Here is a 115000-nt window from a genome sequence, read left to right as displayed (position 1 = left end):
GATACCTGACACCAGTTCATCTATCACCGAATACAATATACAAATGATGCACAGGTCTGAGTACGTCAGTAGGAATTGTGTGCATAAGGTAAGCATAGAATGCTTAACCCACATGGCCAAGTTGAGTGGGTTTAGGCTAAATTCCATAGTTACCGCTGCACAATATTCCAACTGATGCACAAAAAACGCATACATAATACATCATTTGTTCTATAGAACAGTGACACTTTTTTGCCAGAAAGCCATCAATTGTTTGAATTGTATTTCCAACAATTATCATCATTTTGTAAATTCATTTGATGCAATTTCATTTTGGCTTGCCCTAGAAACCCTGCATCAGTAACTACTGATGCATGAAAGCACAAACACTAGCCAAGTTCGCAAACCTGAGCTACTTCTCATAACCGTGTGCACAGCAAGCCATCTCTTGCTAAGTTTGTGAACTCTCTGTTAAAAGTATGCACAATAACATGTGTACTGCGCCTCAGTGATCAAGCCTGCTGCCAGTAAAACTGATGAGACTGTAGGATTCTCTAAACCCATTCTATAAAAGCAGATGTGCCTTGAGTGACATTATCTATACAGTATTACTGTTTGCTATTGTGCTGTTATTTATGTGTCACCGCACAGCTCAGAGTCCACAAAAAATAGGTGAAAATAAATTTCCACTTTTCTACATAGTCTAAAAGAATAAGCTCTAAGCTTTAAATTGATATATAACATGTTAAAAAGGGACCATCCTAAGCCATTCAAAAAGTGATTGAAATTAGAGAGAGTTTGGAGGTGCAGTTTCAGAGAAAAGGGAGAAATGAGGATTTAGAGAATAAGGTCACTCAGGCATGCTGTGCAGAAGTATCAATGAAGATTTTTAAAATGGTCCAGAAAAAAAGAAAGAAAGAAAAAAACCAAATTGATATCTTAATTTCAGCTTTGCTTTAAGCCTCAAAACTTTGACAGTTTGAGAAAAGACCACTCTCTCAAGTAAGACAAACTTCAAATGATTTGAGTCAGTCAGCCGAAATGACATATTTTTGTCCATGACAGCAACTCTTATTCACTGACTTTCTGTTGGTTTTGAACTGAGTGGACGCATTATGTGCCTCAGGATTTATAAGGGCATTTATTGCAATTAGAGGGTAGGTGATACAATGTATGTAAGCTCCTTGTCAGATGGTTCCTATTGAAACAGAACATTGTGAGTGTGTATGTGTGTATTATACTCTGATATTATTTATCTACTCTAAGTTAATAAAATCACATATGTTGTATACTGTATGGTTTCCAGCCACATCACTACAAAAGATTTGTAACTCAATTTCATGCTGGCCTTCACCTGATGCTATGCAGTGTATCCGTGTTCTAGCGACAGAATAAAATCTGTTTAAAGAATTTTTGATGTTTTTTTTTTTTTAAAGACTTCATTCCTTCCAACTTCATCCATTTTGTATGTTGTAGAATTCTTGTTTTGTGCCTTCCTAATAAAGGTCAAGTCCAACTTCATAGACATGTGGATTGAGTGAATGCAGCAATATTGGTAGAACACATCAATGAGAGTTTGAGGAAAATTGGACAACCCGTTCAAAAGTTATGAATTTTTGAAGTTTCTGTTCAGTCACTGCTGGATGAGAAGACAACTACAGCTTGTGATGTCACATGCATACAACGATATCAAGAAAACATAAAGAAAATTCAACATATTTTAACATTTCTTGCATAATAAAAGAACACTTGACTTGCCTCTTTCAGAAGGCATTGGGAATAATAATACCCTTAACATACATCAGTGACAGGTTTTGGAAATGTGCACTTTTTTCAAAAAATTTAATTTTGTTAAATTCTCTCATACACTTTAGTAATCTTCTCATCCAGCAGTGACTGCACAGATAATTTAAAAATTCATTTGAACTGATTGTCCATTTTTCCCCAAAAACTTTCACTAATGTGTTGTAATGATATTGCTGCATTCACTTAATCCACATGTATATGAAGGTGAGCTTGTCGTTTAACTGAAGAAGTGTCATCCTTAACTGAAGAAGTGTGAATAAATGGAATAAACATGAAAATAAAATTTTTAGTCATATCTTTCTCAAGCTGCTTTCTTTCAGTAGCTTTTTCCTCCATGCAAAATTCAATATTCAATTAACAAAAGCTAATCGTTAGATGACGGTAAGATTTGTAATGGGCAAACGATTACAAGTTTGCTGTACACACACACACATACACACACACACACACACACACACACACTATATATATATATATATATATATTGTAGTTGCTCCGCGTATTGGCAGTACTAGAAATAGCAATAATGTATTATAATGTAATACTTAGTAATGCATTCCTCTATTGTGACATTATTATTGATATAATATATATATATATATATATACAAATACATGTTTATAGTGCGATAGCCTGATGACAGACCGAAAGCTCGATTGATTAAAAGGGAAAACAAGATCAAGAGCAACGTCTGCCTCAAGTATATATATATATATATATATATATATATATTAGATTTGATCAAGACAATGTAATGATGACAGAAGATGTTGCAAGATGCCGGCGGGTGGAAGCTTTCGACCTTCGGTCTTCTTCAGATTTATTGTCTGTTTATGAAATGAAATGGATGTTTGGCGCATGACAGATGATATTATGGAGTAATGAACATAATACATTGAATACAATTTCAGCATGAGTTAACAGCTTCAGAGCATACTTGGCAACATATTTGGCAATTGCAAAACATTCAACAATGTATAACTGGAAGTACAGTGTACATTGTAGATATATAATAATGGGTATACAGTATGTTAAATACAGGCATATCATACAATAAAAAATATTAAACACATATCATGACTAAACTTGATAATGTAGTTACCTGCTCAGCAGACGTGTGTGTGTTTCTTGGGGTGTCTTGTGGTTGTCTGTGGCGGGATGAGAGTGATCATGTGATATATTGGGAGGGAAGGTGTGTGTGCGGTGGTGCATGTCAGGCAGGAGTAGGGTAGGGTCCGATGGTATAAAGAATTAGGTTCAGTGTTCATGCAAGTGTGTCAGTGGAGGATTGTTGAAAAATACAATACAATGAGCATTCTCGTGGTCATTGCCGGTCTTTAACTCCTTCAGCTGGTACACAAACAATTACAATGGCAGGCATGGAACCCGCGTATAGTAAAGAGTAGATGGTGTGTTGCCACTTGTCCCTATAGGCACATAACACAAAAATATACAATATACACATGTATATGATATATAACAAAATTAACTATTACTAGCAAAATTTACTGTGTGATAATTCTTCCTAAGATGACAGGCGTACGGTACGATTATCAGCATCATCCCACTATATATAATATATGTGGGCAAGCCCACATATTGCTAAAATATTAGCAAGAGGTAACCCCTCCAGAGATTGACCCTGGCACCCCATCTTCGAATGGAAGAGTCCAACACTTTCTTTGGGGTTGTTATCTCCTCTGCGGGGTGAAAGCATTCAAGACTTGTTTTTCACCACAAGAAGTCTGCCATCTCTCTCTCTCCATCTAAGGTGAGTTCAAACATTTTATGGTATATTTGCTACAGTTACTTGGTAAAGATTTGAATAGTGAGCAACTAATATCATCAGAAGTAGACATTTTATCCTGAGTAGATGCTATTGAAGGTATACAAAAGAATGGATTCCAAGACAGCACTATACACAGGTTACAAAAGTTGAGACATAAATGGCAAGCCTGAGAAATTCTACAAATTCGATAAATGCAGCCGAGTTGGCCATTACCAATATAGTTTCATTGTGAATAGCCAGTAGATTAATTGCTTTAAAAATGGACCACTTGTTCAGTTAAGCTCTACGTGTCTTGCGATTGTCTCATGAAAATAATGTCCTTGGTTATATTGTATACTCGGTAAATTGACGAAGGAAACGGGACAATTATGTCAGTTATCCAATATGTTCACAAACTATCCAATAACTCAGTAAAACTAAAACTACAGGGTATATAGTGTTGCATATTGTCATAAAAAATTGCAGTACTCATGTATATAATGTGGGCCTGTTCAATAATTGTTCTAGAAAATATTGCGAGTTGTTATGTGTGTACCAGTATGTGTATGTAGGGATGGTATGCATGTGGCTAATGTAATAATGTGGCTCAATGTGCATTGCAATGTCAGGGCATGTACGATTGTAGAATTAGACACTGCAGTGAAGAAAAGTCAGTCAGTTTGTACACTTCATTCTAACAGACTCCATCAAGACAAAGAAACCTCAGTGGTTTCCAAAGAAAGATACGCAGTGGAAAAGATAACAGTTTGATGGGCTATAAAGGGGTACTTTCACACTGGAAGACTAATACACCACATGAGACAGCGTATACGGGAATGTCCCTCGAGGGAATATGTTGAGACTGGTGTTGAATGTTACAATTGTGTGTAGTGTAGATACCGTGTGCCATAATTTGACAACCCAGGTTGAGGGATGAGTAATAGATGACTGTCTCACACAATTCTAAGTTAGATACTCCTCTTTAAGTTTTGAAGTGTTACAGTATATGATAATACAGGATTGTATTTTCGCTATATGAAATTGAGTTGTGTGTTGTATAGGTGTCAGTAGGAATAAGTAGGGTTATTATTAGGTATACAAGTTTGATGGGGGAGACGGAACTAGAATTAGAGTGTGAACACTCCTCCCACTGCTGGAGTGAAAACCACCGGTATGCACACCAGCGAGCCAGCGGTTCTCGCTCCAGCCCTGTGGTCGGATGTTGACGTGATGTGGTCACTCCTCTCCTGCCTCTCGCCAAGGTTGAGATAACTCTGTACCTCGGCAGTGTAGATAGCTTGCTACTTTCTTCCCCCTGCCTAAACAAAGTCCTTGTTTTAAGTTTTGGACACCACTTGGGAAAGTGAGAGAGTTAATCTCCTCCTTTTTAGGAGCCATCTCGAAGAGTGCTGGGGAAAAGAGAGGAGGTGTTTTATTTTATTTTAGTTCAGGAAGACAAGTTAGAAAAGAACCAGTCAGTGCAGATTGGTAGTAGAAATTTACAACAAATGTCAGTGTTATTAATGTAGCCTGAGAGAATCCAGTCATTTGAGTCATCGAATTGTTTTGGAGTGAGAAGGAACAAGTTTAAGGGCTTTTTCCATATTGATTTTATTTGTGTTGGAGCAGAATGGCTTAGACAGACGAACAAACATCTTCTTAATCAGTTACATAATGAGTTGGCAGAATAAATTGATTGGAATAATGTTTGAAGTTAGATTAAGTGAGTTGTAATTTTATGACTAATTATGATTTGTTTATTTGTAGCACCAATGAATTATAGGCATTGATATAGATGTAACATAGAACTGCATTTTTACCCATCGCACAGCTCTATGGGATGTAATCAGTAGTAGAGATAGGAAAGGGATCAGTGAGAGATTGTGTTATAAGTCATATACCTACTGAGTAACCGCTTTACAGCTAAATCAAGAAGGGTGTATCAATTTAGTTGTTTACAGCTGGGGATAGGGTAGGCAGACAAATAAGAGAGTATATCACATATGTTATTTTGTTTCACACAGAGTGAGCAGTTCTCATTCGTAATTACAGGCTGGTAGCACTAAGCAGATGTGGTGTAAACACGGTGTGCTGACATAGAGCCGTGATGGTCGTACATGATTTTGTTATAAATTGTTTTGTGTTTTATCATTTGAGTATTCATCTGGTTACTAACGGAATAAAAGATTCAAGACTTGCTTTTCACCACAAGAAGTCTGCCATCTCTCTCTCTCCATCTAAGGTCTACGAGTGCGAATGAGCGAGAGGTGGGCTACATATATATATATATATATATATATATATATATATATATATATACATGTACACACACACACACACACACAAAGCTCAACATTAACGGTGGCCACCTTGCCACCAGAAATCCTTGTCTGGCAACAATTTTTTTATAAAGTGACATTGTTTGTATAATCATTGCATTCATATATATGTAATATATCAATACATTACGCATAAATTATGTACTTGTATGATACAAGTATATATCATATGCATATTGTATTAATATATCACATACATGAATACAATGATTATACAAACATACATATTACATACATAGTCCATTCATGTATATACATACACTGTACATTCACTATATGTAACCTTTGTCCCCATTTAATTCATCAGGTAATGCACTGTGGTCTCACTCTATGCATACAGCATTTTCAAACGTAGTAATCCTTGATTAATCCGCCAGGATAATCACAGTTGATTGATATTCATGCTATAGATAAAATATATATATATATAGAAGTGTAACAAATTATTAATCAACTGTGGTTATCGAGTCTGGGCCTATATAACATACAGCAATTCCATCCTGAAGAGGTTATGCTTACACCGTGCTGTTGGTATACACTTTATTCAAACAACGTTGTCATAAAACAAACAAACAAAAAACACGTGTCTCTTTAGCTAGCTATCATTTCAGTTTGAAAGAAAAAAAAGTAATCTTACAGTGAGGAAACTTGTAGAGAAGAGGGACATAAACCCCCACTTTGTGAACTTAAACAAGGCAGAGCGCAGCTAAACGACATATCACTACAAAATAATCATTTCATTCAGCATTGTGTTCAGGCGAAATCATTCAGGTGCAACGGGGACAAACAAGGTCTGGAATGTGAACTAAGTTTTTAATGTATTCCCGTTGCTACAGAAAAAAAAAAAAAGATATCGTGTGAAATGATAGCTGTGTGTATGATATTCGATCAAAGTGCAAAGTTTGCTACATTAACCTGTGCTTCTGCAAGGGAAACGCGTTGACAATGATTGCTATAATACAGCCCTAGCTTTAAAAGTCTACTGCTGTGGTGGTTTAAACTCCGAGAGAGTGCCGTGTTGGGACGGGTATTGTAAGTAATCTGTATCTCGCTTCGACATAATTGTCCAAATATTTTTCTTCCGTCGGTGTTCTCCTAGAGCTGTATCTTGACTAACACAAACTATGAAAAATCCTAGCAATAACTTCTGTTCGAGTAAAATTTAGATTTCCAATTAGATCGTATGCTTCCTTAGTGACAGTGGGAGCTTCTTTGCAGTAGGCCTCAGTGCTATAGATGTCCTTAAAGGACAAGTTCACCTTCATAAACATAAGGATTGAGAAAATGCAACAATATTAGTAGAACACATCAGTGAAAGTTTGAGGAAAATTGGACAATCGATGCAAAAGTTATGAATTTTTTAAATTTTTGTGTTGGAACCGCTGGATGAGGAGACTACTACAGCTTGTGAGTCATATGCGTACAACAGTATCAAGAAAATATAAAAGAAAATTCAACATATTTTCATTTTTTTCGCATAATATAAGAGCAATTGACTTGCCTCTTTCTAAAGGCAGGGGGAAGAATATTACCCATAACATTTATCGGTAGCGAGTCAGGGGAATGTGTACTTTTTTCAAAAGATGGAATTTTGTGAAATTCTCTTTATATTTTCCTTATATTGTTGTACGCATGTGACATCTAAGTTATTCATACACTGCAGTAGTCTTCTCATCCAGCGGGTACTGCACAAAAACTTCAAAAATTCATAACTTTTGAACGGATTGTCTGATTTTCCTCAAACTTTCAATGATGTGTTCTACTAATATTGCTACATTCTCTCAATCCTTATGTTTATGAAGGTGAACTTGTCCTTTAATGTCCTCAATGTCCTCAAGTCCTTACTTGTAGTAGGTTATTGCAATATGTGACCTTTCTGTATTTTATTCTGTATTTTATTTAGCAACATTTGATTTGATCTTGTTCGTTTTAATCGGATCCCCCAGTTATAGTATGGTCTAAAAATATCTGTACTTATGCTTCCCCTAATCTGATTTTACCACGGGACCTGCGGCTCTATACAAGCTTGCTTTTACGCAGGCCCCATCATATTTTTCGCATTATGATCTCAGTTTATAACTCGCATGTATACCGACCTTGTGTATACCAAGACAAACTTTCGAACATTCCGGTGAAGTTCTATTTTGAATTATGTTCTGTATAGATTTCGTATCAATTTACTTTATATTGTGATATATGTGAGAAATATGAAAAATAAATTGAAATGAAATAGAGAGTGTTAATGGAGTCATTGTATCAGTCTTCTGCACTTTGCGGATGATCCGGTACGTTCATTATATTTACAATGTATGTATTGATACAACTCCATCAATGTTGAATTAATGGTTGGTTATATGTTCAAAATACTGCACCTCTCATCCAGGGGTGTACAAACTGTAGTGACCCAACGCCGTCGCTCTCTCGGATTGCGTGTTCATAATATGCGATGTGCACCACCGAACTGCACCTGTCGCACTAGCTTGCGAGTTGTACATTTTACGGTTGTCCGAAAAGTCAAAATGCGTTAATCATTTTACCCCAATGTCGTGAGGGAGTGAAATTCAAGATTTGTCGAAGACCTCACAGGTCGAGGAAAATTAATGTCCCCACGACCTGTCGTGTTCAGATTATGCTACACAATAATAGATCAGCTTCATATTTTAATGAAACATTGAGAAGAATACGCATATCATCGATTCATATAAATCTTAAGGGTATGACGCGTCATTCTATTCTACTTCGAATCATCTTTTTTTTTATAGATAAGATACTATTTGTGAGCAGAAGAGATGGCGAAGCCCTTAAAGGGGAAGGTCTGTCTGGTGACGGGGGCTACTCGGGGTATCGGGAAGGGCATCGCACTGCAGCTGGGCGGCGCTGGTGCTACAGTTTACATCACAGGTAATACATAATCAAATTATGTTGTATTTTTCCTAATCACCCTAATTACCTGATTAATAAAGATTCTCCCTCTGTTTTTTGAAGGATATTAGGCTCATACCATCTGCAAGGTTTTAGCCTATTAATATGCAATATTCCCTATTCGATATAGCAAGACTCGACACTAGTCATGGCTCGATAGCCCGGGGCCATTACTGAACGGACGTCAGGCCACCAAATTTTTGGAGGCCCGATCTGGCAACTATAAAATCTAAAATTGGTTGTTATATGTTTCCTTTGTTTATTTTAGACCAATGCATTTCTTTTTCTTTCCACCAAAATTTCGAATTAAAAGATTTCAATGGCCCGAACGGGCCACCAAGAAAAAAAAAGTAAGCTTAAAAGTAAACTTAATATTGATTTGAAGTGAGTATATCCAATAGTGAAGTCATTAGGCGTGTTTCGATCCCTCTTACGTCATTTAGCTGATATTTCTATCTATCTTTCCACTGACTTTATGGCATACAATTGTGTTATTTATTTCGGTACTTAATTCATGTGAGAGGTACCCTGTTTATCGACGGTATCGACAAAGACCTGTATAAACATTCGAGAAAAAAAAGGGGTCTAACGTAATTAATATGTAGAAAGTCATAGAAGCGGGAACATCACAAGATAATATATATATATATATATATATATATATATATATATAAGAATATATCGCCATATCTGTTACCAAATTGTGATGACACCTGCTCGCTATCAAAAGAAGTGTATGGCTATGCATGTCGACTCTAATATAATTGTTCATATACAATCGATGATTGTGGACATGATATCCTTCGATATAATTACACGAGGCTTTCGAAGTTTCCTTTAAATACATTGAGGAGTCTTTTCCCCCGCATAAATAGGTCGGACTTTGAGGGTGAACGAAGGATCTATCAGGGGATCACTGGAAGAAACAGCAAAAGAAGTTGGGTATCATTCTAGCTTTTATATACCTCTTTCTATAAGTTTATTCTTGTGAGACTGACAATTCCCATCAACCTTAGGAATTTTGAGAGACATGCGCATTACGACGTTCAAAGCACAAGAAGCGTAAATTGTCTCAAATGAGCTATATGTATAGTAACATAATATAGGTGTTGGTATTACGAATAGGGAATTATTTACCATGATTTGCACGACAAATGCATGGTAATGTGTTGGACGTATTAAGATTGTTTTAGAATATCTGGATCACTACACTAGATCGATACGGTATATGGAACTTTATCGTCGTCTGATGTGACTCGTAAGTTTGTATGGTTTTGGGGAAAAAATACTGGGAAAAAGTTCGAGAAAAGTAGCAATTTAAAGGAAATCAAAGCCCATAAAGATGTAGCTACAGGATAGCTAGGATAGCTAGCACTCGAAAGCAGTGTTCATTCAAATTAAGGTATGTGCCGTCCGAGATACAAGGAAATGCGCTATATCAAAATCAAGTCTACGATTACAAAACTATTGTTGTTATCGCCATAAACTCAGGTGGCGGAGAGAGGGGGGAAGTGCATACCAATCCAATGCGACCACGCCCACGAAACGGAGGTCGAGGCCGTGTTTGAGAGGATCAAGAGAGAGCAGAATGGTCGACTTGACATTCTCGTCAACAATGCTTTCTCGGCCGTTCACGTAAGATGATTTATCCTTGCATGTCGATGTTTTAATCATGACATTGCGTCATTGAGAAAGAAAAGAATAGATGGTGATTATATTGTCATGATTGTAACCGCTTATTTTGACACTTTTTGAATTTCTGCTTCCAAGGTAGCAATATCTTCATCTTACTCCCCCCTTTTCTCTCTCTCTCTCTCTCTATGATTTGATATCTTATTTTTCTCTTTTCGTTCTGCTTCATTCTTTTCGTCTTCTCCCTGTCCGTTCGTTTTCCTTTCTCTAAATACTCTGCACTGCGATTATCCTTTCAAGTTATTTTAGAAAATTAGACCGACATAATATAACTATAAGATACGACTGAGTGAGGAAAAATGAAGATTAACTTGTGCAGTGACATGAGAAAGAGACCAGTTGAGGAGTACGCATTTTCGTTGATACTTCGAAAAGAATGATGTTGATCGTAATAAAGGATCAAATGCATGCTGTGTAGGGACATAGTCCACAAAATTTATAGCAATGCGTTTTGCAAAAATACTGAATAATCAATATATCTTTATTGCTTGTATTAATACAGCGCTATCAAACGCAATGACACAACCCCGCTTCTCATTAAACTTTACTTTGTTATTGCTTTAACTGTATTAGGCGATTACTCAAGTGTCGGGGACGCCATTTTGGGAACAACCAACCCAAATGTGGGACGAGGTTAACAACGTGGGTTTAAGGTAACCAATAATGAATATCGATATCATTTTTTGTAATAATCTTGTGCCAATGCTTTCATATCTTTCGCTTAATGATTCCAACCGCAATATAGCCTATATCCAGAAAAAAAAAAAAAAGATAACCATGAAGGCGCAAGCAGTTCTGACGTTTACGGGGTGCGGAAAGTCAAAAGGGTAGGAAATAATACCTCCGAGACAAGCCGTCGGTATTTATAAAAGTCCTCAACATGGATTGTATTGTCGTGGTATATGCTTTCTTTTTTTTATACCCCCATTCCCATCAAGTCTTATGCGAAGTGTGTGGTGTCAGCAGATATCTCAGCATAAACTACGAGTTTTGTTGTGAAAATGTGAAAGCATTCTGATTAACCCCATCCACAATCAATATTCCTCTTGTCTCAGTGAACTGAAAACCCCATGGGGGGGGGGGGGAGGGTAAAAATCGCATCAGTGCTTGCAACTATTGTTGATGGTCATTGTTATTGTCAGTAAGATCATTGGAATTATTGTCACTATTGATATCACTTATACGTCGGGTGATTTAGTCTTTTAGACCTGCTACTAATACTACTGGTATCCAATCTGACAATTGGGTAACGAGTTCTAATCATTTTAGTATGCAGCCACGTTTATGTGCCATATGACACTGGTGATGATGATGATGATGATGGATGAAGACTTTTCATGCGTTATCATGTCTGTCACAAAGGACTCTCCTGGCGAAGAAGGTGAGACATCTTCCTCACCTTCAAATTCTTCATTATCATTTTTTTTTGAAAAGAGCCACGATTGACTGATAACACAGAGTTCCTGGAACAAAAAAAAGTATTGAGTTCTTTCTTGAAAAGACGCCCATTTGCAGGACTGACATCTCCGTTCTCAGTTAAAAAACAGAATTCAAACCAACGTCATAACTACTTAAGAGTTATGAATTACAATAAATGGGAATATTGAAAGTGATTTAGATTATAGTATTACCAATTTGATGACTCATTGTTCATAACTGCCCTATACAGGAATCACTACGTGTGTACTGTACATGCAGCCAAGCTGATGGTACCAGCGAAACAGGGACTTATCGTGAACATCTCGTCAATAGGAGCAATACGATACCACGTCAACGTGTTGTACGGTGTGGGGAAAGCGGCGGTGAGTATTATACGCATTGATGGTATATAGTATTGGTTTACATGAGGATTGGGCTTTTAACTTTTTGCAAGATACAAAGAAACCATTCATGAAAGAGTATAGAACATACCATTCTAAGAGGACTTCAAAGTTTATTTGATGGAAATCGGTTTTGGAATGGCTGAAACATCCAAAAACAAAGTGAAACAAAGCGATCTCAATAAAAGGTGCCGGTCCCACCTTCTATTACGATCGCTCTTTATATCTCAGCCATTTCAAAACAAATTTTCATGTAATAAACATTACATGTTCTTTCATATTTTCGAAGAGGTTAAGTCTCATCATCTCACCGAAAAATGACAGAAACCTGAAGTTAGGTCTCAACCAAAAATATACAATCCCTTTAAAGGAGATTCTCTTTGGCATGAACTTAATTTGCTGTGTCAAGTTGTGTTGCTTTGTCTTGCTCTATACAGCAAATGACCAAATAATACCGAATAACGAATAATTTTACTAAAAAATAACAAAAAGCCACTGTAGACAGTGATAACTTTATCGTAAATGTTGCGTAATTTAGGCCGTAATCACACACACACACACACACACACACACACACACACGAGATTACCGTTATAAAGATGTTCAATTCAACGCAGGCAAAATAGCTACAAAAGGCTGTGCAGCACAAGAAAATTGCTGTTTTACGGATGGCAACAGTGCAGAGATCTTTTGGAAATGCTGTAACCACACTAAAAAGTATAGGCCTACACTTTGATCATGATTAGCCTTAGTCGAAAGAAATAATACAATGACTATAGGGTTAAGATCAGGTGATCAAGGCGTTATGCAACAGAAATAGCAGGCCTCTAGCACTGCCGAATTTCACAGGCCTATACCAATAAATATACAACATGGCAGGATACACAGACCATTATAACAGATTATTATCCATACAGAGGATTTTTAGAGCCCAAATACAAGTGTTATTTTGTCGACGCACCTCATAACCTCCAACCCACTTAAAAAGTTTGTTGAACTCGACCAATATTTTTTGCCGAGGCGACCAATATTTAAAATATTGGACGGCAAGAGGGGGATTCCCCAAAGTTTTTATAAACTGCACCGTATTGGTAGAGATATAATAATACGAGATGACCTGAAATAAGAAGTAAAAACGTCTGTGATTGGTCAATCACGAATTAACTAGAATATCGTTTCTTCTAAAATTCTGTGTTTATACAAACAAATTTCATATATCAATTAGTTGAAATTGTTTTTCACACAATTTTTCAAATATCACTTTCATAACAGGAAGTTAAATTTAGGTTTGATGAAAACAAGTTGCATTTTTTGTGCATGCAGGCGCAAGGCGACGATTGATCTGCAGCTCTGCATGCTCAGCGCTACTGCTAGATAGCCCGCGCGCGATCAATGTAGCCGGCCGCCGCCGCTGCGCTTGCATTTGCATGCGCGATATGCATATTACAGTTACTGTACATGTACGTACGTGTGTACAAGTACGTTATATACAGCACAGTATAGGACTAGTTGTGGTAGTGGTAGCCTATTCGATCTTTTACGATCTACTGTAGATGTGACGTGAATTGTTTCTCAGATCTCGGATAGAAATACATCTAATTCTGGTCTAAATTAGCTAGATCTCGGTCTAACAGTAGCATGACGGCTACCTTAGTTGGATACACAGATCACTGTTTTATCAGAGACTGAAGTGGATTAACTTGCACTGAAGAGTGTACATGTAGGACCTACCATACCCCATGTCAGGATCACTACACAGTAGGAACAGCACTCGGAGTCGGAGACAGAAAGGGTAGGCCAAAGTGAAAACATTCTTTGCTAAAATCCTCTATAGGATAATAATGATGATATTGAATGTCCTATTTTCGATTAATACAAGGAAATATTGGACTCGCTGAGCAAAATATTGGACTCGTCTTCGACTCGTCCAATATTTGTGCATAGCTCGTCCAATATTTCCTTGTATCAATCTCAAGGCCATCCAATATTATATAAATACTTTACGAATTAAAACTCATATTGATTACAGGTAGACAAAATGGCCTTTGATTGCGCCCACGAGTTGAAAGAGCATAATGTGACCGTGGTGTCCCTGTGGCCGGGGGCAGTGCGTACCGAGTATGTGGAGGACACATTTACTGATCCGGACATGATTTGGGACATCGGAGACGTCAAAGTGACCGTGAGTATCAAAAGTGTGGAACACTATAGACCGATGAATATACAGTATACTATATAAAACTGGAGAGTGAACTTCGCTCTTGCTGCACCGACACCCAATGGCTCAAATACAATGATGAAATTGAATCTTGTCTCTCAAAACATATGTCTGACCTCACTGCTCGCAGGAACAAGAAAATAGGCAACATCACGAAGAAACGTCAAGGGTCTAACAGATTCAGGCGACACACCACACCCACTGATGTATCCTCCACTTCTGTCGTCAACCTTTCTTCTTCTCCCCTTTCTCAAGCAGAAACGTCTCTTCTCTCAAAAGGTCTCAAGTTTTGCCCCACTCCACCCAAGGTTGATGAGATAGCACTCAGCCAAGACCTCTCTACTTTCTACCGCAGGTTACGCCTCAAAGAATTTTTCTTGATGAACCCCCTTCTGCTCCTGAGCCCTTTCATCAAAAAAGCTCATGGATTCCCCCCAAGAATAGAGTTCCCTCCCTGGAAACGTACATCGAAGCTGTCTCATCTCAAGTCCACTCCGCAGATACCCTCGACATTGCATCACATGACAATCTCCCAAAGGAAGAACGCCAGGCTCTCTCATCTCTCAAAAACAGGTCTGACATCATCATCAAGCCCGCAGACAAAGGATCAGCTGTTGTAGTAATGGACCGCCAGCAGTACATCGATGAAGCCATGAAACATCTCCGCAATCCTTCCCACTACACACTTCTTGACTTTGATCCCACCAATAATTTCTCCCAACAGATCCAGTCGACACTCGATGACATGAAGGAACATGAACACCTCACCAAGAAGGCTCACAAATTTCTTTCCCCCGTTAATGCCAAACCTGCCCGATTCTATCTCCTCCCCAAGATCCACAAACCTGGCAATCCCGGTCGTCCCATCCTCTCTGGAAATGGTTCCCCAACAGAGAACATCTCCCTCTTTGTTGATCACCACATTAAACCCCTTGTCTCACTCGCACCCTCCTACATTCATGACACACCAGACTTTCTCAGGAAACTCGATGACATCAAGGACCAGATACCCGAGACAGCAATCATCGGTACTTTCGACGTCTCCTCTCTCTACACCAACATTCCCCACGATGAAGGTATTCTAGCCTCCTGTGAGGCTTTGACTTACAGCGGTCATTCCAACCCCTCCATATCTCACATCAAATCCCTCATGTCACATGTACTGACGAAAAACAACTTCACATTCATGGACAAGCACTACCTACAGGTATCTGGCACAGCTATGTTTTTCATCATCCAGGACACATTGGCTGTGATTAGGCTCAGGTGGTGAAGGCACAATAGAGTATGAAGTCAGAATCACGTGAAGCGTGTTGAGAAGGCCAACAAGAGAATTGATGTGAAGAAGAAGACACGTCGCCATGGCAAACCCATCACGAAAACAGAGACACCAACGTACCCATCAAGACTACAGTAAGACAGAGGTACGATGCCCAAAGAGGAGCTATAACCTGATGCGGGAGGGGTCCATGGGATGACAGCCGATGCTAGAAGTTTGGTTCAGACAGCGTGCTCTGTGGTCTGTCTGCCCGTCTGCCGGCTGGCATCACACATGATTCAGGGCATGGCCTGGGAGACGGGAATGCATCACACATACCCCCAACCTCCTTACATCATCCTACATCACAAATGCTCAATATGTTATTATGTGGTAACGACTCATCCACAATTCAAGTCTCCCTTGCACAGGTGACGGCAAGTCACATTTTAGTAATTTTTTTTTTCTGTCTTCATACACACATGCATGTATGTATGCTCGAGTATCTATGCACTTGTGCATTCATACAGGGCTGTTAAAACTCAAAGTTGAGGGGAGGTAATATGAATACACAATTGCTTGAAAAATGTATGCACCCTTGCGTGAATGCCCACATTTGAGTAAAGTGGAAGAAATATCTTTTGTAATGCATAGCATTTCAGTCTGCTTCAGGAGTTTTGTTTGCCAAGTGGCTGAGTTATTTTTCTTACTAATGTCAGAGAAGCCAGGACTGAGAAGGGGGGGGGGGGGGGGGGGCGTAAAATTGTTATCCAACTAAATGGTGTTTGAAAGCAAACTTTGGAATCCAAACAGAGAAAATTCGACAATGACTGCAGTATTTGCTTCCAATGTGACCTGTCACAGCCAAACTATGACAGCAAACACCAATTCCACCTGCCAACATACCTCAAGATTCTCAGGAAGTTTTACTTTAAAAACATCAGCATGTCATGAGAAATGACCCCATTTGCACTTTACAACCCTGTCAATATCATTGCTTGTGCTGACCACTGCAGTCATAGCATCAGTAGCAGACATTTACACACGCACACAATAATTTTGTCTGCAGCTTTCCAGACATTATTTGTCACTTGAAAAGGGTTACATTTTACATTTCTGTGGCAGTCTGGTTTGTGCTTTGAAGTAATGCTCTCTTTCAAAGGTGTTCTCAAGGACTTCATCAATCCTCAACATGACAATGCTTAGCAATTTCATTGCCCCACTTGCTAAACAATGTCTTCGAAAAACAAAAAAAAGAGTTGAGTTATAGGCAATGCAGAAATTTAGTGGTCACGTGGTTCAAGAAAGCATGACACACTGAATGAGCAACGCGTTATACCAAGATTTCATTACAGCACTTTTCCACCTAGAACATATGATGTCAGGTTCATTTATTTATAAAAATCTCTCAGTAAAAAAAAAAATAACTTTATCATCAGGTAGAGCGAGTTGGGATCTGTGCAAACATGATAAAAGATAACAATCATATTCAGAGCAGAATTGTTTCATACACTTCTTTCATTATACGGACAATGTCATGGTTCTGTATCATGAAAGGAAGACCATTGATAAGATTGGATGCAAACATAGAGGGTGTGGGTATAGCCGAACAAATCACCTTGCCATGTACCAGAGAGATGAAGGAAAAACAAGGATTTCCTATTCTTAACACCTCATCCCATGTCAAGTAAAGACTACAATCACCCCAGGTCGAGGGAGCAACTTCCTACATTCATCAAGGCACTGTTAGTTTGACATGAGCTAACCCCGTTCAGCTAGTGCATGGATTCCTTGTTATGACAAGATCAATTGAAGTGGAATGCTTCACTAGCTACCCCCGGCTGGCTTGTCCATCTCCATCTTTCCATCAAAAATCCTCCTATAGCTCCCTCTCTCTCCCCCTTTTACCTTCCTCTCTCACTCTCCATCTCTGTAACTAGCTCCCCCCCCCCCCCCACTACTTCTCCGAGATGGGAGTAGCAGATATTGCAGGACTCACAAACAAGCGGCCCTCCGCTCCTTCCACACACAGGATTTTTAGCATGTGCGGTAACCAAGAGCTGGAGAAAGCATGTAGCAGGCAGGTCTCGGTGTGACAACCCCTACGAACCCACACGTCGTACAAGAGAGTGCAGGCCTACGAGATGTGTGATTCAAGCTGTACTACAAGCCGAGTCAGTGTACTCTGGTGACCTGCATAGTTTAAAGGTAGTATCCCAACATGGTAAACCCACACAGTGTCTGCAAAGCTCTGACTGAGATGGTCTATGGATCAAAGAAAGCATCCTGCTTCCAAATACCACTCTCATCATTCCCTCCTACTCAGAGCATCATGAAAAACAGCAAAATGGAAAAATGGGAAGATGAGGATGAGGGTACAGGAATGAAGAAAGGAGCTGTTCATTGAACCCAAAGAGATTATTTTGACATACACATCCAGCAGAGGGAATATTACCAGGAACCACTACTAACATCTTAAGACTGTTTGTCAAAGGGGCCCCCCTATGGTCTCACTGTATCAAGATATTTGTCATTCAAGTATTTTCGCTATGCATTTCCAGATGATTCTTGCATATTTTGCTCTCAAAAGAGCAGTATTTTATCCCACAGATATGGCTTGTTTGTGTGAGAATTTGAATAAAAATGAATCTCAACTATATCTGACGTCCCTATCCCATAGCCCCACCCCTACTAGGGCATCAGACATAAAACAGTAGCAAGGACAACAGTAGAATTGAGAAGCAGGCAGATAGAGCCCTGTGTGGCTGAATGTAGAGAGGTTGGTTCAGTGAGGGATGAAGTTCAATTACCAGACAAATGAAAATGGCATTGGACAAGTATCAGGAGCCTCTACCAGGGTGAGCTCAAATCCATATACGCAATACTGGCTCAGGTCGCAAGATGGAATATGAAAACCCCCAACAAATGGCCTTAACTGCTAATTCCAGAAAACTTGAGAAGCAGTGAGGGAGACGGAGAGAGAGAGAGGGGGGACAGGGAGATAGAAAGGGAGAGAGAGAAAGAGAAGGAGAGAGGAGATGAGAGGCAGAGGACAGTGACAGAGATTGGAAGAGGAAGAGATGAGAAGAGACAGCTAGAGAGATAGGTCTATCGCGGTCACTGGTCTAGATCTCCCATCCATATTTTTCTACCAGCCTGCCTAATGACGACTGCTCCAGCGAGGGGAAAAATTACGACGGCGTTTATTAACCTGCCTATTCCCTGCACCAGGGCGCGCCTGCGAAATCATTCAGGAAAAGGGGGCACGTAGCGCGTTTTAATGAAATCAAGCATGGAGCGCAGGCACAAACAGCGTTTGGCTTTATTGGCGTACAGTGGCACGTAGCACTAATCTGGACTGACGAGCTAAAAGCAAGAAGCCTTCCGCACGCAAGCCAAGAATCGGAACTCCAGAACAGTGAAGGCAACCATCAGCCTTACACCCCTTTGTTCTCTGCAGTCACAGCTATCTTGAGAGAAAGAGAAAACAGAAGAGACAAGACAGAAGGCAAGCAATTGTTGAAGAAAAAAAAAAATAGGTCTGCGGTTTTCTCTCTTGTCTGTATTACAGTGAAGAGAACCTGCAATGCTGGATTGACAGTTCACTTATTCACTGACACAATTCCTTCACCAAGCCTGTCTGGTATCTGTATCAAGAGCAGGGTTGAATTATTCTCATAATCAATCTTGTTCTCTTGTCATGATGAATGTTTTGAAACATTACAAAATGAGTTAATAAAACATGGCATTTAAAAAAAAATGCATCATCCAACTCACTAGATAGTGATTCTTAGTGTGACTGAATACTTGGTTCTATTTTGAAGAGACACAATCATTCCTTCAGTCTCAGATACTTCTACAGCTTTAGTTGTCACCTGCCCAGTGGGACAACTAACATCCAGAGCCTCCCCCCCCCCCCCCACTACCTATGCACCATGAACCACTTTGCAAAGCCTAACATAGCTTCAGAGTCCGCTGGTCCCTGAAACAACACCCCCTCCCCTATCCCCTACAGCTGTTTGAATTAATCAAGTTTGGCAAACCACAAAGTCAAAGTGCTGGCAAAGTCTTTAATACTCCAAGGCCACTGGTCAGCACAAAGAATGACCAGAATTTTTGTCCTCACCAATGGTCAGCTGGAGGAAAAGCTAAGATACTAGTGGGAGTGGGGTAGTACTCTAACCTGAGCTGACCCTAGATTTGTGCACAGGGTCATTCCAGGACATAGGGGTGACTGGACTTTCCCTGGGCTAACGTGGCAATAGGAGCTGCCTACACCTTGCTGCCAGATTGATGACAAGTAACAGGAGGACAGTGTTCCTCCGCAGCTTGGTGCAGCTGCCAAAGAGGGGGAAGTATGCAACAAAAATTGCATGGGCAAGGGGAGGGGGGAGCAGTGGATGCACGGGGTGGTAGAGGGGTGCAACAATGAGTGGAGAGAGAGGGGGAGAGGGTGGGGCATCAAGTGTAGGGTGGTGTGACATTCTAAGGAGCATGAGGAGGGAGAACAGGAGGTATGGGGGAGGGAAGTGTGACATTGGAAGTGGGTGGTGCAGGGCTGGCAGGGGTAGGAAGGGGATGCCATGATTAAATGGATGAGGCCTGACGGGAGCATTGAAGACTGATGGAACACTAAGGAGGAGGAGGAGGAGGAGGAATAGAGGGGCGGGGGAAGCAAAGGGGAAGAGAGGAGGAGGAAATGGAAGAGGAAGCTTGATGAGTAAAAAGAGGAGAAAATAAAAGGGGCACGAAGTCAAGCAATGCAGTGACAGGACAGAATAGATAAATGGGGACATGAAACAGGACAAACGATTCTCAATGGCACAGACAGAGATTGAGTAGGAGTTCTAAGTCAAGGCTGAGTCTCATCTAAAATGGATGAAGGCACAGAAAACTCACAACTGATATCCAAAACACCTTCCTCAGAGTAGAAAAACTTTCACAGACTTCATTTAGAGATTACTTTTGAACGACCACGAAAAAAACAGTTCAGTTAGTTGTTTTTTTCTTCAAAAGGGAGAGATTTAAAGGAAGCACATCCTCCAATAACAGACAAGTTTTTATGTCAGTGTTGTGAATTCCTCTGTCATAACCATAATAAAAAGGATTAATGTACTTTAGTTGCACCTGAGAACCACAGGATCAGGAATTTCACAGCGTACAGAGGAAATTTGTCTGACATCACACATTGTGGTACAAACTTACTGTAGTCAATTCCTACAGTTCAGAAATAATGAAGAAAGAAGAGAAAAGAAATTATTTCAGTAGAAGAATGTCATTGGGATTTGTGTGGTTCAGTTTGATTATTAGTTTGTATTCAAAGAATGTTATCAGGTTGTGAGCTTATGTGCAGCACTGCAGTCTCTCCTAATAAGTCCATGGTTCATTGCTAATTCAAACAGCATACGTACCACATACAATAAAGCATAATGACTAGACTCAGAATATCAAAGAATCTTAGTGCACAATGGCTTGACAAAGTGTGACAAAAAAAGTAACACCTCAAGCACTGAAAAATGAACTAGACCCTACAATTTACTCCCCCACCCCCATTTAGAGAAACACACGATTGCTCGAGGCGAAATTATATTTAATTGACAAACAGACATTACATTCCTGACAACAAAACCTATGCTACAGCCTCCCCCTGCTCTCGTCAGTAGAGACTCTATGCAATGGGTCATATTTTTTTCCCTTGCTTTCTCCCCCTTTACAGCATTTGCGCCTGATATCAATATCCTATATTTACTCAGTGTCTAGCCAGTTGGCAAAGGTCTGTCTAATGAGGGCGCTAGAGTGCTCCAATGAATGGTTCAGACGGAATCCTGAGGGTACTCCACTCGCACAGACTCAAGAGATCGGGGTGATCAACAATGACAGGCAACTATTTTCAGACAGCATGGGTGTCTCCAGTCAACACTGGCCCTCATGGTACGTCTACCATTCCATCAATTGTGAGAAAGGGGGGAAAAAGAGGAAGGAGCTTCCAGGAGTTGGAAGCAAACAACTTCCCCATTATACATGGATGATGTAGTCACTAACCTGATTGTGTGGGTGTTCCATTCAGAGAAGGCACTGCACGCTGGGTTGCAGTAGTTTTCATGCTTAATTCATTATTTCCCTACTATGAAATAACCCAAGGAGTCCTGCAAATCTCTAGTGGGAGTCTCATTTTCATACAAAGTGTCTCTCATAATGCTGAGATACTCTACACCTCTACATGTTATATCGACAAGCATGACCTATTCTGTGAGCAAAAATAGCAACAAATTTAATGCAGCTTTCATAGTCATTAGGGCAATTCCGCGGTTAGTAACGTTACATTTGAACAAATTTAGATATTTGTTTTTACTACTAAATTACCATTTATTCATTTCAAGCCAAAATTATGTCAAAAACATGTTCATCATTCCCAGGTTTATGATACAGAAAAGAATGAATATAATCCAAGAAATAATAGCATTGCTATGGCAACTTAAAGGGCTGGTTAGTAACGTTACGAAAAAAGGACATGACAAAAAAATCAATGTCTTGTAACAAAAAGTGTGCAAAAATTCAAGTCACTTCAAACAAAGTGTTGCATTAATTTCAATTATTGCATCATGAAAAATGTTCACACAATGTTTTTTTAGCAGTTCGACCAATAATTTCTTAGCTAGACCCCCAAAACATGGTTAGTAACGTTACGGTTAGTAACGTTACATTTGTCCGGAGTAATTCCGCAGGTCATTTCACCCTTTTGTAATTGACAAAATGTCACATGACTTCTGGAGTATTTAAATGTATTTATCTTTTACCCTTTAGCAAAACTTTGAGGAAAAAATTTCAAAGGAACCCACTGTAATTCGCATTTAAGTGAATTTCAGCATCCCCAGTCCCACATGTACATTTTAAATGATGGTTTTAGATCTCGCAAAATCAATCAATACGAAAGATAAAATCTACTGAATTTGAAAGACCTTAATGATTGGTGAACATCCATGGCATTAGTTGATACCTAGATTAAAGAGTAAGATAAAGAGGCACATTTCTTTTATCCATGTCATGTCCACCTAACTGCGGAATTGCCCATTAACACTTTACCATCTACACACATCACCATGGGAAACAGATATGGGTCTGTCTTCATAACCATTGTTTGCTTTCCACAGCACAAAACACATACACATACCAAATCAAAAAATAGATAAATAAATAATAATAATGTGGTGGGATTATGACTACTGGCAGTAAGTCTGCGAACATAAACATGTCAAAAAGCAGTCTACTTTAGTAGGCATTTTTTAGTTTCTATGAACACACCTACATTTATTGATGGTCACTGTTATGAGAATAATGTCTGTGAAAAATTACATCAAGAAGACAGTGGGACACTTTTTTTTTTAATTTGTCTGGACTGAACTACAAAACTAAACTACTTTGTGCGTATGTTCAGAGCATATTATACCAAAATTTTGTTTGTGGATTTGAAAGGAGGCACAGGCACAAGTGACATTTAGACAAGTATATTGTACGTGACAATTTCACATTGGAATTTCAGTATCCACCGCATTAACCCTGCCCCCCCCCCCACCCCCCCCAAAAAAAAATGAAAATAATAATAAATGAATAAATAAAATAAAAATTAAAAATCCAAATTACCCAGAACTGGTTGGTTGCTGCAAATTGTTTTCAATCTCTTTTGCTTCTAAGAATATCATGGCATTACATAACAGTATCTTCAGTGGCAGGTTTTGGTATATGAACTATTAGAAATTTTCTACTTTATTTGAATTTTCAATTGTAAGGATATGCAAGAAAAACACCACTTAAACACCACATATCAAAATTTAGTCTATCATTTCCTTCAAATTATATAACATTACTTAAACCATACAAGGGGTGCATTACTTGTGATTTTCAGGATGTACATCAGAACTTCAAGGTGAGATATGAGAATGGTGTGAGAAGAAACCGTGACACAAATGAAGAAACTCTGCTCGTACGTTTCTCCTGGGGGTGATCATTCTAGGTCTACGTGAAAGTAGTCTATCAGTGACTTTTGACCCCAATGCTAAGCTACACCGAGGGAGGGCTTGAACCATACACCCAACATACAGGTCCAGAGGTTCTGAGCCACATACCACTCCACCAGTGAGCAGGAGGGAAGGGAAGCAAAGGTCATGATCTTACCTTCGGGGTGTTCATCTACGGGAATGGAGAGGCTGGGGGGAGGCAGCGTGTGAGATGCGTTCATTGACTTGGCCAACGTCTGCTCCAAGGGGCATGCTAGACAAGGAGGAGAATCTGTGGAAGAGGAAGAGGACGACAGTAGGACAGACTCTCATTAAAAGTCATCTTTTCAAATGTAACCAGCACCTTCAATGCAATAAAAGAACTCAATAGCAAATTCATTTGCCGCTTTTGATGATTCAGTCAAACGTATTTATAATCATACATACCAGAATATGTGCATATGTGATACAATTACATTTACAAATGTTGAGCAACCGATTCATATAACCATAATACTATTCCATGTCATGTACACAGTATCAAACATCACAAGTCATTGTTTGATTTGATTTTTGCAACAGGATGCAAAAAACAATATTTCCTGTGTTTGGACGACAAAGAATTAGAATAAAGCATAAAAAATCAGTTTTGCAGACACAATGCAAAAATCAGTCTACCTTGAGGCTTTTTCTTCATCATCTTTTACATAACCATTCCTCTCAGCAAGTGGTCTCTCCTGAGGCAGCAGACAACCAATGCCAAATGAAGTAAAACCATCCCAGTCACTAGGCAACCACCATCCTTTAGCCTTAATGACATCAGTGGGGCTTTCCCTTCTTCTACAATCACGATGAAATTCTCATTCCTCATAGCATTTCCCAACCTACATTAATATTTTTTTTCTTTTCATTGATCCATTTTAAAACATAAATCATCCTCTTGGCACAATGTGACATTCTTCTTTTCTGATGGATCACAGGACACAGACGATGCACAAAACAGAGATAATACTAATGTGAATCAAAAAGAAAAGAAATATGCATAATTCAACAAGTCTATCATTAACCACTGGCAACCTGAGTATAGGTACTGTCTATGGTATTTGGCGATGGTGGTACTGAGGGGGTTAATCCTTGTTATAACATACATGCAGCCAGGCATGCAACCACAGTAGGGACTGGCAGGATGTTTACTGTCTTAGGACACCACTGTGGCTTTTTTTCTTCCTACATACATTTCCATTATTCATGATTCTTGTGAATTACAAAAATGTAATTCCATCTTATTTCCTGCATCATCAACAAAGACGTTTGTTCCAGACAATGGAGGAATCCTCCTCCACACGACCTTGACAACTGCCATCATCTCCTCTTCTCCGGTTCGTCGGAAAGAAATTACAAAAACGACAATCTTAGAAGGGGCGTACCTCTGAAAGACACCATACAAAAACCGGCAATGCTGATAGCATCACTGAAATACCATCTCTACAATCTCGGCATGTCTCCTTTTCATTCCAGCTCTTTTCTAGTTGGAAATGAAATTCACAATGCTGATCATGGTGCACCATTACGATGTGCTTCCGCTATATATCTTCTCTCTCCAACATCCACCCCCACCCTATTCCGTTCAAATATCCTCGTGTAGCAGTACTTCTGTGCACATTTGTAATCCAACTAATGAAATGCACTCCACAGGCAGGCAAAGCAGCCACAGTCTGGGCAAGGAGGCAACCTGACAGCGAGGCAGACGGCAGACAGACGATCAAACCTTTTTCAAAATGAGAACTGTCTGGCACGCCGATTATGAGCAACACACAATACTAACTCTAAGCCTTTACGTACCCAATCCTTAATCCTCCCCCCCCCCCCTTTCTGTCTCACTATCACTTATTCACAGTGATGTATGTCGTATTTGCATTTATACTTTTCTTAGATATACCTTTCTTCATATCTATCCATCATCCACATGTCAATCTTCTGTCAATCATCAATCATCCATCTATCAATTTCTTTTTCTCACATGATCAACCAGAATTTGCCGCTACAGTGAAATCACTCACACCGCACATTCTTATCCAATATTACAAATGGTTCCATGACATTTGCTCCTACGACAATTGCTCCTATGAGATATGTGCATGATAAGCCAAACATAAATTGTAACCATAAACATAACCCTAATCCTAATCTTCACATCAGACTAAACCTAATACTCTATTAGAACCCTAACCCTAACTCCAAGTCCTTGGAGAAAATAAGACCAGGGCAATTGCTACAGGAGCAAATGACGTGTTACCATTATGTAGACTGATCTATATTATCCCTGGCAGAGAAGCACACTCACATTGAACAGTTTCATATCCGTACAATTTCTGTGTGGGTAGATGTGTGTTTTTACAAAGGTAAATGTCTTTTATTTGCTTGCTCATTCTTTTCCAACTTTTTGTTTTCTTCACAGGAACATTTTACAAAAGAGGGGGAGGAAGGAGTGTATTTGTCATCTTTCATACAGGCCTACATGTGCATTCACACTTGAATTACTGTATTAAATACCACAGTAATTTGCTGGCACCTTTCTCATTGGCAAAATACCAGTTATAAATATCACAGTAAATCACTTGATACAGGTGTCACTCCCAAAATATGGATGGTATTTCTGGTAAGCATTGTGCATGCGCATATATCTCCAACAGTAGAGGACAAAGTGTGTCAGTTCATGTGAGAGAAATACACCACTGTATGATCCACGGTATTTCGTAAGATCCACACTTAATCTCACATCCGTACTTCAAGCAAAGTTTAAATTACCAACCTAAATACACAGGATTTTGCTCCGTATTTCAGAGTACTTAATGGCATGCTTGTCTTCACATTACGAAATACCGTAGCATTTCACCATCAATGTATGCTTCTTATGAGATGAAGCAAAAAAAAAAAAATACTGTACTCTGCAGTCTACCAGACAATAACCTCCTCTACCTCACTTCCCTTTCTGATACAAAGGACCTTTAGTGCTTCCATCCACTGTACTAATGGGTCATTTTTCACCAACACAATTCATATTTCCTGCTTTCTGGTAGCAGAGCTTCATCTATTCAATGTTCATATTCATTTTCCAGTGGCTATTCACAACGTAAGTTGGATTACTGTGGAAAATCTTCACTTTCAATCATGCGATAACCTTGTTGTTTGAATTACTACCTCAAGGGGTCCAAAGAAAGTCTTTCAATTTAAATACATACTTTGCCATAAATGGTACACATTTGACAAATTTTGAGGTGGTTTTCTCAAGAAGACAAGCTAAGTAACCAACTGTGTTCTATTATTTGTATGATAGGCAGAGAAATCACATACTAGAAATATTTAGAAATAATACATACTTCTTTGTCGATAGCATAGCTTTAAATAAACGATTGAAGACCTGTCACAGAACACTGCAAGTATCACATACTCGTGACATTTAAGACAGAAACCCAATCTAAAATTGCAAAAATGTTTCATAAAAAGGCAATAAATCTACTTGATAATATCTGGTTGAGCGAGGTCACTGAAAGTCCTACATTTTTACCAAATGGCACTAAAAGGACACCCTACATCCCAATCTCATGGGATAGTGACATATCCATTACAACTAGGGCCAACAGTTGGTTGGTTGTTCCCAATAGCCCTGTAGAGGGCGACCTTGACAGTGTGCCAACTATCGTCATGAAAATCACCAAGACTTGATACTCTGCATCCTGACAGTGGGGTCCACATACCAGACACTCAAAAGAAGAATGATTTGATGGACTTGGTGACACAAGAATTATTGTGATCCAGCATTCATGGCACATTCTTTGTACTGATCCAGTACTAAAAGGGCACCATGAAGTGTATCACCTACAGAGTTAGTTTGATTTCAATTTATGCCATTCTCCTAAATTGAGTCATTCTCAGATCTATGAAGCTGACTGCAAGAAAGCCTATCTTTTTTTTACGGCAAAAAAACAGGTCAAGCTGTTTTGTGCTCGATTTGAATCTTTCTTCTTCCATACTAGCATATTAATGAGAAGGAAAACACTAAGGTTTGAAGTCAAATTGAAACATGTATACCTCTTTATTTTATCAGTAAATATAGGGGCCCTTTACAATTTCATATGCATGACCAATGTTCACTCATCAACAATGAATATTTTACTCAGAAATGCTTGTTACAATTAATACTTTTACCCAGTGACACGTAATTCTTTAAAATCTTCCTGTATTTCAACTTAATCTCTTCCATAATGCTAGTTCAGACTGTTTGAAAGAGACCTGCATTGTAAAGCTCTCTGGGGTAAAATATGCCATTGGTGATAACAAAAAGAAAAGTTCCTACGCTTTGTATGCAATCCAATGTCAACATACAAACTCAGATATCAGTATCAATGGTGCCATACCTTTCACTACTCATAACTACCCTTTACTCTCTCCCCCTCCCCCCCCCCCCCCCCCCCCATTAGAGACAGGTCTTGGCCAACCCAGATAAGTCAGTCAAAATGGTCAACCTTTCCAGTGAACACTGCCCATCTGATGCTACACACTGGACCTCCAAACCCTTTCATACCCAGCCAGAGGAAATTTCCGCGGATTTTAATAACTTTCCTGCGTTAGGTCCATCTTGTCTAGACAGGTTGTACATAATCACCAGAATTTTCCCCCTTCAAACATAACGGCTTATTAGTCTGAGCTAAGGGCTCTTCCAGACCCAAGTACACAAGATACAAAAAAATGCTAAGTTCCCCTTGCGACAACTGGATTTGCCAAGCTATCATGACTCATATGTCTATCAGTCAATCCATACTTGGCTACTGAAGCCTAGAAACATGGAAGGGAATCTCCATCTCTACTGACTGCGTGCAATCTCATTTTTAATTTCATTTGATGACAAAATGAAAGAGACAGATATACTAATTTCACCCAATATTGTTTGAAGTATATACACTCCTCTGTATCTCTTTACATTGTGAAATTACGATATACAGATGTAAACATGAATATATGCCTGTTCTGATAAGATACTGTTTTTTATGTTAATTCTTACTTCAGCCACACCTGGGGGCTTCAATGTGTCTAACACTAGTTACTTTATGCAGTGACATATCAATGTACCCGACTCATAGCATAACCCATTGCATCATCTTTTCTTATTTTGAAAGCCCCTCGGTCATGTCCAACATAAGTTATGCTGTTTTAAAACTGAAATATGTCCATAGAGATAGAAATATAGATATCTATGGATAAAGATATATAGTGAGAGAGAGAGGGAGAGAAGCTGTAGTACTGAATCACGAGTGTAACCAAGCGAGGAAGCGGCAGGAAAAGTCGGGGTTACTTGCCTTCTACAGCCTGTATGATAACCTTGGTGTCCTACAAAAGACAACCAAAAAAAAAAAAGAAAAAAAGCCAGACAATCTAGACGCGGTAAAATGATTACTTTCCTAACAGAGTCAGCTACCAGCTATCAGACAGACTATGCACAATCTATACATATCAGAAGAGATCTCTATGATGCCGACTTGAGTCAGGTGCCGTTGATGATCTACGCTAGGACTGTTCCAGACATACCTTCCCTTCTCTATCACATGCTCCTCTGGTGTTGGTTAGGGAGAGAAGGTGACGGGCGTTATCTAACATCTTTTTAAATCTAATTGTCATAGATTTATAGACGGGTACCATCCCTTCTGGACATACATTACACATGAAAAAAAAAAAATGTACTCGGGGAATTACAAGGGTACTTACCACAGCATATTTTTTTCTCATTGCTTTGGCAAATCAAACTATCAATGACTTTAGGTACCTGTATACAAAGCAAAGCAAAGAGCTACATGTAGCAACTGCTCAGTCAACTCTGTCCTTCCCAAGAAAAAATATAAGCATTATACCTGTCATAAAAGGGGCTAAATCATACCATGTAGACAGCAGTGAATCAGGAATAACTAGACAGTCAACACTGGGCAATATATCAGTGTATATGTACGTATGGTATATGGAGTGTATGTGTGTGTGTGTGTGTGTGTGTACACACGTCTGCCTGTTTGGACTGCAAATCATATCAACATCCAGGGGCCATGTAAGCCAGGAGAAATATGCATGTATAACAAGTTCACCTCGTAGATCCTGTGTATGATCCACAAGCATTATAATGTGTAACATTGTGTCTTGCTAGCATCCTTGGCTTTCTATCTTCTTCTCTCCCATCTTCTTCTTTCCTATCTTCTTCTCTCCTATCTTCTTCTTTCTTACTTTCTTCTCTTATCTTCCTCTCCCTCTCTCCTTTTCTCAATCTTGCCATCTCCTATCTTCCTATTTCCTTTCTTCCTCTCATATCTTCTTATCTCCATCTATCTTCCTCTCTCATTTTTTCTATCTTCTACCCTAACTTTCCTCTTTTTCATCTTTCTCTCTCCTTTCTCCTTCTTTCCTATCTTCTCTCCCATCTTCCTATCTTTTTTCTCTCATATCTTCCTCTTTTCTTCTCTCCAATTTGATTTATCTCTTTCCTACCTTCATATCTTTGTATCTTCATATCTTCATTATCTTTCAATCTTCCTATCTATCTTTTTATCTTCTCTTCTCCTATCTTCCTCTTGCCTATTAGCCTATTTCCTACCTTGCAAATGAACTGTTATGCAGGTAGGCCTTCATTGTAGTTTTTGGAGTTGAGGAATTTTTGTGTCGTTTCCCAAAACAATCTACATTTAATCAAATACATTAACCCACATACATGTAGGTCCTACACCCACATATACATGTTAACCTACATTAAATAAAAATGAAACACAAATAAAAGCATACATGTATATACATATCACATACAAAAACCAATTCATGACTACAGAGTGAAATAATGACTTAACAAAGAATGCAAAACCAGATGGAATTTTTGAGGTTGCATCGCTATGAGAAGTACACAATGGGTAATCATCATGGTAAAAAAAAGACTTGTGTCGGACTTGAATCTAGCCAAAGAACACAAATAAACAAACAAAATGCCTTCCCTTCTCTGTGCCCACATGCAGTATGAAGAAAATTCTGTTAAAAACAGTCATGCTGAAAAATCTTCTTCTACTTTTTTCTCAAATTCTTCAAAACTATATTTAGACCAATTTTATCATGCCAACCATTATTTCTTTATCATTTACAAGACTTGCACTAATCACAATCTTTATCAGTGATTTATAGCAAGCATCACTCACATCAAACATGGTTCTTCATTCGTTTCACCTGTAACCATTCCATAACACACCCGGTCAATCTTACACTATCTTATCTATTTGCATAGCTCTTCCACTATATCTACAAATTTTTCATTAGCTTGGTTTGTTTTCTAAATAATAAAAAGTTTCTGAATATTACTGTAAGATAACAAGACATATAGATTGTTTCAGGGGGAACTAGGAACTCTGTTTCTACACATAAAACCATACCCTGACATTTGACAATGTACACATCGAGCTAAATTCTCCATGAAAGAAATCAAAGACAGAAACAGAAATCTCTGTGGTCAGGAAGGATTCTTCAGTGTCGTACGTCTGAGTAAAAAGGTTTTCTGATCCAAAACTGAAGAGTTCACTTTCATGGTAACAATGATGATGGGGTGTACACTGTATATCATAGTTCCATAATGGTTCCAAGGTGCAAGATAAAGGTAAGGGAAAAAACAACGAAAAAGGTCATCTTTTAAAAAAATATACAAAGTTGTGCCAAATAACATTTATGTACCTCAATGGTATTAGAGAAAGAAATGTTTTCATAACAAACTTCCAGGATTCCAAAGTTAAACACAGAGCAAATATGAACTGGCGACTGAGTCTACAAACATAGTGAATAGCTGAGAAGTTTCTGACTCTAAAAAACAATCCTGATCTTTGAGCCACAAATGGGCTCTCACCACTATAGGACTAAGACGACCACTCAGCACACACTTATACTGCAGTCACATTACCAACTCATCACAGTGCTGCATTGGTGTACTGAAAGGGATGGCAATGTAAATGTGCACCTCCATTACAAACTACACCAGTGTAGTTTGTCACATTACAATTCTCGCGCCACCGACAATAGGCGATATCGATATCAAGTGATATCGTACAATACCTCTGATATCAAACCTCTCAAGCCGGGGCAGTAACTTCCGGTTTCATGCGTGCGAGCTAGCTAGATGCACAGCCTGTGCATGTGGTGGACCTCTACTGCTCGGCGCACGGATATTTGTCCAGTTTTTTTCCTTTTAGCATCATCAGAAGTACACTCTAATGCCTCACAGAAAAACCCAATGTTGTAATGGATAGTTATATTCGGAAAATAAACAAACTAAAGTCTAAACAAATATATTTCTTTGGATCCAAAACAAAGCTGGCAAGTTCGCCAATAGAAAAAGCACACACGCAAATCAATAACCGGAAGTTACTGCCGCGGCCCTACAGGTTCGATATTGGAGGTATCGTACGATATCACTTGATATCGCCTTAATATCGCCTATTGTCAGTGGCGAGAATTCCATTGCAGCACCAGTATTACACCAAGGCAGGTGGCAATGTGACAGCGTCTCGGTACAACTCCATTACAAAAAGTTTGGAAGGTCAACCACACATGCTGTCCATTTACAATAGTGAAGGGGCTGGTCAGTTTTTAGGAAAGATGTTGTTGAAATATTAGAACATGAGTTAACAGCATGATAAATTCACTTTCAAGACAAGAGATAACTCAAAAATCACTTGCAGAAAACAGTAGCAGTTCAAGTCAAGAGTGGCAGAAATGTGCGCATATGATTATTTCTTTTTTCTTTTTTCTGTGGGCAAAGCCCCCCATTGATTTATGTGATACAGAAAACACAGAAAACACAGATTGTGCTTCGGTGCTGGATGAACGTGTACTCCTGTGGTATGAATGCACTATCACTGGACTGCATCAAAGTTGTTCCAAGACAGCAAGAGCAATGCAAACATTCGTTTGGTACAGGGACTGTCCCGGTGTCATACCTAGGCACTGTCTTGGTGCAACACTGGTACAAATTTTTCAGGTGATGTGAATGTAGTATTAGCCTGAGATTGTCATCGTATGACTGGGCGAAACCATGTACTGTAACGCCCTCCACGGGTGCGTTCAAGTGCTCTAAAGCGAACCAAAGCAAACTGAACCACAGCGTACCATAACAAACTGTGCCAGATTTGGAGCATTCGAGAGCTCTGTTGAGAAAGCGTACCTCATGAGTTATTTTTAGAAAAGGTCACACATTTTGTAGCAAGAGGGTCATACACCTGGTGCGCATGAACTACTTTCAGCTGTCCGGAACAAAGAGAATGATGTATTTGCATTGTGACGTATGCGCATGATACGCGCATGCCTTACAGCAAACTTTTGGTACACTTTTGGTACGCTTTTGGAGCACATTGCGAAGTGGTACACTTTTGGCTCAGTACAGTATAGTACGGTTCACTCTAGGAGCGTTCGAGCGCTCATCTGGCGCGGGTACGGTACGGTACGGTTCGCTTTAGGAGAGCGCTTGAACGCATCCTAAGTGATGAGCATAAATTGGACTCAATATACTCTCTTGATGGCATCCAGAGAAGTCTCTCTAAACTTTGTAATAGACCCATTCTCGCAGCCACAAATAGTCACAATTATTTGCATCATGATTTGAATCATGATGCAAATCCATATTTTTATGCATGTGGAAACAATAACCACAATTATTAGTGAGATTTAAATCATGATCCATACACCACTAAAAGTGCAATGTTTCTGAAAGAGTCATGCTTTTTTTAGAATACTCGCCATTATTTCCAGTGCAAAGGGTATATGAACGGTGTGCAAAATTGTACCATTTGTTTTAATCCAATAATGCAAGGCACGTGTGGAACAGTAGGGTTAAAGGCATACTTTACCATTTGCAGATGAAACAAAAACCCAGCATTAGTGCTTTAAAATAGTTCTTAAATGTGAGTTAGGGATAGAAACAACCACTGTAAAAATTCAAATCCGTATACTTGATGTTAAGTGTTGTTAAATACACAAAATGTGAACAATAGTTATAATAAAAATGTTTCCAGATTAAAGGACAAGTTCACCTTCATAAACATAAAGATTGAGAGAATGCAACAATATTAGTAGAACCCATCAGTGAAAGTTTGAGGAAAATTGGGCAATCGATGCAAAAGTTATGCATTTTTAAAATTTTAAAATTTTTAAAACTTTTTTCGCATAATAATAGAGCACTTGAATTGCCTCTTTCTAAAGGCAGGGGGAATAATATTACCCATAACATTTGTCGGTAACGCGTCGAGGGAATGTGTACTTTTTTCAAAAGATGAAATTTTGTGAAATTCTCTTTATATTTTCCTTATATTGTTGTACGCGTGTGACATCTAAGTTATTCACACACTGCAGTAGTCTTCTCATCCAGCGGTTACTGCACAAAAACTTCAAAAATTCATAACTTTTGAACGGATTGTCCGATTTTCCTCAAACTTTCAATGATGTGTTCTACTAATATTGCTACATTCTCTCAATCCTTATGTTTATGAAGGTGAGCTTGTCCTTTAAACCATCTACAGTTATGGTTTATTGAGAAAAACACTGATATCTCCTAATATTTTAGGCTTTATTGCAAAACTTTTATATGGTGGGATGTTTTGTGATACAACAGACCCACACATATGCATCAAATGTGATATCTTGAAAATTTTTGAAATCACTGCTCCCAAAGGTAAACAGGACCTTTAAAGGGATAGTACAGTATTGGTGGAGATAAGAAATGAGCTTTTAACTTTTTGCGAGATACCAAGAAAACACTTATGATATAGTACAGAGCATACCATTTTAAGAGGAATTCAAAGTTTATTTGATGAAAATCGGGTTTGGAATTACTGAAACATCCAAAAACAAAGAAAAACAAAGCGATCATAATAAAGTGTGGATCCCACACTTTATAAGAATCACTCTTTTTTGGATATCTCAGCCATTTCAAAACCAATTTTCATCAAATAAACATTGAATTCCTCATAGAATTACATGCTTTTTCATATTTCATAAGAGGTTTTTCATTATTTCACACAAAAAAAAATGTTAGAAACCTGAAATTAGGTCTCAACCAAAACTGTGCGATCCCTTTAAAGTCAGGCCAAACTCAGAGATTCACTCATGCACACTTTGGTCTCATGAACGAACCAGTGTGATTTGGGTCACAATTTCTCCTTGTGAACTGGTGCAATTTGGATCACAATTTTTTTTTTTTTTTTGCCTGTGTACAATTGAACCACACCGCAAAAAAAAAAAGAAGAAGCAAGATTTGAATCATGCTTTACCAGTGTGTGTAAATGGGCCTCACATGGTCCCTTTCACATGTCCTAGATAAGACCCTCACAACAGCATCTTGTGCTTTCTGTAGCTTTAACAGCTTAAGAAATGACATGCGTGTAATGTGATGCATAACAAAAGAACCAAGAAGACACAGGATTAACTGTAACCTTTCATCCAAGAAAAGCTTCCTTGATATATAACCTTGACATATGCATGCCACAGTTCCCATGCAAGAGAAAAATAAAATCTTACATGCTGTTGTTAGCTTTGTTATATTTTTATTGAGGAAAGATTGAACAGAGGCTTCCATCAACATACATGTGGAACCATATGAATATGTTTGTTATCACAACATACATGTAACAGTAAAGATGAGCATACATGTGCTTGCATGAATTCACTGGGAATCGGTGATCAACAAAAAAAAAACAACAACCCAGAATAGATATTATTAAGATACTGTAAAACATGATATATTCGCGGCATGAATTTTTTGCAAATTGGAGCCGACAGCCTTTTTCGTGGCATGAAATTTTCGCGAAGTGCCACTGGCGTTCAATGCATATAGTGTAAACAAGGACTTTTGCGTGCATTTTAATTTCGCGAATCTTGGCGTTCGCGAAATTAAAGTGCACGCGAAAATTCCTCGTTTTACAATAATTAAAAGGGGAAGGGTTAAAACCTGTAAGGAAATATGAAAAAACCAACAGAATCAGCTGACATGCTAGCCCTGATCTATACAAAATCTCTTTTCAGTCATGAAACACTGATTCTCCATAGCCTATTTCCCGCTCATACTGGAGCAAGTGCCTGCCATAATTACTCCGCAGTATAGCCAAACCTCACTTCAGACTCTTTGTAAGCAGTCCATCTCTCTTCTAATCATGGCATTTCATCACCATAATTATTCCTGTTAGAGACTAGTTTGCTCTTTCTACTAAGCCTCATGGGGTGACTGCAAAATGAAGACAAGACTTATGAGCAATTCTGATGTGCTCTCATTAATACATACTAAAAAGACTAGATCACCAGGGGGCAGCCACACACAAAAGCACGGTGTAGACAAACTGATTATTTTTACATTTCTGATAAAGCTCGACTCTAGGGCAGTAACTTGAGTGCCAGCATACAGCATAGCCTTGCCACACTCACACAAATGATGTTGTGTCTAATGATACAGCAGTTCCTTTGAGCATACATTAAAAAGACATGTCTAGACAGGGTCTCCCCATGCATAACATCAAACCTCCGCTATGCCTGCTGTATCCCTCTGGTCTCTTACTGACGGTCTGCCTTCTATTCACTGTTCACTGAGATAGCATGTTGCAGTGCAAAAGCAGAGAACTTGATATAAAGCTTCAAAACATGCATCATTCTGAACTCTGTGAAGACTACACACTATAACCATGAATTGTAAGATAGTTCTGGTAACTGATATCAATGTTCTATTAACCTGACTACATGTTTTTTGAAAGGATCATTATGTATATAACCTTGTCCTTTATTCAGGACACAACAAGCTTGAAGAATCAACATATTCATAAATGTACTTAATTAGACCATGTGCACTTAAAACTATTATAAGATATTACTGTAAAACCAGAAATTTTCGCATGCATGAAATTATCGCATTCTGCGAGCCAAGATTCACAAAATTAAAATGCATGCCAAAGTTTCTGTCTACACTATAATGCAGTAAATGCCAGTAGTAAATTTGCAAAAATTTGATAATCGATATGCGAAAATGGCCAGCAGCTCTAATTCACGAAAATTTCATGCCACGGCGCCCGCGGTTCAATCCTTCAATTTTGTATGTTTACACCTAGAAATTAGGCTGCAGTCAAGTATAACTTCTTCTATCCTACATTGGAGGTATGCAACATGTAAACAAAACCATAGCAGCGATATAGATCTTTACTGAACTTATGAAGCAACAAGGTAATATGTTTAAGCCTACACTAACATATACATGACTGAATGGGACTGAATGTATAATCTATTCGAGCAAAAGAGCCATTCGCTGCAATTAAACTAAAACAGCAAAATCTAAGCAGATAGCAAACTGGAAAACTTCAAAAATATCCAACTTAAAATGATCACAGGATACAGTATGATAATCAGGGTGGCTGATGTTCTTCACTTTCTCTTCAAACTTGCCAGAAAATATAGCTTTTGTATCAAAGAAAAGTGTTCAAACTTTTTTCCTGACAATCAACGTGCATACATGCATGATGTGTGTATGTGATCGATGACCACCTGCACAAAACTGATGACGTTCCATTACGTCAGTATGGACTAACATTGGATGTGTCAAACTGAGGAACCTAGCCGTGGCCAAGCCTCCGTAACAGTTTACACTTAATATTTGCATGGTTGAGTCGCAGCCAAGCTGCAGCTGACACCAACTCGAGAGGTAGTCCTAGATGGACCAAGGTAACTTAAGATATAGAATAAAGAAGTTATGAAATTTGAGTTCCAAAACTTTGCATGAAATAGTGATAATAAATACAACAAATACAAATCAGATGAGGCAATGGTACCAACATACAGTATACATCATACATTTAGCGAGTCTAAATTTTTCGCGAATTGGGACTTCCCGACAATTTCAGGAATGGTAAACTTTGCAATCGGGATATACAGTGATGAACGAGAAAACATGTATGCGTGCACACCGCATTCATGTTGGGATCAGAGTTAACCTTTTCCGCGTGTTGTTAATTTCGTGAATAGCACCCGACTCACGAAATTCGCGAAAATAGAAACCTTACAAAATAAATGGCATATACAGTAGCTCAGCTTCAATATGTCCAAAACCAAAACCGACAAAGCGAGACTTCAACGTGTCCAAAACTAACACAGCTAGACTCCAGCATATTCAAAACCGATACAGCTAGACTTCAACGTGTCCAAAACCAACATAGTCAGACTTCAATGTGTCCAAAACCGACATAGTCAGACTTCAACGTGTTCAAAACCGACATAGTCAGACTTCAACGTGTTCAAAACCGACATAGTCAGACTTCAATGTGTCCAAAACCGACATAGCTAGACTTCAACGGGTCCAATGCTTGCATAGGCACATAGGCGTGACTGTGCATCTCCACTACTCAAACAGTTGCATCGGTTGCCTGTATACAAAAGAGTCATACAAAATGTTTGTTGAATTTTCATTGCCTACACTATTTAGCTCCTAAATATTGATCACAAATGATACATTCTCCCTACCATTCAACTTATAAACTGCTATGGAATACCATGGTGCTCTAGTTACCATGTGTCAAAACTACGGCTGGCAAGTGTAGTTCCTCATTTTGTGGACCACCAGAATGGAATACCTTGCCAAAGGAACTCCTCTCATCACCCTAAGTATCAAGTTTTAAAAAAAAAAGAATCTCATAAAGTTCCTATATTCTTTTTGACCTGGTCACTGAAACGATGTTACCTTGTAAAGCACATTGATCAGTTTCATTGGAAATGCCTTGTAGAAAAGACTGTTGATCATTACTGTATTATTATCTCACTCCTTCAACACTGGATTGTACACAAAGATATTATTTTAATAACCTCTATCCCTTGAAGTCATCACTTAACTAGGTTATTACAAAACAGCATAAACCTGATTTAAAGGATGCACTACCGTACATGCTCTCCCATTTAAGTTAAGATAAGGATATTAAATGTGAATTCCTATCAAAGGTACTGTTTACCACTGGGAGCAGTGATGTAAAGGATGTTCGAGTTATCACATTTGATGCATACGTGTAGGTAAGTTGTATCACAAAACATCAGACCATAGAAAAAATTTGCAATAAAGCCTAAAATATGAGAATTTTTTCTCAATAAACCATAACTGTAGACGGTTTATTCTCGAAAGTTTCATTATAACTATTGTTCACATTTTGTATATCTAACAATACTTAACATTGATTATACTGATTAACATTTTTACATTGGTTGTTTCTATCCCTAACTCACATTTTAGAACTATTTTGAAGCACTAAAGCTGGGTTTTTGTTTCATCTGCAAATGGTAAATAAAGCCTTTAAGATCAATGGGGGACTTGAAGTAATGAAGTCGCATTCATATCTTGCAAAGGTATCTAAGTTTTGTGAGAATGTGTGACATATAGACAAAACATGTCCTACTATATCGGATCTTAATGAAAATTTCTACCATTCTGTATCAGGGGCCACAGAACTGGTGGGGGTGCTTCAATACCTTTGACCCGTCAACTGCACCACCCCCCCCCCCCCCACACACACACACACGAAAAACATTCCACAGCCTATCATCCATGTATGATAGTATTCCATCTTTTAAAATCAACCTGAAGATAGAGTAGCATTGCATTTTAGTTCCACAGCTTTAAGAAGGAGACTGACATGCAGTTTATAATATTAGGTTCACAGAGCAATCTACATCAAGCCTGCTAGTAGAGTGGGTTGAGATAGTAAGGTGGGATGTGCCAGTAAGGTAGGTTGGGATAGCATGGTGAGTTAGGATAGCATGGTGGGTTAGGATAGTAAGGTGGAATGGGATAGTGGGTGGGTTGGGATAGTAAGGTGGGTTGGGATACTGTAGTAAGGTAGATTGGGATAATAAAGTGGGTTGGGATAGTAAGGTGGGTTGGGGTAGTAAGGTGAGTTTAGATAGTAAGGTGGGTTGGGGTAGTAAATGGGTTGGGGCAGTAAGGTGGGTTGGGATAGCAAGGTGGGTTGGGATAGTAAGGTGGGTTGGGGTAGTAAGGTGGGTTGGGGTAGTAAGGTGGGTTGGGATAATAAGGTGGCTTGGGATAGTAAGGTGGGTTGGGATAATAAGGTGGGTTGGGATAATAAGGTGGGTTCGGGTAGTAAGGTGGGTTGGGATAAGATGGGTTGGGGTAGTAAGGTGGGTTGGGATAGTAATTGGGTTGGGATAGTAAGGTGGGTTGGGATAGTAAGGTGGACTGGAATAGTACGGTAGGTTGGGATAGTAAGGTGGGTTGGGATACTGTAGTAAGGTAGATTGGGATAATAAAGTGGGTTGGGATAGTAAGGTGGATTGGGGTAGTAAGGTGGGTTGGGATAATAAGGTGGGTTGGGATAGTACGGTGGGCTGGGATAATAAGGTGGGTTGGAATAGTAAGGTGTATTGGGATAGTAAGGTAGGTTGGGGTAGTAAGGTAGGTTGGGATAATAAGGTGGGTTGGGATAGTAGGGTAGTTTGGGATAATAAGGTGGGTTGGAAAAGTTAAGGTGAGTTGGGATAGTAAGGTGGGTTGGGGTAGTAAGGTTGGTTGGGGTAGTAAGGTGAGTTAGGGTAGTAAGGTGGTGGGTTGGGGTAGTAAGGTGGGTTGGGGTAGTAAGGTGGGGTGGGGTAGTAAGGCAAGGTTGGAGAAGTAAGGCAGGATTGTGAAAGAAAGGCGGGTTAGGTAAGGAAAGACAGGGTTGGGGTAGAAAGGCTGGGTTGCATGAGGTCAAGTTGCCATGGGGAGGAGCTTAATGCATTCATGTTGTGAATGTGATTACTGGCCATGCACTACTGATTTTTCAAGAGGTAATGTGGGGGGGGGGGGGGACCTTGGGTAGCGAAGGGAGGTTTCCTGGCACGAAGCCATAAAATAGCTGCACATACAAACAAGCCTTACCCAGCACTGCTTTGAAACTCTAGTCATTGTAGACATGTCAGAAGAGTTCCCACACAATACATGGCTGTCTACCCAAACAAGATACATTACTCCCCATTCAGATGGTGCATGGGGTGTATTATGGCTGTAACACATTCACCACAGCAAGGCGTATTCAGTGAACCATCTCCATCAATGTCTGTATACTACAAATTGAATGGGATAGCCAAACATGCATTGTAAACTTGTGTTTCAAGATGATGTAGACAACTCCAAGTCACACTCAAGATGTGAAATTTGACATACATCACTCATACAATAAATCCAGAATCATTCCATGACACACCTTACAAACATAGTTTATAAGCTTGTAAGGCACTCATTAAATCACACATTTGTCAATAACTCCAGGCTCTTGGTAATGCACTTCACACTTGATTTTGTTAACTGAGGTTTAGCTGTTAGTCAGATCCCCCTGCCCTTCCTTTGTGCAAAGAAATAACATCCAACAATGATAGCCAGTCCCCCTCATACAATGATAATGAAACAAACCATGTTATTACCCTCATCACTAAAGATTGCTTGTCCCCTTAATCACACAGCAAGCTGGATCGGAAATCCTGTTTCCATGTGGAATGTGATAGGTCCAGGGAGGGGTTGTAGTACAGTAGGGTGAAGAATGGGAGGGGGGGAGAGAAACAGGGGGAGAAGGGTGAGGGGCAGGGAGGGGTGAGAGAGGGACGGGGTTAAGGAGTAGGGAAGGTAAGAGACCAAGAAGGGTAAGGGGTAGAGGGGTAAGGGATACGGAGGGGTAAGGGATAGGGAGGGATGAGGGGTAGGAGGGTAAGGGATGGGAGGGTAAGGGATGGGAGGGGTGAGGGATAGGGAGGGGTAAGGGATAGGGAGGGATGAGGGGTAGAAGGGTAAGGGAGGGGAGGGTGAGGGATGGGAGGGGTGAGGGATAGAGAGGAATGAGGGATAAGGAGGGGTGAGAGGGATGGGAGGGTAAGGGATGGGAGGGATAAGGACGAATGAGGAGTAGGGAGAGGTAAGGAACAAGGAAAGGTGAGGGGCAGAGATGGGTGATGACAGAGAGGGGATAGAGATGGGTGAGGAGCAGAGATGGATAAGGGGCAGGGAGGGGTAAGGTACAGAGGAGTGAGGAACAGAAAGGGAGCTGAAGGGAGAGGTAAGGAAAACAGAGGAGTGGGGCACAGATGGATAAGGGGCAAAAAGGGTGGGGGGCAAAGAGGGATAAGGGGCATGAAGGGGAAAGGGTACTAAAGGGGCAAAGGGCAGGGAGGAGATGAAGAACAGGAGGGGTCCGGAAGGGAGAGGGGTGAGTGGCAGGGAGCTGGGGGAGAGCGGCAAAGGGAACAAGGGGGTTGTGAGGGGGAAAGAGTCACCCATCTCTGTCATACCTCATTAAAGAATGGGTGACTGAACACCCCACTTTTAGAGCACAAATGTGTCTGTGTGTTAACATTTATGTGCAAGCCTGTAGTGCGGAGAGAATGTGTGTGTCAACCTGTGTAATAAAGTCTGTGAACAGATGTGTGTGCTTGTAAATGTGTGCAACAGTCTGTGAGTGCCTGTATGTGCTTGTCTACGTGTGTCTGTGTGTGAGAACATGGAATAGAGGATGCCAGTTGAACTCTAAGGTTGTTTCCAACAATGGCCCACGTTCATCACCACCTGCTGGTCCTGACACCCATCATACGTGTCTATGGGTGACACTAGTCACCCCTCACGATGAGGCTGATGTCAGGGGTGGGAGGGAGGGTAAGGCATGGAGACTGGGGAGTGGTACACCTACACTCTTTCCTGCTATCGGCATTCTTCCCAGACTACATTGAAACATGAAGTTATGTGGCGTCGTAAATGATGCTCAGCATATGTTTCATAAGTTGTACTCATATTACATCTGCCTATAAAGTCATATTCTTAAGGTTAACAAGAGCTAGACATTTTCACTTGATCTAGACTGGTATAAATCTGAACTTTTAACAGACGTCTAAGTTCCATAGAGGTAAGACAAAGAACATCACACACAAGGATTCCTTACGTTCAATGCAATATGATTTATCATCAAAACATCTTCACTGCACAAACTGAAATACCTGTTAACAACTCTCAAGAAGAAAAGTTGTTGTTCAGCTCCTGATCCTAGGGTTCTTTTGATAAAAGTGGATCCACTCAAGAAACAGGCATTTCAATTGTCATTTGAAGGGCTGTTGTTTCTTCTTGTTCTTCTACATTCCATGCCTTGAAACTCATCAAAACAGTTTTGTTCATGACAATTATGAAGTTGTTATTTGCCTTGAAGTGGTGGGAAAGGAGGAAATCACGTTCTAACCTCGTAGCTCTCACAAAGCATTCACCTCAAGAGCGCTGTTAATTGCCGAGTGCATTCAATGTCAAATGCAAAATCTATCTTTCAAAACCTTAAGGAGGCTGAAGTCAACTGGAATTTGATAACCTCAGTTATTTCTTCTCCATTTCAAGTACCAATATAGCATGCCAAATAATACACATCTCACTTCCTATAGTTGAAAATGAGAGAACATTAACCAAGTGTGCCAAATGATACACACCTTACTTCCTATAATTGAAAATGAAAGAACATTAACGAAGTGTAAGATGAGACCTATCGACAAATTTTCTGATATCATACGAGTGTGGCGTGATGACCATCCAAAATTTGGCACGACAGTCAAGCCCCGTGTGTCAAGTTGCACCTACATATTTAACGCTGTTTCAATCAAGGTGGTTTGAGTCACTTCCTAGAAGTAACTCCATAGGTTATCATTGAATATTATTCTATGCAAGGAAATAAGAGGAAACGCCCTTTGTAAAACTAGAACACATTTGATATGTTGACACAAAACACAGTCAAAGCTCATGGCTTTCTTCCTCATAACTGCAATTACATATCCACACCACTGAGAGCAAAAAAGGGCAAAAGCAACTCAAAAGCATGCTTTGCTATGTTTTTTCTGCCTCAAGTCAGCATCATATTCTTGGCAATTTTCATATGCAGTTGCTATTTCATGAATGTGTGCATGAGGGGAGGGTTCAATAAGAATTCTAGCAAGATTCTCTTGTAAATGCCTAAAGAGCATTTGATAGAAGAAGTACTTGGTTTGCAATAATTCTTACCAACTGATGTATTGATAATCAGTAGCCATCTTAAAGGACAAGTTCACCTTCATAAACATAAGGATTGAGAAAATGCAACAATATTAGTAGAACACATCAGTGAAAGTTTGAGGAAAATTGGACAATCGATGCAAAAGTTATGAATTTTTTAAATTTTTGTGTTGGAACCGCTGTATGAGGAGACTACTACAGCTTGTGAGTCATATGCGTACAACAGTATAAAGAAAATATAAAAGAAAATTCAACATATTTTTACTTTTTTCGCATAATAAAAGAGCAATTGACTTGCCTCTTTCTAAAGGCAGGGGGAATAATATTACCCATAACATTTATCGGTAACGAGTGAGGGGAATTTGTACTTTTTTCAAAAGATGGAATTTTGTGCAATTCTCTTTATATTTTCCTTATATTGTTGTACGCATGTGACATCTAAGTTATTCATACACTGCAGTAGTCTTCTCATCCAGCGGGTACTGCACAAAAACTTCAAAAATTCATAACTTTTGAACGGATTGTCTGATTTTCCTCAAACTTTCAATGATGTGTTCTACTAATATTACTACATTCTCTCAATCCTCATGTTTATGAAGGTGAACTTGTCCTTTAAGTACTGTATCATACGGCACATACTGTATAAGCTGCTAATTTTGCGAGGGTTTAATTTTCGCGAATTTTGCGAATCACAGTTGGAACGCGAATTTAACAACACGCGAAAATGTCACCATACACTAAGGTAGTAGAGCGCTTAAGAAGGCCTCTGTGTCAATTCGCGAAAACAACATCTCGCGAAAATATCTGTGACCTTCTCACTCGCGAAAATATCTATATGCAAAAATAACAGCGTATACAGTATTTCATATGGCTTTTATTTTCCTTGATTTTGCAAGTCGGGTGCTTTTCACAAATTTGATAACAAATGAAAATAATAACTCTGATTCTGACATGAACGCAACATGCAGGCGTACATTTCTTGATCCATTGCTATACTCCATGATCATGAATTCAATCACTCGCTAAAATGTTGGGAAGTCCTGATTTGCAAAAAAATAAAAATAAAAAAAATAGACTCACTAAGCATATGGTGATTACAGTATTACAATAGGCAATGACTTCATGTTATCAATGTGAAAGAAAGACAATCTGTACTACACACTGTACCTATAGATTTTTCCATGACCTACAAATGATCAGTGTACTGTACTCACAAGATTATACATGTTTTTTCTTATTCAAAGGGTATAAAAGAAAAAAAATGTATTTGATATAGTCAATAGCTTGTAATTTATGCAGCCAAATGTCCACAATTCATGGATTAACCTTTCAACAAGAAACAAAATACTTGAAGCATTTTCTTCTCCATCTAATTCCATATTGCAGAGAAGTCATCCTGCATGTTTATACAATAAATAAAACATTATGTTGAATTGTCAGGCTTGATGGCATATAGTGTTCTAGAAAAGAGGGGAAATATGACATCATTATCACTAGGTAATGTCTCCCCTGGCATCCCGTCCTATCTTTCCTATCATCCAAACTGACAAAACTCAAGATGTCTGCAGTACAGACTGTGTGCTACACAGAAATGGGATGTCACTGCACACAGCATCATGTACAGTCCCTCACAGCTCCTGCAGCGAGATCAGCTCAAGAGCAGCTAATCATCACCACCGATTACTGGCACATTCCTGGCAAACGTGACATCACCACACATCGCAGCTCGCCGAGAGCTGCAAAACGTGACTGACATCTCCCTAATTAATCCTGGCGTTACGTCTTCGATGACAGTCGACATCACTATTTCCTATGTGTTTGTTATGTCTGGGAGTAAGCTGGAGATTCAAATAGGCCGATGCTGGTGGCAGCGAATGTCTGGCTCATCCATGTGTAAGCCTACGCACGTGTGTGCGTGTGTGTCTATATGTCTGTCTGTCTTTCTGTATGTGTCTGTAAGGCAATACTACAAGTCAGTTCAGGTAAGAGTGACCCAGACAGATTAATGCCAGCAGACAGGGCCATCCATGCTTGCCTTGTTGCTGGATTTTATGATGTGGGTCAGAGCTGTGGTGACAAAGCTGCTGCCCGAAAATATCCAGAAGGTATACTGTATAATGTCCAGGGTCATGTCATAGTCCAGCACATAGACAAGGGTTCAGCAGGGGAGGGCTCAAAATCTGTGCAAAGAACTGGCTAATATCCTTATATATAAGGAGACCAAAGATAGTACCCTACTCATTCTGGTCTATCACTTCCTTCTTTCTTCCTCCAAAGTGCCCTGTCTCAAACTTTGAGTACTTTCTAACGTAGATGGCACAGATGAAATGTACTGTAAAAGTGGATATTTTCACACAAGTTATTTTTCGTGCTAAGCCAGTTTTGATGAATTTCGCATGCTTTTAATTCCATGAAATTGAGACTTTAATTGGTGGAACACATAGCAAGCAAAAATGTTCACATGTTTTTACTTTCCGAAAGCAACTTTCCTTAGCATGTATACTTTGTCACACGCCCCACCTTCCTGTGAGGATTACGACCAACACTGACTGTTGGGCGGAAGCTCGGTGGTCTAGTGGATAAGACGTCTGTCTCAAGATCAGGAGGGTGTAGGTTCAAATCCTGCTGGAGTATGTATGCCCCTGATTTCTAATGTCATGTCTGCTATTAAAACTCTGATCAATTCAGTGCTTATTCACATCAATGTAGGGCAATCTGTCAATCAGTTGCAATAAAAAAACAACTCGACGGAAGAATTTCATCAAATTGAAAAATATTAAACATGTATTTTTTTTTTTAATGTTTCATACTGTTTATGTGCCTACAAGCCGTTACAGCTCGCAATCTGAAATGACTCTTAAAGCATTGCAGCCGATTACAGGCTCGTTATCATACAGGTACTGCCTTGTTGAAAATACACTACTGTCTCTACTAGTACTTCAGACCAGTTGCATTCAAACAAAACATTACAAAAATGTGGATGAGTACTCAATAAAGGCCTACAGATGGCCAACATCTGTCTTTGAAAGCATTTGGAAGTGACAAAACAAATTACTGACCAATAAAGAATCGGCAACTAAGATAGACTTCATTGATTTATCACCTTTTATATTATATTTTTTTTAGTTTCGTAACTGACTAATATCATTTTAGTATTTTCAAATCTATTGACATGAAAACAATAAATCAAAGACTGGGTGGTATCATTCACCATTAGTAAAGTTTGTTTGTGTGCTTGTTTTCAGTTACAAAAAATATACCAAGCAGACACATGCAGAATACAACTAGTACACAATACTCACATGTGCTGTTGATGACATGCTTATCATAAGTTTTAGTTGGACAGTGAATGTAGCACTTGCATTGATGATGATGTTCTAAATAATACTGCATGCAAAGTCAGATCTTTAGGAAGAGATAAACAGACAGCCGAGTGAGAGAGAAGGGGTTAATAGTCAAGAATCCTAGCTTTTAGCTAGAGGTAGAGGGGGTGAATGTTGCATGGAAGCAGCTCATTTGCTAGACCTTGCTCTCTGGGCAGGAGAGATAATTGAAAAATAAAAGGAAAAAAAGCTTAGTGTAAGAAAACACTGGGGAGGTTGGAGGATGGGAACAGCATGATTGATAGAAGGAATGATAATTGATAATGAGGAGGGGGCAAGTCCAAACTGACCTAGTTTTTTATGGAAGGTGAATGTGGCCCTAAAGTGGCTCGTCTGTCGAACCTGGCTTCGGAAGACAACGCGCAACTCGTTGTCTCGTGACTGCACTAGGAGTGGTAGAGGCTCCTCCCCGTTGCACAGTGTCGCCAGGGGCGACGAGTTGCCCACACCCACGTCCTTCACCACGAGGCGAGGCAGGCAGTTGCGGTATGAAACGCCCTCTAACTGCGTTATGTTGAGAAGGATGTAGTGGTCCGGAGGAGCAAAGATGCGGTATCGGCAGGTGGTCGTGTGCCCTGGAGGGGAGCGTGCAGTGTTGGGGGATGGGGTAGGGAGGCTGTTGGTGATTAGGCCTGGCGCGTCCGTGTATCTCTTGGAGCATTCAGCTGCAAGCAGGAACAAAACAGTAAAAAAACATCACTAATTGATAAAAAATACTCATGTCTATTTCGAAACAGGTCAACTGACTGGCTGTTATTTCATGGACTTATCCATCCATTGAAGAACGAAATCAATGACTAATCAAGCAATCTGTTGAAATCTATCTAATATCAATCAGCAATGTATAGAGAAGCTGTCACCATAACAAGTGGTAACAGGACTCAGTATTGACATGGATGAAGGGCTACCATGAAAGCTTCACATTCATGACTACAATGACGTGCCAGACACCCATTGTCACCTCGTATTTGGTGCATGGTTCCCCGGGTTTGTGATGCGCATTGGCTTCTTTTACTGTGGTTAGCCAGATGTAAAATGAGGGGAGCCGCTGCTTTCGGTTTCCAGTCCAGGCAGAGAGAGGGAGAAAGAGAGACTAACTGATTCATTCACACTGAGCCAGAGAGTACAATGCAATATTTGACTTCTAATCTCACCCCATTTCCCTCTCTGCAGACATACTCAAATACCTGTGGTTTTCAGCTAGACATTTTTTTTGTTCATTCTTCTAACCACATTGTGCTCTCTTGGTGGTTACTTAACCTAAACAGTGTTGACGGAACACTTTGCCACAAATGCACAAATACAAGAAAATTTATACAGCCTGAACCAACTTTAAGTGACACAAATCAAAAGAACTCATAGTACCAAAATCAACACATCAAGGACTCCATGATATGAAATGGTTTTGGGTACACTGACTTTTTCCTCCCACAGACTGCTGTACTTTCTTGAGGTTTGACATTCTTAAGATTTGCGGTTTACCACCACTTCTGCTACACCACCTTTGCGGTTAACAAATGATTACCGAGTAATTTGCGGTTTCGTCTCGTTGTGGATGACACTCCAACTCCAAGCTGGAGAAGGCCTTGTATGTTAACAGAGAGACAGTAGGATGGCCTGGTCTAAGACCTGACACCAATATTATTAATTTGTCACTCATTCTACTTAAAACCTCTCTCTATCATTATAACACTTCCGAGATTCAAGACTCCAGAAATGCTAGCATTCACCAACAGAGACACATGAAGTTGTTACACAGCCTACAACATGTATGCCTTCTATATAACCTTGAAGGAGATACCACCACCAAAAAAAAAAAAAAAATTATGATGATAGTCACATTTATGAGACAAGACCTGTAAAGTTATTATCAATATATGATAAAACCTTTCTTAAACTCTATCATTACGTTCATACATTTGGCCATAGATTGCAATACATTTTGCCATAAATTGCCAAACTATTTACTGGCATTCCATTAACCCCCCCCCCCCCATAAAAAGAAAAGATATGATAATATTGTAATAATTCATATTTTTGCAGAGTAACGAGAGGTACTTGAGTTGCTAAGACAATATGTGTCATAAAAGTTTAGTATAATGCAGCAAATGGATACATGCACATGTTTTTTCAATATTACCTTGTATAATAGACTCAGCTTTATGAGGCAATCAGAAACAGACTACATGATATGATTTCGGTACTACGGGTAGCTCTCTATTGTTCTCATTTAATGTAGGATGTATACACTTTTCTTAATAACATACATAGTTATTATTATTATCATTCATAATACACCAGGATAAATGTGAAAGATGGACTCACTTTGTCACTCGTTGCATGTAACCAAAACTGAGCAGTGAAATGTTGGTTATTTAAGATAATTTTATGCAACAAGATGAAACTGCATCAAAAGAATTCAAATTCTCTCAATGTTTTCAATCCCTCTGATTGACTGCACATTTACATGTTTTTTCTCTTTTGCTGTTAAAGTTTCTTCAGACTCTGCATTGAAAAATCCCCTTTGTAAAATATTGTGGATATAATATGAATCAGGTTTATATAAAGCTGACTGATGCTGGACTGATGTTTATTTCAAAGAATTAAAAAGACACTTGGTAAGTTAGATGTCTGTTTGTCCATGAGTCTCTCTCCTCCCAGCTTCAGCTCATTTCCACGACGAATGACGAGACAGTCTGTCCATCTCTTGATAGGACGGGAAGGAGGTGAAGCTGACATTAGCGATGAGTTGACAGGAATCAGCATTTTCTCCTTCAGACAATAGTAGTAAGACGCATGACATATGGCCGCATGCCAAGACTGTGGAGGGAACAAGGTATCCGAAACGCTGGGTATCCGAGACGCTGGGTATCCAAGACGCTGGGTATCCGAGACAGAGAGTATCCGAGACAAGATGTAGGAGGACCGAGGGGAGAAGCAAGAAATGTGTCATCGGGAAAAGAGGGGGCGGCCTCGGGCATCTTGAGATCGCAGGAAAAATGTTTGGAGTGTTGTTATAGCTCAGATCCTTCCACGCCCAGACCAAAATAGCCGGCTCTGTCACCATTGGTGTGTTTGTAGCACCAAGGCATTCCTCCTCTCAGCTTCAAATGGTCATTTCTACTCTTGAGAATCAACTATATATTTGTTGTATTGAATATCTATCTTTCCAAAAAAAAAAAAATTAGGTCATATGACACATTTTCATTTCTCGTATAAGAAAAAGATCAACAAAAGTACAGAAGAACAGAAAAGTCTGAACAAAACCTCAACTTGAAATGGAACCTGGTACAGGTTCATTCTTCCTCACACTTCCTTACCTCATCCCCCAATTCCCACCCAACACCTCTTATCCCCCACTCCCTGTCCAACACCCCCATCCCTGACTTGCAATGTGTACCCCACACTACCCCTCCCTCCCCTCCTCCCACTCCCCATGATAGTCAAGCCTTCTTCACACCTTCAGCTAGAACAAGCCAAGTTTTCATAATTGACAGATTACACTTTTCACACCCCCACGGACACACACTCTCACACTTTGCATTGTCCCTATTACCATAAAACTCTCTTTAAATGAAGGTTCTTCTTTTAAAAACAAGCAATTTATCAATATTCAATTCGCACCAGCTCTACAGGTAATTTCAGCCATATCATATTCACTCATGAAAGACTTCCTACTCATTAAAGAAACACACATAATTCTCTGATCACTATTCCAACTCATGGCCAACATGGCTGATGTTCACTGCCAGAATTCAAATCTACACATCTGACAGTTTTGGGTTGTTGGTTGGTGCTTTGTCTTTTTGTTTTGTTTTTTTGTTTCTGTCTGATTCAGAAAAAAAGGAGGCGCCACTCAATGTCATCTGGTCCCCATTTTTCATTTCCTCTTCTTCTAATGCAATGAATCAATTGTCATTACTGATACAAAGCAACTTTATTGCCAAATACAAATTTCAGCATGTTTTGTGTCCATCAACTGTTTTTTTTTTCTTCAAATAGAAGGATTCATGTGGACCATACACATCATATTATCCTTCTGATTATGTTTTCAGGTCTCACACTGCAGAAGAACAGCAGCTCACAGCAAACAGTAATAGTGGTACTGCAAAACCAGAAAAATTCACAAATTGGAGCCGACAGCGTTTTTCACGGCGTGAAACTTTTGCGATATCGCCACTGGCAGTAGACAAGAACTGTCGCATTTTACTTTTGCGAATCTTGGCTCATCGTACAAGTTTCGCAAATTGCCACTGGCACTCAATGCATTGTGTAGGCAAGAACTTTCACATGCATTTTACTTTGCGAATCTCGGCTCCTTGTAAAAGTTTTGTGCACACAAAAAATTTCTAGTTTTACAGTAATCAACCTTGACAAGATGGCAATTTCTTAAGTTGTTGCTACTAAACTGCACCAGTAAATGCAAACTGCTCGAACAACTTTCCACGTATTAGTACAATAAGTGGATTCCATATGACTTAGTTAATTTAAGACCACAAGCAAACAATATGGCACAATAAGACTACATAGTAATCATTTATAAGCAGCACAAGTTTTGAATTATTTGTCTTAAGAAGGGCAAGATAAAGTTCTGAGGTAAGAATTATTATTCATTTATGCAAATATACATGAATAATGAAAATAATAGAAATAATAATAGTACTAATGTTATTAACAATAACAATGATAACAATAAAACTAAAAATCATGAAAAAAATGATGATGGCTAGCAACTTCCAGGGAATTCAGAATTGCCTATTCCTCATTATGAATATAATTATTTATTTAAAGTCAAGGGTTATACTGCCATTCAGATCTGTATGATGACTACATACAGCAGCACATGTTTACTGCAGATACCATCAGTGATCACTCTTCTCATCACCCTTCCATAGTTACCAAGATGTTACCATGGCAATGCATTCTCTACCACCTCCTAAAATGAGTCTTTCACATTGATACCTTAAGACAAACTTATGTGCCAAAGTTTATAAAATCTGCTCTAAATAAAAAGAACATTGTTTGCTCATATAGGCCTGTTTTTAAGGGGCACATGAACCATTTTGCAAAGGATGCTAATGTTGTTAAAATGGTAGAGTACAAAATCCATACATTTCAGGTGGCAAAAGATTGCCAAAGGAACGTGGGGATTCCGAAGCATCATCAATTGTTCGCGGGGCATATTTAATAGTATTGAGGGAATTTTAACAAATTTTGTCATTTCTTGCAAATACTTCCAGGATCCAGGGTCATGATTAGCTCATGATTTGCTCATAATTTATTCTTGAAAATGTATTTGCGTTGTCATACTCATCAGACGTGAGCAATGCTTGCAATATCTACACATACTCTCTCTAATCGTGTCACGTGGGATAAAATGACAATGATCCCTCCCTTAAACAAGAATGTTGAGCTGAGCAGAGTGTATGATAGATAGGCTGAATTTCACATGAAGTCAGAATAGTTTACATGCAGAGCTAGCAATATTCCAAGAGCAGTTAAGAGCTTCAAACATTCTAGCCACTCTTCTTGCTTTATGTACTCGAAGATTACACATGTAAGTAAAAGGTACTTTCTAAACAAACATCGCTAAGCATTCAGTGTTCCCAATGATACTGTAAAAGTGGAAATTTTCGCGCATTTCACGCAACCAGAAACTAGCGCAAAAATAGAAGCACGCAAATATTTTTGCTTGCCATGTGTTCCAGTAGCTGATGTCTTAATTCCGCGGAATTAAAAACAGCGAAACACTTCTTACTCGGCCGAGCGCGAAAAATTAGTCGCGCGATGTTAAAGATCATATGAACTTTAATTACAGACACAGCTCTTTGAGACGATGATGTCTAACTGATGACATTGAATTAGCAGCAGCAGGATGAGAACTTTGTTTTCCTTTTGAACTTACTAAAAATACTCCGACATCGTCAATTTCTGGTCCACCAGTGAGAATACTTTTTAATCAGTATCGACAGATAAGATTTCCATATTCTGCATGTCGTTTCTTTGTGATTTTCACAGAAATTTAATGTGGCCTTTAAATCAGTCTAGTTGAGCTCTACAGGAGTGCAGCAAACAACTTCTTTTGCTGGGAATTCCTTCACGAACTGAATGTTTCTCCTTGCTGCTGAGTGGCAGATAAGGCTGAAAGGTCATGTGACTCCTGTGTGACCTTCTAGCTCTATTTCATAATGTACACCTAGTCTGTCTACCAGCCACAATCTTTAATTTCTTTTGCTAAAACTTAATCAATTCAACTACCATCCTGCCTAACTTTTCCAAAGATATTCTACAGTAGGCTATGTTCTTTTTAAAACAAATTACAGAAGCCATCTGTCGAAAGTGATGAGTGCAAACTTCCACATGGGTACTATAGGGCAAATCAAGTTGATTTTCAGAAATACCAGTTGGAAAATGTGTGATTTAACCAAAGAGATGGACTAGTACTGTAGCATTTTAAAAGCAGTTTGGTATATTCTTAAAACAAATACAAAAAACTTGTATGGAACCACAATATTTTGAAATATTTCTGGGAGAGATGTGAGAGCAGTGACATGACAGGATCACATTGATTTGTGGAAGGAACTCGCTCCGAAAGCTAAACAATCAGCTGTGCTGCGAGACACGCGAGCAAACGTGTACAAAAGGTAAACTTGCGTGGCCAAGCTCGTGTGTTCGTCCGCTGGCTTCTGCAATAGTTTGAGACATTGCACTGTGCAAGTAATTCTTTGACCCGTTGAAGACAAGTCCCGAGTATACTCGTTCAGGTGTCTATGGGAAATGTGTGTTATAGCAATATCAGCCCGTCCTCAACGGGTTAAAGACCCGGTAGCATAGAAGATTCATGAGTGGTCCAATTCATTCACTGCCATCCGGGATATATAAGAAAACCATGAATAGCACCGGTCAGCGAATATGTGTATTGAAGCATATATATGCTCATCGCTAAGGGTCGAGATTCTGTCGCTGTGTGTGTACTTACATAGAGATCGGTGATAAAGCTGTACACGATTCGTTACGGGGATTCTTGAAAATATCCAAACTGGGCCGGTCTTCGAGCTCCATGAATCCCATGCTACCAGGTTCTTTAATGTACTTCACCTTCATCTCAGTCTTACTTCTGTTGACATCATTGAAGGTAGATTCTAATTGTCCTTTACAAGAAAGTGAAGTTGGATCTTTTACGAGCGTAAATTGTGACTCTCTCACACATGGGACCTCCATTTCATGTCCCTTCTGAAGGACAGAGTGGGTTTGCTTCTTACTACAGGGGATGATATGACTACACACAGCAGTGACTCAACTTGAATCCATTTAACTGCAAGGCAGATGCGCTGTTACCCCTTTCAGTAATTCATGAATTTTTGGCCAGCTCCTGGCCCGAGCTAATTTGGCCCGCGCCAAGCAGTAAACATTGCATTCAGTAACTATAGCAGAGCCGCGCTACTTCTATGATGACCCATTCACAAACTCGCCCACATAAGGGATAACTACCATGGTAACTGAATGCGCCCTCTGGCGGAGGGCACAGCCAGGTAATTGTGACCTTTGACCATGCAAGGAATTTTGGCCTGAGCCTGGCGCTGCTATCGTTCATAAACTTTGATCGGCACCAGGCCTGAGCCTGGCCCCGCGCCTTGTGCTAGCTTCAGGAGCGCCAAAATAGTCCGCTCCTGGCGCGGGCCACTTTGGCCTGACCCATTCATAAACTCAAAATTTCATGACTTAGCTCGGGCCTGGTCCAAGCCAGAGGAGTTACTGAAAGGAGTATGAGCCATCTCACCACCTTTTTACCAGATAAACAAACAACAAATAAAGGATCATTATGGAATAAACACTATGATTTCAATCAAAGTTACCCGAGTCCACTGCAGCAGTCACATCTACGTACGGAGCTTTCATTATAAAGCATATAGCTGAGTGACAATGTACTCTGGATTGCCAATATAAGCAGCAGAGAATGTGTTTCTTTGATGTAGATATACATTTTTTATTTCAATAGAAAATGAGTATCTTTTTTTGCCTTTTATTCTGTGATTTATCTGACACCATTTCAAACAACTCAATTCATACAATATGTAGGCTGCCGGATGATGATGATGGACAAGTAGAGCCAGTCATGACTCCTAACACAAATAGGTCAAGTCTACTGTGGCCTCTACAGGGGAGCAGTACTTTGCGAAGATGACTTCTGCAGATACCTAACTAACAAGACTTGGCTTTAAATTTTAAGTCACACAGACGATGGGGTAAATAATTCTTAATACTGCAAGCTTTGCATTGTGCATTGTATCATAGTCTGGTATACAAGATTAGATTATTTTTTCATAATTTTTCATTTTGATGAAAACCAGCTGCGCTAGCTGCGCTAGTATAGTTTTAATGATTCTAGAGTCACATTTCTTGTATTGTGTTTAACTACCAAATGGTCTGTGAAAATACATTAGGCACATTGATACAGGTAGGGAGCAGTGAAATTTGTGCGAGCGCCTTGACATGATACTGGGGCACTTGATGTCAGTTACTGGTATAAATTTTCCAGAAATTAGAAAGGTCCAGAAGTAATGTCATCTGATTCATGTTACATCTCAAAATGGTATGAAGAGTGGACTAGAGGGTTCTTAACATGTGCACATGATGAATCCTAGTCCACCATGCCAGATATATTTCACAAGAGACCTTGTGATCTGTGTCAAGTTCACTTATCCAATTACAAAAAAAAAAGATTAAAAAAAACAGAGTTTATCATAAAATACAACAAAGTTAATCACTTCAATTTGTTTATATTCTACACAGTAGCTACTTGTGACAATCAGAAAAGGGAGTCAAGGTCGACTGTACGTGGAATTTTACATGCAACATGAATGACGCCCCCACATGCTGCAGAGAAAAATTACGGGTAAAGAATCCATATACGTTTACAAGTATTATTTCATTTACCATTCTTCCCTTCTACCTATAACTTCCTTCACAGTGTTGAATGGACCAGAGCGCATCCATTTATATATGACAGTTCATACTTTACACATATTGAGTATGATCCGTTGCCATGACAATACTGAAACATAGCTCTGAGTGACAGACAGCCGAACATTTCTGAAGCAGCAATTGTAACAACCATGAAGACAAAAGCAGGTACATATCTCAGCTTGGTATTCATGGCCAGACGTGGCACTGTAACTTGACTATAGAATATCCTTCCCATTCCAACTGAGACCTTTCAAGTTGAGAATGTTGTATCCAAGTTAATCTTCTCTTCTATAAAAGAGTAAAATATTCTTTTGAGAATATATGTCAAACCTGGAATGAAGGTCATGTGTCTGACAGACCTACTCCCCCAACCCAACAAATACACATCTACTTCTATTTGTTGTTCTGATTAAAAAAAAGGATCAATATTACATACCCCCAACACTCAGAGGTAAATGTACATGACTGACCTTCCCAGAGGTTCATACTTTTGACCAGTAGTTGTCATGAGCACTGAATATTGACTAGCCAGGTCTTGGGGTGATCATGCTAGTACTCATTACATTGACATCTCCTTTGAGTTCTACTGCATGCCCTATGTTGAATATAGACTTTGTTAAAAAAAGAAGAAGAAAAAAAAAATATATATATATTCAAATACATTAATGAAACTTAAATCTACAAAAAATACACAAATTTGCCAAACTGAGATATAGATATTAATCTCAATCTTTGAAATTTGTTCCTAAGTTTGGAATATGTTAAAAAGCTAGGGGGGTTTTCATAATTCTTTCACTGAAATAAACTATTGTATATATTTTTGATTTGCCATGGTGTGTGGCAAAAATGGTGATGATGATAGTGGTTCTGAATGTTTGGCAAAGGTCCAAATGATTTGATAAATGATGATGATACTGATGCTGGTGTTACAGACATCTTACTAAGCAGGTGTTTCCTTGTTTTGTTTTCCCTTCTTGCCTTTCACCTTTTTTTTTCTCTCCAAGAACGATGAACAAAAAAAAGAAGCATATACCGACACAAGCAAGGGCAACATGCTGACAACCAATATATCTATGTCTCTTGATGTTTCAGAATGACGAATTAGGAAGATAAAAGAACATTAACGACATGAGATAGTGAACACAAACTTGACAAAAATAAAATCCCATGAAAGACAAAGTACCAGACTTGGGAAGGGTGGTATAGAGACCATCACACTCAAGTCAAAGACCCTTGGCATGATTACTAAAGTCATGATTCTTCTTTATTTCTTTCTTCTGGCCTAACCTAAGAACAGTGATAAATGGACTTATGTGTCTGAGACGTTCATTCAACCCTACAAAAAGATTACTTTATCACTTCATGGGAAAGTCAAATCAAATGTCCACAGAAAAATACTAAGAGGTACAACACGCCAAGGCACACATCTGTAAGTGACACTGCAGCCAAGTGGTGCTGCTGTTGTTGCATTGGTCGAGAGCTACCCAGGTCCACAGTGTTACAACAAGGTACTATAAAACTTGTTGCGATCTTAATTGACAAACCTGCATGTTACTGCTCAAAATTGGCAAAACTTTAATAAAAGAAAAAGAATCAGAAGGGAAAAGAAATTTGCATGAATTTCTAAATAGATTAAAGGACAAGTTCACCTTCATAGACATGTGGGTTGAGTGAATGCAGCAACATTAGTAGAACACATCATTGAAAGTTTGAGGAAAATCAGACAATCCGTTCAAAAGTTATGAATTTTTGAAGTTTTTGTGCAGTAACCGCTGGATGAGAAGACTACTGCAGTGTATGAATAACTTAGATGTCACATGCGTACAACAATATAAGGAAAATGAAAAGAGAATTTCACAAAATTCCATCTTTTGAAAAAAGTACACATTCCACTGACTCGTTACCGACAAATGTTATGGGTATTATTATTCCCCCTGCCTTTAGAACGAGGCAAGTCAAGTGCTCTTTTATTATGCGAAAAAAGTGAAAATATGTTGAATTTTCTTTTACATTTTCTTCATACTGTTGTACGCATATGACTCACAAGCTGTAGTAGTCTCCTCGTCCAGCGGTTCCAACACAAACATTTTAAAAATTCATAACTTTTGCATCGATTGTCCAATTTTCCTCAAACCTTCACTGATGTGTTCTACTAATATTGTTGCATTCTCTCAATCCTTATGTTTATGAAGGTGAACTTGTCCTTTAAAGGCTCCAATTTCACATCAGGTTTTCCCTTTTCAGTTCTCCAAGTTTTTTCCCCAATTAATCTTTTTGTTTGTTTCCTCCCCAAGATGTCTAAAAGTTGGGGTGCAGTTTGTACATGGGTGTGGTTTTCATATCAATTGGCAAAATACGGAAATCAAAATTTATATGTATATTGTTAAATTTCATTAGTCTATACTTAAGAGGATTTCAGCATAGGTGAAGCTAGGTTTTGGTTTATCAGGCATAAATGGTTTATTCCAAATAAAATTTCAGACCATCAATTGAGCTAAGCTACACATGCATAACAAGATACTATTTATGTAGTTTTACCCAAAAATGTGATGCGATACGAAGAAGTAGCATACACGGTGGGTTTCAAACTCTGGCATACCATATTCGTCTGCAATACAGCCATATCACCACAGAAATTGCATTCCGATTTTGGTAACAAAATGAAATAGAGAAGAATTTTATTTTGATCAAAACTTTCATTACTTTTCTGAATGTTCATCCACTTTATTTGTATTTCTGAATAATATTTCATGGCTGTTTGATTTTAAGTTTTGCGGATATGAATTGAATGACGCAACCTGTGTGTCAGAATTTTGAAGAATCAAGTTGTCCCTTGATTGTGGAAGGAGGTGTTGTCAGAAAGACTGATTAATTCACGGGATGTTAAAGGTTGCTCATTAACACATTGCACAGTCCAATACATGATTATGCGTGCTGGCTAAGTAGGTGATTCTCTAAGTTGTAATGGCATACAGGTCGCATTCTGAATGTATGACTTTCTTTCTGTTAAAAATGGGTGTGGCCTCATATGATACGGATGTAAACCTCTTACAAAATAGTGAATTAGAACACGCATGAACTGACAAAATTTTATGTTTGCATGTAATTTTTTCATCACGGTCAACATGACTAGGTAAACAAGTATGTGTAATATTCAACAACAAAAAAAGAAACAACCTGTTGATTTATATGTCTGAAAGATTCATCATAACACTACTACTTTATGGTGCATTTCTGATAAAACTGACTCAAGGATACTCAATTCCTTGTGCATAGTGGCCATATGGCTTCAGACAACAGCAGTTTACTGGTAATATTAAAATTATGTAACTCAAGAATGAATTGATTGATGAAATTCACCTGCCCTTCACATTTATTTGTTACCATCCTCACAGTTGAGAGTATACATGTAGGCTTGTATGGCTTTACTAACAGCTCAACAAGTTGTCCTCAGTTGAATAACAGTATTTGTGCAGTAGTACTATTCTACACTCAATTACCTTTGTGTATAAATGTTTCTTTATTATCAGAGTGAGCTTAGAGATACAGATTGGGTCGCACTTCACTGCGAGGATAATTGTCAAAATATCACAACTCAAAATATTTCAAATTCCTCAAACATGATATTTGTGAGCCCTATGCATTACTATTAAATCCCAGCACTTACACTTGTAATGTGTCTTTTGCACAAAAAAAAAATAGTAATAACAATAATAATAAATAAATAAATAAATAAAATAAAACAAATCAAAATAAAATACTTTAGTAAAAGATCAGTTTCCTAACCTGATTTCTTTTTATCCCTACATAGTTTGGTGAATAATACATCACACAACACAAAGAGTTAAATGTGATTTTTGAAATTACATAATTGCATATAATATATATGAATAGTTATAAACTCCTACAAAAATGAAATTTAATGTGACCTTTCAGATGAGAAACTACATCCCTGCAACTTGAAAATTCTTTCTGCCTAATTTAATGCCATGACAGCAGACAAGTTTTTCACTTGATCTTTCAGACTTTCTATGAATAGGCCTAAATGAATTGGAAAAAAAAAAAAGTTGCAAGTGTGAAACAAACAGTACTATAAAACAAGGAACGTTTGAGTGCATTTTAATTTTGTGAATTTCGTGAGCCAAGGTTCACGAAATTAGAATCCATGTGAAAGTTCTTGTCTACACTATATGCATTGAATGCCAGTGACAAATTGCGAAAATTTCAGGCCATGAAAAAGGCCATCGGCTCCAATGCGTGAAAATTTCATGCTGCTAAAATATATCTCATTACAGTTCTGTAAAACATAATATTTTCGCAGCATGACATTTTTATGAAATACCTCTGGCATTCAATGCATATAGTGTGTAGACAAAAAATTTTGTGTGTATTTTAATTTCGCAAATCTTGGCTCTAGCGAAGTTCACGAAATTAAACTGCACACGAACATTCCTCGTTTTATAGTATCTAAGTCTTCTGTTCCATCTTTCAGGCTCCAGTGTTCCATGTTAATATCATTCATGTCAAGTAAAATCCAATATTGTCCCTGTATAGACTACCATACAAACAATATAAAAACAAACATACACAGCCATAATGTATCCTCGCACACACTCATGTACACACAGACACACATACAAACAAACCAACTTATGAAACTCTGGGTTGTCCTTGGGTTGATTTGCATGTCTAGGAGACACACACATACAGTACACAGCATGTACATGCACCCAGACACACACACACACACACACACACACACACACACACACATACACACTAGGCAGACAGTAGCCAGACAGCACACTACATGCAGACTTTGAACACATCCATTCAATAATACAGCTCTGGCTGTGACTGCCACATACCTAAGCATGTCTCTCTACATGCCTCGGCTCATGATAATAACTGCATCAAACCACAAAAACCTGAAGATAAACATGCACATGTCATAGAAAACTCTCTCTCCTCACTCTTTCTCTCTTTCTCTTTGAATTAACATGGTCTGTCATATTCACATTATCATTTTTTTATTCCTTGATGACTTCTAGCTACTGTAAAGCACAATATTTTCATGAATTGGAGCCAACAAGCCTTTTCCACGGCTTGAAACTATTTTGCGAATTGCCACTGGCATCCAATGCATTATTGTGAAAACGAGAACTTTCACACACATTTTAACTTCCGAGAATCTTGGCTCTCGCAATTAATTCGCGAAATGAAAATGCCAACAAACATTTCTTGTTTAACAGTAGGCCTATAGTGAATTAAATGCTTCTGTTTAAATTTACTTTCAGATGTGTGAATAACACACCATTGCAAACACAAAATGAAAACCTGGACTAATTCAGCAGGACAAAGAAAGCCAGCATGTTCTTTTATGAATAGAAAGCCTATTAAAAAAAAAAGCATTAGGATCCTAGCCGCAGAGCAGTGAACCTACGATCGCCCAACCTCACGGAATACAATCTCTATCCATAGCCTTAATGAATACTGTGGAGCGGGCCAGTATCATATTCATGTCTGCATTTACTGACCAGGTCAACTCTCCAGCCATTGTTTGGCTGCTATGCTTGTCAGTTCTGGACAACTAAAGGACCATTATTGATTTACTTGGGTCACTCCTGAAGATAGCCCCCAAGCCCCCCCCCCCCCCCCCCCCACACACACACACACCCAACAAAAGTTCAACTTTTGAAATATATGGTCATTAGCCCATTGATTTTGAAGAGTAAGGTCTTCTAATTATAGTCCTACAAAAGACAACATCCATTCAAACACACACATGCACCCTCACACATACAATAACAAGGTGTGTATGAACTTTGGTAGAGAGAGCAGACAGGGTTAAGGGACGGTGAAGGACACAGCCCAGTCACATGCCAAACAAATGTAGTATTATATAATCACAATGCATAGCCTGATACACTGGCAACAGTTTAGTACAATGTATGTGCGGCTTCTTCACAAGATACTCATGGAAAGTCACCAGTCTATAAACTTACTTACTCTCCCTCACTATTATGTTGCTTTTCTCATTCCGCTCACTTCCACTGTATACAACGTAAGAGTCAGGTTTGTTTGTATTTTTTATCTACTTTCAGTTCAATCATTACATTTCTCTATCATATTGAAATAGTTAAAAAATGCTTCCCTTCATTACTAATTAAAGAGTACATATTGACAGTTTGCATACTAATGATGCTTTCACAATGGAAACCTTGAAATTTTCATGCTGGTCATCACTTCAAATTGTGAGAATCTCCCCTAAATCCATGTCATATTGACATCAAGAAAGAATGCAGTCAACATTTAAACATACATATCACAAAGCTTGTGACAACACAGATGAAAAGCAATGCATAAAATCACCTGTCCTACTGGTAGTATCATGCCTGTATGTTGAAATAAGTTTCAAAAACTTATCAAATGAGCTTCACTCTCAGGCTATGCCACCAGTAATCCACCACAAGTCACATGTCTGTGAAGGTGTCTATGTACTGAAGGTTACTTGACCTTTGACCTTAACATAATACCATTCCAAAATTTCATTGATACCAAACAGTTTCATTTCCTGGTCTTTCTTATGCTCATGAAAATTTTGGGAAGTTTCTTTCATGTGTGGTTGGGAGAAGGAGTTAGGTTCCTACGCATGTCTATCTTTTTTTTTTTAACTTCACATTTTTTTTCTTCTTTTCTCAACTGATGACGAAATTAATTCATTCTCTTGACTTTGTTTTCCATGTACACCATTTCCTATGATAGCATTCCATTAGCTTTTATACTGCTCTGTTCTCAAGAGGTAAGTTGTATCAATCATTCAGGCACAAGTGGGTTGGGTGGTTCAGCCATGTCCGATAACATTTTACCACATACACGCTTAAATATCATTTTTGTGTTGTTTTATCAGACAAAAAAGAAGAAATATATATCTCCACATGAAATGTACATTTTCTGCAGGAAAAGTGTGACATGACTAATATAAGTTGCTTGAGGTCTAAACTGAGAATGAAACAAGTGCAGAGCCCCTGACCAAGGAGATGAGTTGTTTAGTTGAATAACAGTTGTCCAAAGCCCTAAATTCCTAGACACTGTGGGAAGCAATCACTATTGTGAGGTTTGAGGCCCTGGTTAAAGTATAAGGTAAAAGGTACACTAGATGTTTATAAGTGTAAAAGAGGGACAGGATATTACTGACTTTGATAACAGATTTGCCATATGTTGTGTACCACCAGGATGGTTTGTATAGGAAGGTACAGGGTTCAAGACCTTCCATAGCATTTGTGCTCCACAATGCTCTTCTCTAACCAACCAAGCACAGAAGTTGGTACCTGGTATGAAGCTCAACATTATTGCAGTTGAATTAAACATGCGAGTATCACATAGTGGCAGCCTACAGCTGTAGCTGGTACTGTAGGTAGAGCATTCAATTTTAGTTGCAAGGATTTATAAGTATTTCATAAAGTATTCACAGTACCACAGCTTGGTATACAAGTGAAGTACTATCAAAAATGAAAAGATTTATTAACAACAATATCTCTGTGCTTACTGCAGTGGAATAAACTGAAAATGATTAATTTAATAGCAAATTGTGAAAATGATTTTTGTCAATGATGATGATGACGATGATAATGCAATAACCAGTCCTGTGGCAAAGCCAAGAACTCTACACATGATTTTCCTGGTACCGGTATTCTACAATCGAAAGGGACAGTAATTACTAAACATCAAATGCTTAAAGCAATAAAAATGCAAGTCTAGAGTACATGATAGAGTACATTGTACATGATAGTCTTCAATTTATGAAATGCATATTATAGGTTCTTAGGTTAGAATATTTCATACACTGTACATAGTTCGGCAATGGTCATAAAATCTTCCAATGCTAAATCTTGAAGACCAACTGGTTTGTACCTTCCGTTTGAAACCTTTCTCTAATCCTGCATGCACTTACATACTCCTCCCATTTAAAACAATACCATAAAAGTAGACCTACAATGTTCATTGTATTCTACTTGTAGTAACAATGTTACCTTGTGGTACTGCAATGAAGGCAAAGAGTTGTAAATGAACTCATCACACAACAAGAAAAACAAAAAATGACAATCAAAATAAACATAAAACTCAATCATTCTCATTCCCATTCTACCAGCCAATACATGTATATTTCTTACAGTTTGCTATTGTTTTGTCCCTTGTTTTGCTAGAACCACTCACATGTTTATGACTTAAAACACATATTATGCTGATATTATCCTATCTTTATTTCTTTTTAGTTGATTATGTGCCTCCCTCACATGAAAGTCTTTTTGGTTTTTTTAAGTCAACTAATTTGCATTATTACTCATTGTTTTGTATTATATATGTTTGACTGCTCAACCTCATGACCTGGACGACTTACACTACACAAACATTGTTATACAATAACATATTACACAGTGAATATATAACAATATGGGAAGACTGAAAAAAAATGAAACAAAAGAAATTGACCAGCAAAATTTTGAGTAAAGATGTAAAAATGTTATCAAACCATTTGAATATCAGCACTTATCAAACTACTGTAGGCATTACAATGTAATTGACATTGATGGGCACATGAACACGGCTATCTCTTTGAAGTGGTTGAGACACTGTTCATATGGTCCATCCCTCGCTTTTACTTCTTCCTGGAAAATCGATTCCTTAAAATACTAAACACAAGATATACCACAGACATCCTATTCGTATAAAGTCTCTGAGCTACAGGATGTATGTCCTAATCCTACTCGCTCAGCTTACTGAGCAAATGTGCGTATCACAAAACAAATGTTGTATAATCAAGGGGGATTTCATACTCAAAAAAGAACTTAGAGGCAATTTTGTTTGTTACAGAAATGTACTTAAAAACATGCAGAGTTTGTCATGTTTTGACACTGCAATGAAGATTCTTGCTGACTGCCCACTGCAAATAACATTTTAGACAAAGAGCTGTGTCACAAACACTATGTCCTGATATGAATCTCTCCATACGCTGGTATGGAAAAACACATTGTGTACCTGTATAATCATGCATGCGAAATGAGGAAGTGTTTTCAAGGTCGTGAGAGGTCAAACCAATCATATCCACCAAGAATCAAAAACTTGATAAAAACACGTGATCACTATTGGTCAAACCCAATCTGAGCAACCTCCATATAAATACATCAAGGCCCAATAGTAATATCATGTGAAACTACTTCTTGATATTCAAATGGCAACACAACTTTTAAAATTTGAATTTAATATGATATTCTTTTACATTACCACTTTTAAAATAGATGACAGGTTATGCAAATCATTCTGCTTTTGAAATGACAAATACATTTTCTTTCCACAAGGAAGCAAGATGCTTTTTTTTAAAGAGTCCCCCCCCCCCCCCAACACACACACACACACACACACACACACACACACACACACAGAGGTTCTATCATCGTATGATACTGATTGTGTCTGGTCATCAAACATGACTTTTCATTAGCATGAAACCTGATACCATGTTAGTCTCTCTCTTGTGCCCTCTTGTCAGCCAGTGATGAGTTTAGACCTCAAGCTAAGCCCAGGAGGCAGGGTAAGTCGAGTTTTAAGAGCCACTCCCTAAAGAGGGTCAACCCTGATGAGAAGTGAGATGAGGAGTGCGATTCAAGATCAACAAGTGAAAAACTTGCAGGTAGTGACTCTTCCACTTCTACGGCTTCAGTCCTTGGTAACCACATCACCGTATATTGGGTTTCCACCCATCGCACGGGTGTTGGCCAAGATGTATTGTATCAAAGTGCATGAGACGTGATTACTTTCACGTACCCCATACAATGTACATCAAACCTTCAAACACTTGATATTATTTACAAATTCAATAGGGGTGGAAATACGGTCATATTTGAATACAAAGCAAAAGCTGAATCTGGAACTATGAAAAGTATATTATACACTGCCTATTGTATTATATACCAGAATTTGGTTTATCCACATTTTCTGAATAAAAGCATATATTCTATCAAAGTGTGTCTTTTACACACACACACACACACACACAAAATGTCCTACTGGGGACATTATAAGCAGTCTCTACCTTAAACAAGCTACATTACACTCCCCTACGAAAGTTCCTCGCAATCTTAGCATGAAGCCATATTGACTGCCAAAACATTCAAATGTTTTAATTTTTTTTTCATTTTACTCAGTCTCCACTGACTTCTGTTTTTGTTGTCACTGTCACACAAATTAACTTCTCTATAGAATGCATTCTCCTTCCATACTTCACAAAAATTTCATTTTCATCTTATACTTCTTCTGCTGGAGGCACTGCATACAATAAACTCAGAAAATAACATGTATTCTTCAAATCACTTCGCACCTCTTTTTTTTCAACCCCAAAGAATGAAAACTGGACATTAGTAAATTCTTTCTTAGATTACGTAACTCATTTAGCATGATGAATTTTGTCACTCGTTTCACAAACTTGCATACATGTAAGAAGGAAAAAAATGTCTAAAATTGGTTCAGTAGGATTAACCATGAAGGTTTGTTTGCACTGCGGACAGACTACAATTGTATGTAAGTCAAACTTGTTGAAACCAGACCTGGCATTGAATGAAATCTATCAACACAAATATGTGTACTGACACTTGTCTTTCTCACTGCATCAAAGAAAGATAGCATCGGAGAAGTATTATGATTTTATTTTTTACACACTTGGGCTGTTCCATGTCAACATGAACCCTTACACATGCCTTCATAATGCCTCCAAAGATTGTGTACTCGGAGTGCAGCTGTGTGAAGTTGTTTTCTGCAACAATTCCCAGTCTTCAACCTGTAGTCTTGATCAGTGGTGGAACAGTGTAATGTGTTTCAAATGCAAGAACGCACACGAAGAGACCACAAATAGTTTCTTCCTCTACAAGACATCCGCAGAGGAAGAAATGAAAGTGATTCATTACAGGAACACTTCTGAAATGGCAACTTTGTGCAAGTTTGAATGCGGACGACTGAAATTTGAGTTTCCACAAATGAGTAACACTATAAATCAGGGCCTCTATTGATTTACTGGGTTACAGTAGGACAGGCAAATATTGTGAAATTAAATATTGAGGTATCTAAATCCAATTAAAAACACTATACTTATCTAGGATGCCCAATTCACTGTCTATCATATATTTTAAGCACAACATGGACCATCATCATTGACAAACTAGAATAGTAGCTAGACACAGGCCTACTGTACATAATGATGCAGATTATGATATTCAGGATCCACCATGAAATACAGTTCAGATGTCAAGAAAAAGTAATCCTGTCCAGGCTACTTGGGTTGGACCCTCATCTGACAGAATGCTGTAAAACACGATATTTTCGCAGCATAAAATTTTCGCGAAATGTCTCTAGTATTCGATGTGTATAGTGTAGATAAGAGCTTTCTCGTGCATTTTAATTTCGCGAATCTTGGCTCTCGCAAAATTCGCAAAATTAAAATGCACTCAAACATTCCTTGTTTTACAGTATATTGTTCTTGGATAAGAGCTTCTCAAAATGACATTAACTGTACGCCTAAAATTGTCATTTGTCCCTATCAGCAAAAGCTTCTACAGTAGATACAGAATGCACTGTACCCAACTTGCCTATTCAATGAGACATCACTTGTAACTATGAGGAGAGAGAAAATCTTAGGAGCTGGAGAAAATCAGTGTGGATGAAATATGCCTTCCCTTGTCCGGCCCCTCTCTGTAAATGATCATGTCTAACACATGGCTGGGTGGATTGGAGGGTGGGGGGAAACCTCTACTGTTCTGATCTATACACAGGATAGTGGATGGGAGGGAAACAGTGGCGGGGAAGACGCAGCCTTTACACAGAAAACCGTCTGCCTTGCCTGTCAAGCCGTGCAGACTGTTCAATGTGGTGCTGTGTGGCTCCTGGATATAGAACACTATACAGGCAGACATAGCAACAGCTCTGGTTGTAGCACACCCCTTACTCCTACATCGTCTTCTCTCACGTGCACAGCATGCATGGTAAAAACATCACAAAATTTCACAACCTCACAGCATCTACGTGTAGAACAACATGCCTACAGAATCATGAAGCTAACAATTTGCCATATATTTTGTTTCTGTATTTCCTAATCAAATCAGCATACCAACTGTACTTGTGCTAATTATCGTCAAGACTGATCTGCTATTTGTTTGTTTGTGTGTGTGTGTTGTTTTTTGGTCAGTCATGATGGTTATTATTTGCAAAATTTCGCAGACTGTAACATATTTTTCATAGTACAAAAGGCATTCATGTGTGCTAATCTGGCAACCTTAATTCATGGTCCACACTTAGACATTTGCCATTACGATACCTTTGACAAGGGAACTAATTCGTTGCTTTAAGAATTTAAAAGAATAAAAAGAATAATTCACAATCTTTTTCATATCTCATCGAAAAACAGTGAGAGACAGATCTCTTGTTTTAGGAAAACCATTGTCACTACCAAATAGCATGATCTCCAACGCAGTTAATAGAATATAAGAAGACATTGAGGATAGGGCCATATGTTGGTACCTAAAGTTTGATCACAGGGCAGTAAGATACAGCATACAATTCTCCCTATCGCATATACAACTGTAGCTCTCCGAATCTGAACGTGTGTGGCGCTCTAATTTTTTTACCTTTAATTCTTGGGATATAAACTTCGGGTTATGAACGCGCAATGTGTAAATGTACACTTTTATGCACATTGAACGCCGAAGTGGTTTTTACAGTTCGTATTAAATTCTGTCTTATAATCTGTCAAATAATAAAGTTATTTTCTAATCTGTAACTTTTTGATGAATGGGATTCTTCTGCAAAGCGGCCCATGAATGCTGGGCCGATGATGCAACACAACAAAATTATGGAAAATATCTACAGATGAAGGACGTGAGGTTGGTAAACCACAAAACCGGAAGTGTACGTCCCAAGAGCGATCGATCAGACATCGGTATCGCAAGGTGATATCACTTGATATCGGCTATATGCGATAGGGAGAATTAAACTGCTGTCATGGCTTACAGCATGTCCAGGCAGATTACAAAGACCCCATACAGTGTACTTTTATCAGCTCTATTAAGCATATTACAACTGTATCATGACCTTACGTAGTCAATATACACTGGACAGTTTGAAAATCACATTACACATCAAATTCTTATGGACTATTCATGTATCAGTTTTTAAAGCCATACACTTTATTTTCATGTCTGAGGCAAAGGAGTCGAACGAGGCATTTCTGTACGATAATTCCGAGTACTGTAAAAGCGAAAATTTTCGCACAGTGGAAATTTTTGCGCATTTCATGCCCACGAATATTTTTACATGCCACATGTTCCTATACTTAATATCCTGCTTCTGCGAAATAAAAAACATGTGAAATTCATCTTACCCGGCCGAGCGCTAAAAATTACTCGTGCAAAAATATCTGCTTTTACAGTAGATGATAGTCTTCACAACCATGTTTGTTATATTACCTTGTTATTTTTGTTGTTTAAAAATGATAATCCAGTATGCAGAGGGATTTTCCCCTCAAAGTTGTGTTCTTCCAAGCATTAAAGCCTCTCTAAAAATCCTTCTACCATCTCCACTTGCAGCTACAATGTACTGCCTGCTATTAAGTGTCCTACGCGTTTGAAGAGACTTCGTGGTAAATTTCAATGGTTCATAAAAATAATGGATTTTTCCTATGTACTTATAATCCAATACTAATACGATTGTATTTTTCAAGGAAAGTGTGGTTAACACATATGGACAATTGTGTATGCAAACATTTATCCATATCATGGAAATCCAACTTACTTTATGTAATATACATTTAGATAGAAATTCCTCTGCGAGGTAAACTTTGTAGCCACAGTTCACGAAATCCTCTAAACTTGTAGTATATCAAATCTGCTTCTTAGAATACAAATAACTGTAGAGCACTTCACATTATAACACTTCCTGATACTTTACAGAGATTAGAAGTGAGGACATTCCTCCACTTATTAGCTCAAGACTTCTGTTCTAATTTTTTTTTTTATTCAAAACCTCAAGGCATATCTAATATCTTGAACATTCACTATACCAAACTGACAGAAAGCCTAAAACATAAGCTCTGATAAACAACATGTCTAGAATAACTTGAAAGATATACAGTATTGATTACCCCAACTAAAATATTGATTGTCACGTCAATCTACACAGCATCAAACCTACAATTAACTGACACTGCATGCTACCTTTCCCAGTAAACAAAGCTTAGAAATAATTCTTGTGTGACATACTGAGCCGATAATATACAAGTACACACAAAGGGTACTGAATAATCACTAGCAAGATGTAGTCGACTGTAAAAATGGATATCTTTAAGACGGTAATCTTTGGGACTCAGCAGAGTAAAATTTTGTGTGTTTTTAATTCCTCAGAATCAAGACTTGACACATAGTGGTATATGACAGGCAAAAATATTTTCGTGCTTTTATTCTAACACTAGTTTCTTGTCACACAAAATACGAACAAATTTCAACACTGCAAAAATGTTGACTTTTGCAGTACTTCATTCTACCCCTGTTGTTTTCTCATCTTCCCAACTTTCTCTCAAAGACTGCAAGACAACAGAAAGTTAAATGTCAGAAACTTTCAAAAAAGGTGTAAGTACATGAGAAATGCTAAACAGAAGGAAACATACTGCACATAAGAGTGTACAAGCTACATTTTGGCAGAAATAAAGGCCTAATGATTGGCAAGACAGAAAGATAGATATATAGATATAAAGAGATGATAGATAGATAGATAGACAGACAAACTGAAAGAAAGATAGTGGGATAGAAAGAGAAGAGAGAAAAAGAGAGATTACGAGTGTCTGTTGAGAGAGGTCAGTACAGTTAAGGGCTGTATCCTCTCCCAGGTTGATTCACTCCCGGCGAGTCTGCCTGCTAATGAATGCCGTATAGAGACTGTCTGCGCGACAAGGGGCACTGCTACGGGATAACATACCACAAAGAGCCAGAGAAAGGCTTCAAACTCACTAGCAGCCGAGATCACGAACATCAAGCAACCATCCCAAAATGTTTATATCATTAGGAAGAGAAATGTCTCCAGAGATGACATTCAAGATTACGCTGCGTCTTCTCTTCTCCCATACTGTATGTATACACACTGTGCTCAAAGATATGTAAACATTTGTGAAACTATGAACAAATCCATCCTGAGCACTCAGATTATCTGCAATATGGACAACTGTTAAACCTAATGAGATGCCATGGTTTTCACAGAAACATCTCAAAATCCTGTCGAACTACTTTGTTATTTTTCATTCCATTTATTTTGAATGCAACACAGTTTAGACAGTAAGACAAACATTAGAATATCAAATCCCTAGACATCAATGCATTATTCCTAGAAAGTTAAGTAATTGTGAATTAATTACGATTTTCAATATTTTACCATCAGCTATTAACATATACCACTGCCTAATCCTAAATGGTATTCACAGATACAGGATAGCTGATAGCCACTGCTACCCGCACATACTATAGTTTAGAGAAGCCCTTTCCTTGGTAGACAGCAATCTAGGCATGTTTAAAAACAAATATACCAACATACAAACAAAATACAAAAAACAAAACCAAATGCTAATACCAGGAACATTGATGATCTTCTCCAGCAAATGTTATTTCATATGCAAGAAAATGAAGCACCAAAATCGTGAAAACAAAGACACATAACATAATGGTTTTTCCACATGTTTTTTCTAACTTGCTGTGAAAGGTTTGGGGTCAAAGCTTTTCCCAGGCCAGTACACACACACATACAGCTTAAAGGTTTACCTCAAGTTGAAATTATTTCCTCTTGAATAAAAGAGTGAAAATGATGATGCTACTCACCTTGAGAACGACCTGTATTCTGCAGCAGGATTACTGTCAGAAGAGAACAAAAGACACAAATTCACTCAGAGTTATGGAACACCAGTCATGAATAAATTTCATAGAAAATGACTCATTTAATTTTGTTACCAACTATTGCAAAGGCAGTATCTTAGTAACACAAGAGTAGTTCAATGACGCTATCTTGCCTGTTAATCTTAGCATCAACTTGCCCCAGATTTTTCTGAACCAGATATATGGTTGTACGATCATTAAACATTCTGCACTTTCTGTGACTTCCTGTGGTGTGCATAAAATGGGACATACATGCATATTAAACTTTATTGAATAAAACTTTACCATGGAGGCTCTAGATGCATCTACACATCAAAAGGACAGTACATGTATCATCATCTGCTTATCTACAGCATTGTACTTTCAAAAGGTGTACAGCTTATACACATTTTGAGAGACATGTCAGTGAAAAGAACTACACAAGTTCACTTTTAAAGAGACAGTTACTTCTCTCTTCATCCTTCAGATCTTCCTTCTCCTCATTCTCTTTTTTTATTCTATTTTTAAAATACTGAGTTTTCTAAAGTGGACTTCTTATAGTTCAAAAGGACATACCAGCTTTGCGCTGGGAGAAGCTTAAAGGTACTGTTTACCATTGGGAGTGCTCAGAGATTTATAAAATCTTCGAGATATCACATTTGATACATATGTGTTGGTCAATTGTACCACAAAACATCGTACCATGTAAAAATTTTGCAATAATGCCTAAAATCAGGGTGGTGTACATACTGTAAGCACTTGCTCGATTGCCCAGGGCAAGTAAAAATCAAAGTCAGGCAAGTGTTTGGGTAACAATGAGAAAAGTTGCTTGCCCAAATTGGGCAAGCAAAATGTTTTGAAGCCACCTTCACTTCCCAACACTTACGTGAAGAAGTCCCAATGCAATCCAACACCAACACTCTATCAAACCAAGTTTGTTACTCAGCGCATGTGCTGTTTATTCAAATAATTGTGTTTTATCAAGCCCTTGACTTTACAAGCGATCTATGTCAATTTCTGATATATTGGGTTTCTCTTTTTGGGCAAGTAAAATTCATGTTCGGGCAAGTGTTCTGCAACAATTTGAAAATCTGCTTGCCTGACCGGGCAAGTGGTTAAAAAAAGTTATGTAGCACCCTGCTAAAATTATAAGGAGATATCACTATTTTTCTCAATAAACCGTAACTGTAGACAGTTAAATCTAGAAACATTTTAATTATAACTTTTGTTCACATTTTGTATGTTTAGCAATACTTAACATCAATTATACTGATTCAAATTTTTACATTGGTTGTTTCTATCCCTAACTCACATTTTAGAACTATTTTGAAGCACAAAAGCTGGATTTTTATTTCATGGGCAAATGGTAAATTATGCCTTTAAAATAATGAGCTTTTTATATCTATGCACTTTAACTTTTTAAAATATGTAGACATGCATGAGGATTTAACATTACCCTTACGACAGCCTTTTCTTAACCTGAGCGAATATTCCCATTCATCAGATTAACCCCTCAAAAAAAAAAGAGAATAAAAATGACCATACAGTGTATGACTGTTGCTGCTATGTCAGGCAGGGGAGGTAATTTTAAGAAATTCTCAGTCAGTCATTTGCACTGATAACAGTGTTAAGTGATAAACCACAAAGAGTTGGTTGCAGTAGCTGTATCTTATGAGTACAAGGAAACTTCTGAAATCATAGACTTTGTCCATAAACCCTTAGAGCAAGTATGAAGTTGATGTAGAAGTTACAAATACTCTTTGGGTGTCCATGGGTAAAAATGATTGTCTTTCTTTCACATTCAGCAAAACTCAACACATACTTGTAGTTTCATGCTCGAATTATGAGCAATGGCATGTATCATTACAACAGCAGTCATTTAAGACAAGCCTTAAAGGGATTGTATAGTTTTGGATGAGACCTAATTTCAGGTTTCTAAAATTTTTTGGTGAGATAACGAGAAACCTCTCATGAAATATGAAAGAGCATGTAATTCTATGAGGAATTCAACGTTTATTTGAAATGGTTTTGAAATGGCTGAGATATCCAAAAAAGAGTGATTCTAATAAAGTGTTGGACCTACACTTTATTATGATCGCTTTGTTTTACTTTGTTTTTGGATGTTTCAGTCATTCCAAACCCGATTTTCATCAAATAAACTTTGAATTCCTCTTAAAATGGTATGCTCCGTACTAAGTGTTTTCTCGGTATCTCACAAAAAGTAAAAGCCCAATTCTCATCTCCACCAATACTGTACCATCCCTTTAACCCGTTGAGGATGGGTCCTAAGTATACTCGGGCAGGGGTCTATGGGAAATGCATGTTGTAGCAAAATCAATGGGTTAAATTGGGGGCAAATGACTTAATTTTAGACAACATTTACACTTTCAATGTTGAACAAATTTACAATGATTAATCCAAGAACCACGAACAGCAACAGTAACTGAGGCTCGTACAACTCACATTCTCACATTTTAGAACAATTTTGAAGCACTAAAGCTGGGTTTTTGTTTCATCTGCAAAAGGTAATTATGCCTTCAATAGGAAATGTACACACAGGCATCTCTTGGTGACTTGGACCCATAAAGGGACATTGCAGAAAGCAAGCAATCTCTCTGTTTTATGAAAGACTGTCCTCACATACACTGTAGTGATGTCATGTCTACTTATGAAACGTATGTTATCTTCACAGAATGACGCTAAACACTAAGAGAGTTTATAGCACAGAGGTTAATATTCTACAATAAATCATATGGCCATGAAATATGCTGATAATCTTTCACCCTAATTCAGCAACAAATTCCAGAGACCTGTCTAAAATTAGAAAATAGAAACAATCTGAGAGAAAAATAAAAATAAACCTGTGAAATATAAAGGTCTCTCACCCTCCACAAGTTGTAGTAATACCCGCATAAATTTTCTCTCACTAAAAAAAAGAAGTACAATAACAATAATAAAATTTAAAAAAAAACTATATCATCGAGTCCACAACATCAAGGTATTTGAGGTAAACATCAAGGCATTTTGAGTGGTGGTACATGATGAATCTTATCAATATGGCTGCCATCAATCACCAAACCAATAAAGCCCTTCTAAACGGAATTAGAATAAAAGGGTGCTACTGCTGTAGCTGTGGTGTACGTATGTCATCAATTGCTATAGACTTGTACACAATAAGAGATAATCAGGGAGATACATGTAGTGTTTTCTATTTAGTGCTTCGAAACACATTTACATGTAGCTCAGAACAACAATAAGACAATAAGAAATATGTGCATACAAAGAGATCAAATCACAAACATTTCTGAAGATAATTTGTGCCAACTTTAGCTACTACATGTAATGTACATATTTAGATGTACTGCATATAAATACATTGTACCTCTATTTATGCAATGCCTACAATACTTGACTACATGTGATCTGTTTCTCAGTACAATCTCTAGTCTGAGTCTAGAAGTGAGTCTATATTCAGTGTATTCAGTGACTAGCTTCAGTCTGTTTCAATGTTCTTGTTGTTATTGGTATTTTCCCCCTTCCCCTGGAGGGGATCTGTGGTTGGTCAGGTTCACTCTGTAGGGAGAAGAAGATGACATTCTGCCCAGTCACAGACTGTCTGCGGTCCAAACCCAGAACTGGACAGTCCACTAGGGACTAGCCCCCCCCCCCCTTGACCTTTCACAATTTGTTAAAATTTTAGACTAGACAGGAGGAGTGGGCCCATGATAGACAAGTCAACTGATTGATTAAATGGCACATCAAGCACTAGAAGAACAGCATGCACAACACTGTCTACACACTGTACTTTTATAAAGCAAGAAATATTGGTGGCATGGGGGGAGGGGGGCTTCCAAAGAAGAACAAATGCACTTCAATGGGTTATGCAATGAGCCAGGTGCATTGCTATGTCAGTGCACAAATTATCTTCTGCTAGGCTTACTTGAAGCCCCCCAGTTATTAGACTAAAATTACCATAAAAAAGTACCCACACCGAATTGGCCGTTGCAGTACTCAAACTCACACAATAAAGAAAGACAAGAATACTTACTACACGTAAAAGAGCAGCCTAGGGTAAGTCTCACTTGTCCTGATAACTACTTGCCTACCCAAGAAGCATTCTAATGTATTGTCTCTATCACAGATAGTAATCAATTGCTTTGACAAAAGAGAGCACTTACCTTTGCATCCTTCCTAAAACACACCAAACTTGGTGATCAGCAGTTCACTGTCTCATTTACTACATAATAAATTGTACTCAGCCGACTGTAATAAATGCTACTTCAGTATGTAGATCTATAAATCAGCCAATTATTTAATCCAGAGGTTTTTTACAATCGAGTACTGAACCTACTAAAGGGGGAAAAAAATGCACAAATGTGATAAAAATGTTGAACGTTAACATTTTATGGGATACTAATATACAATGTATATCCTTTTTCGGTCTGGGTCAATTAATAGCATGGAGATTTAAAGAAAACCTGCACAAATTTGTTCTGTACAATATTACCACTAAGTTTCATATAGGATTTCAAATTTCCCTCTGAAATATGGCTTAAAATTGCTAAAACTAAGAAAGAGCTACAAATACTTCTCCGATCACCATATCCAAACTCTGTGGAAAAGTAGCTTGGAGCATGGAACATCAAAGCCAGCGGAATGCCAAGCATACATCATGTGCAATTGTCATGCTGTACAACCTACGCATAAATTTGCACATATACAGTACATGTATTTCAAAAAGACTCCACACCTTCTATACAAATTAACACCTCAATGTTAACAGAGAACAATTTCTCAATTTCAAAAGAGAAAATACATGTTGTACCGTATACATGTATGGACATGAGAAAACTTTATATAGCACAGATAGTGTGGTTCAAGCTCAATGGGGTTATACATTTTGTACAACATTTTGTGTAGGATTGTGTAAATACACACACACACTGATGAATACCCGTAATGGAAGCGTGCACATATTGAGGGCACTTCACTGCAACTTTTATTGTCAGCATTATAATTTAGCATAACACCATCATGAATTTTGTCCGGTAAGCTGCATTTAGCAATAAGCTCTGAAGGAAAGAGCTTTTACTAAAGGAGATTAATCACTCATTACTCAAGTGGAAGTAAGGATCTCTGAAACTATTATCATACAAGTGTAACCTCCAAGTGTAAAAGTGTATTATTAACCATTTGAGCAATAACAATGAGAATGTTGCAGAGTTTCTGTAGCAACTTTTGCACAAGGCATACCTGCAATAATTAGGAGTTCAAAGCCAATACACTGATGTACTATTTAAAGGGGTGGGCATTTGGATGATCATACTCCCTAAACAAACAATAATCACCACAGCATTTCTTGGCACCAATCCTGGTCTGAGATTGTAAACATGAATGATATCCTGCCCACACAGTTTCCGAAGGCACAGTGACCTCTCACTGACCCCATGGAATTCACACTGTTTCTCTTGACAGCGCCTATAGAAGCTATGTGTTGGGATGCTAGCTGCAATCTCCCTCAGGGGCCAGGTCTTTTATCTGACCCTGCCAGCCTACACCTCTCTTCTACAGATGAAGAACCCAGGCAGGTCTGGCCAGAGACACAATTCTCGTACACATACATGTAGTCCTACATGTACATAATTCACAGTTTGTCTTTTTTTTAACATGTTATCAATGCTGTTACTGAGGTATAAAAAAGTCCCTCATATTATACTGTAAAGCAAGAAATGTTCATGAATCAGAGCTAGCTGCCTTTTACTGTACATGGCATAAATTTGGGGGGAACTGCCACTGGCATGTCATGCATACAGTATAGTGTAAACAACAACTTTCACATGCATTTTAATTTCATGAATCTTAGCTTTCACGAAATTCGCAAAATTAAAATGCACTCAAGTAGAAACTTTCCTAGTTTTACAGTAGTCAGAAGAGTGAATCACACAGTAGTTTTGTTTTCATCAAAACAGTAGGCTTACAATATGTACTTAACTACCAAAGCAAGTTACTATTAAATACTAAGGCTTAACTGATTTTGTCATCAATACTTGCTGGAGAAATTAATGGGTTGACAGTGATCCATATTCTCCCTGACAAATTACAAGACAGGTTTGGTGGGTGCCTACAAGCTGTACACCCTAACGTGTAGAGCTGGTACAAAAGGTGACGTAAGTCTATGAAATAGAATTTTTTTATTCCTATCAAATAGCAAGCAAATAAACAAACAAGAGCAAAACCAAAATACGGGGGGAACAAAATACTAGCTGCCAAACCTAAACTGACTTGACACTTCCCTTTTCCGATCCCCATTCATACAACTAAAATAAAGAAATCCACCAGATGAAAAATAATGCTTTATGCAAAAAAAAATATTCTTTCCACCAAAAGTTCACATGGAAGATTCCATTCTGAGACCACAACCATTTGATTTACAGTACCTTCATAATATTGATATATCGGTAAATGTACTGTAAATCACAGTGCACATGAGTCCTTATACCACTAGCTGCGTCTGGTAAACACAGACACTGGGGTAAATACAAGCCCAGTCTAAAGGTCACATTCAACTGTGACATAATGTACAGCATTGTCACATGAAGCACACACAAGTAAGAAGAGGCTGTCAGACATGGTGACTATGTGGGCTGCATGTCCCTAGTGACCTTGTATAGAGTCCTATGCCATAGAAACCCCAAATCTTCTGCACAGACACTACAAGACCATCACTAGTCCACATGCACACACTATGTAATGCACAATGTACATACCCACCTAAAGTGATACATTTGTTGCTGTTGTCTCTTACTACATTTATATTTTCTTCCCCATTACAATGCTACTGGGAACCTGGGTGAGTTTCAGCTAAGGACCTGTAGCATGGGCATACCATGCAATGTGAAGGCTGGCTCAACTCGGATATTCAGGCATCCTCGTAAAGAAATGTGTACAGCTTATAAATCACTGATCTCTATGTAAGTGTAACACACACACCCGATCTACCTCAACTTGGGTCAAATGTTACTGATGAGAGTGCGCTTCCATGCACATATTCACTGATGGGCAATTCTATTCTAGCTGGCCTATGCAGCCTGCTATGGTGGTTTTCAAATGCACCCCTGTTGGCAGTGACTGCAGATCTATAGATTCAATTGGGTCAACCTTCTTCCCCCAATTTACTGGGTCTTAAACCCCCCCCCCCAAAAAAAAAAATAAATAAATAAATAAAAAGCAAAACAAGTTAACTGATGGTCTGTTGAAACATGCCATGCTTGCTTTACTACTAGTGTATGGTTACTCTGTTCAATACGTTTATGGGAATCAAATTGGAATTTAGTATCAAACAGTTGACATTAAATTTAAAACTGGATACATATAGTACTGTACATGTGTATTCTTACAGTATTATACTATACAAATGATGCACAGGATAGAGTGCGTTAGTGGAGGCGTATAGTGCACTCAAGGGTATTTACAATTGTGAAACATGCACGAGGCGAAGCCGAGTGCATGTTGCACTACATTGTAAATACCCGAGAGTGAGCTATACGCCTCCACTAACGCCACGAAATAATCCTGTGCATCATTTGTTTTATAAAATGGGTCGAAAATTTGAAAACTAACAGCATTTTTCAGCGTTTTTCACGTACCTTTGTGGGTCAAGACGTCCGAAGATGTTCGTCCCAAACATTTACGCACGTCGCACTCGGAAATCCCGCACATATACTAGTAAGTATGATGGGGGGTTGGGTTTCCGGACACTTAAGTTCCCGCATGAAAACTTACTTATTTTACATAGAATATGCACCCTTTACCTTAAAGACTTGATATAGACTCCTCATATAGGCCTACTAGACAACATACTCTAAAAACGGCGTGAGAATTAACCTGCTAAATCGTTGGATTTGCCCTTCAAAGTGACTCCATGTACGCGTCCGGTCCCACAACGCTTGGTCTACTGTACACTGTACGTATGATATGTACGCCACACATGTTATGCACAAGGGAAGAAAGGCCGGCCAGCCGGCCGGCAGTCCGAACTAGAAGTTGTTTACAGGATTGACAGCGCGTATGCATGCAATTCAAAGGAGCCGCCGCGCGCACAGACGATCAGCAATAGGATTTAACACGCAGTGCAATGGGACTGAGTAACCAAAGCACACGTGACTCATTTCAGCGCTTCCTATTGGCTACATTCTTGAACCCATTTTATAAAAGACAGTATCTTCTGGTTCATAATCTTTTTCTTTGCAAAAGCCTTTTTACATTATGTACGATGTACATTGTATATCTAAACATAAACTAAGGTGTGTCACTCTTAAAAACTACAAAGACTGTGACTTCTTTTCACTGACTTGTCCAGAATAATATACGATAAGATCAGCCAATAAAGACTATCAAAATGCAAAAACTCTTTAAATCCTTGGAAGTTAAAAGGGGCTCAATTTCATTCACTACCATATTATCAATGCATTATAAATGTAATCCATCAAAGTCAAATGCCCTTGACTTGATTTGAAACAAAATCAAAGCACACAGCAATTTATCAATCACACGTACATACATTGTATGTCATCTTTTCACTGTACACATACGATCTCAATACAATTTGTATTAGAAATAAATCAATGGTGGCATTGCATTGTAGGTTACATTTGTTAACAGTCTGTCATATGAAGAAATTTATTTCTATTGCATAGGGATAATAATGTCACTAGCATTCCTCTCATCACTCAATAACAAGTTATTTTAAGAGGGCATGCAGGTGAAGTATTCCTAATCAGGAGTATTGGTATATTTCGTATCCACATTTATAATCACATAATGTAGTAGTAGGCCTATGCTATTAACAAGTATCGGTGATTCAAAAGTCCAATTGAGAAGCCAAATTAGGAAATATAAAGCTGAGCAAAAGATCCTAATCATTTTCCACAGCTGGGTTTGGTTTGATAATGCAGGTACAAGAACATTCATATGATATTTTTACAAATTATCTAGTAAATGGAAAGTGTGCAATCTTATTAGTAGATTACGGCAGTACTTTTAAAAGCAGCCTGGTGTATTTGTAAAGACAAAATAAAGGCAATGCAAAGCCATGTTTTGTTTTTATTTCTTGGACAAACTGATTGCCCAATGAGAAAGCAGGCACACATTGGTTGAAGGTGAGCAAGCATGAAGCTTGCCTGGGCAAATTGTACCATCAGGCTCTACTGAGCTACTGTACATTGTGTGCGAAACACATAGGCCTACAGTGTACCCCTTTCAGTAACTCTCTGGCTCGAGCTAAGTCGTAAAATTTTGAGTTAGAATGGGTCGGGCCATAGTGGGCCGCGCCGGGCTCGGGCTATTTTGGTGCTGCTGTAAGCTACATTTTGTAACGCCGAGCGCAGGCCAGGCTCGCGTTTGGCACCAAGAGTATATGAACGATAGCAGTACCAGGCTCGGGCCAAAATTCCTTGTAGGGTCAAAGGTCAGGTCACAATTCATAAAAGTAGCGTAAATCTGCTACCGTTACAGAGACTCCAACCCCAAGCACCTTCTGATCTGGAGATTCTCCCGCCTGAAACCCCTGCAAACGGGAGACTCCAACTTGATGTGCACAAAATACACATCACGAGCGCAAGGTCCCTTTTGGTCTAGGGTTCTAGATGCTCTCTCTTGCTATCTAAGGCTTATTTTTCAACATACAATGAAATTAAGAAATCATTTCAAGCGGGAGAAATCAAATCTCAAGTGGGAGAACAGGAGATTCTGCAAAAATGGGCTTTCGGCGGGAGATCTCCCGTCGAAAGCGGGAGAGTTGGAGTCTCTGCCGTTACAGAACGCTATTTTTACTGCTTGGCGCAGGCCAATTTAGCCCGGGCCAGGAGCTGGCCATAAATGCATGAGTTACTGAAAGGGGTATAAGTGTACAAACTCCCCTGTTGCATCCTGTTGTTTGTCAGCCTGCTACCGCTATATCATTACAGACATAAACAAAATCAACAAATTCAATTGCTCTTTTCAACTGCAATTTCAACATTATCATTATAGAGTCTGCATTCAAGTATCAAACGTACAAGGAGACATGTAGATACAGTAGGTGCTGGAAATGAGTGCAACAATAACTAAGGATGCACTGATCTCTTTCTTTTATGCTGTGTGTGAGATTTTTCATGCCCTTTGAGCACTCAGTATGAATGGTAAATACCCCTATTATTATTATTATTTTATTATTATTATCATTATCATTACTACTACTATCATCATTATTATTATTATAATTATTACTATTATTATTATTATTATTATCATTATTATTATTATTATTATTATTATTGGCAATGACAATCACTAATGTTTTGTATCCTTTGAAACAAAGAAAAAAGCTAAGTCAATTTTAATTCAAATGAACAGATCACCACAAAATATCTGTCATTGCAATCATATTACACAGAGAAAAATTGTACCACAATATACTGTAAAAGTGGATATTTTCGCGTGACTTATTTTTTGCGCTTGGCCGGGTCGGAAGAGTTTCGCGTGTTTTTAATTCCGCGGAATCAAGACATCACGCACAGGCACATATGGCAAGCAAAAATATTCGCGTGCTTTTATTTTCGCGCTAGTTTCTGGTTGCGCGAAATGCGCGAAAATTTGAACACCGCGAAAATTTCCACTTTTACAGTAAATGGCTTGTGTACTGACTCTAACAAACTGATATTATTGAGTCAAGCATGGTGAGTTGCTATGTTTACTACATTACTCAGCAGCCACAAGGATGAGGCCAAGGTAGGCGATTGCCAGCCTGCTCTGTCATGCTTGAAGGGCATTGTGGCCTACATGTATTAGTGTAATGTTGCAATCTAGCTCAAGTGCAGCTAAATCTTCTTGATGCTTAATATATATGAATCAAACATATTTTCTTCGCTTCCTTTGGTTAGATCACAACAAATTTTCAATGTTTTACATTTAATATTTTCCACTGAAGTGGACAAGAAATGTAGAGCTCTGGATCCCTTAAATCTGTGCAGAAATACTGTACACTGTAAATGTACCGTGGAACCTCTAGTGCTTGCCACATCATGTTATCCTGACACCGTGCAAAATTTGCTCAAATACTATAATATCATGTACAGTATGTCACATACTTTGCAAGTTTTTTTTTTTTTTATCTTTGTAAAAATGTAATTTTCGCAAGGACAGGTGCTATTTCCAAATTCAGCAACACACGAAATTATCAATTCTGAAGTCCATGCATGCAACGTGCATGCATACATTTCTCCATTCATTACTGTGCCCAATAATCACGCATTTAATCCCTCACAAAATTGTCAGGAAGTCCCCATTCTAAGAAAATTAGACTTGCTAAATATATGTCATAAATGTACACAGTACATGTAAGCTCTATTCCCTGTTTATAGTTTGAACAGCCCCAGCTAAATGAAGTTAATAAAATATCATACAATGGATAATATGTAAGGGTCCTACAGAAAAATCTTTCCTTTCTATACCTGGAAGTACAGTATATTTGTAGCCTATACACAGAATGTGTAGCATCTCAAAATGTGAACTTGAAATCAACAAAAATACATCCTTGGCTACTTTTCATCACAGCCCATTTTCAACCACTCATTTCTCTTGAAATGATCATTCATTTATCAATAATATTTGCTAAAAATTCTCCCACATTTGAGTAAGATGGCTGTCAAGAAAAACATTATGTTCAAGCATATTTGTGTTTTTTTTTCCTTGTTAATCTTGAACAAGACCTTGATGAAGGACTGGGAAAGCAAGGGACATAAAGGGTGTCTGACACAACCTAACACTTTTGTTTTAAAGTCATGAACAAATTAACGTAAATCTTTGAATGACAGTTAAAGAATTTTGCAAGATTATCAGGGGCCACATTGCATCTAACTTAAGCTATCCAAAATTCACCTATAACGGCATCCAAAATTTGAACGCCAACGTTTGACTCCTTCTTAGTATCCTTTTTGTGTCAGGTCAAATTTGGCACCGGCAGCTAAATTTTGGTACGGGAACCGATGAATGGAAAAAAGGGAGACACTCTTTTTGAAAACATGAAATCTAGCAAGAACAGGTTCGAAGACCAACTTTCATCCAGCTTGAATAAATTTGTGAACAAATTTACACCTAATGTCAATGAGACAGAACAGCAACATTTCATTTTGATATCTCGATGAGGTATAGAAATGGCCTAAGTTATGCTACAGAAAAATAAATATGGCTCTATCTGAAAACCACCCAGCTTTGAAATGCATCATAACTTTAGCTTATATGTAAACATTGCCAAGTTTCATGGCCTTATGCCTTACGGTTACCTACAGAAATTTTGCAATGCAATAACATATATTATACAATATTTGTCATTGTAGAAATTAGAATGGTAAACACACATGAATAATGTGACATATCATGCAGAGGAAGGTAGTACGGGGGGGGGGGGGGGGGGGGGCTAGCTCATGTATGAACACAACTGAATTAATTTGTCAGATACTGAGTTTCAGTTGCCCTGTGAAAATGGATGCAAGTCCACCACTTGATGCTGCTCCTTGTGGTGGAGCTTAAAAAAAAACAACAACATAGACTAGACTAGAACAGAAGTCTGCTTTGAACTTTACAGCTAGTTAAATAGACTGCTTACCGTACTGAGATTAGAAAAATCCCTAACACTACAGCACAGACATTCAGTAAACTTTATTCTCACTAAATTTAAGTTTGGTTTAAAAAGTTAATAAGAAATCATCATTTTGCAAGTTCCTTTCTTAATCATAATAAATATTAACTTTCGACCCACCCACCCGCACCCTGCCCTGGGCCTGGCCCCCATAATTTAGCTCAGTGCAACTGGGTCGTGCGTGGTCCGGGGACCAAAACTGAAGGTTCGTTGCGGATCAAGATTTAGTCAACGTAGTATTTATGCTAAACATAACGAGCTTGGTTTACGAAGCTCTGCTGGTAAGACCAGTTAGTGAGTTACGAAGGTCAGGTCAACCCTATGTAGACCGACCCGAGCGATGGATACGAACGATTATGACGAGCACATATCCAGGCTCAGTCCAGGGCTGGATCAACAATTTAATTCAAATCGTAGCATCAAACTTACCTATCAAACCTAGGCATACAAAGGACTCGGTTTGGGCGGTCCATACTCATGTAACAAATGTTCGCAGAAAATGCCAGGCTAGGCACCTTTCCCGAGCTGTAACGACGGAATTTTCCTTCTCTGCGTCCTTTCATGTGGTTTTTTACCTATGCGCCTGCCATGATTTCGAACTCCCCATCCAGCACATCGCATTTCACGGTACAGCCCTAATCACTTGCTACACAGTGCATGCAGAGGTGGTCTTGTGCACGGTGGTCGATGCTATGGATGGTACGGTACCATAGGCTTCCCTTGCAGGATTGTTCCGTTAGCCAGCCGATACGTTCTCTAGGCGTGCATACCGTTATACGTGCGCATTGTGCATACATGCCATGTATATTTGCACCAGTCTGGCTAATAATATCTGCAAGGCCGAAGTCTAGCCAGGCTTTCCGAGTGATTCCGAAAGGAGCCGATTGTCCACACCTCTCTCGAGTATCGCGTAGAATTATGTGAAATATACCCCTTTTCCTGTCTATCCTAGGATAGAATATCGAACCCGATACATGAAATTATGAAATTATCCGATCCACGGAAGCAGATGGTAAAATCCACGAGTAATAGGTGAAATTTTCGATGCAATTGGGGCGAGAGCCGAGTATGGAAAATGAGTAGGCTCTCCAGACGGATGCATCCATATTGCAGACAGGTAAGAAATGGAACTGTCTGGCGTTAAACCACAAAGGGGATATCAGACTGTGTAAATCGGAGTACCAAATCACATTAGAAGTTTCAAAAATTTCACTCAATAATTAACTGTGATGTATGTACGATAAAAACTCTATATATCCTCAAAATATTTATTGTTATACGGATTTAAGGGGAACACAAGATTTGTCGTCCCTCTGACTAAGTGCAGGTAACCTATGCATAATGAACGCGGCCATCAATTCATTACGGTCCATTTGACCTTCAGGGGCGTCTGGTGTTGTTATGGATACTCCTTTTGCAGGGCATACAAATACGCTTGGAGAAGAGAGAATGCATGCATACCTGTCGCTGTTACGTTGATTACCGCGTGTTATGTTCGATTTAGAGTAGCAAAAACTCTGCTAAGATAGGCATCTTGTGATAAAATGGCAGAAAAACCAGCAGCAGCCACTGGAAAAGCTCTGGCAGGATTCAACTTTGTTGCCAACGACCAAATTTGGTGAGTATTAACGAGTTTATTCCGTAGCTTTTTAACCAGTCACTACAGTCACTGCTATTACACTGTTCCTATGACGGACTCTACGTAGCCCTATCCGTTAAGTTTACCAGTTGCACGCACGGTACTTCAAATTATACAGACTCCAGCAAGTATAGTGGTGTATTTACAATCAAACTACAAAACTATATTTAATAGTTCAATTCATGTCGTGACCATTAATGACTTCTTCAATTTGTAGAAATCAGTTCGACGTGACAAGTTTATGCCTTTGAAAGATAAAACTGGAATACGACCAAGGCCAAGCGTTACTCGAGCCCAGGGAGTCATTTGCTTTAATAAGTATTGTTACATACAAAATGTACATTGAAATATCAAATATACAGTACGTACAGATAAAAAAATAGTGACAACGGATCGTAACACTTGGAGAGAATTTGATAAATTACAGTTTTGATAATTTTGAATAAAGAAATTGGTAGGATATCCTACTGTACCACCACTGCATTTACTTCAGTTTATGGAAGGACATTAAATACAGCATATTGAGAGTTCATTGAGAAGTAATCAATTTTTTTTTTCTCTCTTCATCTGGAGAGGTATGTTGATACCTATACCTATACCTACCTATGGAAGATTCTGAATGCAGGCTGAGCCTCTGTATTCAGATCCAGGTTTAGTCCTTGATATGAGCTGGGTCATGGCCAGGTGGCGTGGCGTCGAACTTAAATTTTATGGAAAAATTGATAGGGACAAGTTGTCACTAATAGATACTGAGCAGTGTCATTACACTTTACAGCATGTGTCTGTGTTAACAATAACAAAGGCTTGTGAAATTAGGACCACGTTGAACAATTCAACTATTTTTTTTTTTTCATGCATGGTATTTCTCTTGGTGTAAAGATGAATCACCATGGAAGATGACTACGTATGAAACTGCATTTGTTCAATGTTTGTGCATACAAAATGTATGTTACTACACATCGTTTAAGGTTTAAGACAGCAGATGTCATCACTTTGTTCTTATGGCATAACTGATCAGGAGTATGAATTTTACATTTGGCTCGAGAAGAAAGTTATTCTGTGTACATGCAATAGTAGAAAGTGTTTATACATACATTGTACATGTACAAGTGTACCTGATACACATGCATACAAACTAATTATATTATTGTCCCAACCTCCAAAATGTAATGTACAACTGTATCTTATCCCATCTTTTTTTTTCTCATTCTCTTAAAGAGAATAAAGATCAGTGTACATAATACAAACTGTAAACTTCTTGGAAATGCATGCATTTTGATGCCCCAATGTCCTACATGTAGACTTAGAAAAAAAATTATGAACTATGCAATGAAAGATATAAGTACACACTTTTTCACACACAAAAAATGTGAAGGTTGCATGTCACAGTATGATATCAAACATGAATTGTTTTAATAATGTCATATATCAAGTGTTCTGGTCTTTTACCGTGATGGTTGACTCCTGTTGTCACAAGATTAGAGGATTTATTCTTTGAGAGACAACAGGTGTGCAGTGGTTTTTTTTTTAACATGTACCTGGAATACATTTTTGTTTCTTTTACTCATTTCAGGAAAGATCATATTCGATATGAAGAGACTGCAGCCAAAAGATGGCCTGAATATTGGGGATTTCTAGGCGGCAGTTACAAAGAGGTAACCAAGTTTTCTTCTACATAGATTTATTGTATATTCAGAGCATCCAATTGCATCACAATTAGATACAGTATGTAGTCAGATTTTCCCACTAGATACCTGTGTAGGCAAGAGTTATGCTGCACATGCATGTGATGTTGACCGGCTTTGATTATTTAATGCTTCCATTATTATGACAAACCATGACATCAAAATGTTTGAATTTATCCACTTTGTATCCTGCTATATAAAGCTAGTATTTAGGCAATGTTGGCAATTTTGTTACCCATGTCATTTGATGCAACAACTCTTACAAATCTGTGAAATTTTGAAAATAATAGAAATGATCATCTTGCACAAATTTACCATGACCCGTTGAGGACGAGTCCCGAGTATACTCGGGCAAGTGTCTATGGGAAATGCATGTTGTAGCAAAATCAGCATGTCCTCAACGGGTTAAACTACTAAGGGTGATTTTCACTAATTGGCTAATATTCTAATATTTATTGATATGCAAACTACATGTAGTACTCTCTAATGGTACATATATGTAATGATCTTCTCCACATGATTTTTACAGCATTTTCCTTCAAGTTATCTAACATGAAATCCAGTCAGGATTTGAACAAACTAACACTTCAAAGGTCAACCCAAACTTCAGTAGAATCCTGTGAATGTTGTGTCCATACAGATACAAAATTACGAGCCTTACTTAAGGTTACATGTATATGGAGGACTAACTTTTCAGGCTTTCTGTGGTTGATACAAAATACTGCTTTCTCAAAGCCAGCTGACCAACCAAGTTCACAATCACTCATCTACTGCATTAAATATTTGCAATTATGAGGCTGCATTGAGGTAAACATTACTATGGTCTTGTGTCCTATTGTAATCAAAGACACCATACAGTGTATAAGATGCTATACAACTTTTTTTTTTCTCTCATTTCATATGTGTAGTTGGTGAAAGATGATTTTGTCAAGAAGGAAGTCAAAAAGATTGAACTCCCGCCCCCGCTGGTCTTGCCTCCAATCACACCAATCTCACGCTACATCAAGGTGTTGCCCTCACCCCAACCATTCCCTCAGACAACGGCTAACAAGATTGGTTGGCGGTCCGCCCATCCCCAGCACTCTCTAGAGATCTATGGCAAGTACGCCAAGCCCAAGGGAGGTCTCATCAAGCAGCTGAACTGGCCACCTGAAGGTGTTATATAAAGCAGTGCCAAAAAACAGACATTTGCCCCAAAACTTGTATCTGAGCACCAACCTTCCCTGTCTTCTCCTTGACTTGTGACAAAAGGAAAAAGGAGTACCAGTCTAAAATATAAAAGAAAATAAAGTATAGTGAATGTTAGGATCACATTGTAATTTAAGAAATGGAATATCCCGCTGAGAGGAAGCTAGACAAGTTTGGCTCAAAGATGTCAATCATGTGTATTCTTGATCATGCGCAGTGATACAGTTAGAATGATATGAAATTGTGAAATCATGTTGTAGCCAACATATTTTGGGTCAGCCATCATAGGCCATATTAGGTGTCCGCCACTGGTCTGGTTTGTGATATTTTGAATTGATTTATCACTGACATACAATATTATCATAATATCCTCAATGTGTGGAGGAAAAGGAAACAAGGTGAACAGTCTGTCATGGGACATCTCTTCCTGGTACCTCTCTGTCAAGTCAGTAGTGGTCAAATAGATGGACTACAAAAGCTTACAGCAATATTCCAATAATACCTCTCAGGAACTGAATTTTCCCTTTGAGCTCACTGTAATCTGTAACCCTTGTCAGAGATTCACAAATTCATTACCTGCTTTCCCATCTGTAAATGGGTTCAGTATGAAGCTGTCCTCGTGTACAGTTGCGAAAGTCTCGAGAAGAAGGAAGTAGGAATTTGAAATCATTCTACCTTGTCCATTGTCGGTAAAAGCAATGTTAATTCTGATTAAAAGTCATGAAGTAACATCTCAAAAGGAGAAAAGGAGTGTTAATAATGAAAAGATTGTCTCTTGGCTTTTAAAGAAAAATGGGAAAATCACCTTTTATATACTTTGTGTAGTCAGATCATGATTGGTAGGCGAAGAAAGACATCTTATTTTCTGCCATTGCATTTGCCATTTGCCGGTCAATACATGTATGAGCTGCCCTGTGCCAGCAATTCACTTTGTTATTTATGATGGGTTAGAGGAACAGTGTTCTGAGTATTTAGTAATGTTTAAGAGTTGGCTAGCTTTACATTTTTCCATTGGGACTCAATTGAAGTTAGAAATTTTAGATCCATCTAATTACCAATTTAATGAAAATATCTCCTTTTTTTTCAGGGATTCTTGTGGCATTTACTCAAAAGTTCTGAGGTACAACATGTTTTATATCAATCTATGCAACATCCTAGCAATATTAAGATATATCTAGTCACTATCTGTTGTACATTGTCAGCCATATGCACTCTATTTATGAAAAGAATTTATGGTAAGCCGCTTGAGTGACCTGACATATCTTCCTTTTGTTGTAATTGTGAATGTATTGATGATAATACAGAAATATTTTCTCTTCCATATTAATACTCATGCATAGTGTGGTACCGTCCAGTTCATTCCATCATAGAGTGCACTACAAAAGTCATTTTTGTATAATGGTAATAGGTATCTGCATGTCATTTTGGAATATGCAATAGTTTATCATCATTCCAGTAGATGAAAATACTTATAAACGAAGCCAAGTTTCATCTCCAATTAAAAAAAAAAGTCAACCATTTCTATGCAAAGAAACTGAAAGTTTGATTCCTTAGGAAGACATGTACCACAATGTTGTCAGAAATGCAGAGTACTGTATGTGCCTTGGGACTCAATCTAGAATACCAGCCAGTAATGCCTATATTTTCTTCAATAGCTTTGATAAACCAGATTCAAGGAGTGGGTCTTGACATTGTCTTTCAACCAAAAAAAAATGAAAATAGTCTTGTTTTCCAAACCATATTTATATAGCATGATATAACATTATAAACACTAACACATGTTTATATTTTTGAACATTGATGAGTATGGAATGAATCTCTTTCTATGAAAGTGCATACATTTTCTTAGTTGTCATTACCATTTGATTATCAATAAGCACTGTTCTTGCATTCTCTCAGAATATCATTAGAATGAAGAAGAGCAAATGGATTCTATTTCTATTCTATGATTTTGTGTCATATGTGAAATGTAAGAGATGATGTTAACCTTATGAATGAGACCGTTTTTGGAGATTCTCTGATTACCAGTCTGTGATATCTTGATACAGGCAACTCCTGTTATAAAGAAGTCTGTGGAACAAGCAGCTTTCTTTTGATATTTCAAACTTACATTATCACCATAGGGATTTTTTTTTGTACCTTACACTTTTAATAGTAATAATTTGGGCACCTTAATATTTACTTTGTTGAAACGAAATTTCATTATAACTGTGTCCGTTGTAACAGGAACGCCCTGTGTCAAGACTCTTTATGTCACAGCGTGGGTTGGCACTTTGTTCAAGCCTGGCTTTGGTGTTAATCACCAGCTGAGTTTCTGAAGAGAGAGCTCCTTTTATTGTGAGAAGTCACATGACACATACAAGTATAGTCACATGACACATACAAGTATATTGACAGCCAGCATGTCCAAGCAAGGTGGAAAAAGCATTCATCATTGTGCTGGTCACATTTTGTAACTTGTGAATTATGTGCTTGCTTCATAACAGATTACAGGTTGTGTTTCATTCAGTTCTTTTCCTAAAGAAAGGGGGAAAATGAATTGTTTTGAGCTTTGATTTTGTTTTCCTCTCTCATATATTTTGTATGCTGTAAACTTTGCACTGTTGTTGTTTTGTTTTTCCTATACACTGATATTATTTACTGAATTACATGTATTGTATGAAATGAAATGTTGCTTGTGGAAGTCTACATCACTTCAGCAGGTTTTGAAGGATGTAGTTTAATGTCTAGTAAAATAAAAAGTGAACGCCGTCCAGTAAAAGATGATCTTTGACTTTCATTACTTGCGTCTTATCTGCTAAGTGACTGACAGAAATTAAACGACCATACTGAATATAAACCTTACTACATGTATATGTACAATTGTATCGAATCTAATCTACTCACAAAATTAGGACAACCCAACTTCATTTGGTCCACATGATTTTAGGATCTTCTGAATTAGATAAAATAGATATCATAATCATTTTCTCCCAGCATCAGATTGAATGTGAAAGGGGTCATGTGTTTGATGACAAAGTTATTCGATCCTTGTTGTTTGACATGTTTGGTGTGGAACTCGATTTGTTTGAGCAGTTGAGAACGAGATGGGTATGTGATGTAAGGATTCTATCGCACTAACGAAATACGATTATATCATTACATAATGTCGGAGAAAATGCATCTTGTGTGAAATAGAGACAGACCATATCAGCCCCTCTCCTTCCCTCACCCTTGACCTCTCACCCTTCACCCCTAATCCCATTCTTCATGCTCATAGGTCCTACTAATTGTACTGGTGTACTGAAGGGCCTTGGTGTCTTGTTTCTCAAAGTAATTTCGCCCAAAGTCATGGTTGGGCGAAAACAAGTGCATTCTTAATATGGACACCATACATAGCATCTTACCTAAGGGCTCTTTCCTGTTGAATATAAGGAAAACTGTGCAGTAATCGTTATTTTCGGGTGTTTCTATCAATTGGTTTAGGAAGCGTCTTGACGCGTCTCTTATGTCACTAAAATGAGATTACAAGGCATATATATAGCACATCTATAGGCGACACAAATAAACTTCTTGCAAAGCAATGTTCGCTTGTTTATTTAGGTAAATGTAATGAGCGCTGAATGCCACCAGGAAACCAATAGAATAAGTGCTAGGCCCCACAGCTACGGAGACAAATTCGCTCGTAATGTCGTCATTATCCCTATCCTTTGTCGTTCTATCTGGGGCGCTCGAAAACATCCGGGTACATGTACGTGCACTGACACTCATTGTCATTCAAGCAATGATCACGATGTTTATCATATTAACATAACGCGTTTGTGCTTGACTTTTCATGTACTTTAAAAAACGATCAATGTGTTTGCGATAGTAGTTCCATTATTCAGCAAGTTTCAATCTCTTATTCGACGAAACGAGCCAATCTGTTCAATCTTTTGTTTGTTTGTCGTATGTAGGTGAGGAGGGCGAACATGTCCCGTTGACACATACTGCCCTCTCCCGGTGTTTACATCACCGATAAATCTCATGAAGATGAAAATTTGGACATTTTCAAAGAGACACTTGCGATTGAAATGTAAGCAACTCTCAAACCTACAAAACGTGTGCAAATATACACAAGCACACAATAATTTACATACAACCTTTGTATGTGTCTGAGTTGGCCAGCATTTATGCCTAATGAAAATGACTTTAATGTATCTCTTGATGGGGGTAATGGAAGCATTGGTACCGACGATGGTTTTGGTAAAGTTGGTTCTGGTAGAAATGACGTTGGTGGTGTATGAAGGAACGGTTGCGGGAGGGGATTTTGAAGTGGTGGTGTCGACGGTAATTGAATGCAAATCGGTTTTTAAAAAAGAGTAAAATTCTAAGATTTCACGACATTTTATTGATAAAGCTCACTTCCGTAGAGGTTCGCAAATAGAGTCTTGACTTATTGTAAAACATACTCCCACGGGTAATTTCGGTGTACACGTTTTAAAGTGTGATTAGGTGCATTTCTCTCTTCATTTTTTTTTTCCTTAGTGTCATTTTTCTTTCTTCGTAAGACAACAATATAGATTCGAATGGTATAGAGTGCATATTCGACCTGACATCTAAATTTAGGAATTCATACATATAACACACCTATATATATTTATTATTATTATATATATATATATATATATATATATATATATATATGCGGTTAAGCAGTGACATTGAGTACTGTTTCATTAATGTTGGAGCTACGTGTATTATGTTGCACATTATAATTGCCTTGTTTTTCTTTGGGCCTTGTATAGAAATGCATGTATATCTACAGAGAAAATTGATTGAAATTTGTCTAGCCCGATGTATTTTAACGATTTTCTCTCTTTTCAAGTCGCCAAGGTAATCTTGTTATGCAAATGACATGACAAGGGTTTATTGACCTATGTTGTTGGCCTTGTCGCGAAGACTTGGCGGATGGTTCCACTAGATGAGGCTGCACTATCGATTCGGGAAAAGCCGACTGATATTTGCGCAGACCTAAGCTTTCAATAGGTGTGGATGTGATGGGGACTTTTCATATTGTGTATTTCATCACATGGGATGTGCATAATAGAATGTATATGATATAACAGGGTGCCATCTCATATAGTTACCGAATCGAATGTTGACAGTCTGAAATTTCAAGAGTCTTGGAAAGCATCTGTCTGAAACTTTAGCATAATGTTTGATGTTTGCTGCAAACTCTGTCAGATGAAGGACGAATGGGTGGACGTCACGAGACCGACACCCACGAGTCATACGGCCCACGAGTCATGCAGCTCACAAGTCATACAGCCCATGAGTTATACAGCTCACGAGTCGTACAGCCTATTAGTTCGACACTAAGCTAACAAGGCCCACGAGACCGACACATTAAATACCGTGCTGCATCTGTCGAACTCGTGGGCTGTTTTCACCTATAGTGTCGAACTCATGGACTTTATTTGCCTAGTGTCGAACTCATGGGCTGTATGACTCGTGAGCTGTATGACTCATGGACCTTATTTCAATGTTGAACTCGTGGGCTGTAGGACTCGTGGGTGTCGGTCTAGTGGGATGACCCCGGACGAATGCGAACGCCTTTTGACTGTTGGATTGCTTGGTTAAGACAATCTATGAGGCTTCAGAGTTACATTTGCCATCTCCGAATGAGAGATTTAGGTTCCAGAAACCTTGTCATGTTAAAAAAAAATGCGAGCAAAAATTTGATGAACTTCGGAACAAGATAACCGCCTCTCTTTCTTTTCTTTTTTTTTTTTCTCGTTCAGGCGTCACGAGTGTTTGTCTCCAGCAATCTCCGGGTAAAATTGCTATAGATGATAACATGTATCAGATAATATGAAACAGACTATACCGCCAGCTAAATTTCACGTCCTTTACCATCAGAACTATGTTAACACTGTCAAGAACAAAACAATAACTCAGCATGACCCTCCAGGACGAACTTGCTTCCTATGGTGTCAGTAACACTTCCGATGGAACCGATGTGTCTTGGGCCTGCCTGCTAGAGATTGGCAGAGGGGTAACAAGATGGTGAAAACGCGGAGATTGTTAGATAGTTTAAAATATGTGTGGATGAGATATCATTTTATTTATTTCATTTCATTTTATCGTTTCTACATGGTACAAGTAATCAACTGTGATCACTTTCGGGAATATACACATGGTTCCTCATTATTCATGGCTGATTTTGCACATGAAAGGTAAGCAAATCATTGTGACAGAGAACGGAGATATAATAAAAGAAAAAAAAATCAAAGTACCATACAGGAGGATCCCCAGTATAAGCCGGGCCTCAAGACCCGATTGGTCGTCACTGACAACATGGCGGCTGAGGGACAACGTGTTGAGATTCTTGTTGAGAAAATTGTGAAGTTGTACTATTTTTGGCCAAAACGTTCTTAAGCAGTTGATATGATTATGCAAACGAGTGAGCTGATGGTGTCGTCATAAAAAAAAATGAACATGAAAAATAACAAATAAAGCGATATCTGACAGGGTGGTAACTTGTAATAATCATCAGCATACGTAAATTTCAGCAGAAGCATTAGCCTTATCATTATCAGGAGTTGCAGCTCAATGGATTAGACCATGGATTATCAATCAATCATAAGGTCAATGGTTCGAACCCTATACAGGCAAGTCACTTTATTCTTATTATCTGGCTCAAAGCCGTCGATCCCGTGGTTGTATATAAGCTTTATCATTCATTATTTGTCCATAGCGTGTAACGTCGATGCGTAAAACAAATTCTAATACCGTATGAAATTCATTGCGGTACAATATCATCACTATTAGTAACATCGATAATCGAACATAGCTAGTGTAACAACTTGGTTTGCATTTAGGTAAAACTGCTTTCAGTTCGTTGAGTACCTCTAATTCTAATTATGCAGTCAATCAATGCGTGCCCAAGATCATGTGTAATTTTCTGTTATATTGTGTTTTGTACAAGAAAAGTGAAACGGAATTGCATTTGAAATGTTCATACATAGTGTATCAGAACAAGTGAAAACAGAAATATAACATGATTGATTTAATCATCAAACGTTATATCTCTTAAGCAACTGTTTTCTAAATCATATTAAAATGTAGTAAATGTAATGGATTCTTTGAAACTGTCATCTAAATTATTCCAAAGTTTGGGGCCAATAAACAAATATATTTTGGGAATGCACTGTCATCTCCTTGTCAAAGAATCGTCATGTCCTTATCAGAGAATGGAAGGTTTGTCTGTATGACCACTCATAGCAAGATTTGTGGAAGTGAAGGAGAGGATGACGAACCACGGGGCTCATCCTCTATTAGATGACCTCCTATATATACTCTGTATAAGCTGTTCACTCAAGTATTTTCGCGAGTGTTTAATTTTCGCGAATCACAGTTGGATCGCGAAATTAACAACAAGTGAAAATGTTGCCCTGTGCTAGGTTGATAGTGCATTTATGGTAGCGTCGATGTCAATTCGCGAAAAACAACATCTCGCGAAAATGTCTGTATGCGAAAATAACAGCTCATGCAGAATACATAATATATATATATATATATATATATATATATATATCATATATTTACTCTCTAAAAAAAATCGAGTAAAAATATTCACTCTTAAAAGAGTCAATACAAAAAAGAGTGAATTTTGAGTGAAATTGGAGTGAATTTTGAGTGAAAATGAACATTTTCACTCAAAATTCACTCCAATTTCACTCAAAATTCACTCTTTTTTGTATTGACTCTTTTAAGAGTGAATATCTTTACTCGATTTTTTTTAGAGAGTATATATATGCATATATTACGGTGACATACATTTCCTCCCGCGACAATTGCTGTGGTCTTACTTTTTTTCTCCGATGACTTTAGGGTTAAGGGTTAAGGTTGTGATATGGTTTTAGGTTTAGTTTGATGTGAGGATTAGGGTTAGGGTAATGTTTATGGGTAAAATTTATGTTTGGCTTAGCGTGCAGATATTTCATTGGAGCAATTGTTGTCGCAGGAGCGAATGTCATGGAACCCAAATATACATACATGACAATCTCGAATCACTATAGCCTATAGATTCATGTAATCTCTCTGTCTTTCTTTTTAAAAAATGATTATATACACTACAATTATAAAACATTTTGCAATTTGTTGACATTTTCTTTCTTTTTTCTGATTTAATGTGCTGACAATGATTATGTAACCATGATCGTATGTTTATAGGTATGAATACTATAGAAAGCGAAATATGAGCGTATTTAAGGTATTGAGTGTACAGTGCTCTAATTTAGGGGAACGGGATATAGGAATGACTTGTTAAAGCTAGATTATCAAATATTTCATAGGCTTTTGATGTATATAAATCCTACAAACGACGAGTTTGCAAAGTTCATATTGCATTGATATTGTTTGTTTCATTCGATTTAATCACAGGATTTAAAAAAAATGCTCTCGATAAGTCAGGTTAGGTTGTTTTTCAGAGAGGCCGTGAATACAATATTACAACAACAACAAAAATGCAACAGTAAGCAAATTAATAAAATCAAATTAATCACAAAAACAAGCTACATTATCACATGTATAAAAGAAACCACATTCCAAGAAAAAAATAAGGTAAAAAAGAAATAAGAGATTAACTGATAAGATTGATGGTGTAAATTGCAGTCTTCAGTAGATGTAGACATAATTCTATATCTAATAATCTATCTTCCTCTCATTTTTCTCATAAACACACAAAACATTTATGTAAATAATGCATACATATATATATGTCTATGTGAAACATTGAATATTATATGTCATATATATTATTATACCATTGTTTCTATAGTTAGACAATATTCTACATTTTATATCTATGCTTTTTATAACACATGTTACATCATCATAATAACATTTACCACAACTTGGTTTTACTATTCCCTAAATATCAATTTTCTTGGGGAGCATAATGACACATCAAAGCATAATAATGAACGACGTAAGTGATAATAACACAATAAAATCATATTGGGTAGTTATACATTATACATTTACCTGCACGCAACATACGAGACAATAAAACCTTGGTAGAAAAAAAAAGCACAGCAACAATAACCAGCTGATAAAAACGAAGGAATGAAAATAATACTGATGTAATTTTACGATAGCAATGTTTATGCAAGCTCGTTTTGAGAAGAGATGACACCGAAATGTCATGAATCTGTCTGCGCACCGTGTCACAATATAAACCTACACTGGTTTATAGACAACCTCACATGCCGTGAAATGCGAAGTCATTCTTACTGCTCTGCGAGTGTGCGGGGTGTGCACTGATTTAGCCAGCTCTTCGCTTCTGTTCGTCGACCCCCGCTTTCAGACACATTATGACGATTGGACAGACAACAGAATAAATAGAATAAAAATTGTTACAGTCTTCCCTTGTCTCTGCGGCGTCGGGACAGTTCCAGACAGTTATGATTGCCTGTACTAGGCTTGTGTCAAGCCTCCAGGGGAGCATCTAAATCTATATGGAGCCATTTTGTAAACACATATCCAACAACCTACGATCAATGTCAAATTAGTCTTCGAAAAGATAATCATCTTTCATAACACATACTCTCATATAGGCCTACGAGTGTTAGGGTGTATTCAGAAAGCTGAACCAGATCAACATCTTCTCATTGATGACTACTTCAATGTATCCAACAGAAACCTGAACTAATTTAGATATTCCACTTTTATTTTAGTGATTATTTCACGTAAGACAATTCTTGTCTTTGTACTCTACGCCATGTTTGCTATATAACTCACAAAGAATAACGTACAGTATAAGCATACAATGGGAGGATGATGTATGCAGCTTGTATTTGGAACCATTTATGTCTTTGTGAGGAATGGTGTAAGCATTTTTCTCACCTTCAAATCAAATCAAAGTAAACAGTCCTACACCGGAAATCAAACTCAATTTTTAAGTCGTCAAAATGTTATTGGTATATAATAGGCCTATGAGGAAGGCCTGATGACTGGCCGAAAGCTTGACAAATAAAAGGGAGACTCAAGATCGAGAGCAACGTCCGCCTCAGTCTAATTTCTTTCAATATATATATATATATATATATATATATATATATATATATATATATTTACATGTATATATATATATATATATTTATATTTACATGTATATATATATATATATATATATATATATATATATATAGCGAAAACTTTGAGCAAAGAAAATGGGTTTTCATCGGGATTCGAATCCGAGACCTCCGGATTCGAATCCCGATGAAAACCCATTTTCTTTGCTCAAAGTTTTCGCTATTTATTATTATAATTGTTTCTGGTCAGTTTTCCCTTCCTTGTTTCAATATATATATATATATATATATATATATATATATATATATATATACATATATATATAACATTGAAACTAAAATATAAAAGCAATAACAATGAGATGCTCTTCGTAAATAGTTCATCTCATTTCTGCAACAGTTCATATCTGACAATGAAGGGGAATCCATGCGTTTATTTTTACTGCTTGTCTGTTTCTACACTATAGATTGTCCCTGTCTCTGACCTTTAATCAAACTATCTATCGATCTTGCATCGATCTATTCTTATCTATATATATATCTATCTATCGATCTCTACTTATCTATCTCTTGTCTGAATACCCCGACGCATATTATGTATAAAATTATATTTTATAAACTACACATTTCTTCACTCCTTCTTGACGCAAAGCCTGTACTGTGTATAGGCTGATTGGCGCACATGTTATCGAGGGGACAATGTAACTTTCTAGTTTTGATAGCAGATTTATGAGATGTGCTTTCGAAGAAACAATATTGACGTTTCAGTAGTGTTCACGTGTGTCAATTTACGTCGGTTCTTTACCATGAGTCCCTGTGAAGTGTTTCCTGGTGTGTATACGTGATCAATCCAAGCATCACCCTGATTAGCAGGATTAGGTCGCATTACCAAGACAGGAGGACAGTGGTTTCCATTTCCGGTTTCTCCTTCTGGTAGACATACGGGGTATTCAGACAATCACGGGTTAGCTTTTGTTAAAAACAGCATGTCAGAGATGGTTGTAATCTCTATACAAAGCAGTTTGACAAGCTTTTTAGACTGTTTGGAGTTTGTAAGAGCTGTCAAGGCATGTCTGCCGGGGTGATGGGACTTGAGAAGGCCAATAGTCAGACTGACCTATGTATAGCACGTTATGTATGACCTTACTATATAGCCCTGACGCAGTCTTCACAGTACAGGTGAGATCTCTGCGGGCCGACTGATACACCTAACACTGCTGCGTGTCGGCGAAGACCTCCGCTGCCCGGTCGTTCGGCGGGTAACGCAGAGGTCACCCGCCTCAGCAATACCAGCAGGCTTTCACCTGCAGAGACAAAGCTATGTCTCTTAAAGGAACAAGAAAAATAATAACAACAGAACAAAACGAAACAAAACGATACAAAAATAAAGAGATAAAGGTTCATATTGGTAGCATGTTTTTCTTCATATCTAACTCACCACGTCTAACTGACATTTATATTTTTGTTTTGCTTTGATTTGTTGTTGTCGGCATTTTTTAAAGAGTGTTTGATTGTTCGTGCGTGGATTTTTGTGGAAATTTGTTGTGTTTAATCTGTTTCTATATAACGTGAAACAGGGTGGTTGTTGCTTTTCCTTAGAGACTGTTGAGAAAACAATGTTGGTTGAGTTTGCGTCATGTCACACTAATTCTTGCCCAGTGTGTGACAACGCTCTGCCCATTTTAATGGGAAATATTAGAACGTGACAAGCTAAAACTGATATTCCCTCATTCCTTATGTTCTCCTCATTAACGATGCATTTTATCTCCCACGCAGAAGCAGAAGCGAAGCCTTGCAGTGTAATCCATGTCACGCAGTTTGCAAATATAAGTGAAAAAAATGCGATAAAGAGTAAACAAAAATGCTTTAGCAGCGTGAGCTCCGCTGGCAGACGCAGCAACGCCGGGGAAGGTTGTTTCAACATTTGAAGAAGTCTTCGTGTGTATTTCGACAATGTTTTCTTGCCTTACAAGACTATTCTGTGTGCGACCTCGCTTGAATACGGGTAATTACTCCAACAGACTACTATCGATCGATCTCACTGCGTCACTGATAAGATTATCGATCGGTGGTGAAGGCGAATGTGTGAACTAATGTAACATTAATGTGGTCTCCATTATGGAGGACAATTAGCGTTATTTGTGTTTTGTGAGCAACAGAGATGCGAGGTCGTGCCAAACTGGCCAGGTGAGGGAAATATCAGGCATTGTCTGTTGGATAGTCCCATTAAAAGTTGATCTATTTTTCCTTAATTTTTTTCACCATTATATCATTATGATCATTGCCACTTTTATTACAGCGTATAGGCCTGTCACTCTGTGCCATCTGTTGTCGTCAGAACTTTTCAAGTAGGCCTATACGTAATCACGTGACACTGGTATGATGACCGAGGGTGACCTACAATCACCATGACTACCGTCTCACTGCGATTATTAGCCTCACAGACAATCAGATATTTATTGTCTTAATCACTCATATTCATGGATATATGATTTAATAATAATTATGTAGTTAATATACTACTCGATGTCTCAAACTGTCTGATAAATGTAATGATAATAATAATTTGTTGTCAATTTATATTGCGCAGTTTCTATGAAGCGTATATACTCAACTGCGCATAACAATATGATATAATAAAAAAAACAGACAAACAAATTCACAATTATTATTGATATGATATAGAATGCATGATTTTACAAAAGTTTTTTTCATGAAAACATATCTTTTAATTTATTAATGGATTAGATTTTACCCTATATATCACAAAGTTTTATCACTTTTCATATTACCTCGTCTCTTTTCCTCTCACTTATTGTCTATTTTTCTTTTATTACCATTCCCTCCTTCAATGAGTATAGAGACTTCCATTTTTTTTAATAGATGCGTTATATAAAAACTGTCTTATCGTCATTATTATAAGTATTACATATTTTGATGTCGATATCTCGATCAAGGATTCATTGTCAACATCGTTCAAATTTAAACTGGTTCTTGATACCTTTTCCCTGTAGTCACGTTCTTTTCAACTGTCCTGAAACTATAGTGGCATTCTGTCCATTTGCACGTACTCAAATTTTGGATGATCCAAACGTGGTGATTTCGAGAACTTGCAAACCGTTTTTTCGTGGAATATCATTATGCGCGGATAGAATTGAGATGTTTGACCAGGAAATAAGACGGATGCTTACCCCAAGTGTTTGATGCTATTGCTGGATTTAACTCATGTAAATATTACCCTATCTTTTGTGTCTAGACAGGGAAATCTCAAGTCTCATTCTGGGACTTCTCTACTAAAATGAGACCCAAGCATCCGTCTGAACTGGTTACAGTAGAAAAGAATGATTCATTTTCACTCGTCTGTTGGATATTATGATGGTTTGACAGGTCACATGATCAAGTTCAGACAGAAACCATCAAACTTAAACATAAAATGCCTTCCTCTTTCTTTTCTCCTTCGGAATCATCACCATCTTCTTCCTCTGCATTTCTCCTATTGTTTCTTTTTCCTTTTCTTGTTCGTTTTAGTTCTACTTTTCATGAATTCTTCTTCTCTTCTTCTCCTTCTTCTTCTCCTTCTTCTTCTTTATTTCATCATCTTCTTCGTCATCTTCTTCTTCTTCACCTTTATCTTCTTTTTCTTAACACATCTGCCTTTTTTTCTTCGTCTTCTTCGTCTTCTCCTCTTTGATACGGTCATCAATATCCCAGCCTCTCGTCAACATCATTATACTCACCTTTTTTTTAATTGCCAGCGTCATCATGGTATGTCCTTCTTCCTCTTGTTCTGTTCCTTCTTCTCTTCTTTCTTCTGTATTCTTCTCTCACCCTTTTCCTCTCCTCTACCTCTCCCCCCCCCCCCCCATCTGTCCTTCTCTCCCACTCCCATTCCGTCAATTCCTGGATCACCGTCTGCTCGACCGACAAAGGGGATGTTAAGACCTCATGGGAATACCTCTCATGGGTCATGATGATTCATAATGTTATGTTACATCGAGGAACATTCTCTTCATCAACTCCCCATTGGCTCATCAAAGGATTACCTATTGCTTTGTATAACAGAGACGTATAACCATTCTTAACATGCTTATTCCAACATTTCTAAAGACTTTATACATGAAAGGTACGTTGTAAAACGAAACAAATTTGAGACCTTATATCGTATCTTGCAACAGAACCAGCTCGACATACAACATTGCAAAAAATAATTACCAAATTGGAGTATAAAGTAGAAGTAAATTAGATGATGTAGTATTCTGTACACTCTGGTTCACTGCTGGGTTGTTGAGAAGACCTTTGAATCCCAGTTCGTTTAAAGAATGACGAGACTACAATTCGAAGAAGGAGACAGAGTTTAAAGTCATTATAGTTCGGGACAAAGGGAGATTTCCCGTACTTGTCGACTTTTCTTTCTTTCTTGATGTTACAAACCTTTTCTTGATGTTAAAATGCGCATCCACATGGCATCTGTAATTCCATTGTTCTTTTTGTACATTATTACTTTTCGATAAAGCATAGAACAACAACTAAAAAGATTCGCTGAATGCATGCAGCAGTAATGGATTTCAAATATGTATGCAGCGTGAAACTGCCGATTGATGAACAAAATGTAAAGCAAGATGGGGGGAGGGTATTCCCAGAATAATGTGAAACTATGTTGTACATGCTTTCAATTTGTTAATTACAATGTACCTCTAATCTTTATCGTAAGTCAGCTATTGTGTACTCAAGATTATTTGTTATTTTCGGATATCACACAGTATGTTCTGTGGAAGAAAAAAAATAGAATAATTAGAGATGAATTGAATTGAACCGAATGGAATTAAACAAATAAACCGATTGTTCCCAGTATATATTATTTATTCTTATTCCTCAACTCCCTTTCAATGCCTTTGGTTTGCGTAACAGTTTTTTTTCCCTTTTGTTGTTGTTGTTGTTGTGAGAGTTCAAGAACACCATCCTCAGACGACTGCAGGCACACCATGACTCCAAGAACAATGAATAATCGTAACAGGAGGATGGTTATGAAATATTTTTAAAGTCAAAATTAAAAATAGATATTACCTATAGATGGTGGTATATACACATGACAGCCGCTTAAGTGTAGCTCTTCTTCTGCAGGGCTGTGTCTTTAACATTACCTCAGCCTTGGCAGGTACCCATTGATACATAAGTTCAAAAGAACAATTTCGATAAAAGCTGATTTTTTTATTGTCCAAGGGTGATCAGCATGAAGCACCGGGCGAGATTCGAACTCACATTCTCCTCATTATGAGTCTATAGCCCCGTCCACTCCAGCACAGTGTTCACACTGGTGAGTAAGTTAAGATGATTTCCAACAACGTTCTTTCAATATTTGTCATGAAATTCACAACATTGTATCATTACACTGTTGCGTTATTGTGTGTTCAAATATTATAATTGTATTTGCTGGAAATGAAATAAACGAAACGAAATGAAGTGAAATGAAATAAAGATGAGTCATGCTCGAAAGTCATCATAAATTTGAACAAATCATGAAAAGATATAAATACCAAGATTTAATGCTCACTTGCAATGACTTTCACAATTTTTGAGACAGAGCATAAATTCTGGAGTTAATACATCATTTTCCATACCCACACAAAGTCATTTCCCTACCTGCTGACCACGAGTCGCAGACATGCAGGTATGAAGAAGGTTGTTCTCTGTGAATTATTTGTCACGTGACCCGTGGAGGGATGTGAAAGAGGTCATTAAATACTATGAGACTCCAGGTACATTTTTAACACTTTTTTAACGTTAACATTCGTGGTTAGAAGTGAATCGTGTATGGACACGTGCTTTTTCGTCGTGCGTATACCATAGTGCAGTATAACGCAATATATAAGCCTGAGTAATATAGCTTGAATACGTAATATCTATATGTGTGTGTATGTGTGTGTATGCAGCGTGTAGAAGTGTGGGTTCATTGTTCAGTTCAGTTCAGTTTATTTCTGCATTCCGTTTTCAGTACAATGTAGAACAGAATTGGACGATATGTCGTTAATCATATGAATTATTCCAACGCATTACTACAACTTTGAGTACGATTGTATAAAGAAAACGTATAGGGAAAATATACAACAAATCAAATTGAATGTAAATAGTACAATAAGAAACAGTTCATATGTGGTGTGAAGTATTATATATACAATATCATGATTATATTGCAAATGCAGGGGACTATCTTCATAAGGAGAGCTTGACTAGGAAGATGGCCCCAGATAAACTTAAAACACAATAAATGAAACTATCTTAAAATACAATTCTATATCACCATTGACGATGATAATAGTGAATAAAAGAATTATAGTATAAGTGCAGAGGTTGCATAGAGCTGTGAGGTGTGCGTTGTACTGCAATGATGTTGGTCTGCATATATATATATATATATATATATATATATATATATATATATACAGTACACTACACAATACTGTGTAATATAGCTCATATAATGGGTAAAACATTATAAGAATATGTATAATCACCTTAAACTCGTTATTTAGAGTGAATATAAACGAAACCTAGTAATTTATTTAAATTTAGGGAGAATATTGAGATTGTGTGCGAATATACAAGAAAATGAAGATATTAAGTTGTTTCCTAGTGTAAATGTGTACTTGGTTGTCTTCATAGTAATCTTCTTTTTTTCCCATATACCGGATCGTGCCAGCTGCAGCGGCGTCTGGTCGAGTCGACCTTAGGAAAGCGAGTTTCGACCGCCGACCTCGCGCTCCGCTCGGTCAATATAGACGGGAGTTAAAGGGATAGTGTGTCTTCCTCAGCGGCTCACCTACATGGCCACATCAGTATACATTGTATGACATGCGTGTAATTTCTTTGACTTGTCTCTAAAAAGTCATTTGATAAAGTCTCTTTCACTTGTTTTGGTAGTCGGAAAGACAGCTTACACCTTGGTGATATACATGTAAATATACAAAATCATATACATTTTTTATATATTTCAAGTCTTTATTCAACTTTTGAAAATGAAACAATTATGCAAAATTAAGTAAGGCATATTCCATTCATGCTGTTTAATTACATGTGAGCAAAAACAACAGCATCACATTATCATGTAGAGTATACATTTATTATTAAAAATGTAATTTGATCACACAAAATCATGTGCATAATCTCATAACATACCATTCTTAAACCAATGCCTTTGCCTCCTGGTTAATTTCTTAATGCTGGAGCTATACTATAGTTTGTTATTTGTTGTTGGTGGTGTTGTTGTTGCTGTTGATTTGTTACTGTGTTTTGTTTTGTTGTTGTTGTTGTTGTTTTTTGTCTCAAAACAATATTTCGATTCCATTATCCCTCCTTGATTATAATTGAACATTCAGTTATTGTTACTAGCTGCGTGACATTTCAAACATAATATTACAAAATATTACAAAGTAATTCTTACCCCTGTCATTGTGTAAGATTTCTAATTACCTAACTCTACACAAATAATACACAGTAACTGCGTTCATTACTATACTCATCCCCGCAATGATTATTAAACAATATAATCAATTCTTGATAATGGGTTAACAAAACCAATATGTGCAATATACAATACAAAACATACCCATTACCTGCGTTCATATACTCGTCACAACAGATAATGGAATTAAATATTGATAAGGGGTCAACAAACAGCCCACACAACTATGTACACACATAGAAAAGCTGTATGAAATGTACATGGTCAATATCTGTACATATCCACACCTATAAACCATTTCCCCTCCATCGCTCACCCGAATCCCCTCATCAACACTTCCCACCATACACCTCACTTAATTAAGCACGGATACAAGCGCATAAGCACATACACGATTTTTGTTTTCTTTGGGTTTTTTTTTTTTTTTACTCAGTGCATGTTTACAGTTATTTCACTTTCGTTACCTCAGCACCTATTACAAGTATCGCTACTGTTCAGTTTGCAATTATTGTTGTTTTCTTTGTTCAAATTTACACGCGTTATTTCTGTCACTGACGAAAGTGAGAATTACGTTTATATATTATCTATTGTGGAAAAAACGAAAGAAATTTGAACTTGAGCTTGAACACACACACACGCGCGCGCGCACACATGCAAACACAGAACCTAGCTGTTCACCAACAATTAACCACAACAAACATGCACAAAAAGCTGTTGCTTCTACTAACTGATCTTTTCTGAGGTATAAACTCCATACGATGTTACGTAAGTAGGATTTTCATTTGCATGTATTCTGTCTATTTGATACATCAAAGCTTAAAGTATAAGATATATGTGTGTATGTATGTGTGTGTGTGCGCGCGCGCGTGTGTGTATGGGAAATGTAGAATTATTAACAAGGATTTGCATTTGCACGTATTCTGTTAAATAGCTAAATCACTTTTTAGAATGTATATGAAAAAAAGGTAGGATGCTGTCAAAAAGTGTTCACTGTGCTGTATAGTTTCCGTCCTCAGGCAGTGTTAGGTGAGTAATGTGTTTTGTTGGGCGAATCTTTCCTTTAAAGAAAAGACGCTCTACTTCCATTACGTGACATTTTTCTATTTTCTCTCAATGACACCCTGGTAGATGGTACGCCTATTTTCCTTCTTTTTAATACCGTCTACCAGATCGATCCAGCTAAGGGATGGGAAATAAGAGGATAGGCTGGGTATTTAGGGGCTTCAATGGTGTCATGAATTGATCGCTCCTCAGACTCAATCAAGGCTGCTTTTCTTCTTATTCTCTCTCTCTCTCTCTCTCTCTCTCTCTCTCCCTCCCTCTTATTCTCTTGTTTTCTTTTATGTTATCGTCTGGACCACAAAGAGCCTTAGACGAGATGTGAGGAACGGACTTTCATCACATCAAAGCACGATTATGTCTGCACTCTCAACATGTATATCAATATGTCTGTCTCTTATCGTCCTATTTTATTTTTTCAGCTATATAATTCTTTGTCCCGCTTTTCGTTCCCCGATTTCTATATCTGTCCGCTGTCTGCTTTCATGAACGTCTCATTCTCACCATAGAAATGGATTTCATCCATACTTGTTGCCATGGAGACGGAAGATAGCACTGTTTGTTGGAGCTCTTCTCTTTCCAAGAATCTAGGTCTTCAGTCTGTCATATCTCACTGCTGTATCTTTTCTTGGATCCATACACCCATGTGCCTATTGCAGTTGTAAGCAACATAGACATATATATATATATATATATATATATATATATATATATATATACATAGGCCTAATTGGAGCAATGTTCTGATATAGAAAAACATTACTTTGCTATTTCTCATGAACACATAAATGCATGACAACTATGTTTTTTCTTTTACTGACGCATATATTCTTGTATGATATACACTGTATATGCATCTATACTGTATTTGCGTCTATATACAAATATATAGTTATACTATATTATACTTCTGTATTTGTGTGTGTGTTCGATTTTTGTGTATACGTTGTGGAGAGTGCAATATGCTCTCTGTGTCATTATCTACTAATATAGGCCTATATATATCTCCAACACATTTAAGCCACACCTATGTTTCTCCAACACACATGACTATAAACGCACACTCATAAATATTACATTCAGTAAAACTTAGTATACACTTGTACATGTATAACCATGAACACCATAAGTATTAACATTTTTCTTTTAATCGTGCATTTCGCAAAATTCCCTCTTTTTGGTTTTCATATCTCCACTGCGCTGCTGTTCAGCATATCAGAAGAGTTTTATCTGTTTTTTATGTGTATTCTTGACTCGTTCATATGCACAATGATGTGACTCTTAAGATATGAGCACAGTAATGATATCAGTGTGGAAGTGGCGAGGAACATTTAGAGGAAACATAATGAGAAAAGAAAAATAAAAACAACATAATTCATGACATTGTGATTGGGGCGATACATTTATGTAATATTATGTCATTTAAGAGGGAAATTACTTACCAACTATATAATGTCATGTTTCATTCACTTAATTTGAGATCTAACAGATGAAACACTGTCTAAGATGGCAAGATTCATTTGAATTGAAAAGATAAGGAGAGAGTTGACGAAAGGATTAGTGATGGATACACGACGAACCAAGATACCCCCTCCTTACAAACGAGAAGAATAAGAAGAAGAAGAAGAAGAAGAAGAAGAAGAAGAAGAAGAAGAAGAAGAAGAAAGCCGGCGGTAAAGAGCTTTGAGTAGGTGGAGAGTTCTCGCGCTTGAAATCAGCTTTAATATTTCCCGACAGACGGGGGTGAAATATGGCTGTTTATTTAGCCAAAATACCGTCTCCTGTCGCTCGCCGGTGATGGTGGATGGGAGGTTGGTCGTTTTACTGGCCGGCTAGTCTGGCGGACTCGTTTTGGCGAGCTCCCGTGCCTCCTACTTTACTGCATACAAGGAACAGCGTAGGGCAGGTTGTATTGAATCTTCGCCTTCCGTTATGGCATAACTAATTATCATTCGCCGTCCTTATCGTCCTCTTCTGCTTTATATTTCTTTTCCTCGATGTAGGTCTACTCTTTGAAATGGGACCAGAATAAATGATCAATAACAAGCTATGCCGATGTATCAATGCAGAAATACATTTATGGCATTCAGCGCATAATGCCTATAATATCCAAATCCTGTATGTGATTGTCTCTATCTAAGTCTCGATATTACAAGATAAGCGTATGAATATGTGTACAGTATACATACAATGATACATATAAAGAAGGTATATGTCTATCTGTCTGTCTGTTTGTGTGTAAATATGAATGCACGTGCGTATATTAAGGTCCTAAATTTTCGTATGATATAGGCCCCAGGTGCAAAATAGAAGAAGCTTTTATAGACAATTTTGGCCTTTGTTCAAATATTTATAATAATGAGTCTAATAAGTATACAGCTATCTAGCTAGATACTGGTAGTAGATAGATAGATATACATAGTACATGCATGCATGCATATCTTTTGTGGTATGTATATGTAGGCCTATATCTATATTCTACGACCATCACCTTGTATCACGTTGTATATTAAACTACTTTTATGTTTCTAATATACCTGATTCATTGCCGTTTGTATACATTGTATTATATCAAAACAAAGCGAAACTGAACAATAATTCTGTAACTAACTAGAGAGGACTGGTTGGAATTATAACGTCAAGCAATGAGCGTGACTGCTGGTAGATTTACAATGCATGGTTCCATTGTTTGGGGACTATCAGCCTTACGAACATTGTATATACAATGTTTCAAATCATGAGCCATGAATAAGGCCAGCGTCTTGTATTGAGGTCGACTGCATGCTTCCATCCTTCCCTTTGAATATAAGAGGAGAGGACCCCCCCCCCTCTCTCTTCTTCTTCTTCTTCTTCTTCTTCTTCTTCTTCTTCTTCTTCTTCTTCTCTCTGTGCATGTAGATATACAGTGCACTCCCGTTAAAAGGAATACGGTTATAACGAGAGTTCTAGACACAACGAGGTAAAAATTAAGATCCCAAAATTATACTTAGCCGTTCGGCTATAACGAAATTTTGATACATTGTATAACAATATAGAATAGCGGACAGAAGTAGGCAGAGCACGGAGTAAGCGGAGAATACTCATTCTCCATCACTGCATGCATTTCAAAATTGTGTTAATTGCTACAATCCAGATCATGTTCGAAATGTCGTTTTCTTTACTTCTATGTTGTTTAAGGTGTTGCAAAGAGGTGTGTTGTTCTTGGAAAAATGTTTTTGTTTGGATAAAAACTGAAGATGATCATTTCTAGAAGCAGCTTATTTGGAAATGTGTTTTCTTTTTTTTTTCTCTCGACCAGTCTTACAATATATTAACTCTCCTCTGGAAGCTACTCCAGTTTCATGAAATTCAGTCAGAAATTGGCTTTGACCATAAGAATAACATGCGTCAAATATTGACTAACGAAAGCATTTCTAGAATTCCTTGATGATTTCATCTAAGTGTTCTTCCCATGTCATCAAGTTATTGTAACCTTGGCAACGAAACTTAAATAGCAAGTTTGTGGATTGCGTGAATGCAACAGCGGTAGTACAACACATCAGTGAAAGTGTGGGGAAAATGGAACAATCCGTTCAAAAGTTATGAAGTTTTGAAGTTCAAGTGCCACCATCTCTGGATGAGAAAACTACTTCAGTTTGTGATGTCATTATGATGTGTATAGAAATCTTATTAAGAAAATATAACGAGAATTCCACAAAATATCTTTTTTTTGAAGATACATATTCCCTCGACTTGTGTGTTAAAGGTAATATTCCCCTGCTTTTTGAAAGAGGCATGCAGTCAAGTGCTCTTTTATTATGCGAGAAAAGCGAAAATATGTTGAATTTTCTTTATTATTTCCTTTGTATCGTTCCTTATATACATGTTACATCACAAACTGTAGTCTTCTAATCCAGCGATGGCAGCATCTACTGAAACTTTGAAAATTGGTAACTTTTGAACGGATTGTCCGATTTTCCTCAAACTTTCACTTATGTCATTATAGTTCAATCAAGGTTGCTGCATTCAACCAATCCACACATAAGATGAACTTGTCCTTTCACGAAGTGTAGTCTTAGTACTAAAGTATACCACGTCGAATTCCATTTAAAGCTGTATATGAGCCCACTGAGGTTTACCTCATACAACCAAGGAGGTACTAGGCTTGATACAACTTAAAGGGGAATTCTACACCAGATACATTCTTGTAAGTTAGTCTGAAAAGAAAGAATATGCATAGTTTTATACCAGCACAATAATGAAACTTTGATCAGGAAGGTATGCAATCTTTAAGATTTGTCATATTTTTAGAAAGAGTTTTCGAACAGTTGATATGAAAATGAAAAAGACAATGAAAAATTGAGTTGATGTTGTCATCATTTCACGATTTCATATGGTTGCTTACAAAAAAAAAAGCTGACAAAAATTCAATTCTTTTGCAATAAAGGTGCAAAACATAATTTTATCCTGACTACATAATTTTAAATTAATGATCAGCTATGTGTGGATTTTAGACTAGGACATTGTTCCGTTTGATAAAAATAAACAACAGCAAATCTCTAGATTTTATATACAAACTATTATAGGCCTACAAGGCAACTTACAAGGCAATGACATCACCAGCTCACTCATTTCTATATCCATATTGATTGTTCAGGAATTCACTATATTTCGTGAAACTTTACAATTTCATATCTCCCCTAATTCTCGTCTGATTTTGATCAAATTTTCACTATTTCACTTTCTTATCAGACATCTTTTAACTAGTTGGGAATTCTCCTTTAACAGTTATCCGAACACTTTCACTTTCAAGGAAGCAGGAGGCCGTGCCATGGTATAAGCCGAGGACTGGAGGTGTGGCTATTGTTAGACCCATGTACCTGTCTTCAACGCAAGACATGCAATAATAGCTGCACTTGACAATATAAGCATGTCGACAAAAAAAAATCGACGTTTTCCCTCAAGGATCTTGGTCTAATTCAGTGGATCGTCCTTTGCGTACGTGGCAAGCTGCACCAACATAAATTGGATAAGGGTTCGGCTGGAGAAAAGTAAACGTGGAGTTGGAGGTTTAAAAATGTTGTAGCTCGTAGATTTTCCCCGTTGGCACCAATTAGCACCATTCTTGGGATAACCTTATAGCTGTGCTGGCGTGTCTTCAGTTATAGACGTGTGTAAGAAAGTAGTCGCAGGTTGGGTGGGAATGAGTCCTTGTTTTTAATTCCAGCCTTAATTCAATTGATTTTAGACAGCAGTCTCCTCGTTAGGTAAGATAACGTTTACACGGAAAGGTACATAAGGAGATATAAGAAAGATAAGAACAAAGGTTTGAAACAGAAAAAAAAAAGTGCTAATCATCTGTACACTGAATGATGACATTGCAGTATACATTCACCAATGGTCGTCATTGTGGGATTTATGTACAATGAACAGAACTGATAAAGATGAAACTCTATCAGTTTATGCTGCCCCCATACCACGATGGATCGAAATATGAATCCTGCAGGGCAGAATTCGTTTTCCCCACAGAAATGCAAGCAGTAAGATTATGTAATATGGTTTGATGAGTTGTTATACATGATATGCACCGTATATAGGGCATATATAAATATATATAGTTATTGTGTGTACGTGTGTGTGTTTTGCACTACAGTGATGCGTTGTGTTGCGTGGGTCTTTGTCCGAGCGAGTAATAATTATAACAAAAGGGAAGGGGAAAAGATGGTAACTTTTTTGATGGGCGCAGGTGGTGACTAACAATCTTGAATACATATCAGATTCAACAAAGTCTACGTATTCGCGTTAATCAAACGTTGTCATGGCAACGCAAGTATTTGTAACAGCAGAAACCAGGATTCTCTTGATTAATCCGAGCTGTTTTGATCTCTTTCCCTTCCACTGACTTGCAAAACATGGGGTTCTTGTCATTAAGGGTCATGTGAGCTCCAATTATTGATGTTATTAATGATGGCAGCTGGGAAACAAACAAGTACTGTTATACTGTCGGTGTTTTCCATGACTTCTCCAAGGCGTTTGATACAATACTAGTAGTTCATGATATTTCACTCTACAAGTTAAACCATTACGGAATTTGGGGAAGGACGCTCGAAAGGTTCACTGATTATTTAACAATAGAAAACAATTTGTAAGTATTCACGGTCACGACTCCCAACCAAAACTGATTTCTTGTAGTGTTCCACAGGGTTCCTTGTTAGGCCCACTTCTCTTTATTTTATACTCCTCTAAGATTCTTTACTTCGTTTGTTTTGCAGATGATACAAATTTGTTCTTCTCTCATCAAAATCCTGATGCGCTTATAAACATAATAAATAAAGAACTTGTTTCTGTTCAATCTTGGATTTTTGCAAACAAATTATCCTTAAACATTGATCAAACTCAGTATATATGTTGTTTAGTAATTCGCCACCTGTGTTACCCCTCTCTGTTAAGATAAACAATATTGACATGTCACAGGTCAATAGTACAAAATTTTGGGGTCTTTATATAGATAGTGATTTATCTTGGAGAGCCCATGTTAATTATGTAAGCAGAATTATTGCTAGAAATACCGGGGTTCTTTACAAACTTAGCTATCATTTTCCATGTAATATTCTACAGAGCATATATTCAACTTTGATATCTCCCTATCTATCTTAACTATGGGATTCTGGCGTGGGGAAATGCTTCTAAAAACCTTATCGATTCGTTATTTCTTGTACAAAAACGCGCTGTTAGAATTGTTAACCACACTGGATATTTATCCCACACGAACGAACTTTTTGTTAGTAACAAAATTTTGAAAATTCCTGAGTTATTTTATTACAACGTTGGCCTGTTTATGTTTCAATTTTCAACTGGCCAATTACCAGATGTATTTTCCCAAATGTTTACAAGAAATTATACAGTTCATGATTATCCAACTCGTCAACGTTACGCATATCACCTTCCACGTACCCGAACAATTTCGCGAAAAAACCCATTATGTTCACTGCGCCCAAGTATTGGAACGAACTCCCTACGGAACTTATTAGTTGTAGCACTGTAACCTCATTCAAACGAAAATTGAAGCAATATCTTCTTAGCAGCTACA

At 38.0% G+C, this 115000-nt stretch overlaps 2 protein-coding genes and 1 pseudogene across 2 annotated transcripts; 2 read left to right on the top strand and 1 right to left on the bottom strand.

The window, feature by feature from the left end:
* The first annotated feature begins 6885 nt into the window (after nt 1–6885).
* LOC139725863 (uncharacterized) lies at nt 6886–15817 on the top strand. Its single transcript, XM_071636944.1, has 8 exons — nt 6886–6924; nt 8655–8793; nt 9690–9751; nt 10306–10449; nt 11080–11159; nt 12176–12308; nt 14356–14508; nt 14948–15817. The coding sequence occupies exons 2-8, from the start codon at nt 8682–8684 to the stop codon at nt 15815–15817; spliced, it is 1554 nt and encodes a 517-aa protein (XP_071493045.1). The 5' UTR covers nt 6886–6924; nt 8655–8681.
* A 7637-nt stretch (nt 15818–23454) lies between these two features.
* Nucleotides 23455–85920, bottom strand: LOC139726684 (uncharacterized; annotated as a pseudogene).
* Nucleotides 85921–86351: 431 nt separating this feature from the next.
* LOC139726674 (ciliary microtubule inner protein 1-like) lies at nt 86352–89460 on the top strand. Its single transcript, XM_071637663.1, has 3 exons — nt 86352–86461; nt 88056–88137; nt 89076–89460. The coding sequence occupies exons 1-3, from the start codon at nt 86388–86390 to the stop codon at nt 89331–89333; spliced, it is 414 nt and encodes a 137-aa protein (XP_071493764.1). The 5' UTR covers nt 86352–86387; the 3' UTR covers nt 89334–89460.
* The last annotated feature ends 25540 nt before the right edge of the window (nt 89461–115000 follow it).

Source organism: Diadema antillarum, unplaced genomic scaffold, assembly GCF_040938485.1.
Source record: "Diadema antillarum isolate AM-2024a unplaced genomic scaffold, OU_Dant_1.0 scf00000017, whole genome shotgun sequence".
Taxonomy (NCBI): Eukaryota; Metazoa; Echinodermata; class Echinoidea; order Diadematoida; family Diadematidae; genus Diadema; species Diadema antillarum.
The sequence above is the reverse complement of the archived record's forward strand: the minus strand, read 5'-3'. Positions and strand labels throughout refer to the sequence as shown.

What these genes read in the sequence shown, in the direction of transcription:
- LOC139725863 (XM_071636944.1), top strand. Translation starts at nt 8,682, where the DNA reads ATGGCGAAGCCCTTAAAGGGGAAGGTCTGTCTGGTGACGGGGGCTACT. An exon ending in TGGAAGAAACAGCAAAAGAA is followed by an intron (nt 9,752 to 10,305) that starts GTTGGGTATCAT and finishes CCATAAACTCAG; the next exon opens with GTGGCGGAGAGAGGGGGGAA. An exon ending in ACGGTGTGGGGAAAGCGGCG is followed by an intron (nt 12,309 to 14,355) that starts GTGAGTATTATA and finishes TATTGATTACAG; the next exon opens with GTAGACAAAATGGCCTTTGA.
- LOC139726674 (XM_071637663.1), top strand. Translation starts at nt 86,388, where the DNA reads ATGGCAGAAAAACCAGCAGCAGCCACTGGAAAAGCTCTGGCAGGATTC. An exon ending in GTTGCCAACGACCAAATTTG is followed by an intron (nt 86,462 to 88,055) that starts GTGAGTATTAAC and finishes TACTCATTTCAG; the next exon opens with GAAAGATCATATTCGATATG. An exon ending in TAGGCGGCAGTTACAAAGAG is followed by an intron (nt 88,138 to 89,075) that starts GTAACCAAGTTT and finishes TCATATGTGTAG; the next exon opens with TTGGTGAAAGATGATTTTGT.